General features: G+C 37.0%; 2 protein-coding genes across 4 annotated transcripts; one reads left to right on the forward strand and one right to left on the reverse strand.

Annotated features, from left to right (window-relative positions):
* Positions 1 to 13,351: 13,351 nt before the first annotated feature.
* On the reverse strand, positions 13,352 to 87,895 carry LOC148820911 (complement C3-like). Its single transcript, XM_088932818.1, has 41 exons — positions 87,828 to 87,895; positions 84,716 to 84,911; positions 83,924 to 84,086; positions 69,230 to 69,300; positions 68,834 to 68,922; positions 67,798 to 67,880; positions 67,166 to 67,253; positions 66,175 to 66,280; positions 65,470 to 65,590; positions 61,746 to 61,861; positions 60,606 to 60,752; positions 59,378 to 59,575; positions 58,609 to 58,812; positions 55,276 to 55,437; positions 54,872 to 55,001; positions 53,103 to 53,174; positions 52,598 to 52,792; positions 51,733 to 51,847; positions 47,241 to 47,326; positions 46,722 to 46,861; positions 44,610 to 44,822; positions 43,779 to 43,839; positions 42,140 to 42,226; positions 41,041 to 41,244; positions 39,866 to 39,941; positions 39,144 to 39,303; positions 38,292 to 38,387; positions 36,851 to 37,001; positions 35,605 to 35,768; positions 35,348 to 35,506; positions 34,417 to 34,476; positions 28,638 to 28,725; positions 27,978 to 28,029; positions 26,477 to 26,564; positions 26,296 to 26,385; positions 24,545 to 24,650; positions 18,212 to 18,301; positions 16,023 to 16,109; positions 15,712 to 15,795; positions 15,019 to 15,154; positions 13,352 to 13,659 (listed from the first exon to the last, which is right to left on the reverse strand). Exons 1-41 carry the CDS (start codon positions 87,893 to 87,895, stop codon positions 13,518 to 13,520), a joined length of 4,944 nt encoding a protein of 1,647 aa, XP_088788944.1. The 3' UTR covers positions 13,352 to 13,517.
* A 31,034-nt stretch (positions 87,896 to 118,929) lies between these two features.
* Positions 118,930 to 135,046, forward strand: crb3a (crumbs cell polarity complex component 3a). Of its 3 annotated transcripts, none has more exons than XM_088932773.1 (5): positions 118,939 to 118,957; positions 119,140 to 119,221; positions 121,100 to 121,416; positions 129,720 to 129,766; positions 131,170 to 135,046. In XM_088932773.1, exons 3-5 carry the CDS (start codon positions 121,410 to 121,412, stop codon positions 131,374 to 131,376), a joined length of 261 nt encoding a protein of 86 aa, XP_088788899.1. In that variant the 5' UTR covers positions 118,939 to 118,957; positions 119,140 to 119,221; positions 121,100 to 121,409; the 3' UTR covers positions 131,377 to 135,046. The 3 variants fall into 3 exon arrangements, with proteins under 3 accessions (XP_088788897.1, XP_088788899.1, XP_088788898.1); XM_088932772.1 differs by lacking the exon at positions 118,939 to 118,957 and adding an exon at positions 120,630 to 120,723 and having other exon boundaries at positions 118,969 to 119,221; XM_088932771.1 differs by having other exon boundaries at positions 118,930 to 119,221.
* The last annotated feature ends 9,133 nt before the right edge of the window (positions 135,047 to 144,179 follow it).

Below are 144,179 nucleotides of genomic sequence, written 5' to 3' on the forward strand. Positions count from 1 at the left end.
ATCTAAAGGCAAGCAGGGAGTCCAGAGTCAGAAGGTGAAATCAAGAATCTACGTCCAGGAACACTATCCAAAATGTCAGAGTCAAGGAGCAGGCCAAAATCCTAAAAAAACAGGTAAGCAGTCCAGGAGGAAAACAAAAGATCAAACACCAAACGGAAGAAAACCAATCCAGAAAGCAACAAACAGACAAAACTCAGGAGCAAAGGAAAGGTGAACAATGAACAGAGAGGTAAACAGGAATAGGAGACAAAAAGAACCAAGGAAGAATATACCAAAGTCTCGAACTATCAATTTGATAGTACCATAACTAGAACTATGTCAGCTTTAAAAGAACACACATAATGTAATTACAGTGAATATACAGGTACATCTTAAGAATCAGCTTTGAGAGTCTAGTGGTTACATGGCTTATTGATTTAATTTCCCTTTGATGTTGCTAAGTGCTCCTCTCTTGTGTCCTATCCTACTTATTCAAGCTCACAGTACTCAGACAAACATTTTAGGTAACATTACATCTATATGTAAATAATTTATAGTGTAAGGTTGTAAGATAACATATAAATGGAAAAGATGTATTAAATAAAATTATTTCTGTGTACTCAGTAATATTAGACCTAACTAAAGACCTACTTACTACTCAGTAAAAGTATTTATTGTTAAAATAATCTATGGCATATACAACAGAAATGCGTTCCTGCTAAGTTTTGTTTTCTTTTTGATGATTAATCACATCCATAAAAAAATCCTGCCTGTAGAACCTCTTATGAAATACATAATGATTAATTAAGTAATAGAATAATTTATCTTGCTCTGTAAGGTTACATTCTGGAAATTGTCTGATTAATTTCAGTCTCAGGTAAAAACAAAATCAAGTTCACATTTGTCATTCCAGCCATATACAAGTATATGTTAGGAAACCCTGGTGGAAAGATACATGGATCCTGTGCGGACGCAGGAGTGGGTAGTTGACAAAGCAGGCAAACAATCCAATACGATAGGCGATTACGTAGTCCAAGGACAAGGGTGTTTCAGTAACCAGGAAGAGCGGTAAAAGCGAACAATCCGAAGCAAGAGGCAAGGTCGTGGTCAAAAGGGGTAAAGTAAGTCGTAATCCGGGGAGAACACAGGAGGCAAACAGTCCGAGACGTGAGGCGAGGTCTGAAGTCAAAAAGGCAGAAGAGAAGTCCAGAATCCAGAATAAACGAGGTATGGGGAAAAACGCCAGGTAGAGGTCTCGAGGAGTAGACTCAGTACCGAGCAACGGGAAGCAGGTTAGGATGGTATAAATTACACGGCATGCCGCACGGTAGAGTGTTTGCAGGTGTGTTAACGCGTGCGGTGGCTCTTGTTAATAATAACCCGCTGCTGGTGCTGATTAGATCACTTAAGAGTTGGTCTCCTCTAGCTGGCGATCATGACAGTATACATTTGAACTAAATATAATTCCTCCTGGTTCAAGGTGCAAATACAGACAGGACACTGACATAGACATTGTAGACAGGATACACATAGTGCAAAGTGCAAATAGTGCAAATTACTAAGGCAAATGCATAATACAATATACACAACACACTGGGGAATTGGAGTGGGTGCAAGTAGATTCCAGGGTGTTGAGGAGCCTGACAGCCTGCAGGAAAAGCTGTTATAGAGTCTGGTGGAGCTCGCCCGTATACTGCGATATCCTTTTCCAGATGGTAGGAGGGCAAAGAGTTTATGGGAGGGGTGAGAGGGGTCATCTACTATACTGGAGGCCCTGTGTATGCAGCATTTGTGATAGATGGCAGAAATGGAAGGGAGGGAGGCTCCAATGATGTTTTCAGCTTTTTCCACAATTCGTTGCAGGGTCTTGCTGTCTGAACCATTGCAATTCCCAAACCAAACAGTGATACAGCTGGTCAAGGTGTTCTCAGTGGTGCTTTTGTAGAATGTGGTAGGAATGGGCAGTGGAAGGTTTGCCCTACTCGGTCACCACAGGAAATAGAGAAGCTGCTGTGCTTTCTTGGAGGTGGTAGTGACGTACCAAGTGAAGTCATCTGTAATGTGTACATAAAGAAACTTGGTGGTTCTGTCTCTACAGGGGAGCTGTTGATGTACAGTGGGGAGTGATCAGCACAGGCCCTCCTGAAGTCAATGATTATCAACCTATCTTTATTTAAATTAAAATAGGTTGTTGGTTGTGCACCAGTCCACTAGTTGCTTCACCTCCTCTCTGTATGTTGCCTAATAATAATGCTAATGAGGCCCACCACTGTCGTGTAATCAGCAAATCTGATTATGTGATTTGAACTGTGCTTGGCAGTATAGCCATGAGTCATAAATGTGAACAGCACTGGGCTAAGCACACAGCCCCAGGGGGTTCTGGTGCTCATTGTGATGGTGCTGAAGATGTTATTACCAATCCAGACTTTCTGAGGGCTCTCGGTCAGAAAGTCCAGAATCCAGTTACAGAGGGAGGTCTTGAGGTTCAGCAAGCTCAATTTTTCTATCAGCTTCTGCAGAATGATTGTATTAAATGCTGAACTGAAGTCAATGAAAAGCACTCTTAAATAAGAGTCTTTCTTATCCAGGTGGGACAGGGCCAGGTGAAGGGCAAGAGATACAGCATCATCAGTAGACCAGTTGGGGTGGTATGCAAACTGAAGGGGGTCCAGAGGGCTAGGGAGTCGGACTTTATGTGGTTCATGACTAGCCTCTCTAAGTACTTCATGATAATTGGTGTGAGTGCCACAGGGCGGTGATTGTTGAGGCAGGACACGGTTGACTTCTTTGGCACTGGTATAAAAGTGGTGAATTTGAAGCATATAGGGATGACCGCCTGTTACAAGGAGATATTAAACATATCTGTGAGTTGTTCTGCACATTCCTGGAGCACACGACCAGGTAGATGATCAGGTCCAGCAGCCTTGAATGGATTAACTTTGGCTAGTATCCTCCTCACATCAGCTGCGGACAGGCAAAGCACCTGATCATCGGGAGGAGGTGTGGTTTTCCTCACAGACACAACGTTCATTGCTTCAAACTGTGCATAGAAGTTATTCAGCACATCCAGGAGGGAGGCATCACCGTCACTGCCACGTGGGGTGGTCCTGTAATCAGTAATGGTCTGGATGCCCTGCCACATACGTCGCTTATCTCTGGTGTCCAGGAAGTGGCCATGGATTTTCTGTGCATAAGTGTGCTTTGCCTCCCTGATGGCAAGGGACAGGTTGGCCCTTGCAGTCCTAAGGGCTGACTTGTCACCTGATCTGAATGCAGCATCACGTGTTCTTAGCGGTGCACGGACCTCTGCAGTCAGCCATGGCTCCTGGTTGGCCCGTGTGATGGTGGGTTTGGAGACGACGGTGATGTCGTCTATACACTTACTGACGTAGCCAGTCACAGATGCTGCATACTCCTCTAAGTTGATGAGATGATCATAGGTAGCAGCCTCCCTGAACATATTCCAGTCTGTGCGCTCAAAAAAGTCCTGTAATGCTGAGATGGCTCCATCTGGCCATATTCTGATCTGTTTCAGAACTGGTTTGGCACGTTTGAGCAGCGGTCTGTATGCTGGGATTAGCATAACAGAGATGTGGTCAAAGTAGCCCAGGTGGGGGCAGGGAACAGCCTTGTATGTATCATAGATGTTTGTATTAACTAAGTCTGGTGTGTTCAACCCTCTGGTTGCAAAGGTAACATATTGATAAAATTTAGGGAGAACTGACTTAAGTGCGCGTGATTGAAGTTGCCGGCAACAATGACAAAGCCATTGGGATGAGCAGTTTGCAGATCGTTGATGGCCCCGTAAAGGACTCGTAGCTCCTCTTTGGAGTCAGCACTGGGTGGGATGTACACAGCCACAGTAATAACCATAGTAAATTCCCTTGGTAAATAGTAGGGCCTACACTTAACCATAATAAATTCCATTAGCGATGAGCAGTAACTAGAGACTACTGCAGCATTTTTGCACCATTTTTTGTTTATATAAACACACAAACCACCTCCGTGAGACTTGCCGGTAACTGAAACTTTCTTGTCCACGTGGAAGGAAGTCAGTCCATCTAGCTGAATGGCCGTATCCAAAATATTGTCATTTAGCCATGTTTCAGTAAAAATAAAAATGCAGCACTTCTTCATCTCTCGCTGAGCAGCCAATTGCAATCTTAGGTAATCCAGCTTGTCCTCCAGGGAACAGAAAAATTGGGGTTAGGGTTAGCTTTTAACCTGGCATGGATCCCAGCCCTCTTGCCTCATTTGTGTTTCCTTTCACACCGATTTTAGCGCCTCCTCATTTGGACACCTGCAACAGGTTGCGCTGCTGTCCCGGGACCTGATCCTCACAGTAAGCCAAGGCTACTTAGCTTCTCTGTCAGCTTCTCCGTCAGAATACTCAGAGGGTAGTCCTTGCATCGTTTTTCAATTTCCAGCATGGTCAGGCGATCGTAAAAGTTTGAAAAAATTGGACAAGAGACAACATTTCCTCACCAACAAATAAATAAGGCACTTTAATGTGCCAGGCCAGGCAAGATACTTGCATGTGAATAAAGTTCACCAATGTCCCTTCTCTGTCCATACAATAACTACAGTATACCTGCTGTATATGCTACCATCCATTGTTAATAACCCCTGGTCCTGGAGGGCTTCTTATGGTTTTTTCTATCCTTGATTCCTATTGAGTGATGATAAGATGCTGTTTTACTTAATTATGACTAAAGACACTCTATATACAGTGCTTTTCTCATTAAGATTTATGTGTTCACTATAAATTAACTGCAGCCCTCCTAGACCATGAGAGAATATCACTGCCTCCATCACTTTGACCACTGTGTGTTTAATATCATGAATAGTAAAATATTGCATGCTGCTAACAACATAACATAAAATCATCTTTGTAATTGAGACAGGTTGGACCAGCGTCTATAGGATCATCCATAATAAAATGGTTTCTATCTAAAGCTCCATCGCAGTTTCAAATCTTCAAAAAGAGGTATGCCACCGTTTGCACAGCCTAAAAGGTACAGACTCATAATCTGTAATGCATTCCCTAAAACAACAAAATGAACAAATAACCTACAGAAACTATGATTTGGAGCTCAGTGACTGTAATATAATAAAAGTAATTGGATTCCAATAAAAGTGAGAATGTATTAATTTTCTTTCCTTGCAAGCTTATGCAATCTATTGTAATGTTTCGTAGCCGTTCAGGGACGCCAAATATGTAATCATAGCCGGCCAAAATGTAAATGTAGTGGCTCTCTGAAGGCACCAGTTCTGTAGGGTTTGGGCATTTACTGAGACAATTATTAATTGTAGCAGTAAATCACAAAGTTGATTCTTTTGATGGCTTTAGAATCCAACCATGCGATATAACTCAAACAACGCACACACACAGGTACTAATACACGAGGATACATTTATTAATACATAGAATATGCCTTAAACCTAACAGATCTTATCGAGAGGGTTATCAGAATACAAAAGATATATATTCAATCAGTTACAAAGAGTTACACATATCAAGAGGACATACGTTCAGTATATCATTCATTTAGACCGTTTCGTAAATGAACTTGGTTATAACTTCTACATTAGATACTCAAAACAAGTACATAACTCTTAGGAATTAAATTGATATCAACTGGTTGGGATAACAATTGAATTCTCGAGCTGTAATGCATTGAAGTTGAATACTCATCCAATTTCTGGGGATTCAGATCTCCTGCAGGCACAAACAATCAGCTGCAGGCTTGTTGCTGTCCAATCCGCGCTCTTTGGCTCCGTGCCAGGCTGTGCTGTGCGGCTTGCGACGGTGCGCTGCTGATGCTCACTGACCGGCTAGTTAGTGTTGGCTTTAACTAGCAAAGTTTGTGCACAGGAGAAAAGATGACTGTGGGTCCCAGCAAGTCAGGAAGAGGACCGGTTCGTTCCTGATGAAGAGCTAGTTCTGAATAGTGATTCAGCTGTCCACAGTTCCGACCTGTTCACGAGGCCTGCTGCTGGTTACTCTCTGGCAACCTCCACTCTAGACTCTTAGAACAAAGGAAAGTTCTGGCCCTCGGACACACTGGCCGTTCCGTGGTTGTCCGGGCTGAGTCTCAGGATGGTCAGGAGGCGCGCTGCGAGAATGTCCTGCCCTTGGGAGCCTTCTGCTCCTGGGCCGTCCTGCCCTGGAATTCTCCTTTGAATTCCCTTTAGAACAGTCCACAGAATCCTCTCCAGAATCTTACTGAATCTCCCGAATCTGAATCTCTCAGGCTCTCTGTGTTGCCTGTTTTTACCTGGAGGAACTTCAGCTCATTCATTGGCTGAAAGTTCCATGGGCATCAGAGTCCCACGTGGGTTACTCGGCCCTACCAGTCCCTGATTGGTTGACCACGGTGAGATATGAGTCACTTACTCCTGACACTTAGGAATGCAGTCCAGATGTCCAACTGGCACTCCCTAGACAGATAGGCGCCAATGGATGACCATTGATCATGATAGCCAGACTTAGCTAAGTGCATCCCCCTTTGGGAGCTGTCCTAGGACCTTAAATCACCCTGCACTAATGGTCTCTCTGTGGCTGCACCACAGAGATGAACAGAGAAATGGGGCCTCATTTGGGAAGCTCAGAAACACTTAATTCTGCCTTATTATTAAGCCTCGCCGCTACACTATATAATAGTGTAAGTCAGTAATACAGTAGTAAGTCTGTCTGTGGTAGTGGGTGCAGGAAAATTAAAGTATATCCCAGCCTTTTGCAATATATTTTGCAATGATAATATATAAATGAATAAGAAGAAAAAACATAGGACATACAAACAATATACAAGAAGGAGAAGAATATAAGAACCCCCTGGAAAACTTCAATTTCTTGATAACACATCACATCCACTTTAGCTTAAGGTGAAAGTCAAACCCCATTTTTCAACTGCTGGAATTCCATATCTACACAGTGTTCATAAGATATGATATACTGTATTGTAATCTGTATTTTATTTCCTACAATACAGTTGGAATCATGCATATATTACTGGTACGTTTTGATTAAGAAAACGATTTGAATGGTAATATCTGGAGATTTGAATATATCTTCAGGGAGTATAGCCATACTGCCAGGCTACAACAACAGAGTGATTCACATAAAAGAGGTAAGGAATGACAGGGTGGAGACAGCCGTACTGGTTGTCTGACAGTTTTTACTGCCTGTTTCATTCCAATGTGGCATGATAATCACAGAGGCAGAGAAAGAAAGTGCAGGCATCCACTGGACGCAGGAGAGAGATTCATATTCATTTTATCAGATTAATAGAGGTTTGTGATTACTGTGATTACTTGATCAGTGTTATTTAAATTAACTGAAAGTAATGAATTAGTACTTTAATTATCATACTTATCTTTTAACCATACATACTATACACTTTTCTACATTATACAACAGTATAGTATCGAGACCATACTGGACTGTATGTTTTTTAAGTAGATGTAGACTCTTTTAGGTTGGCATTCAGCGCCAAGAGTAACAATGGATAGTATGGCTATTTTTTGTAACTATTATTCACTTCATCTCTTTCTATTTTTTGTCTATTATAGTAAAAATTTTGAGTAACATGTCTTCACTGTTATTATCTAGGTTAAAGTATTTTTCTTTCAGGAATTCAATGTGATGCACAGATGTACAGAAGAAAACAGATGAAAAATGCAGTCCAATCCTTGTAAAAATATATATTTAGTACTCCCCTTGAGAATATATTGTTTTCAGAAGAGAACAGGGAGCTCATCAATCCTTCAAATATTTCTGAATACATTTTAATAAATAATACATGACATACAGATGCAGCCATTCAAAATGCACGTTACAAACCCGTACTGCGGGCAACTACCCACAAGCCACCGCAGTCTACCGCAGTAAGTGATTGGCTGGCCAAAATGACCGACAGGGGCACTCGTGGTGCATTGGTCGGTAGTGAAAAGATTTAATCATTTAATCTCTTTACTGTGCACGTTTTAATCCACTTAGTATTGAATATTTATATGGAATTTTACCACTAAAGGGAAATTTTAGTAGCTGAGCATAAAAAGAAGAGGAGCATAATGCATCTGAAGGTCATAAACGATATTAATTTAGGAACATAAACATATTACTGTATGTAAACTGTACTGTATATGGCTGGTCTTGGTAGTTTAAAGAAAAAATACACACCAGTCTTCCATTTCTCCCTAAACATTTTAAGCATCAAAGTTTTATGAAACGGTCCCCAAATATGCGATTGCTGTATAGAATGAATTTTCATTAAAAAAATTATTTAACACGATTCCAAATTATTTTACGTTCCTCCGCCTGAGAATATAGTCACTCGTTGCTACGCAACGCAGAAACACAGCCACAGGTAACTAGCAAACAGAGGACATTAGCTAGCCAATATGATAAAGGAATAAATGATTTTTTAATGTATTTTGCACATTTATTTGAACATTTCCATCAATTGTACAAGCACTTGGAAACTGTCCAATCCCTTTAATGCTCCGGGCATTCTCCCGGTCTGGCGCCGGTCTGTGTCTTCTAGGATATAATGACGGCAATTTGTGTTAAAATTGGGTTTCCAATAATGCCCCAGAAAACTCTTGTTTTCATGTCCACTATAACGGACAATCTCCCTTGCTTTTAACCAAGCGTTTCATAATTTCCTAAAATGAAAATGCGACAGAATTCTGGGGTGTCCCTATACCAGAGATTACGGTAGGCTTCAGAATGGTGATTGGCTGACACCATCTAACACCCCTCTGACTGGGGAAAAAAAAACTTGCTGATCTGTTCTACATAGGAGGAAGTAAACAACATATGCTGCTTCTATTCGAAACGCGTATTTTAAAAGTTTAATTAGGAAGTAAAAACCTTACAGCGTACACAGATTTCTAAGCTGATCAGGAGGAAGAAAAATGTTTCGCGCATAAAAAGTGGTTATTAACTATCGAAATCTGTTTTATTTATTTTATTTTTATTTAGATTAAGAGCTCCTGTCACCCCCATTTCCATTTAAATCGCAAACCCGTGTTTAATTAAATATTTTTATTGATTCACAATCTGGCAGTGCAACGTAAATCGTTATCTTTGTCTTCTGCATAATAATGTTCACCTCTCTGTCCAGCAAATTAATAATAAACTTTATTTTCATCGTCTCCGCTTTAAAGGTACCCCCGTAATATTGTATTTCATTGCACTTTGACAGATTGTCTTTAAATCAATTGTTGTCAGAATATCCCCACCTCCAAACAAGAACAAAATTGCAACGTTTTTATTAACTGGCTGCTTCAGTAACTTAAAGTATATATTTAAAGTAATAATTTAACAATATATGTAAATGTTTTAAGATGTGTTTATATTGTGAATGTCTGTAGATTGTATCTTATTTTTAGTTTTTGTTTTGTTTCACGTTAATTTTATAAGGGAATCTTGATTAAAATACTTTTATTTTTTCAGACAGAATTCACATTCGCTGCAGTCTAATGGCCTCGCAGATCAGATATCAAGGAACAAAACAATTATTGCGCCCGGCTCCTCAATGAAATCATGATAAATGATTATAAGGCGATCTGTCAAAGTGCAATGAAATACAATATGCTGGACAGTATGCTTCTCAAAGTGCTTTATGGGATAACAACAATAACAACAACAATTTTACAAGTTCTGGGAGGAAGAATATCATCAATATTAATAATAATAAACTTGATTTTATATAGCGCCTTTAAGTGTTTACTTGAACATGGAGATGCCATACTGAATAATTCCTGTACACAACCATTGCAGCGGAATTTGCATTGTTTGGCAGGGCTATGATTCATAGGAGTGGTGGTGGATTTGGAGACCAAATGTATTTACATTACACAGAGACTCAGTAGCAATAGAAATTAACAATATCAAAATAGCAATATTATGGACACAGAATTGACTTTTTAAAAAAAAAAAACTTTTTTGGACAGCTGATTTTTGTTGACAGCTTGACACAAGTTTATCAGTGAAAAGACCACGGGCATTCTTCCTCCCCCCAACATTCTCAGAGTAGAATAGAATTTATTATTAGCAAAATTTATTACAGTGCTAAATTTAATATTATTGATTACTAATAGTTTATGCTAACACCTAGCTTTCTTAACGCGTGAAGTACTACCGTAAGTACTGTACAGTAAGTACTTACTGTACTGTACTTAAGAACTACTAGAGTAAGCAAAAAAAGGGGTTTTGGAGGGGGGGAGGTGTCTTTCATTGGAAGACTTGCCGCCTTCTACTTTGAAAATACCTGTGAAACTGGTTTAATTCATCACAGCCAGCACTCCCGCAGAGAGTGATGAAAACCGCGCAGCGCCAGGCGAATGCACATTAATATGTTGGGCTTTTGGGCTCAGGTGGATTTGCGCCCTACTGTTCAACCTGCGCTACCCTGTGTACTGTACATACAGTACAGTACGAACGTGTTATTTTGAAATATAAAAAATGTCAATATACTGTAGGAGAAATTGAGTATTAGTGTGTATTTTTTCTTTAAAATACCAATAACAGCAACATACAGTTTACATAATATGTTTATGTTCCTAAATTAATATCGTTTATGACCTTTATGACCTTCATTATGCTCCTCTGCATTTTATGCTTAACTACTAAAATTTCCCTTTAGTGGTAAAATTCCATATAAATATTCAATACTAAGCGGATTAAAATGTGCACAGTAAAGAGATTAAATTATAAAATCTTTTCACTAACGACCAATACACCACATTATCTTCCATGTCGCATTAACATTGGAATGTTTTTTTTACAAGTATCAAAAGAAGCGATACACAACCTGTCTCCTCTATAACTCCTCAGTTTACAGAGAAATTCCGCCAGAGCCTCACAACATTGTCCAATAATACTCTTATTGTGTCTAATTTTTAGTTAAGCAGGATTTGAGCTACAGACCATAACAGACCAAAAAACAGAATCCACCTGCGATTCGGGTGTTAACAAAACGTGTTTACAAAGAAAGTGAAATACAGTAATACTACCAGCTATATAGATACATATATTTAGATCCTTAAATTAATATAATTATTAATTTCTTTAGATACGTGATTACATATTCTCGATTATAAAACAGATAATTCCGGTCCTGGAATCTGACTAGCTGACACCCTTCTGAAGCGGTACCATAATCTCTGGTATACGGACGCCCCAGAAATTTGACTTTTTACTGTGTGATAAATTTTAAAGACTAATTCTTAGCGTAGATAAGAAAGCGTAGATAAAAAAGCTTGGATTCTAATGTATCTGATACAAGTATCTTTTGTTGTCTCTTGAGGATCCTTGTGATGTTTTGAGCTCTGGTTGAATGATAAGTGTCGCAGTTTAAATAATTTTCATTGTTAGAAATTATGAAACGCTCTGTTAAAAGCAAGGGAGTTTTTATGTCTGTTATACTAAAAGAAAATGCCAGACGAACTAGGGATTGGACAGTTTTTCAGTGCTTGTACAATCGATGGAAATGTTCAAATAAATGTGCTAAAGAAATAAACAAAAAAAGTAATTTATTCCTTTATCCTATTGGCTAGCTAATGTCCCATCCTTGTTAGTTAGATCAACGAAATGCTGTGGTGTTACTTTTTGTCGATGAAAAAATAAAGTATTTTCATTTAAAATGACAGTTACAAATAATGTGGAAAAGCGTAATGCTTGCATAAGGTCATTCATTATTAATACTATTAGTAATATCTTCGGTAAAGGCTTTGATGCATAAAATATTTCTGCATAATTAAAATATTTATGATAAAGGTAGGTTGTGCACTTATGCCCAACTGAGCAATAATGCTTTCATAAAATATACCAACTTCTTAATGACTGATGATTAACATGCTGTAATACACAGTTAAATTTAAAAGCTCAAATGCTGTACATGAGAGGTTAAGCTTTATTGGCTCCTCCTGGCGGTTTTAAAAGGTGATTCCGGATTCTTTCCGATATGACGTCATATGACGCGTGATACTGCGTCTTGCCGCGTTAGGATGCGACACGCCCACTGCATGGTACCGTGGTGTACCTCACGCGTTTTGAATGGCTGCATCTGTATTTTTTGAAAAACATAAGAAAAACGTTTATGATTTAGTCGCGTTTAATGTTAATTTAAAATAATATTGACTTTCTACTGCCAATTCTTGTTGAAACATGTACAGTAGAGTGAGGGGCAAAATAATGGACATATAATACAGGTATGGGCCCAAGGTATGGAAAAGTTTATACCTCTTGTATCTGTGTTACCATGACAACATTTGTAGTTCTTGGCTATGGCTTGCTGACCAAAAATATAAGTACCAAGAAACTATGGGGCAGTTGATAATGGCACAATTGATAAGGTCACTGAGTTGATTCAGTACAACTGTTTTCCATTTTCACTAAGGGCCTGTACATAAAATGTTGTGACATACATATCTCCTGGTATTTTATCTAAGATCAGAACTGGTGTGGAGAAGGCAAGAAATTAGGGAAAGAAAAAAAGTTAAGAAAGTATTGTGAAGATTACAGACTAAATGAAATAAATAATAATGATTATTATTCATAAGAATTGCTTACACTTATACAGCACTTTTCTGGACACTCCACTCAAAGTGCTTTACAGGTAATGGGGACTCCCCTCCTCCACCACCAATGTGCAGCCTCACCTGGATGATGCGGCAGTAGCTATAGTGCGCCAGAAGGCTCACCACACATCAGCTACTAGTGGAGAGGAGAACACAATAATGAAGCCAATTCATAGATGGGGTTTATTAGGAGGCCATGATTAGTATGGGCCAATGGGAAATTTGGCCAAATAATAAGAAAACCCTGGTTGTCTAGTTAAGTAGGACTTGCAGAGCATGCCATGAAGAAACTTCACTGGGAGTCAGGCATTTGCTTTTCCCTTTTGTTCAATTATTATTTCCAGTCTGATATTTTGTTGAATGAAATGTTGTGAAGAAACCTCAGATACTTGAGTCCTACTGTAATTCTTCTTTTGTGTTCAAGAACAAGTGAAAGAACTTGCCTGCAGTAACGAGCTACCTCAAGTCAACAGATACTTTATACATACATGGAAATGCAATAATAACATTTTAATAACTAATGGAGCAATGCACAAATAAGAAATGCTGTGACTAAAGTTTTGTCAGTTTTAAAAACTTTGCTGACCTCAGTATGTGATTTTCAAATGAAAGGACCACCTTTAAAAAAGTTATTGCAAGCTTTGTTCAGTATTATATTCAAAATGTCAGTGAAATATATTTGACTACTTCTTCATAAACAAACAATAATAAGAAAGTGTCCTATGATCAGTATTTGAAGACATTAATCCAGAAACTGTATATAAAAACAGAGACTCACTAAACAAATAGGCAAACATTTCAGTTGCATTTAACAATATTTTTAATGCTACATGTAATACACAGAAGCATGAGAACATTTTTATCCATACTTGCCAAAAATGCAATAATGTTAATAATGTCCACAAAAAAATTCAATTCAGCAATGGTAATGCCTTTCTATAAAAATACAATTACTGAGGGCAACCAAATGCCTTGATTTCCAATGTAACTTCTTTAATGTTTTCACATGTGGATTGAAATTGTGCCTTTTGACACTCATCATCAGATGGCCACCACTCCAACCACGTTCCACCACCAAGAAGGTAGAGCCACCTGTGACAAAGAGGAGAACAGAAACAGACTTTTGTTTTGACTTTAAATTGGACAATTCTACTAGAAATGCTCCCCTGGGTCTGATTTTTTTTTATATTTTTTATATTCATCTGTAGTATAAAATACCAAGTTAAAAACATAATACATCTCAAAGGAGTGCAGGTATAGAACCATTTCCCTTTTTTCCCATATTCCTCTGAAGAAGAGTTCAATGAAAAAAATACCCAGTAGATGTAAGATGTACATTGAAAACAGCTTGTGTTAGGATGCTTCTCTGACCACTCTATTTAGAATGCCAATATTTTGGACCTGTATTTGGGTTTCCAAATTCTTCCCATTTGCAGAGAACTGAAAGTATTTAAAATTTGGCAAGGAAAACTGAAAATCACACTTTATCCCATCTGCAGAAAGGAAACTTTATATGTACAATCATGTGAGGTATGGAGGTCTAACATACATTATATACATATTCCCCTGCAAAATTCCCATTAACTATTTGTGCAACTTTGGTCCAGAGCTATAAGAAAATATTACACCTCTTTGTTTACTGTAAGGAACCCATACACCTTTTCTCTTTTTCTACGATCATTAAATCCAGGAGGATGTGACTTAGTAAAGTTGGTTGCACAACCCATTTGACATTGAAGTTAAAGTATTGCTTGAAGGTATTTCAAACATAGCCTTTACTTATCAAGTTCCAAAACAATGAGACACTGCACTATAATTTTCAAAATCAAACAGGATCCATACTGTATGTGTGTTCTAGAAAAAACAATTAGACAAAAAAAAGGCAGTGAAGAGTTTTACTATCCTTTTCTACATCTTACTTGTGAAACAGATTTTTATAGCAGTGTCATCACAAAAATTAAGCTTTGATGCCAACTACAACCAGAGCATGTCTTAAGATGCAGGTTTGCACAAACACAACAAATGCACAACCATGGTTTGAACAACTTTCAAAGCTTGTGCCAAGTCAAATTTCACATGAATACACTGATTACTGCTTTAGTATTGTGCTTTTTATTCTAATATTTGTGTTTTTACAAAACTACTGTGTACTATCAACTAATAAACTGATTATTAATACAATGTTTATTATTATTATTGATTATTTCCCTAGTGATTATATTCAAATATTCATAGTCATAATAATATACTTACATTTTAGACAACAGTAAAGTAAAAGAAAATTAATTGAAAACTGACCAGCTGCTGCCTCCCAAACTTAATCTGGGTCCCGACTGAAAAAGGTTAATATTACAACCAAAATTGCTAAGCACCTTATTACAACAAGAAAAAAAGGAAAACTCTCTGTATTGAACCTGTACTGTACTGTATATGACCCCTTGAGAAACTCACCCATTTGATGTTTTCATTAGGTCATTAATTTTTCCCATGATAAGATATGTTTTACTCTTTTCAAAACTTGAGGATCTCCTGCAGTTGGAAGGGGCAACAAATTGCCTTCTCTTTCCTTGGACTCCTTCGTCTGTTCCTAAAAAACGAACATCTCAGGGTAGTGGAGTAAACTGCAAAGTTGTGAGGATGACACAGCACTACATACTTGAAAAAATACTACATTAACTCAGGTAAAGAATACTTCCCTTTAATTACTATGGCTAATTTAACTATAGTTTAATCATTAATATTAAAGAAATATTATAAAAATGGCAATTCTTATTACACAGACTAAATAAGTGTTTAGAAAAAAGTGATAAGAGATACAACTTTAAAAAATATAAAACTGCCAGAATACTTAAAAGAGCACTCTCAAATTTGGGTCTAGGTCCACACCAGCTCATAGGTAATGCAAAAGCTAGAAAGATTGACTCATCAATTATGTATTTTGAATTCAGAAATTATCAGAGAAACAGCTGGAGAGAGATTTACAGATTAATCAAGAGAAGCATTATTCAAAACATAATTTCAAAACGAGGCTCAGGTTTTATAAATATAAAGCATAATGTAAAATCTTAATTATGTAACACTTATGTTAGTGACAATCTTTAAAGTGTCACTAAAAAGTTAATAAAAATTAAAGGACATTTTTACCTTCTTTGATCACATCCTCAATGAGCATGGTGTACTGGTCATAAACAGCAGTTAGGGAAGAGTCAATCAGTTTGGCTTTATAAACTACAGGAAAAAAAATCCAGTCAATACATAACAGGACTGTTCCAAGACTTGATTTTTGATCAAGAAGGTTAAATTTAGTCAGGATGTGATTAAAAAGCAAAGATCATTCTAAAATACCCTTAGTAAATTCCTTTGTTTTTAAAAGTTGATTATTTCCAAATTTTCCCTTTCAATCAGTTTTAGTTAGTTGTACAATATTAGCTATTTTAAGTAGAAAATATATTTACCATAATCCATGCCAGCCTCACATGCTTTCTCAAAGCGAATATTTTGGTCTATATCAGGATCATTTTGTTTCAGGATATAGCAGTTGTCTGTGAATGAAAAACAAATTATTAGGTTTTTATTATCTACTTGTATATTTTACAGTAGGCTATAGGGTAACAGGTAACAGATCTTTAGTCCAGGTTTTGACCCAGATCCCAGGAAACATTATGCATTTTCTCTAGATCATCCGATTTCCTTCCACTGTCCAAAGACATGCTGTCTAGTCTATCTAGCATCTAGTCTGTCATCTCTACATTGTCTCCCATGTGTGTGCCTGAGTGAATGTGTGTGTTATGTGTAATGTATTGAGGTTTTTTTCAGGGTACACCTTGCCTTGTGCCCATTGTGTGAGGCTCCAACTTTCAACCACAAGAAAAGAGCATATCCAAATGAAATAGAGGTACTTCTGAAGAAAAAAAAACATACAAAATATTGTATTGGTCGATTGGTCGCACTCCATATACACCCAAAATGTTTCAGCGCAAAAGTTTTGACAAATGTACTTGGATCACTAAGAATCCACTTTATATCAAAATTCCACAAGCATCAACATTTCATGTAAGAGGGAAATGGCCATTTTTTAAATTTAAACAACTATAATGAATAAATAGACCTACAGATGCAGCCATTCGAAGTGCGCGGCACAAACATGTACCGCAGGCATTTGGCTACGTCATGACGCGTCATGACGCGTCATTTGAGAAGCCACCTTTAAAGGCGCTATATAAAGGTGTGTATGGCTGGTCTTGGTACTGTATTTTAAAGAAAAAAAACACACCAGTATTCCATTTCTCCCTAAACATTTCTTACATGTCTTACATGGGGTTATTTCGGAAATGTTTTACGTGCCCCTTGCTCCTTCTGACCATGTCACTGCGTATTTAAAAGCATACTTTTAGAATTTGATTAATAGGGAATATAATATAATATATATATATATTGTTTGCCTTTTGTAAAACAAAAATGGATGCTATTTTTTGCCTTAGTGGAAGCGCACCCAGATAACGAATACATCGCAATGCATGCTGGGAATCGCCACCAGACCGCTAGCTGACCCTGGTTATGTAAATGTAAATAGCATGTTGTTGTTGGCCCTGTTTTTTCTGAGTGTTGTGTCCACCCTAAACCTGTGTACCGGTTCCTATTGCTGCTAGCGTGTAATCAAGCCTTTGTTGGTTGGAGATAATTTGATTATTGCTCCCTTGTTGTGGCTGGACTGAGTGCTGAGAATAAAGAGGGTGTGTGTAACTCTAAAACTGGTCCTGGTCCTTTTTTTTCTTGCAGGAACCCCATGGCTGCTACAATATATAACTTTGTTAATAGGTAACATACTAATGTGTAGTAAACAGATAAAAAAGTATGGTAAAAAGTAAATGGGATTACTATGAGTATATTTTTATAACACACTGCGGATATTGCAAAAGATCTGTGGTTTTTAACATCGAGCCTCAATATTTAGCTGTCAAAATCAGTTATGAATTATCTGTTTAGTGTTTTCAGGGCGTTTTTTTTTAATTAAATTCTTATTAGTGTACATGTTATGCCATTGTGTGTTGGTAATATGTGTTATATGTTCATGTGTATGCACTCTGTAAATGTGGTTTATTAAAAGAACATTTCAAGTTTTGTAGTGTAATGCCAGTGTGGAAGGGGATTGTCTTAAAGAATAGAGCTAGAATGTGATAGACACTTGAGGTGATGTCATTTCCTGCCATTCAGTGAGGCTTTCCATTGGTTAGTTGGCTGGTAGGTTTCTTGTTTTAAGCTACAGAATTGTTGTTGGATTCTGACTAAATATGCATTGTGTAAATAAAGATTGTTTGAACTACTTGTACAGTCTTTCAGTTTAAAAGACGGCAAAATTTGACACTGAACCCTGCTTGCTGGGTCATTGAAAAGGAAACTAGGGCCAATTATACGACTGGAAAGTGTCCTCTATATGATATTACACGAAAATGCTTTGGAAGAATGAAAAAAAAGAACTAATAATGACAGAAATGTTTTCTTTCTATAAAACCTATTATGTCTTTTGAAATGATGATCATGATTAACACAAAATTTTGTCGAAAAGAAGCTTGTTGTATTTGATTGAATGCATTATCAACGCAACCTTTTTGTAAATAAAAACTGTTTCACAGTATATACGTACCTTCTGCACATTTGCACACATCCCCATGGCAGATTTTATTGAGCGTTCCAGTTTCTTTTTCAGGATGGTAGAATTTCACACAGTGGTTCTCTGGAAGTACAAGAGATTTTGATCATTGAAGATGACAACCTCACACCATAGAAATAGGACAGGAGACATATTAAGACATCCAGGAAAAACAGATCATATTGTTACCACATAGAATTTGATGTGACCTTAGATAGAACATATCACATATCAAATCCATTGCTTGGTTCAACTTATCTATTAAAAAGAGTAGAATAAGTAACCAGCATCCACACTGACATGGATAAGCTGTGAGATATCACTTTTCATGAAATCATGTTGGGCTTAACTAGTAGTCAGTGTGAACACCTTGCCCCATGGCACATGAGTCAAGTATGATGGTCTAGTATGTTGCTGTTGAACATGCTAACCAAACCTTTTTGAATGTTCATTTGGGTTCCTATTTGGTGAATGTGAAAATCTATGCAACACTGAAGGAATGCCCATATGACCCTATATGTAGACAATAGTACCTATAGTGTGTTTGACTAAAGGTAGAGCATTGTTCTTTTTTAGCTATTAGTCAGCAGCCATATCACCCTGCAACTCACTGCAACTGGCAACCTGCTCAAGCTAAGCAGGTGTGAGCCTGGTCAGTACCTTGATGGGAGAGCTCTTGGGAAAAAGGTTGGTGCTGGTAGAGGTGTTAGTGAGGCCAGTAGGGGGCACTCACTCTGCAATCAATCAATCACAGTTTATTTACAGATGCAGCCATTCAAAATGCGCGGGCGATACCGCATTATTTTCCGGTACGCTGTACGCAGTCTACCGCAAGTTACCAGTAAATACCGCAAGTTACCGGTAAATACCGCTAGCAAAATAATAGTATCTGGAATTTCCGCAAGGTGGAGCTAATAAAGCTCAACCTCTCATGTTTGAGCTGTAGCCATCAAAGTCTTTAACGAAGATATTACTAATAGTATTAATAATAAATGACCTTGGACAAGCTGTAAACTCAAAGTATTGCCCTGGTCCACATTCTTTTTTTCATTGACCGTCTTTGTAAAAGTAACACCACAGCATTTCGCAATCACGCATTTTTTTCCAATCATGCAAAGTACAGTAATTTTTGAGAATCGATTCACCATGCCTTACACATGCTCATAAAAGAGATTGATTTAGGAACATAAACATATTACCGTATGCAAACTGTACTGTATACAGTATGTATATGTATATTTAATGTCTTAACTGTGCCCGTTTAAGTATTGAATATTTATATGGAATTTTACCACTGAAGGGAAATCTTAGTGCCTGAGCATAAAAAGAATAGGAGCATACTGCAACGCGTGTGAAGGCCATAAACGATATTAATTTTGGAACATAAACATACAGTATATGGCCGGTCTCGGTACTTTAAAGAAAACATACACGAAACATGGTTTCATTATGACCAGAATCGGTCTTGAGAAATTTTTAACTTGATTTACAGTAATGGGCTGTGCCCATTGTAGATATTGAATTTTACCACTGAAGGGAAATCTTAGTAGCTGAGCATAAAAAGAATAGGAGCATACTGTAACGCGTGTGAAGGCCATAAACGATATTAATTTTGGAACATAAACATACAGTATATGGCTGGTCTCGGTACTTTAAAGAAAACATACACACCAGTATTCCATTTCTCCCTAAACATTTTAAGCATCGAAGTCTTTAACTAACGTGATACCGGAGTCAACAAGCATACTTTTAGAATTTGATTAAAAGGGAATATAATATGGAATCGCGTATCTAAAGAAATCAATAACGATATAATTATATTCATGTACCGTAACACAAGAATAGTACACGCTGTACAGTGTCTGTTGATAATGTTTCTGTAGGGCTTTTTCAACACTCCTCATATGACCTTGCCAGTGGTGCTGTGGGTTAGCTTCCTGACTCACACATCATACGTTGGGTGTTCAAATCCAGCTGGAGCTGTGACTTTTTTTTTAACAAACATTTCTTTGAAAAAATAAAATGTTTCCCTGGGTCAGAGATTAAATAAAACCTCACTCGCACCAAACAAATTTATATTTCTAAATATCACAACATGATCGAATTTAAGTCTTTTTAATAACAATGAATAGTCACCTATGCGTTACAAAATAAACATTTATATTGATTTGAATCGCGTTTTGATTTAAATCGTAAACGCGTGTTTAAATATATGTGTTTAAAGGCGATATACTGTATAAAAGAGCTGATTCTTATGGAGTGTGTTCCGCCGGGGATTCAAAAATTTTTTTTTTTTTAATCGCGTATCTAAGGAAAATTGCAGTATAACTTTGTTCATGCACAAACAGTGGCATGTTACATTATAATTTGGGTGTCTCCCCTTGCCAGAAAGCTCTAAATTGCATTTTGAGTGCGGTTTTTGACTTTTTCTAAATTGCAACCCATAAATAAAGCTGATAACGGAAACGCGTGTTTAAATATATGTGTTTTTTGATTCACAATCAGACAAATGCAACATAAATTGATATCTTTGTCTTCTAAGTATCTTAATAAACTTTCAGCATAGCTTTCTCCCCGTTTAGATTTATTTTTCTTGGGATCTTGGGATCAAATGTGGAAAGATTAGATTGTAATCATTTTTATTTTTTAAATACATTTTAGAAAAGTGTAATCTATACTAAAAAGCTGTACACCACCTGCTATAAAGATAATACTGTTCTTACTGGGTTTTGGAGGGGGGGAGGTGTCTTTCGCTGGAAATCTCTCCCCCTTCTACTTTGAAAATACCTATGAAACCGGTTTAACTCGTCACAGCCAGCACTCCCGCAGAGAGGGGGGTTGTACTTGCAGTGCATCGGTATAGATGGGAAAGCCAGAGCCGACCGCTACGCCGCCTAGTGTTATGCTCTTCATTAATGTCTAAGCCGGAACACATCATTATATCTCATTTTGTATTTCTTTAAAAAAAAATCGTTTGCCCAGCCTAACAGTATTGTTGTTGTTGTTTTTATCCTGTAAAGCGCTTTGAGGAGCCACCTTTAAAGGTGCCATATACAATAAAGTTAATTATTATTACTATTGTTAATTTGCTGGACAGAGAGGTGAACATTATTACGCAGAAGACAAAGATAGCGATTTACGTTGCATTGTGCATTGCGCTGCTGTAATACAGTTTAAATAATTAAAAGTCTAAACAGTATCAGCTTTATTTATGGGTTGTAATTGAAAAAAAGTCAAAAACCGCACTCAAAATGCAATTTAGAGCTTTCTGGCAAGAGGAGACATCCAAATTAATAATGTAACATGCCACTGTTTGTGCATGAATTAGGTTATACTGCTATTTCCTTAGATACGCGATTCCATGGTTTTTTTTTTAATCCCCGGCGGAACCGGGCATCCATAAGAATCAAGTAATAGGTTTATTCCATGCTGAAAAAAAAGAAGAAAGAAAACACATTCCATAAGAATCAGCGCTTTTATATAGTGCCTTTAAAGGTGGCTTCTCAAAACGCTTTACAGGATAAAAACAACAATAACAACAACAACAATATTGTATTTCATTGCACTTTGACAGATCGTCCTTAAATCAATTGTTGATTTAGTTTGACAGTAACCCTAACACTAACCCTATTTTATTTTTTCAAAGAAATGTTTGTTAAAAAAAAGTCATGGTTCCAGCTGGATTCAAACACCCAACATGTGATGTGTGAGTCAGGAAGCTAACCCACAGCACCACTGGCAAGGTCACATGAGGAGTGTTGAAAAAGCCCTACAGAAACATTATCAACAGACAATGTATAGCGTGTACTATTCTTGTGTTGCGGTACATGGATATAATTATATTGTTATTAATTTCTTTAGATACGCGATTCCATATTAAATTCTAAAAGTATGCTTGTTGACCCCGGTATCACGTTATTTAAAGACTTCGATGCTTAAAATGTTTAGGGAGAAATGGAATACTGGTGTGTATGTTTTCTTTAAAGTACCGAGACCAGCCATATACTGTATGTTTATGTTCCAAAATTAATATCGTTTATGGCCTTCACACGCGTTACAGTATGCTCCTATTCTTTTTATGCTCAGCTACTAAGATTTCCCTTCAGTGGTAAAATTCCATATCTACAATGGGCACAGCAAAGACGTTTACTGTAAGTCTTTCTACGACAGACCAACGGACCACGAGTGCCCCTGTCGGTCAACCAATCACGTACTGCGGTGCCGCGCGTCATCTTGCGTCACAATGCGTGACGCCACCTGCGGTACGTGTCTGTAACGCACACTTTGAATGGCTGCATCTGTATCAAACGCACAACAATACAACATGCAGCTGTAATTGCTGGCCATGAAATGACTTTTCTGCAAGCTCACCAGGGAGAAATAAAAATAAAAATCACAAAATTAAAAGTTACAGAATAAAGTTACATATATAACAGTCCAATAAAAAAAAGAATAAAAAAAAACTCAATATAAATAGAACTGCTACAGATCCAGGGTGTATGCAATACATTATGTCCAAATAGTGCAATATGCACTGTGCCACATATAATGGAAAACTGTATGTCCATGTAACCTTAATGTTTAACAAGGACCATTAGGTTGGCTGCTGAAGGTAACTGCAGTCTGTGTAGGTCCTAATGCTCCAGTATGGGACGGGGACACTATACTGTAAAAAGGTGTCGTTCTTCAAATGAGACGTAAAACCAAGGTCCTGACTCTCTGAGGTCATTAAAAATCCCAGGGGATTTCTCGAAAAGAATAGGGGTGTTACCCCGGTGTCATGGCCAAATTTCCCATTGGCCTTTACCAATCATTGCCTCCTAATAATTCCCATCTATGAATTGAATAAAGCTCTCTTTTCTCCTCCCAATAGACAGCTGATGTGTGATACTTGTGCACTATGGCTGCCGCCACATCGTCCAGGTGGATGCTGCACTTTGGTGGTGGTGGAGGAGAGTCCCCATTACCTGTAAAGCGCTTTCAATGGAGTGTCTCAAAAAGCGCTTATAAGTGTAAGGAATTATTATTATTAATACATAATCAATGTATCCACCAGGCTTCACAGTGGAAAAGGGACTGGTTGCAAGTTTTTGATCACACAGTACAAGATCTGATTGGAATGTGGCAAGTGCAGAAAACTCAACTACTTTTCTGTCACTAAAATTATCATTTTCCATAATGTAGTTATTTGCAAATAAATCTCCATTGAAATTGTAGACCCAGCAGGAGGTGTCTTATTCTAAGTATTATCTTGCTATAGAATATAGGGCTGTAATGGAGTGGTATGTGGGACCTCAAAAGTCTGCCTTAACAGTTCTTATTAGCACAGTATCTGTAACCATAAACCAGCTGACACTCTTTCCATTACCAGCACAGGAATTGAAGTGATACAGAGCATTGACATTTTAACCTTTGTTAATTTAAAGCCAAAACAGTGAATCCCAGAGTTAAATCTGTTTACACCAAATCATCTTATAGGCTTGTTTCACATATTAAGAACTAAGTCCTTTCTTTCTTCAAAAAAATTACAAAAGATTAATTAGTGTAACAATATTTGTTACTCTTGAACTGAAAACTAGTCTAAATTAGACAATTATTTTGTATGTTGAGCAGCATACAGTAGTTAATTAGCATTTAGTCCAATAAACAAACTGTAAAAAAGAAACTGTATTTTGTTGTTTTTTTTATTTGAAAAAGTAACTTTTCTAAAATGCATTTGTTAAAGACTATAATGTTTGGAAAATGTCAACAGGCATTGTGTTAGGTAAGGTAAACCTGCTTTTCCAGCCACAGCCTACTAAATCCTTTGATTCTGGGATGAGAGCAGTGCCAGCATGCTGCTAATTTTGGCACACATGGAGAGATGAAAAAGAAGAATACTGAATGACATAGACAAGAATGGCATTTGGAGTTAACAGTAACAATTTAGGGGTTGCAAAAGATACTTCATAATGTCTAACAAACAAGTTAACACTAAATTATTTTTTTAATCTTTGGTTGTGATAATTTGTTTTTAGTTTATTAAATTCTGTCAATGTAAATCTATCATCTATTTATAAATGGGATTATCTGAATTACCTGAACTAATTGAAACTGGAATAAATTAAGGTCGATATCAATGCTAGCTGTGGCATTCATCTTCCTTATGGTTAGAAATAAATTTTATTTGCTGCTCTGATAGGATTTGATTTATCAAAGCATTACAAACCACATATGAAACAGTCTAATACTGTCCAAATTGTTGACTATGCCTTTTTGCAAATTAAATGTATTTAAGTGTTTGTTTTTTATCTGTTTCATTTCTTTTATTTAATATTGTACCATTACCATTTGCATAGTATTCATAGATTGTCACAGCAGCAGGCTGCATTAAACCAACTTCATTGATCTTGTGGACTTTGAAAGCAATTCTATCAGGGATCTTGTGAGAGACCTGCACAAAGAGAAAACATTTCATGAGAAAATATTGTAACTCAAAAGCCTTATCTGGTTATAGAGACAAGAAACTTTAATTTACATTCCTGTTTACATTTGTAATTTTAGGTTATTTCATCAAAGTCTTAAAATATAACATAGAACTTGAAAAGAGCCTTTGGAGGCTATAAAATATGTTAAGACTGAAGAGACAGTAAAGATGCTAATCTTGTATTTATGTCAAAATGGCTTGGCAGTAGAAGAAAGTTTCACTAAGCATTTACTAATGTTACATCCATTCTCATAAGACTCTGAAAGCCACGTCTCTTTAACACCTATGATGACATACTGTTACAGTATATCAGCTTCCAATATGTTAGTGGCCATTTCGGGGAGATTAGTCATGCTGTCTACTCTGTTCCAAAACACATGCATCAAAGTTCACCAGCTAGACTCTACTGTGTTGCAATACTTGATTGTTTTCTACAAGACTGTTGTGATGCATTTTGCTCTCATTCTTTATTATGGAAGCTGTCTAATAGAGTGTAAAAACTAACTTTACCCAAGACACTGTGAGTTCAGAATGGTTGAGACTTTTCAAAAGAACTCAGGAAGCAGTGAGAGCTGAATGTCAAAAGGTGAAAGCAGACTGTGTGGACTAGTCTAGGTCCTAAGTACAGTTATGTCAAACCAGCAACATTGAAGTTGTAGAATCTGGTGAATGTATGTCATAAGGCTATTGTGCCATTGTATAGGCCTTGTGTAGTGTGCCTCAAACACTTCAGGAACATCAAAGAGGCCATCTTGGTGGTGTCTATGACCAAGTGAGCTGTGCTACTTTGACAGTTCTTCTCGGTCTGTGTACTCCTGGCTAAATTTCCAAATTTGGCATCTTGGCCAAATTTCCCATTAGCCCTTACCAATCATGGCTTCCTAGTAATCCCCATCTATGAATTGGCTTCATTACTCTGCTCCCCACTGATAGCTGATGTGTGGTGAGCATTCTGGCGCACTATGGCTGCGTTGCATCATCCAGGTGGATGCTGCACATTGGTGGTGGTGGAGGGGAGTCCCCATCACCTGTAAAGCGCTTTGAGTGGAGTGTCCAGAAAAGCGCTATATTAGTGTAAGCAATTATTATAAGTAGTAGTAGTAGTATTACTCAGTAGCAGATAAACAGCTCTCAGGTGGAGATACGGGGAGTGTAGAAGCTCTCCGCAAGTTGGCACTACAAGAGTGCCACGTTCCTTTTTCCAACTGCCTCCCCAGCTGGACATGGAGATATGTGCTTAGTGGTGCACAAGGCACCTTTCCTGTGAGTGATATAGAATTTTCCTCCTTTTGGTGAGTTTCAAGGGGTGATGATGGTGCTCTGTAGACTGCAGAACACCTTAGCTCAGTTACACCTATAATCAACAATTAATAGCAGACCCAGCAGAATTATATACAGTATGAGGCAGATACTCTTGTATATATTGAATATACAGTATGCCCTTAGTAATCTACAATAAGTGTACAAAAAATGTACAATAATATGTAATAATTTGTCTACAAAAATAAAATTAATGCTATCTTATTACTGGAAATGTTTTGCACTTGTAAAACCTTCTGTAATTTGTTTATCAAATCAAGAATGATTTGTTTATTGGAAATCAAGAATATACCTTGTCTAGGTAAAGTATGAGGGAGCCTTTATCAGACAGTGCCTTATCCATCTCATACTTCTGAATGTACTGGTCCACTCCATTCGATAACTATTGAAATAAAAATACAAGATTATTCTGAAAATTTAACAAAACTACTGCAAATGTTGCTTAGAAATTTTCAAAATAATCGTCATATTACCCTTTTAAGATCATCTGCGTCAGGGATAAATCCACTTAGCATGGTGATGTCGAGTATGGACATGGTTGCATCTCTGTCACTTAAATATCTGAAAAGACATTTAGGTTTCCAGTACACTTATAAATAAAAACAACAGGGTAGAAACATCAAGGATGCCAATATAAGAAAGGCTCATTTATAAAAGAAGTCAGGGTAACAGCTTCAACAACATGACTGGACATGTCCAGTCCAGTCTTGAAGTCTAAATTATTTTGATTTTTAATTGCTGCTTCTATAGTGTTTGGCAATTTTTTGTATTTTCATCATAGTTCCTAAATTTCCTAAATTTAGTTCCTAAATTTAAAAACTGTACCAGGATATAGATCATTGATATGAATTAGGCACAACAGTTTTGTATCCATTACCTAGAGATCAATACATGTGTATACATTATTTTATATATCTACATGTACAGTATTTTATGTATCCACTGCCTACAATTGGAGAATTAAGGAACTTCAAAAGCAAAAGTATAACACAATATACAGTATGCTCTGTATGTATCCATTACATTTACTGCTTCTTCAAAGAATTCTTACACACTTTTTATTAAAATCTAACTTTTCTAAAACCATCTTGGCTTTACAATAAGATCTTATTTCCATATAGTTATTATTCCACTTTGGGGCAACTTACCCTGTTGTGAGCCACTCATGGAAAAGTTGTGTTAATGGCTTATGATTAGCATTACTTATTTCCTTAGATACGATTGGTAGAATACCACCAAGCCCTGAATAATTGTTAATCTGAATTGCTCCTAGTATCTGCTTTTGTCCTGCTACTATGGTAATATTAATAAAAATGTATTTTCTAATACTGCTATATCTCTTTCTACACATTTCTCAATAGTATCCCAAATACATTTCTTTATTATTTACAATACTTTTCCTGTTGTAACACTAAAATAAGCCTTTATTTTGAATTTTAGTCCCTTTAGTCCCAATATTACTTTCTATCTCTCTCTTAGCTTTTCTGATATCCTTTTTATGCCTATGCTTGTGATTCATCATATTCTTTAACTGTATCCTGTTCCTTTTAGCATTTTAAATTAACTGTGATTTAAAACAAGTAAAAGTAAAAGAATGTAAATTATATCCTGAAGTTTATTTTAAATGTTTCTGCCTGTGTATGTGGCTTTGAGCTGGATTTCTTATGTGTAGCTGAAATTGGAAAAATAAATATTTTACAGCAAAACTGTTGTATTTTTAGTTGATTTTAACTTAATCCATCATTAATTTGGAAAATTCTGTTCTTAGATACATTATTTAATTTCACATGTGAGGCCAGTAATGTGCTAGAGAATTAAAATGTTTGATGATTTATAACACTTTCTTATTTCTTATGATTCATTTAGTGTTTTTGAAAACCACCACAAACTTCAACCTAACATAATAATATACAGTTTAATGGCAGGAATTAAGATCCAATAAACCATGTTGATGTAACAGTAAGTTTTACTTACTTTGTTTCAATTGTGATTTTAAATGTGTCTTGTGCACCCAGAGGCCTCCTGACTATAAAATATGATAAAGCAATATGTTAAAAATTGTCTACTTTTTCAATCAAGACCATAAATTGCAGCTACAGAAAAAAATGCTTCAGGAGTGTGTGAAATTAAAAAGAGAATTTTCTATTGATTCAGCTCTTATTTTATAGAAAATATCAATAACATTTTAAGAGTCACAATCTCAAATACGACTAACACAATCACAAACATGCATATGTTAACACTGGGGCCAATTTTCTGAGAAGCCAATTAACCCCCTAGTATATTTTTGGACTGTAGGAGGAAACCCACGCAAACATTCAAACTCCATACAGATAGCACCCCAGGAATTGAACCCAGGGCTACAGTGCTTCAAGGTAGCAATGCTTTATGCTTCCCAAAAAGAACAAATGTGTTTCTTTAATATCTAACAGTTAAACTTGTTGTATTATTATTAATAAACTATCTGTAAAATGCAGCAAAACAATATTTACTTGGTCTTAATTACCACCAACATATTATGCAAAGTGTTATTAATTAATTCCATTTCTTTCAGCCAATATTGACAAAACTGTGTTTTTTGTCCTCCTGCTAAAAACAAAAGAGACATTAGAAGTTATTATTTAAAACACATACTGACTGGCACCCTTTCGATTTTCACATCCAACGTAAAGGTCTTACACTCTCCATTCTCCTCTGGCAGAACATTATACAGAGCCATTATCTAAGAAACAGTAACAAACAGTTAAATGTAAGATGAAGTGAGTCAAACATTTTTCCCTGTTTATATTTAATAAAAAAATGATATTTACTTTATATAGTTATTTTCAATAAATATGTTTTTATTGAGGTTTTAAACATGTTGGAGATTTTTTCTTTTGATAACTGCAATTGATAAAGATCTCCAGCTTTTGGGAAGAAAAAAAAATATCTTCAAAGGTTCAATTCAATCAGCTTGTTAGATAAATTAAAATGTTCAATTAAGCTGCTAAATTGAGTACCAAGTGTTGTTTCAGGCTAACACTTAGGAAAGGAATCTTAATTATGAGGCTGTTTACCGCCAGCTGAGGCATATTATATTTCAATACATGTTTGCTGATGTCTTGTGGTTTTAACATAAAGTGTGAAATTCAACTTTTGTCCTTTTGCTTTAATAGCCATTTGGAAGCTGTACTTTCTGAAGTGACACATTACCCAGGTCAGCTGTTACCTTAAGCAATGCAGCAGATGTATATGTCTTCTTGCTTTTCACAATCTTGCTTTTGTGAAGCTACTCATTTTCAGATACTGTACTGTAGGAAAATACTATAGTATACTAAAAAGCATAAAATGTATTTAAAATGTTGTATACTACTGATTCTCATTAGCAACATCGTGACTCTTAAGGAACAAGTAAAGGTTTATTCCATGCAGAAAAGAGAAGAAAAGAAACACAATGTTTTGGCTGTGGAGCCTTCTTCAGGTGTCACATTGGGAGCCAGGGAGAATACACCCTGGACAGGATTCCATCACAGGGAACTCACAGACACGCACACACTATCACACCAGGGCCAATTTTCCCAGAAGCTCATTAACCTATTGGTATGTCTTTGGACTGTGGTAGGAAATCAGATCAAATGGCAAGTACCCATACAAACAGCAAGAACATACAAACTCCACACAGATAGCATGCCAAGTCCAGAACTGAACCCAGGGACCAAGTGCTGCAAGGCAGCGATGTTAATCAGTGTATCACTGCACCACCCTTCAATTCATAATCTACCATTACAATATCATAGAATGTGTTTTAGATTTTTGTAAGGATCAGTTATAGGGACAAAATGCTTAAATTAGCTTTCTTGTTAATACTGAGGGAATTAACTAAAATGTTTCACTAAAAGTTTGTATTATATCTTGTAAAACTATATCTTTTCACTTATATTTTACTAAATCTGTCCTCGGATGTCTGGTCTCAAAAAATAACATAGCCACATAGGCTCTTTATGCATAGCTTGCATAGTTCTCAGGGAAATGACCGAGTGACCTCTCCTGGAACAAATGGTCTATTCAACAGAAGGGGCTGCTTGTCACCCAAGCTGGCAGTAAAGAATATATATGTACTTGTCAGCTTTCTAGAATGACCATATATAGCCACAATGCAAGGAAAGAGTCATGTGTATCTTCAAGCAATTTTTTAACTGTATAAAAGAGCACTGTAAGCATTGTCTTTTAAGTCTTGTGTTCAAAAGCAAGACTTCCACATGCATATGAAATAAAGACAGCTTTTAAACACAAACTCTCAGCTGATGCCTTTTGTTCAGCACAACAATTTAATACATCAATATGTTCTGTGTTATCCTAAAAATAATTATTTTGTGCCATAATGGAAATAAAATATTTACAGATGCAGCCATTCAAAACAAGCAGGCGATACCGCATTATTTTGCGGTGCGCTTGACGCAGCCTACCGCGAGTTACCGTAAATTATCGTATACTACCTCATAATACCACGTGGTACCGCAAGTAAAATAATAGTATCCGGAACTTCCGCAAGGTGGAGCTAATAAAGCTCAACCTCTCATGTTTGAGCTGTCGCCATCAAAGTCTTTAACGTAGATATTACTAATAGTATTAATAATGAATGACCTTGGACAAGCTGTAAGCTCAAAGTATTGCCCTGGTCCACATTCTTTTTTTCATTGAACGTCTTTGTAAAAGTAACACCACAGCATTTCGCAATCACGCATTTGTTTCCAATCATGCAAAGTACAGTAATTTTTGAGAATCTCCGATTCACCATGCCTTTCACATGCTCATAAAAGACATTGATTTAGGAACATAAACATATGACTGTATGCAAACTGTACTGTATACAGTATGTATATGTATATTTAATGTCTTTACTGTGCCCGTTTAAGTATTTATATGGAATTTTACCACTGGAGGGAAATCTTAGTAGCTGAGCATAAAAAGAATAGGAGCATACTGTAACGCGTGTGAAGGCCATAAACGATATTAATTTTGGAACATAAACATACAGTATATGGCTGGTCTCGGTACTTTAAAGAAAACATACACACCAGTATTCCATTTCTCCCTAAACATTTTAAGCATCGAAGTCTTTAAATAACGTGATACCGGGGTCAACAAGCATACTTTTAGAATTTGATTAAAAGGGAATATAATATGGAATCGCGTATCTAAAGAAATTAATAACGATATAATTATATCCATGTACCGCAACACAAGAATAGTACACGCTATACATTGTCTGTTGATAATGTTTCTGTAGGGCTTTTTCAACACTCCTCATGTGACCTTGCCAGTGGTGCTGTGGGTTAGCTTCCTGACTCGCACATCACATGTTGGGTGTTTGAATCCAGCTGGAACCATGACTTTTTTTTAACAAACATTTCTTTGAAAAAATAAAATAGGGTAAGTGTTAGGGTTACTGTCAAACTAAATCAACAATTGATTTAAGGACGATCTGTCAAAGTGCAATGAAATACAATATTGTTGTTGTTGTTATTGTTGTTTTTATCCTGTAAAGCGTTTTGAGAAGCCACCTTTAAAGGCGCTATATAAAAGCGCTGATTCTTATGGAATGTGTTTTCTTTCTTCTTTTTTTTCAGCATGGAATAAACCTATTACTTGATTCTTATGGATGCCCGGTTCCGCTGGGGATTAAAAAAAAAAAAAACCATGGAATCGCGTATCTAAGGAAATAGCAGTATAACCTAATTCATGCACAAACAGTGGCATGTTACATTATTAATTTGGATGTCTCCTCTTGCCAGAAAGCTCTAAATTGCATTTTGAGTGCGGTTTTTGACTTTTTTTCAATTACAACCCATAAATAAAGCTGATACTGTTTAGACTTTTAATTATTTAAACTGTATTACAGCAGCGCAATGCACAATGCAACGTAAATCGCTATCTTTGTCTTCTGCGTAATAATGTTCACCTCTCTGTCCAGCAAATTAACAATAGTAATAATAATTAACTTTATTGTATGTGGCACCTTTAAAGGTCGCTCCTCAAAGCGCTTTACAGGATAAAAACAACAACAACAATACTGTTAGGCTGGGCAAACGATTTTTTTTTTAAAGAAATACAAAATGAGATATAATGATGTGTTCCGGCTTAGACATTAACGAAGAGCATAACACTAGGCGGCGTAGCGGTCGGCTCTGGCTTTCCCATCTATACCGATGCACTGCAAGTACAACCCCCCTCTCTGCGGGAGTGCTGGCTGTGACGAGTTAAACCGGTTTCACAGGTATTTTCAAAGTAGAAGGGGGAGAGATTTCCAGCGAAAGACACCTCCCCCCCTCCAAAACCCAGTAAGAACAGTATTATCTTTATAGCAGGTGGTGTACAGCTTTTTAGTATAGATTACACTTTTCTAAAATGTATTTAAAAAATAAAAATGATTACAATCTAATCTTTCCACATTTGATCCCAAGATCCCAAGAAAAATAAATCTAAACGGGGAGAAAGCTATGCTGAAAGTTTATTAAGATACTTAGAAGACAAAGATATCAATTTATGTTGCATTTGTCTGATTGTGAATCAAAAAACACATATATTTAAACACGCGTTTCCGTTATCAGCTTTATTTATGGGTTGCAATTTAGAAAAAGTCAAAAACCGCACTCAAAATGCAATTTAGAGCTTTCTGGCAAGGGGAGACACCCAAATTATAATGTAACATGCCACTGTTTGTGCATGAACAAAGTTATACTGCAATTTTCCTTAGATACGCGATTAAAAAAAATAAATTTTTTGAATCCCCGGCGGAACACACTCCATAAGAATCAGCTCTTTTATACAATATATCGCCTTTAAACACATATATTTAAACACGCATTTACGATTTAAATCAAAATGCGATTCAAATCAATATAAATGTTTATTTTGTAACGCATAGGTGACTATTCATTGTTATTAAAAAGACTTAAATTCGATCATGTTGTGATATTTAGAAATATAAATTTGTTTGGTGCGAGTGAGGTTTTATTTAATCTCTGACCCAGGGAAACGTTTTATTTTTTCAAAGAAATGTTTGTTAAAAAAAAAAGTCACAGCTCCAGCTGGATTTGAACACCCAACGTATGATGTGTGAGTCAGGAAGCTAACCCACAGCACCACTGGCAAGGTCATATGAGGAGTGTTGAAAAAGCCCTACAGAAACATTATCAACAGACACTGTACAGCGTGTACTATTCTTGTGTTACGGTACATGAATATAATTATATCGTTATTGATTTCTTTAGATACGCAATTCCATATTATATTCCCTTTTAATCAAATTCTAAAAGTATGCTTGTTGACTCCGGTATCACGTTAGTTAAAGACTTCGATGCTTAAAATGTTTAGGGAGAAATGGAATACTGGTGTGTATGTTTTCTTTAAAGTACCGAGACCAGCCATATACTGTATGTTTATGTTCCAAAATTAATATCGTTTATGGCCTTCACACGCGTTACAGTATGCTCCTATTCTTTTTATGCTCAGCTACTAAGATTTCCCTTCAGTGGTAAAATTCCGTATAAATATTCAATACTAAAACGGGCACAGTAAAGACATTTAAATCTTTCTACGACCGACCAACGCACCACGAGTGCCCCTGTCGGTCAACCAATCACGTATCGCGGTATTTTGCGTCAACGTGCGTTATGATGCGCGAGGCCGTAGCCAATTACCCCCGGTATGAGTCTGTGCCGCGCACTTTGAATGGCTGCATCTGTATTTTCCAATAAAAAACAAAATTTATAATAAAAATTTTAATTGCATTTAAAAGATGTATTTCTTGTACAGACAAGTTATCAAAAAGATTAATTCCTCACAAATTTAAAAATTATTTCCTGTGTAGATAAATGCATTCAGTCAGTCAGCTTTTAAGACTGAAGTAGATCTGTGAAACTGAAAAGTTAATGAGAAATGCAAAACCAATATTCTATATATTCACAATGCATGTGAAACTAGAAGTAACAACAGTACATCAGCTGTCTTTCCTATGGAAAATCTTCTACTGTCCTACAGGCTTCTTGAATTATAAGATACAGCACATGAGCTTGTCCATTTCTATGTTTTTGGATAGGAAGGGTTACTTTTATGGAACAAACTGTACAATTCTCTAATGTTAATAAAACACACACAGCATTTTAAGGAATAACATCCTAGTGTGCCATAATGATACATATGTCTATAGTTCATTTATAGCCATTTTAAAGTAAGATAAAATCTCTTCCTTATTTCCAGTATAAATGATTATTTTTAAAATAGGAGGTATACTGGACTACTAGCAAAGGCTCACAGCAAATAAAATCAAGTTTCTGGTTTAATCAGTTCTGTACTCTAAGAAAAGCTCTCAACTTTTATGTCCAGAAATATTTTGAATTTTAAAGTGTGAAGTCCAGATCAAAACACTTACCGACAAAGTGCCCTGGCCTTTTCCTCTAGCAATGACTGTAAAGTTATTATTAATTGAGCCCTGTAGCAATGAAAAAGAAACATGAGTGCCTCAGATGAACACAACAATATAACAAACTGCAAAAAGTGTCATTTAAAGGATTTTTTTGTGGTTAGATGGGGACAAAAATGTACTTTTTGTCAAAATGCAAGTTGTTGTGACTGGCACAAACCCAGTACAGTGTATAAGCCAGTGAACATCACATCTACTGTAAGGCATGGTGGTAGCAGCATTATGTTAATAGACAGCTTCGTATCCATAAGAACTGTTTTGATCAGGGAAAATGGAGCCATTTTGGAGCCAATATTGGCAGGTATTAGAAATCCTGCCTCCATCTGGTAATGACCTAAAACTAGGAAATACATTTTACTTTCTAGCATGACAATGTTCCAAAGATAAAGGTCAAAGCTAAAATGGGCTGATTTAAGAACAAGAAAGTGAATGTCCACCATTGCCCAAAGACCTAAATCCTATTGAGAATCTGACAACTGGTGTCCATAAGTAATCCCCAACATGAAAGTGCTTAAGCAAATCTACAAATAAGAACTGGCAAAATTTGCACCAGGTGAGCAACGTTGGTAGAAGTTTATCAAAATAGACTTGCAGCTGTAATTGTTGCCAAAAAGAATTCCACCAAGTACTGTACATTGATTTCACATATGTCTTCAACATGATTCTGTTTTGTTTTTGCTGGCTTTTACTGTAGTTTATCTTACCCTTAGATGTCTTCAGTTTGAATGTTCAGGTTTTTAATAATATATTAATTAATGTCCATTGATCATTTGTAATTTCTCAAAATGGAAAGGAACGCACTGAATACTTTTGCAAGACACTCTCAGCAGCAGAATTCTCAGCAGTCATGCCAAGACAGAAGATAGTCCACATTACTTACCTTTTCTGATCTGCTAACATAGGCATTATTGGTGTCAAACCTCCACTTAATTGGATTTCTACGACCAGACAGAGAGATTTCTACATCCAGATCTATTTCATTTAAAACAGATGCTTGTATCATGTATTCTGCCAATGCCTGGAACACCATGATCGTGGCCTAAAAGAGCAACACAATTTTTAGGGAATATTTTCAGTTACAGATAACAACAAAATGTCATATCTACAATGTCAAAAAGAAATCCTGAATGTTGTCACCTGTGTAGATCCGTACCCTCCTCCATAGAACCTTTGCTCTATCAACCATTTTGCTGTAGCTCTAGATTTGTCAATGTCTTTGTACTTCAACAGGGACAAAAGTGCATAAGCTGTAGCCTCCAAGGTAAAAAGATGAGATCTGGGGACTGGCCAGTGGGTTTTGTCTAAAACATAAAAAAGAGCCAAAATATTGTATATAAAATGTATACATACAGTGTACTTCAACAATAGTGTATTAACTGAGTTCAACAAAACTGACAAAGCTGAACAACTCATTTTACAGTAACCTTTGTACATGGATTGACAGTTTAGACCACTCTCCTCTTACAATTTAATCAGATTGTGTGTCAAATATCTAAAATGATCAACTCTAGTCACAGGTTTCTCCGAAATTAGGCATGTCTCATTTTATAACATTAATTGTGTGGCTTCAGACAGCCCTATCAGCTTCAAGATTTTGGAGTTTGTTTTCCATAATAATATTATAGCATTTTCCTGGTTCTGTGAGGGAATGACTGTCTGGCCCTAGGGATGAGGGTATCAGGAAGAAGACCAAAGCAGTGAATGCAGGGAAATTGAGGGTTTACTACTTGTGTTTGTAGCTGGGTGCTGCCAACACGCGAGTGTTGGAATTTTAAACTTTGAATTTCTTTATACCATTAATTTATCAATAACAACTTGGCATAATTTTATGTGTGTATTACAATCTGGTTAATTTTTTCCTGATTTTTCACCCTATAAAAAGGTGGGGACCCCGCTGTTTCTTTTTAGTTTTGTGATTCCTGAAGGACAGTACCTAACTCTCTCTTCTCACCTCTTTGCTGTTCAACATTCATGATTAGTATGCCCAGACACCAGAAATAAGGCCAATACAATTTCCCCTATGAGCCAGTCAAATAGTCAAGCTTGACTCCATGCTTCCAAAAATTGTTACAGAGACCCTCATAACAACATATTATGACAAATATTGAGAAAATGATTCATTAAGACTTTTTATATGTTCTATAAGTTAATAAACATACCGGATACAAAAGAATTGTGATACCTTAAATTGCTTTAGTGGAATGTCAAACCATTGAATGATTAGAATAAGTTGTTTGTTTCAAACCAACCTTTTAAATAAACACAAGTATAAATCCTTCTAACTCATCAAGATCTGTAAAAAAAGAACTAGGTGACATTTCTGTAAACCATTAAATCTCTGGATTTTTGGTATGCAGGATCAACAAAAGCATTCACCACTAACCTGCTGAAGCAAATTTCAGTAGAGTTTCTATGTGATTTTTGCGTTCCACAGATAAAGCATAGGCTGTCAGTGCCACTGCATAGGGATTTTTCAGAGTAGCAATGCGCTTGTCGAGGAACCGAACTGCTTTACCTTTACTGTCTTGCAAGCTCTGGAAAAAAAAAATATTACAAAAAGTCCAAATTAAAGGTGTTACAAAAAAAGTATATATACTGATGGAAAAAAGAAACGCAACACCTCCTCCTCCACACTCTGGCCCTCCCGTCTGCATGGAACAGGCTGAAGAGTGACTCATCCATGAAGAGGACCTGATGCACTGCTGATGAGTCCATTGCAGCCTCTGTCTGGCCCAAGTCAGTCGGTTGTGACATCTAGGAGGTGTGAGCAGAGGGCCTTTGACAGGTCGCCTTGCTCTAAGGCCAGCAGCATGGAGCCTCACTGTCCTGTCACTGATGCAGGCATTGTGTCTGCAGCAGTACAGGTGGCAGATCTGAAACTCCACTCTCAAATGGACCAGTCTGATGTGTCGGTCCTGCTCTGGTGTAGTCACTGGAGGGAGACCAGATCTTGGACATTCATATGTCCTGCAGGTCTGCTGAAACCTTCTCTGCAGTTGGGACACAGTGGAGCGGCTCACTCCATAGTGTCTGGCAATGCTGGCACATGACATGCCTGCCTGCAACATCCCAATGGCCCTCTCAATTGTTTCTGGTGACATTTGAAGCATTGTGGAATGCACAGAAAACTAAGTGTGGCCTTTTTCTTGCACTGACCTAAGCTTTGAATAAAGGCCTTTTTAAAGGTGACCAATCAGCCATTGTTCCACCTAGACCTCATTGGCTTTTGTGTCATTGGCAAGTTGCAATGCCTCACTGCACAAGCTGTATTGCTAGTCAGAGGGCTTAAAACAAATTGACAACTTTTCGTGAAAGTACATAAGCTATAACTATAGTATTTTCATTCCAGAAAATGTTCCCTTTCTGTTTTCCATCAGTATATATTGAGGTGTTAATAATAAAACATATATCAACGATTCAAGGGCTTTGGGCTAATTTGAATATTGAATGACTTTGTGTATGTTTAAACCATTTGACTGAGAAAATAAGTGATGCGGGAGGGATTAGAGAGACGAACACAAGAAAAGCTCTTTGGCTTTATTTATAAACAACTGATTGTGTGGGGGTTTAGTACTTTGTTCTCCACCTTCAGTTATAAACTCTATCTGAATGTTTAGGGCTAAACCTAGACCTCAAAGTTTTAATGTGTGAGCAATCTGATTCATATTTTTCTTTGATCTTGTAACATTTAAATTAAATTTCTGAGTTTAATATATAAATAATAATGCTTTGAACTTATTTGAGAAAAAAAACAAAATAAAACAAGGAATTCTGCCATTGCAGGAAAATTAATTTAAATAAATCACAGTTTTAATTTAACTTACAGTTATTTGTCGATTGCATATTTCCTCTGATTCCTGCATTGCTATCAAGACAAAAGCTGTTAGTGAGGCATCTGAATCATTTCCCTTCACACCTCCCTGAAAAATCAAGAACCAACAGAATTATTAAAATTCACAACTTTTAAAACATTACAGAGTAAATGTAAACCTGTACTGCAGTGTCAAGGCAGAAACTCAATAACTAATACTAAATTAATTATCAAGTACAGCCTTAATTTATAATACTGTATTTTGTTTTGGGAGCTTTGTGAAACCCTTCATATTTACAAAAATATATTTTTTCAAGAAAAAGAATAAATATCATCTTAATGGCAGTAATGTTATGACATTACAGTCGAATAAGGAGACAGTTTCTAGTGCTATGACACAGCCAGAGCTATCTTTCACATTTTCATGATAGTTAGAACTTAAGAACATTTCCAAATTGAGGAGACATTTTGGCCCCTCAGACTTGTTTGTTTTACAGAGTATCTTTTTCCATATTCCCATAAGAGGGTAGAGATATGTTTGCAAGTGTAAAGGAAGCCATAACACAGAAAAGTGTTTCTTAAAGATGCACATAATAGCTAAACATTCTGCTAGCATTCAATTTTAATTGTTTTCAACTTCTCTCAGTACAGTAGTTATTTCTAAGAAAAGCACTATTCTTTTAAGAGTGCTTTTCTACATTTTCTGTATTATAAGAAGTTGAATATAAAAATGATTTGTTAAGGCGTTTGAATAAAATGTCCATTCTGCAAAAATCAGGGCACATTAGAGCAATTACAACATTGTACAATATTATATTTACTAACTGAAATTACAATGAAACATATTACTAAAAATTATTCATACCATCATCTCTCCATGATAAACTGGGGCATCTTCTTTAAAGATTCCATTAGGCTGTTGCTTGTTAAGAATCAGCCATTTTATTGCTCCACACAGCACACTGTCGTTCATATCAATAAGACTGTAAGCCATTGCAAAAACTTTGGCCACATATGCTGTTAGCCTGGACATAGAAAAACATAGTGCGTCATGGTAATGAATTCATTGTGTCACAAATTCATCTCAGCAATTACAGATGAGGGTCCTTGACCTTTAACTTTCAAGAATCAATTATTATAATAGGTAGATTTTAAAAAAGATGTCTTATAATAATTCAAGTAGGTAGCTATATCAGCATGCATACAGAAGGCTGCAAAGGAACAAGTAAAGGTTTATTACACAGCTTCATAGACAAAACTTTGTGTTTCTTTTCTTCTCTTCAGCATGGAATTAACCTTTATTTGTTCCTTTGCATCGTACAATAATGTATGTCATTGTCTCATAACATAAAAACTGGTGAATTGGAGAACTGTAATGATTTGTAGTGGGTTTTCAAATCACTTTAAAAAGTAAACCTAAGGTATAAATGACAATTGGGGGTTATGAATTGTACCATGGTTACAGTAAAATGTCCTGCAAGTATAATGGGTGCAAATGGGTGCAAATGTATCAATATTGAAAAGCCTATATAATCTAATTTCACTACAATATGGAGAAACAAAGTAAACTGGTGCTAAAAGTCATACCAGGTACTGCTTGGTCTATTTTTCCAGGCTGCAAACGAACCATCTGTTTTGCGGAAGGCTAGTTGCTGAGTATAACCTGGAAATATAGCCAAATATTAAACTTTAAAATAAGAACAGCAATAGCAAAACTTCAAAAGCAAAAATAACAAAAAAAGAGATTCAAATTATTAGTAAAAAGCAAGACATTTAACCAATATTGAGCACCTCAATTGTCAGTAAAGCAAATGTTGGTCATTATGATCATGTCTTAGAAATAGCAACCTCTTACATGGTTTGAAATTCCTGCACACCATCTTAATAATCCTTGTGAAAGTGTTGGCTCTGATAAGGAGCTGCCTGAGCACCGACAGAAAGATTCTTATTTCTGTGCGGTGTGCCGGTGTGTAGTCATCTGCGGATGTTTCTGTTCTCTGGTAAAGGAGAGATTCCTTTCTTGAATGAGGAGAATAGATCCTCTTTTAGATCGGAGCAATTGTTTGTGTCGCCGGATTGGGAACACATTCGGTTCTAATCGGAACACCATCTGCGGGCGCGTGGGGATCTTAAAGCGCAGCCCTGATTAGTGTTAGGTGTGGTAGTTGTGCATTCCCATGCGCTGCGGAGCGGGGAGTGCAGTGGGAGGTGTGTTCCACAGTCACACCATCTTGAATTTACTCAGGCATACACAAATTATTCTTTTCTTTCATTACTGTGATTTATCCACGCATTTTCCAACAGTTTCTTCTAATAGAGGGCTGAGGTGGAGCCGGAGTCTATCCCGGGAAGCAATGGGCGCAAGGCAAGGTACACACTGAATGAGGTGCCAGTCCATTGCAGGGCTGACACAGACACAAGTACAAACACACTCACAGCAGGGCAAAGTTTCTCAGAGGCCAATTAACCTGCCAATATGTCTTTGGACTGTGGCATTAAACTGGAAACACCTGGAGGAAGCACATGCGATATGTGGAGTACATGCAGAGTCCATACAGATAGCACTATAGGCCTGGAATTGAACCCAGGGCTCAAGCATGGAGAGGCAGCAATGCTAATCACTGCGCCAGAGTGTCACCTATTACTGTAATAAAATCACTTATTGTACCATTAATGTATTTTGTCTTGTGTAACAATATTGCAACAAAAACAGAAAAAGCAATGAATTAAAGATATTATTTTCAGTGCTCTAAATTTCTTACCTAAATTAATGTATTTAATTGCCTCAGACCGACGGTGCAATCCCAATTTTTCCCACTTCCCAGAAGTGTCCAAGTAGTGGGTGGCGATAAAAGAGGGGGTCATATGAATCATATTCTGTTCTCCACACCCCTTAGGTTGTTTAATGAGCTTTCCCAGGGGTTCAGCACTAATGGCACTCTCAATAGTTTCACTCAAAGGCTCACCTGTTCGGATAAATCAATTACATATATCAGAGCCATAGTAGTGATTAACATTACTAGACAAATAATTCACAGACGCCCTTTAGTGCCACTAGAGTATCCATCAATTTTACAACTTTGAAACCATTAAATACTATAAGTAGTCCAACTGTAACTTATTTACTGTAAATACATACAAACAGAGCCGGATGAATAATCCTTTTAGTGAAGTGCTAGTTTTGTTAGTTGTTCATTAAAGTAAGATCAAACTATTAATTTTCCTAGGCTTTTAACTCTCACCACACTATTAAACCAGTTTTTCTCCAAGCAAAATATTAACAGTTTCTTGCTGTCTATTTTAAAATGCTGATTTGTTGGTTCAAAAGATTTTAAAAGTTAAATAAATTTAAAAGCAAAACGTTTTTTTTTAAATTGTAACCAGGAGAGTGCCTAAGTGACATGTAGCAACTGTGTCACTTTTTTACAAGGTTATGGATGACCTTATATTCTTTAAAACAATCAATAACCACATAAGATGAGGTGGGAGCTGGGCAGAATAGCCTACTCTACGTTGTAACCTTTCTTATGTTCTTCCAAAACAAGCCTGGCTGGTCCTCGAATCATTTGATTACTAACTTCCTTACCTTGAAGAGCTCTTACAGGCCCAACAGATAAAAATTAAAACACTGTATTTGCACCCATAATGCAGTGAACTTGTGGTGAAAGTATGTAGATGTGCATTAATTACTATGCTGAACAATAAAACAATCTATCTTAATTGCGTAGTATGCTCACTAAACAATTATATTAATATTATACTTATTTATAATTATAATGCAATTATATACCATTTATATTTTTATTATATATGCATATTTAATGTTTTTGTAAGAGCAGACACAGTCCTGTTATTTTGTACCTGTCACAGTGATGAAAACATGAGCATCTGTGTTTGGTACAATGGATTTTGGGTAAATATTCTCAACCCTTTCAGCTTGATAGCCACCTGCAAGGAAAACATTAAAATAATTACATGTGGAAATATTTTATGAAACTGTGCTTAATTTAAAAGCATTTTCCTAAGACCCTATAATCAGCTTGCAACTGGTTGATATAATTATAATTCTTGATATAACCTGTGATGTAAGTCCCCAATCAGAAACCAATTCATGAAAATAAATATAGGAATTTTATGATGCTTATAGATAGTAATTCTCAGAACACTTCCTTTTTAATTACCTCTGAGAATTCAGGTTATCTTTTTGCTTGAATTGCCAGTAAAAGTAGTGGGAAGCAAAGCTCAACAAAACCTTAAAGAAAAGCCCAAAACGAACAAAACTGGCTAGGCTCTAAAAACTCTAAACTTTTGATTCAGAATGTTTCAATTTCTGAATTACTTATATCAGTGAATGTTGCAATATAGCAGCTAATCTCTACAAGCATGATGTAGTTAAAATTGTGAATTACTTTAAATATTGAATATATAATAGATATTTCTAGTTTTATTGCCCCCAGGTTGGACCTGTCTTTCTCATCAATCATTTGCATCTTGGCTTTACGATGCAATGTCTCTACAAAATGGAAATAATAAAGAGTCTAAGACAAGCCCACATGTCAGTGCCATTCACTTTTTGACAAGCGTGCAGGCTAAAAAAGTGCCTTACAGGAGAGTTACTGTTGTAACTCACTGTATTGTTACTGTATTTCTAGTTTGAAGGCACCTTGTAGCATGTCTCAGCAGAGTCAGTAGACAGCAATGCCGAATGCTGAATGAACCTTGCTCATTTAATATCCATCCTACAGGAGTGGTAGCACTAAATGAACAGTGTTTCAATATTTGAGGTGTTCATGTCAAAGCTGGCTCATGTTATTTCTTTTAGATAATATTTAAATCTGTGGTCATATGTTGATGGCTGCAGTACTACAATTCTAAACCTGTACGGGCATCAGGTAGATTTTTTTTTCAATTATGCTTTTTATGTTACTTTTGAGTCAGTACCATAAAACTTCTTGAGAGAAAAAAAACCCAACAACAATCGGACAAGATAGATGGATAGATGGATATTCCTTCTAACAGTTTTTTCCAATTCAGAGTCAAAGGGGAGCCAGAGCCATAAGGCAGAGTATACCCTGGACAGGATGCCAGTTCTGCGCAGGGCAGACAACCTCAAACATAGACACACAAATTCACACCACGAACAATTTCCTAGAAGTCAATTAACCTATGAGTATGCTTTATACTGTGGTATGAAACCTGAACACCCTGTGGAAACCCACACAAGCACACAGAGAACATAAAAACTCAGCACAGATAGCAACCCAGATCTGGACTTGAACCCAGGGCCCCAGTGCTGTGAGGCAGAAATGCTAACCTCATTGGATGTTGTTCATGGATAAAAAATACACTGCTTACCTTGAGTGGTTTTATTAATAATTTAAAATGACGAAAGGAAAGAGTTTTTAAAAAGTATGATAAAGCTGTAGTGAAAATTGCATTGCAAATGTGAACTGTTTGTGTCTTAGCAAACTGTAGGAGGCATTTCCAGAAGGAATCTCACCGTGAGCAGCTGGATTCAATAATGTAGTTTTTATAGTCTTGCTTATTTTCACACCCTCTGCCTGTGGAAACAAAGCCATCGCAATGCATGAGGCTCTGGCATTCAGAACTGTGCAGGACATTGAGGCCAGAATGTCAGAACTGTGCAGGGGAGTAAGGCCAGAACTTTCATAATATTGTAGGATCCTCATCATGTCTAGGACATGAAAAGTTACAGATTTCTTTTAATCTTATGAGAATTAGCTTTCATACTGTAGCTTGTCAGTAAGAGGCTTTTTATTTGAGTTTTTCTAAAATGACTCTATTCATGGTACCTAATTGCATTGATCAGCCTTAAGACTAAATTTTGACAATTTTTATTTAATGTTAAACAAATAATCAAACTTTATTTAATAACTATTTAATTATTATTATACATTTTTATGTGAAGGTTACCAATTTCTCTGCATTTTTACAGATGCTATGATGTAAATGTTTTTTTTAATCTTTTTTTCCCAGTGCAAATAATGTCTTCTTCTGTGGAAGTACTAAAATTGTCAACCTGAAATTCCACAAAGAGGAGCAAAAAAAGTTAATTGTTTTCTAGTCAGAAGTTCTATTTGCATCTTACCATAACATGCACATGCAACATAGTAATAAAAGTATCATGCATCAAAGGACTAACATGTAAAAACATACAGTATGTAACTACAGTACATGTAAAAAGTGCAACTACATATTTTTCCTGGTTACGTACAATTTAAAAGTTAATTTTATTGCTAAAAAAAACAACAATTACAGCTCTATTAAAAAATATTCAAATGTTCTATTACTTTTCAAACCAGTTACTTACCACAACTCGAAGCCGTTTCTTTACACCGTCAGAAAGTGACAACCCAAATACTGCAGCTTTAACTTCAACATCCAGCTCTCCTGTGTGCATGGGGATGATGACAAAGGGCACAGCTCGAGATGATAACGGATCTACCATCACTTCCACTCTGTGTTTTCTCTTCTTACTGGCTGCACTGCATATCTGCTCATTCTCCATCAGCTCCACACGAACCTTAGACAAACAGTTATGAGTGATGAGTTACTTTCTTGAGAATTTTGAAGAAAAATGATGCTCACTTTCAAATACTTAGTTGATGCACACACTTAGACATGAAGAACTGAAAAAATATATAAACAAAAGGAGTCCATTCAGCTAGTACAGTAGGTCAATGATTCAAAAGTCTTATCAAATAATTTTTAAAAGGATCCCATTGTATCCTTCACCTTCAAGAACATCTTTTGAAACAGATCCCCATAGTTTTGTAGACTGTGATGTTATTCATTTCTTTCATTGTTTTTAACTCTCTCCAAATGTTAACCATTTAAATGTACTAACTGCTTATTGTCTATAATTTAAAAAGTGTCTTCTTGACTACAGGTTGCCAGCTCTAGTACTCAAGCTCTACAATCCATCAATATTCTCTTTAACAGAACTCTATGGGTGGAATTAGAGTTAAAATGATTTCAATTAAAGTTTAAGGTAACAATTGTATACTGTACCTTCTCCACAGTTTTGAGCTCTTGACTATTAAAGGTTAGTTGCATAAGAACATAACAATTAACTAACAAGTTAATTAACTAACAAGTCCCTTAATCCCATTTAGCTCATTTGGTTGCTAATAACTAAATAATATGAATATATCATTTAGCAGTTTTTTTGTAACAAGATAAAGTTTGAGATTTGACATCATGGCTTGGTTCAGAGGTCCCTGCTATTCTTGGTTTTAAATGCACTTCAACATAGTTTTCAATCTCTTCTCTATGTCTCATGCCTGATTCTGAAAACATCCACTAGAGTGACTTTATCAATGTCTTTGAGCAGTTCAAAAATTAAATTCTTATTTTTTTTTTCTGTTGTTAAAATGGTTTTTTAATCTTTCAGAGTGTCATGTAGAAAACAGAAGGGAGGTGTGGCTCTGTGAACAGGTTGGAAAGCCAAGATGTATGTTATGAGCTCTTGACAAAGAATTTCATGAGAAAGTAAGTGAATAATCTGATGCTATTAAAAGGAAAATCTATATTAAGAACATAAAAATTCTATATGGATGTTAATCCACTCACTTGTGATACAGGAAATGTGATACAGGAAAAAGTTGTATTAATATTGAAATTGTAGTATATTTGTTTCTACCAAAGGGAATTGGGAGATCTTAAGGAATCAGACTATCTTTGGATGAGTCCAGATCCTCTCTCTCTTCTTAAGATTCTTCTGAATGCATTCTGAAAGCCTTAGTGAAAGCCACTAAATCAACACTGTGTGTCCTGACTCTGGTATTACTGCAATACCCACTCCACCCCCACCTCCTGTTTATACAGGTACCATCCATTCCAGAATAGAGCTCCATATTACATAAACTACATAGTTTGACATACATATTTTATTACATACAGTTTAGCTCAGTTGTTTCAGTGGACAAGTTTAAATTTTACTGCCCATTCCAGCCTTTTCATTTTCATTTTTCATTTGTCATTTGATTCATCTTGCTCTTTAAGAAGTGAATTAAGCACATGTGCTGGTAGAAAGTTTGTTAAACGAATCTCTACTGGATTATTGATCATCATGTAGCAACGTAACCCATTTAAGTATTATGTACCAATGAGCTTTAACGAAGATTTTTTCTTAAATTTCCTTCATAGGAAACTTATATGGCACTTGTGATGCAATAGTGGTATCACCATTATAAATTATAATCTCCTTATAAGTGTGAGGAACATGTTCAGCAGTAATATGCAGCATACTGTTTTAAATCTTGACTTTACACTTAATTGTGCAGTTCATTTTTTAGACAAGAGATGGAACACTACCACAAGTAATTTGTATTTTATATCATGGTTTGTCTCTGTTTCCATAATTATTTCAAATTCTGTATATTTGCAAACAGTATGTATAAAGTGTCAAACTTGCACTTACTCGTCTTTTCACATTTTCATAGTTGTACAACACAGCCTTGATCTCCACTTGTTCATTTCGCACTACAGAGTAAGGCAGCTTCAGGTCAATAAAGAAATCCTTCAACACCGTAATCTCATAGGGTTCAGCCACGCAGATACCTACACACATCAAAATAATAAATTCCTCTGTTAGTACAATGATGTTGAATGTCATGGATAGTCTAAACATTTAAGTGATAATTTAAAAACAAAATTCTGCATTGATTTTGCTTTTTTGTACTGCCAGTCGTTCACATAACTTTCAAGTAACATTAGAACAGTAAAATATGCATTTTGAATGTTTGCACATTGTTGTTATTAACACTTCAACTTTTTGTTTTTTTAGAGCTTGTAGGTCCATTATTGTTCATTATGGTAAGAATTAAAAAAAATAAAAGAACTCTTAACCAAGAATTCACTTGTTCAGTACAAGACAGATAAATTAGCTTGAAGGTGATGTCTTTGGGAACTGACTTACAGAAGATACAAAATACCTTACCATTCTCTGGAGACAAACTTATAGCTGTAATTTCCCATGTGGTAATTGAGTCTTTGAGGAAGCTTTGGACATCTTTTGTAACAAGCCTGGTAATTAAAAAAAAGGGAACCTGCCATGAAAATAGAGATCCTAGAATCCTACAGCATCAGGTGTATTATTAATGACTTTCTGAATGTAAGACCTCATCAACATTCAACTGCTAACAATGTTGAAACATTGGCAACAGATTTATAATAATAATAATAATAATAATAATAATAATAATAATAATAATAATAAACATTATTTTTATATAGTGCTTCTCAAAGCAAGATATAAAAAAAAAAGATTACACGAGATAAAACACAATTACAATATGCAGAGGAGACCGTGGACGGTGGTACTAGGAAAAGCAGAGGGGTGAAAAATGGAACCAGTTAAGTAAAGGCTCTTCTAAAGAAGAAGGTTTTGAGTCTGGATTTGAAGGAGTTTTGAGACAGTGACCCTCTGATATCCTTGGGCAGAGAGTTCCAGAGCTTGGGGACATAACAGAGAAGGCCCTGTCACCCATGCAATGTAGACGGGCTTGGGTGACAGTTAGGAGACCAGAATTAGAAGAGTGAAGGTTGCAAGGTGGGGAGTAGGGCGATAATAGTTCAGACAGGTACTGAGGTGCCAAGCCATGCAGAACCTTATAGGTGAGCATGAGGATTTTAAAGTCCACACAGAATTTGACAGGAAGACAGTGCAAGGACTCCAGGATAGGAGTAATGTGATCACTTGCACTAGACCTGGTCAGAATCCTGGCTGCTGAATTTTGGACATACTGCAGTTTGTTCAAAGTAGATTTAGATACCCCAGCGAGTAGAGCATTACAGAAGTCAATTCGAGAGAACACAAATGTGTTGATCAGCTTTTCAGCCACAGTTAGTGATAGCATAGTGTGTAGTCTAGCGATATTTCTGAGGTGAAAAAAAGATGTTTTGACAATATGCTGCACATGTGGGTCTAAAGTTAAGCCAGAATCAAACATCACCCCAAGGTTTTTCAATTTAAACTGAAGCTCAAGTGCAGAACCATCTACAGATAGGGTTACAGGATTGGCTTTACGAAGTTGATGGGGGGTGCCAATAAGCATGACTTCAGTCTTGTCACAGTTAAGATGAAGGACATTTTGAGTCATCCAAGTTTTAATGTCAGAGATGCAATTAGATAGAATAGAGACAGCCACATCAGTGTCAGGTTTGGTATGGATGTATATTTGAGTATCATCAGCGTAGAAATGATAGCTGAGGCCATGTGATCTTAAAAGCTGACCAAGTGGAAACATGTAAATGCTGAAGAGCAAGGGGCCCAGTATTGAGCCCTGAGGAACACCAGACTTAACAAGACCAATGTCAGACCTAGACCCATTAAGAGAGACAAAGTGACAGTGATCAGTGAGGTAAGACTTGAACTTTGAGAGCAGTGTCAGAAACTCCAAACACAGTATCGAGACGAGAAAGTAAGATGTCATGGTCAACAGTGTCAAAAGCAGCAGTCAGATCAAGAAGGATGAGTATAGAAAGAGAACCAGAATCAGAAGCTATTAGAAGATTGTTAGTGACTTTGATCAGGGCAGTTTCTGTGCTGTGAAGTTGATGGAAGCCAGATTGGAGGGGTTTGAAAAGATTATTTGTCATGAGGTGGTTATGTAACTGAAACGTGACAACATGTTCTAGAATTTTTGCAATAAAGGGTAAGTTGGAGATGGGGCAAAAATTGTTAAGATTGTCGAGAGACATGTTAGGCTTTTTTGGCACGAGAGTAATGGCAGCAGTTTTGAGGACCGTTGGTATAAGGCCAGTGCTCAAGGATTCATTTATAATATTGAGGACAATGGGACAGTAAGAAGAGAAACAGGACTGAAATAAAGTGGTGGGAATGGGATCTAAAATGGATGTGGAGGGTTTCATGTGTTTAACTAGTTTATTGAGGGATGCTGAGTCAAGAAGAGAGAAGCTGGAGAGAAGGGAACCAGAAAAGTTTGATAAGGAGGGAGGAGGTATGGAAATGATATGCATAGTGGAGAGAATGTGCTGCCGGATGTTGTCGATCTTGGAGCTAAAGAAATCTAAGAATGTGTTGCACAGTTGCGATGAGGCAGGTAATGTGGTGGGGCAGTTTGGCTTTAGCAAGCTGTTGATGGTGGAGAAAAGATGTCTGGGGGTATTATGGTGATTTTCAATGATGTGAGAGAAGTAGTTGGATCTAGCAGACTCTATTGTAACCTTATATTCAGACAAGTAATCTCTCCAAGCCTGATAATGTACATTTAGGCCAGAAAGACACCACCTACACTCAAGTTTGCAGGAGGCTGTTTTCATAGACCGCAGATGGTCATTGTACCAGGGGGCAGGGCAAGAGAAGGAGATGTTTCGAGTTTTTAAAGGAGCAAAGGTGTTGAGGGTAGATAAAAGAGCACTATCAAGTAACTGTATTTTGTCCTCTAGAGGGTCAGAGGTAGAGAAACAAGACAAGGAGGACAGAACAGAGTTTGCAAACCTTGGGTGATCAATTGATCGCCAGTTGCGGAAATTTACAGAGCATGAGGGGGAAGTGTTAGAAACAGGTAATTCCAGATTGAAAAGAATAGCTGGTCAGAGAGGCCTAGATCAAGGGAAGAGCAGTGGGAGACAAAAGAATAATTGGCAATGATTAAATCTAGGGTGTGTCCTTTTTTTTGTGTAGGGGTACAAACAAACTGAGTAAGATCAAAGCATCCCAACAGAGAAAGGAAGTCTTTAGCCAGACTAGAAGACCTTGAGTCAATGTGTATATTAAAATGCCCTAGAATAAGGATCCTTTTAAACTTAAGACATAAAATGAGAGTAAATCAGCAAACTCACGTAAGAAGGCTTCTCTGGGTTTGGGTGGTCTATAAACTGTGGCAATGATAGTAGATTGGGGGATAGAGACATTTAAAACAAGGCACTCAAAAGAAGATGGAGGAGGTATAGTAATAGGACTTAAATTGTAAAAAAGGTTGTAAATAACAATGATGCCCCCACCTCTGCCTCAGAGACACAAAAGGTCAAACAAACCATATCCAGGAGGGACTAGTTGGTTAAACAGCAGTCCATCGTTTTGTCTGTGGCAGGTTTTGGTTGTCAGCAGCCATATCACACTACAACTCACAACTGGCAACCCACTGAAGCTAAGCAGGTATGAGCCTGGTCAGTACCTGGATAGGAGACCACCTGGGAAAAACTAAGGTTGCTGCTGGAAGAGGTGTTAGTGGGGCCAGCTGGGGGTGTTCACCCTGCAGTCCATGTGGGTCCTAATGCCCCAGTATAGTGATGGGGACACTATACTGTAAAAACAGGCACCATCCTTCGGATAAGATGTAAAACCAATGTCCTGACTCTGTGGTCATTAAAAATCCCAGAGTGTTTCTCAAAAAAGAGCAGTGGTATAACCCTGGTGTCCTGGCCAAATTTCCAATTGGCCCTTACCAATCATGGCCCCCTAATAATCCTTATCTATGAATTGGCTTCATTACTCTGCTCTCCTCCCCACTGATAGCTGATGTGTAGTGAGCGTTCTGGCGCACTATGGCTGCTGTTGCATCATCCAGGTGGATGCTGCACATTGGTGGTGGTGGAGGGGAGTCCCCATTACCTGTAAAGCGCTTTGAGTGGAGTTTCCAGAAAAAATGTTTTATAAGTGTAAGTAATTATTATTATTAAGTACAAAAGGTCAAGTTTTTTTTTCTTTGATAATGTCACGTGAAAGAAGAGCCTTGTTGTTTATGGAGCGGGTATTGAGTAGCACTGATCTGGCCAGTCTCTGGGATTCAGGGGGAAGCGGAGTGCACTCCAGGTGCGGCAGTGAGAGAAGATTTTTGAGGTCAGCGCCTGTACGGGATGGACTTATGGTCGTGCGCCAAAAGGCAGGGATAGAGACTCCCCTGACAGACGAATGAAAGAAACAGCATCCTGTGCTCGGATGGATGTAGCGACTCAGTCGTAAAATCCCAGTAATGCGGCAATAAATAAATGTGTCTTTTACCAGGAAGTAGTTTTGTTGTAGTTAAAGAAGTTGCAGTGCGGTGTACCTCAGAGACATGATTGATGAATCCAAGATGGTGCAACAAGACGGGAAGAAAATCCAGAGTAAGGCAGTAGCAGGCGGTGAGCAATTTCACAATGCAAGTGGAAGTCACATTTGTAAATTGCAACATGGAGCGGATAACATGAAGCGTATAAAAATAAATAATTAGAAACCAGAGTTGCTGAGAAGAAAAAGAAATAAATAAATACGTAGATAAAAAATGAAAAACTGGTGAGAGGAGCGGCAGCCAAACGCGCCAGCGTTCCCTCTTGACCGGAACTGGAACCAGAATGTTTGGTTATGTAAACATAAATTGAGCCCTACGTACTCATACCAGCCCCTTGCTATACAGAGTAGAAATATGTAAAGTACATGAGTAGTAATGCAGGAATACAGTTATGCATTTGAAAATTTGCTGTACCCATCATTGTTTACAGGTTCTATTGGCAAGTCTTCCATTTGCCACAGCCAGCTTTCTGGAAATTCAGTTCGTATTACAATGTCATCATCACCTAAGAAATCATTATCTTCTTCACCTAAAAAGAAGACAAGGAATAGTGAACCTTACAATTTCTACATTTAAACATCATGTTTAGTTACTCTGACTAGACACATATTAGCTCTTTACAGACATTTACTCCATACTGGGAAAGACCTTGGATTAAAGGCACAGAATGAGTGACAGCAGTTTCTCTCTCAGCAGTACACTCTGAAGTGTTCTGTTGAAAAGGTCCAGCCCATTAAAAGCTGACCTTTGGTACATTTGGCAGCACTGTTTTGACTTACAAATTTCTATACAGTATGTTCTACTGTTGTAGCCTGCCAGATGGAACTGTGTAATATTAAATTCAAGTTCAAGAATATGGGAGAGCAATCACTTTAACTGGACCACTTCTTTAATATCCTGAATGATTTATTTAGTTTGTCTCAGTAATCAGAACATGCACGAAATGTGGGCACCATCTGACCAGGCTGCTCCTGTCATGTCAAACAAATGCACAGGACTCACAGACAGCAATTTTATCTAAATGGATAAAAGAAAGTAATATTTTTGGATTCTTTTTACTATTCAATATGGTTGAAGAAATTGTCAGGCTTCTTCAAGAATCAGTGGAGTCATATTGAGTTATTGATCATAGCTAGTTTAAATAACATTGATAATTTTACCTGTGACAAGAATTAAAGAATTGATATTTTTCACTATGTATTCCATCCACACCTGCACTCACATTAATTAGAGCATTAGAATTGTACATTGTTTTCAAAACTATAAAAAAAAAACTCACTCCGTGCAAGAATTAACATTTCCTCCTGTCTTTCTTTGTGCTTTTTGGAAATCTCTGTACAGCAGTGCAGGAAAGCAGCAATACATTCTTTGCTTTCAATTATATATTGGGACCTCCTTTCACAGGTATAATCCATACTATTTTCAACCATTCCATCCTTGCAACACTTTCGTAGGGGTCCCGAGTAATTGCTTGCTAGATCAGAATAAAAAAAATATCATCACAGTCTGATCTGCTAATTAAACAAATTCACAGTCCACCAATAGATCACAGTGTGTATTAGAAATTAGGAATTACAATTTTACATTCACAATTACAAAGATATAAAACTCCATCCACCATGATATTTTACTCTAAACACATGTTGATAATGTATTACCATAATGACTGGTTTAGCTTCATAAGAATGCGTGATTTGCGGATTTAGCAATAATGCTTACAGGATTGTCTAAAAAAAATTAATCTATCTATTATGGATACACCAGAAGTTCAATTAAAATCTCACCCAAAGTTGTCCTGATCTCACTCAAGTTCAACGAGCGGCGTCTTCTCTGTAGAGGCTCTGGACATTTGGGATCTAGGATACAATTTTGGATGTGTTACACACAGCAGATGGAAAAGATATGTTATCTGAGATGTAAAATAATTCTCAGAAGAACCTTGGTTTGTTTGTATGGAATAAAGTTACCAGTGAATTTAACAATACAGCTCTGCAATAAAGTGCTGACTGCAAAACATACATTTAGCTTTGGATTTAAAAAATGTACTCCATGTTCATTGTGCAACTCCATACTTATTTTTTGCTAAAATCATGCATCACTGCAGCTAGCATCTACAGAAGCACCACACTTACTCATCTGTGGTATTTCATACCAGACAAAGACTAGAAGACTGTCACTAAACAGCATTATATTACTATTGCGTGGTATTTACAAGTTATAAAATATGCAAAAAATAAGTATGTTTTACTATATTCACTAAGACAAGCATACAGTATACTGTTTGATAGTTTCAACATTAAGCCATAGAAAACAGCACACTGTTTGCAGATAACAAAGTGTAGATCAATATTACATGGCCTGAGAACCATTCAATAACATACACCATAAACAACATTACATTACTTATTATAAAAGTACAAATATAAAAATTAAATATATAAAAATGAATCATTGTTGGCTACATAATGTTTTAATTATATACATACTGTATATTTAATATTTAAATAATATGTATATAAGGTGACTTTAAGAGTGCATAGTACAGCAAAATAAGTTGGATAAAGCTATACTGAATTAACAATACTGACAAAGAAATAAGGTACTTTTTAAGAGCAACATTTTTTTCTTAAACATGTTATGATCATGCGACAAAATTAAGAGCTGATGCAGGACAAACTGAAAAGTGAATAAAAAAGGCTATTGTCGTATTGCCTTAAAGTCTTGCATAAGAAAGACAAAGCACAAAAAATCACTGATAGACAAATAAGCCATTATATCCCATAAAAATACTGTTTTACAAAATAAATGCAGAAAACAGAATTACAGAAGTTCTAAACATTAATCTAACTGTTGTCTTAGATAAATGATTTCCATGATGCAGATATTTCCATTTAAATTTAAAACAAATTTTTAATTACATCAACAACCTGAATAATACCAGTTTCACAAGTTAATACCTATACAACAGAACATTAACTGGAGCAATTTAGTAAAAAAATACTAGCAATCACCATCATCCCACATACAAAAGGAATTGAAGTCACAGCCTTCAACATACACAGTATCGACTGTATACACTACATTATTAACCATCCCTCCCTACTGCTGTCTGCCTTTTTTGACTCTGTGAATGTTTGAGAACCTGCACCTCAAAAACCTTTTATTAGGTTAATCTGCTTTTGGCAACTGTATTTTATTATAGTTTTAAAGTTAAAATGTAAAAAAAAGCAACTATATAATCAATTTTCATCTTGTTAATATCCTATTTTTTACAAGGTTATCAATGCAAAATTACACAAAACAGGTAGCCTATTCAAAGCTACAGTCTGAGATTGTCATTAAGATATAAATATATAAGACCTGATCATTTCCATTTTCCATCCAAGACAAAGAATAACAAAAGTCAAGGCTGGAGCTGACAACATTTTTTTCAAAACCAATGTACTGTAGAAAACCATATGTCATCACAAATAGGCAATATATAAATCCTGTTCACTCAAAACATACTAATCCTGCTATAATTTCAAATAAAGTTTATGATAAATCTGAATACCTGTTCTTGATTTCGTGCTAAGTTGAGTGTTTGATTCAAACATAAGGCCGGCATCATAAAAGACATCCATGTTGTCACTTCCACTTCCTGCTGTGCAGCCAATATCATTCTTCTCTACAATGTTCCAGATCTAAGACAGGATAAACACACATTTAGAAAAGTTGAATGTTGAATTATTCTCTATAAGATATGTTTCTGACATAATGGCATAATTGATCAGAGCCTGCCTGAACCTACCATACTGGCTGTTAGGATACCATTATGCCAAACTTTTATTGATCAGATGCCATGCTATGCTGTACCAAGACATAATTTACTTAAACTTTCTTGTATTAAAAAATCATCATTGTAATAATTGAATTGTAGTAATATTGTTTTATTGTGTTTCACTGGATTATCCTTACCTTGGATTGTGAGAGTCTGTTTTTGCTGTTTAAAACATAGACACCTTTATCAACAGCAACAAGCCCAACCTTCGCTCCTGGGTCTCCTGTGAGCGTAAAACTAAAGGACTTGCGTGGTTCATATACTCCCCTGTCTCTGTCAGTGGTTGGGGTCACAGTAAGCTTTGGGTAAAAATAAAACAAATAACTGTAATAGCAATAGCAGAGATCAAAAGATAAGTTCAAGCTTTTTATTTGTCTTTGAAGCTTTTGCTGACATAAAACATCCATTACCATACAGGTTTTTATTTTGAGGGTAAAATTAAAATATAATATTCACTTTAAAAAGTCTGTGTACAGATGCAGCCATTTAAAGTGCGCGGTACAGACACGTACCGGAGGTAATTGACTACGGCTTCGTGCACCGTGACGCGCGTTGACGCAAAATACCGCGGTACGTGATTGGTTGACCGACAGGGGCACTTGTGGTGCGTTGGTCGGTCGTAAAAAGATTTAAATGTCTTGTGTACTGTGTACTGTATGCCCGTTTTAGTATTGAATATTTATATGGAATTTTACCACTGAAGGGAAATCTTAGTAGCTGAGCATAAAAAGAATAGGAGCATACTGTAACGCGTTTGAAGGCCATAAACGATATTAATTTTGGAACATAAACATACAGTATATGGCTGGTCTCGGTACTTTAAAGAAAACATACACACCAGTATTCCATTTCTCCCTAAACATTTTAAGCATCAAAGTCTTTAACTAACGTGATACCGGAGTCAACAAGCATACTTTTAGAATTTGATTAAAAGGGAATATAATATGGAATCGCGTATCTAAAGAAATTAAAACGATATAATTATATTCATGTACCCTAACACAAGAATTGTACATGCTGTACGATGTCTGTTGATAATGTTTTGTAGGGATTTTTCAACACTCCTCATGTGACCTTGCTGGTGGCACTGTGGGTTAGGTTCCAAACTACCATCTCACACACTGGGTGTTCAAATCCCGCTAGAGCCATGACTTTTTTTTAACAAACATTTCTTTGAAAAAATAAAACATTTCCCTGGCTCAGAGATTAAATAAAACTTCACTCGCAACAAACAAATTTATATTTCTAAATATCACAACATGATCGAATTTAAGTCATTTTAATAACAATGAATAGTCACCTATGCGTTACAATATAAACATTTCTATTGATTTAAATCGCATTTAAATCGCCTTTATTTAAAACCCATAAATAAAGCTGATACTGTTTAGACTTTTAATTATTTAAAACTGTATTACAGCAGCACAATGCACAATGCAACGTAAATCGCTATCTTTTTCTTCTGCGTAATAATGTTCACCTCTCTGTCCAGCAAATTAACAATAGTAATAATAATGAACTTTATTGTATATGGCGCCTTTAAAAGTGGCTCCTCAAAGCGCGTTACAGGATAAAAACAATAACAACAGTACTGTCAGGCTGGGCAAACGATTTTTTTTTTAAAGAAATACAAAATGAGATATAACGATGTGTTCCGGCTTAGACATTAACGAAGAGCATAACACTAGGCGGCGTAGCGGTCGGCTCTGGCTTTCCCATCTACTGTATACCGATACACTGCAAGTACAACCCCCCTCTCTGCGGGAGTGCTGGCTGTGACAAATTAAACCGGTTTCACAGGTATTTTCAAAGTAGAAGGGGGCGAGATTTCCAGCGAAAGACACCTCCCCCCCTCCAAAACCACCCAGTAAGTACAGTACTTACTAGTTAAGAAAGCTAGGCTCCTCAATGAAATCGCTTTAACATGCTAATGCGTTGGTGTAACAGTCCGGGCGTGGCAAGCTTCTAATGTCAACCCGACTACGGCGAAAGGAACCCTTCTTTCATTGGAAGACAATGAACATATTCTAGCCCTAAATGAATTAATAGCAAACATGGTTTACATAAAAGACATTTTTCCAAGAAAGTTTAGCCTTTGTCACTAATGAAACCACTAAATAAAGACATAAATATAGAAATATTAAGATTTTTAAAATACATGACTTTGCTAAAATTTATTTAAAAATAAAAACGATTACAAACTCCAGCGGAGAGAGAGAACAGGGGAGGGATGTTGGTTTTGCATAAGGGGCGGGGTTATGGAAATGAGGTCTGTTTGGGAATGTGGAGTTACATGTTCTGGCTGTTTGTGAATTATCGTTGTTGAGTATGGAGTGTTGAGGTATTGATTTTGTGTAATGCTTTATGTTGAAAATTGAGGTGGATTTTGTTTATGATAAAGAGGATAAACTGTAATGGGAGGAGGGTTTGGTTTTGCATAAGGGCGGGGATTATGCTAATTGGAGGAATTTGAGAGAGTTTGCTGGCTATTTTTGGTTAGTATTACGAATAATTCGTACAAGATATTGAGATTTGTTGATAATTGGAGGATGGTTTTGCTTTAATGGTTTGATATATTTGATTTGTATTGTGGTTGTTATCTATGTTTTTGGTTGCTATTATGCTCAGCTACTAAGATTTTCCTTCAGTGGTAAAATTCCATATAAATATTCAATACTTAAACGGGCACAGTAAAGACATTAAATATACATATACATACTGCATACAGTACAGTTTGCATACAGTAATATGTTTATGTTCCTAAATCAATCTCTTTTATGAGCATGTGAAAGGCATGGTGAATCGGAGATTCTCAAAAATTATTGTACTTTGCATGATTGGAAACAAATGGGTGATTGCGAAATGCTGTGGTGTTACTTTTACAAAGACGGTCAATGAAAAAAGAATGTGGACCAGGGCAATACTTTGAGTTTACAGCTTGTCCAAGGTCATTCATTATTAATACTAATAATTAGGAATATCTTCGTTAAAGACTGTGATGGCGACAGCTCAAACATGAGAGGTTGAGCTTTATTAGCTCCACCTTGCGGAAATTCCGAATACTCTTATTTTACTTGCGGTATTATAGGAGAATTTACGGTAACTCGAGGTAGACTGCGTAAAGCGCACCGCAAAATAATGCAGTATCGCCCGCTTGTTTTGAATGGCTGCATCTGTGTGAATAATTGGTCATTTAGGAAAAATGGGATATCTTTGGTGGGGACTCAATATGTTTACAAGGTGCTTTACTGTATATCAAAGTACAAAAAATTCACATCAAGATGTCAATAATATTATTTAATGAGTCTAAAACATAACTACATTTTTTTAGTTGCTAAGCTAGAGCTAATTTCAGCACTTTGGGTACTGACAATATACTTTAAATGTTAATGGTTTATGTTTTTCTTTAGCAAACTATTTAAAATGGCTTTATAGTAATGTGACTTAAAGTGTTATAGACAAATACATACTGTTCCTATACACGTGCTTTTTCCATCCACCAAAATCGAATCGGCCACAACTTCGATTTGTCCACCTTTTCTGAGGTAATAGTATGCCAGAAACCGGAAGGAGGGGATCATTTCTTTCTCAATAGGTAGTGACAGTGTCACCAGGTACTGTCCAGATAGTCTATTCTGCCTCCCAGCTCTAACAATCTGCCCTTTGTTAACAATCTGTTGAAGTTCAACAAAGACATGATTCATCATTTGCAATAAAGTATAAACAGAATCAAAAATCTAGATTTAACATCCTTAAGCCAATTGATGTCTATGGAAAGCTTAAAATCAAAATTAGTCCAAATGAGATAATGGGTGTGCTCCATGACTTCTAGGAAAAGTAGATGAAGAATGTAAATTTTTAGTGACATTTGAAAAAGATGGAACAAGAGGACCAAGAAACAATGTTCAGAAGTATGAGTAGTATGTATGTTTATGGGATGTATAATTAAATAGCACATGGAAGTTCAACAAATCAAAAAATGTTCCACAGTTCATGTTCACGGCAAGAGAAAACCTTCTGCCACATTATTCTACTGAAAAGGAACAAGTAAAGGTTTATTCCCTGATGAAAAGAAAATAAACAGTTTCGGTTGTGGAGCCTTCTTCGGGTGAAAAACATAGTGTTTCTTTTCTTCTCTTTTCAGCATGGAATAAAACTTTACTTGTTCCTTTGCAGCCTACGCATGCTGATGCAGTTAGTGTACTGTACTTATTTGAACTTATTGTACTGAATACGTACCAGATATGAAAAGTATTTAATCTGGTCCTGAACTCCTTGATCTTTGCCAAGATTCAGATTAATATTCATTATATTTTCAAATTTCTGGACTCCAATATGGAGGTAGTTGAGAGAATTATTTTGTGTCCTGTAAGGCTGAATAACTATCTTCTTTGTAGCCTGGCGGTCTTGACTGAGACCAGAAACATTAGTTTTCACCTGTTAAAAAGCAGAACACAACAGAGCTTTAAGACAAGCTGTACATTATTAACATTATAAGCAATGACCTATGGAATATTAGTGCATTGAAAAGATAGAAGAAGTTTCGAAGTTGTGTATAGTACACTGAACAAAAATGTTTATTTTAAAACATTAATTTGGTGTTATATAACTGGAAGAAACAAAAAAATAGAAGTTTATGTGAATTCATAATTTTCTAAATTTAGACATTGTTTGAGGGAAGATTTTTTTTAATGTAAATTGTTATAATAAAAAAATGTTACAATATGAATGTGAATTAAGAATTTCACAAAACCCCTAAATTTCTGCAGGAATTTCACGTACAGTAAGAATATGCAGGGATTTTGTGAAATCGTTAGTTTCACATTTTAACTGTAATGCACAATTTATATGGACACACAAGAGTAACATTTAAATATAGAGGATTCAAGTCAAACGTATCAAATTTTGTAGTTAGGACTCAATACTTTCAGTGATGATCCCCACACTAAAATGTAGTGTTAAGTGTTGGTTACACTGCAACAAAGATATTCCTTCTAAAGAGATAGTATAAAAGAAAACAGCTAGACTAATTTTTGATTAAAAGAAAATGTCAGATTAGGATAACTGAGTTCTTTTTAGACAGGAGCACTGAAAAAAATTCAACACTTGATTCAAGTATTCAAAATCCTAAGAAGAATGCTTAGCCAATCAATCTATCTTCAACTAAACTAAAAGGACTGTGCAACGCAAGTATTAATTGTACCGTCCATTTAGTAGCATTCAGAAAAGAAAACCAGAGTTTTGTTTTTTTAGAAGGTTATGCATATGTGGGGCACAAATCCCAGTCTTTCTTTCAAATCTGAGACTGCGGATTCTTGAATGATTAAGTTACCACAAAGTGGGAAAGATCTCTCTTTTGTAATCTTTCTTTTGTTCTAATACTATCAACAAAAAACAAAATATTATTTTATTGCTCCTTATCTTTACAAAATAAAAAAAACTAAGAAATAAAACATGCAGAACTTACACTGATTAGTAGACTAGTAGCATCTGCTTGTGTATTTATAGTCATCTGTGCTGTCCCATGGTCATGGGTTCTGCCAGAGGTTTCTCCAGGAGTTATCTTAACAGGGATCTTACTGGCTGGTGAGCCATCAGGATTGGTCACCAAAACCTTAAATATCAAATCAAATGACAGGATTCTTGGTTATGATCTATGGATCAAAAGCAGACATCAAAAACTGCAGAGCACTCTTATATGTATCATTAAATAAAGGGCTCCACTTAGAATATAGGATGTATATAAAATGTATATATAATTTTAGTTTTTTAAATTTTATATGAACAAGAGACAATTTCCACAAGAAATTTTGTGGAGCATAAAATTTTAAAAAAAAACATCACACTGGGCACATGTTAGAACAAAGAGCCAGAAAACACTTTTTCAAACCTTATTTAAATTTTATACATTAATGAGAATATAATGAACTAGAGTGGGCAGTATTGGAATATAATAACTGCAGTGGATTTAAATATGAAAGCTCTCCATTTTATGTGGGACTAAAATACAAAATATTGCAGATGGTTTAAGGATATAATGATTAAATTATTTTGGAGAATGTGTAAATCATTCCTATAATGAACCTAAAGAAGCAGAGGGCATTTCACAATTAAATTAATTTCATAATTGATATCTAAAATAATTTCTAGACTGGCTATGCAAAAGAGGGGAGCATTTTTGAAGATCTTAGAGTTACGGAGAACTGTATCAGTGTATCACCTGTAAAGAGTGAAAACAGTGCAAACAGTGAAAATAAAAATAATTCATAATATGAATCAAATTAAAATGAAAGATGTTGTGAAAGCTTTTCACGTTAAGGAGTACTTTCGAGATAGTGTCCAGGGGAAAAAGATCATCATTCTTTCATCATTCTCTATCATCAGCATTTATTTTCACAATAAATCAACAATTTACAAATATAGGTTCTCTCAGTGATGCACCTTCTTTCAGAATATTCCAGATGAAAATGATTCTAGTAGGAGTATTAGTGTTATTTTAACTGCCAAGTACCATAAATATATAATGGGAATATTTAATAATGTATTATATGTGATCTATAAAAAGGCAATCATAAAACATAAAAAAATGCTGAATATGTAAAATTACCATGACATTAAATGGCATTCCGGGCTTGAAGTATTTGGGGGTCTTCGTAAAATGAATAGTGTAAGGAGACTGAACAATTTGGATGCCTCTCTTCTCTGCCTCCACCATATCACTGCCTGAAAGTGAAGGTAATGTTATATGAAATTAAATTGTATTAAAATTGTAACGATTTAGTATTCAAACCAATACAATTAACACCTCTGTTTCCACAGAAAATGCACTAAAACAAAACATATCTGTCAGCTTCACAGACAATATAAATACAAAAGGATATAAGAATGACTAAAAATGAAAGGAGGCCATTTCACGCACGCTGATGTTGCTTTTTGTGATCTTAGTGGCTTCACGATCAACCACAATGTTCTTAAATCAAAAAAGATTGACTCAAAACATTGTCAGCCATCTGCATCCTTATTATACTTTGTTATAATGCCCCCCCTAATAGAGTGAAGTCATTTCTGTTTAATGGATTGTAATTCATTCCACTCTCCAGATTAGATTACACAGAAATTTGGAAATTGATTGGATTATTCATTTCCTGTCCTGTGATGGACTGGTATCCCATCCAGGGTGTATCCTGCCTTCCTCCGATTGCTTGCCGGGGTATGCTCTGGCTCCCTAAATTGGATGGAGAGGTTAGTGTCACGCCCTCTGCAGCCAGAGGGCGCTCCTTCTCTGTCCTGTCCCTAGTTTCCGGTCTGCTGTCCTTCCTGTCCCTCTCTTTCCCTTGGGCTATATATTTCCGGGTCTTGCACTCTGTCCTCGCTCAGCATTGACGTTCGGATGTCCTGAGACCCGCCTAGCACCAGGGCGCCCCACGTCCGCTCCCTGAGGGCATAGGTTTCTATACGGCATTCCTGAACTCTTTGCACTAATGAGCCCGGGCCTTTTTCCCGTCTCGCCGCTACGCATATGGGTCTTTTTCCGCTCTCCTGCTCCCCACGGTTAGTCCCTTTGGACGTCCGTGACAGAATGCTGAGCCACCTTCTGACCCCGCGAGCGGCGCTTTTTGTCTTGCCGCAGTTTTTTTCTTGTTCTCTGGGCTGTTTTTTTTTTTCAGTTCCTCTATTCTTATCACTGGATATCACTCCGATCTTCCGTGCCTGTGAGCGGGTCCTGCACCTGGCTTTCCTCGGGTAGATCACTCCGATATCAGTGATTGAATGTTGAGCTGGCTTTCCTATTCTTATTACTGGATATCACTCCGAGCTTCTGTGTCTGGAGCGGGTTTTCGTGCCTGGCTCTTCCTGGTCTTGCTCTCTCCGATATCAGTGATAGAATGGTAAGCTTTCTGCCGTTCCTCCATTCTTTTCGCTGGATATCACTCCGGGCATCTGTTTCTGTGAGCGGACTTCGGTCTGGCTTTCCTCAGGTTGTCCACTCCGATATCAGCGTTAGAATGTGAACGTGCCTATTGCCCTGTCTGCGGTATTTTTCCCCGGGGTTTTTTGCTGTTTTTTCTTGTTTTTTGCCTTTTGTTTTGATTTTTTTTTCTTCCTGGTTTCCCCTCCTTTTTGTTCCCCCCTGCTCCCTGTGTCTCGGAACTTTTTTTTTGGTTCCTATCTGTTTTGTGTGGTTTGTCTCCCTGGTCTTTCCCAGGTTTTTGTCTGTTGTGTTTGTGCTTGTGTACTTTTTTGTTTTTAGTCTCCGGAGCTCTTCTCTACCCCCCCTTCCTCCACCCAATAAAGGTTTATACCCCGGAGGAAGGGGTAGCTCTCAGCCGTGGATTCCCGGAGGTTTCCTTTCAGTTAAATGAGGTTTTTCCTCCCCCCAGTGCTGGGCAGCTCATTTATTTGTATGGGCGTCGGGAGCCGCCCATGAAGGGGGGGGCATAGGTTTCTATACGGCATTCCTGAACTCTTTGCACTAATGAGCCCGGGCCTTTTTCCCGTCTCGCCGCTACGCATATGGGTCTTTTTCCGCTCTCCTGCTCCCCACGGTTAGTCCCTTTGGACGTTCCTGACAGTTAGAAAATGGATGGATGGTTATTCAATTCCAAAGCCATCCAGTTCTTAAATGACAAATTTTGTTGTTTTTAAAATCAAGCTCAGCACTTCCAGTTCCACCATTTAAACTGTTATAAATTGTCATTTCAAATCCAATCACACTCCTTGTCCATTATTTTCTGCATTAAAAGATAAGGGGCACTCACAAAGCATGGACTGTATTTTTTCAGTTGTATATTCAGAAGTAAATGTAATAATAAGAATGAATGTTTAATGTTTACATTAAAACAATACAACAGCTAGGAACTGCCTAGCTTGGTGACAGTGTGGTATTGTAGCATGCATTAACTAAAAACCCAAACTATGTACAGTGTACAGTTTGTGATGTCACCAAGAGCAGAACCTCTAGGAGCTGCATGTCTCTGAATCATCTCATCGTGTATGGAAGTTTTTTTCTACTGTCCAAAATGATGATTGAAGCTGCCAGTAATTACTGGAGCCCAAGCAGTTGTGCCCCCTGCTCCAGTCCTGATAAATAGGTCACTGAACACGAATAGAGGATGGAGAGAGACTAAAGCCAGCAAAAAGGTAGGTCAGCAGAAAACAAACAAGCTTAAAAGTAGGGAAGCCACACAAGCCTTCTTGCTACTGCACAGGTCATTCTGCTACACCAGGACCTGCTGGATTACAGTATAAATCAATGGGCTGAACATAAGCTGCTGTATAATCACACAAACCACTTTACTACACCAGGAACTGTTGCACTACAATTCAAGCTGCTCTAATATACTACAAGCCACTGAGCTAAAATACTATACTAGAATAATATAACAGTAACGGTGTTACTGCCATACTGGATCAAAAGCTGGCAATATAAATATATCACTGTCAAGTTCACATTGGATTTCAGACTTGAATTGTGTTGTGTCTTTGGGGAACCACATTGTGTCCCTGTTGTGAGCTGCCCCATGCAGCATCACAAGCCATAAGGATCATTATTACATTTCAGTCTCCTTACACTTAGTATGGAGCTGTGGTAGCTCAGACAGCTCCTGATTGGAAGGTCCTGGGCTCAATCCCAGGTAGGGGCAAGTGATGTAGCTTGCTCTAACTCCTTCTAGACAGCTCCCAGGCCCACTCAGCCTGCTTTCCAAATGAGTACCTGGGGGTTAATACTTCCAGGGGTAATAGGCCATCCGGAGCGTGATGCTGACCACATCACCTTCACTTCCAATGTCTGATGGTTGAGGGAAAATTGTGGCCCTTGCCCCCTATTCCCCCATGGGCCTTTATGGCCTGAAAAGGGGACCTACCTACTTACACTAAGTGCTTTTTTTCCATGTTAATTAATTAATAATTCCGCACTTGATCATACTTGAACTTGTTCTAACCTCTACATTTCAATTCTGCCTTTGTATCCCAATGTTTCATTAGCAGCAAGTCCAAACTATGCATAAATCTGCATTTCCTACTTAAATGGTACATATTCCCCATGTACATGGTAAAATAGCAAATTATAGGAATGGCAAAAATAGTGATTCCTTTAATAGTGATATTAATATGCTCACTTATTTTTTTAAACAAATAAAAATTCAGAAAACAGTTTCAAACAACATTTTAAACAAATGACTGTTTGTCTGTTTTTAAACAGGTGTTTAAAAATAAATGTAGGCACATTTTTTATTCATTTGTCTAAAGCATTTTTAACACACTGCTGTTTGTATTCAGATGTAAGAGAAAGAATTATGATCTTAACACTCTTATAAGAAAGTACTTACCAGTTGCTGTTAAAACAGTTGCAGATACATAGATAGATTTTTTATGAAGCTCCTGTATTTTGGGGAATATTTTTGTAATGTGCTCTCTTCTTAATGTGGCTGTTCCCTTTCCATCAATAATCTGAAATACACAAAACAGGCAGAATTTAAAAATAATTAAAGTGGATTAAATATACAATGTATTTATTATAAATTCCAACATTAAGCAAATTAAAATTTAAGAAACACACCGGCTGTAAAAGGTCAAGTGCTCCTAAATCTAATTGAGTGCACTAGAAAAACAGTAAAAGCAGATAATTTTTGTGACACAGCTACAATTTTGTCACACAGCTACAATAGCCCCACTACTGAATCAATTGTAGCAACTTCTGCAATGGTGGCATAAAAAAACTGACAACTGTAATGGCATCAACTGTGTCAATTGAAACAACAAGTGATCCAGATATACAAAAGAGACACAACTGTAACAACAGGAGCTGAAAATGCTTGTATTCTTGTACTGTAAATGCCTGGTTTTCTTACATAAGCATGTTTAGCCCTGCAGATTTATTAAAACACAGGAATTGTTTGTGTGATTTTAGAGAACTATGTAATGAAGAATGTTTTCTTAAAGTTTTCTTGGTATGCCAATGTTTTCCTGTTTTTTTATTTCTCTGTAGTATCACTCTGTAATATGCCTCTTGTTAAGTGGTGCTTGATTCTTACTTCCACTCGTTGTAGGGAGTCTGGGAAGCTCTTCTTTTCATCCTTGTCTAAGATAACCCCAAATACCACATATGCGGACCCCACAACATTGCTTCCATACAAGAATCTATTGGGAACAAGGGAGAGCATATAAAAAGTGCACTTCCTCAGAAGTCTATAAAATATTCTGTAATTCTGACAATTCAATCTATTATTACATATACATTATGTTCTGTCTTAGAGTAAGCACTGTAAAATGTAGGGAAAATAGTCCCTGGATATCTGACACTTTGTTTTCCCCACAATTAATAATGCTCCTAATGTAATACTCTCAAATCACAATGAAATTTTTCCAAGTTCTGAAAGTCTTTAGAACTTAATGATTTAACAAATTCTAGGCAATAAGATGCACATTCTATTTCTTGATGATTAAAAAGACTATGATTACAGAGATATTCAGAGACTTTAATATATTTGTACCATTCCCCCAATCAGTATTTTTCAATTACTCTATCCCTAACTTGCTTAGAAAAGTAAAATTCACTCCTGACCAAGAAAAATGTACAGAAAATATGTTTTTTTTAATTATAAAATCATGAAAATCAGGGACAGCAGTTAATCAGCTACTTGTGTGGTTTGTTACGGTAATTTTCTGCACTTAAGTTAATTTAGGTTTTCCACAGCAAAGGGTTTGAATATTTGGGTTTGAATGCAATCTTGACTTTTCCACTTTTCTTTCAAATTTATTAGCTATTTTGTTTCTTTCTTTTTTGCTTCAAATGTGTGTTGTATATACTGTATCTATGTAACAGCTATTTCAAAGTGACATGAATTTAAGTTTTAATGTAACAAAAAATGTAATGTTCAGATGTAGATATCTATAATATGTCATTCAATTATGTACTGTTCAATTTAGTTCAAGCAATATGCTACATCCTAGAAAACTAAAATCAGCATACAAGACCCAAATATACAATTTACAAAAAAAAATCTACAGAAGAACACACCCTACCTGGCAGTTATTTTGACAGAAAGTTCTTTGCCATCAATGTAGAAAAATGGTTGTTGTGGCTCCAACTTAACTTCAAAGCTCGGCAGTACTGTAAGTGCCAGATAAAAGAGGGAAAAATATGGTATTTAAAACCTTTGTCTAAATTAGTTGACAATGAGACATTAATATGAAGTGATGATTTAAACTCTGTATAGCATTTCGAAGAATTTTATTAGAAATATAGAAAAATGCAGAATCTCAAGGCCCAGAATGCTGTTGGTTTTACAACTAATTTACAAATTACTTCCTATGTGAATGATTAGTTCAATTAAATAAAAACAAGAGTAGAAAGAAATATAAGAATACATTTTTTTCTGGAGATTTTGAGTTACATGTAGCTTGTTTTCTTATGTTTCAATGGTCTAAAGCAAAATTATGATAATTATAATAATTATTATTTTGGTATTGTATTATTTTCTATTATAATTATTATTATTTTGGAAAAATGGTGTATAAATTGGACATAGCTAGAAAAGAAGAAACTGTTTGAATTACATGTTTGTATAACAAAATACATATTGTGTGCTAAAAATTAATGTGCATGACAACAAAAATAATATTCTGGTATTTGTGTTTATAAAAGAGTTTCTTACCATACTCCTTTACTTCAAAATCAGTAGTAAATTCTTTTTGAGGTGTCTTTTCATGTTTTGTGACAATCTTCCATGTTCCGAAACTACAGAAAAGCAAACAAAAAACCTTCACTTGTGTCAGGAGGATGAAATATTATGGAATCCTAACTCTCATCAGATCTAACTATGTATCTGGCACCTTAACATATTTTCCTGTTCAACATGGATGTCTGTGGTGTTTACACTACAGAGTGTCTCCTCTACAGTTCTGAATATGCTGAAGAATGGCTCAAATGCCACTTTCACAGCTGTTAGGGAGTGTTAATGGAGCACCTAGATTTGGAGTGTCAGTAGTTTAGGCCACTAGATGGTGGTGTAGAGAAAGAGAGAGAGGTAAATATGGTTCTACATTTGCACAAGGTGACAAGAAGAATTGACTACAACTGTCTGCAAGCTAATTGCTCTCGAGTCAACCCTCGATAAAGGTTATCTGCTCTGATATCAGATTAAAACAGCAATTTTTGTGGTAAGACAGTACTCTAGTAAAAAAAAAAGTCCAGTCATGTGGTGAGACAAAAAGACAACAAGGTTAAGAACATAAAATAACAAACCAACTACTTCTGTGTCAGAGGTATTGGTGTGGCCTATTTGTAATATGTCCCTTGACAGAAAGGATTAGTTCGTTACATTAAGTTAATTCAACAAGGAAACAGAAAGACCAGTGCTTTTCAGACCATGTTAAGTTTGGGTAGGTAGAGAACAGGTTTTGAACAGAATTTGCATTCTTATTGATGCCATTCCATGCAACCAAACTCAGTCTTCTCCAGCTAAGCTCACACCTTATTTCATGATGCGTCTTGTCATGACCTCTTGGGTACAATCTAAGCATTTCATCAACTTCCATTTTACATTATTTTGCAATACTTAATATTTAAGTATGATATATTTTATTCTTTTGAAATGAAATGGACAAACATTCAAAAATGTCATTTTGTCTTAAATGACTTGTTTCTTCCACACCTTGTGCCTGTAATGTAACTGTGTTCTGCGAACTTACGGAACAACTTCTGGAAGACTATAAGACTTTGAAATAATCCCATTGCTTGGAAAGAAGACATCTCTCTGTACTACAATACCATCAGGATTCTGTAAAAGGAAGAAAAAAATAGTTTTGTTTTCAGGAAAGAACGGGTGAATAATTGTGCACTAATTTGCACAACTACTGCAATATTTGTGAAAGATAGATTTACTGTATATCCCCCTGAAACTGATTCTTAATTGAAAGCTTTTAATAGATGCAAATGTCTGTTGAAATGTTTTTGTATGTATTTTGTAATCTTGTAATTAAAGCCTTAGAAAGAGCATACATGCTTCTGGAACCCATTTAATTATAACAATGATTTTCAAGGAGGCTGAACAAAAAGTATTGAAATAAGTACTGTATATACATTACCATAATTTCAATAGAAACTGAAGTTTGACAAGGAATCATGCGGCTGGTCAGGGCAAAGACCCTATAGAGAACTGACAAACAAAAAATGTAAAAATATATTTCTGATAAGCGTGTTTAGTAATACACACTTAAATTATGTTAATCATACTGCAAAAATCATACTTCTGCTCTCAAAAGAGTAAAAATAAGATACATGCAATAATGTAATCCAATGATATGATACAGGTGCAGCACCTCAAAATACTTGGGGTATTTTGCAATGTACTGCAAAGAACATGCTGCAATACATTGATATGTACCACCAAACCTCTTTTTATTTTTTCAAATAATATTATGCAGGACAGTTCTACTCTGTAAAACTGTTAAGTACAACAGTGACTCCTTAATGTGCAGTGTATTTAACAAACACTAAATCTTATTTTAATAATAAAAATTAAATGTAAATTAACCCATTAGAGTTTTCCTAGTAATACTGTACAGCAACACAGATTGTTTTTCATTTTTAAATTAAATACAATATTCAGAATTATTAGTAATTATATTTAAAAATTAGAAAACATCATTTTAATTTGGGTTTTGATTGTAACATATATTATACATACAGTAAAATGTATTATACTGAACACATATCATATTTACAAATACAGATGCAGCCATTCAACCCCGTACTGCGCAAAATTAACTACAGCTCACAGTGTTGTACTGCAGTATGTGATTGGCTGGCCAAAATGACCAACAGGGGCACTCGTGGTGCATTGGTTGTTAGTAAAACGATTTAATCATTTAGTCTTTTTACTGTGCATTAGCTTAATATTGAATATTTATATGGAATTATATGGAATTTTACAACTAAAGGGAACTTTTAGTAGCTGAGCATAAAAAGAAGAGGAGCATAATGCATCTGAAGGTCATAAACGATATTAATTTAGGAACATAAACTTATTATGTAAACTGTATATGGCTGTTATTGGTAGTTTTAATAAAAAATACACACCAGTATTCCACTTTCTTCCTAACCATTTTTAGCATCAAAATCTTTCATTCGGTTACATACTGTGGTTATGTTGGAAAAATTGTAATGTGCTCCTTCTGACTATATTAAGTTTATATACTTCATAAAAAGTTATAATGTTTTAACCTTTCCTATGAATATATGCACTCGTTTTTCACAGTAAAAAAACGCTTTTTAGAATTTGATTTCACGAGGAATGACAGCAGCCGAAAGCTTGGGAGAAATTAGAATTGTTTATTGTGATGTGGAGATTTGGCGTAACCCACTTGGCTGAGGGCCAACCTCCCGGCCGTTGGACGGGGAAGATAGGACCCCCATGTGACCAATTGGGTAGCTGCAAAGGTGGAGAGGGGGTGGAGGAGGGATGCAGAAAACGAACGAGGAAGAGGAGAGGGTGATGTTTGATATTTATGGAGACCGGTTGCTTACGTCAGGATTAGTGAGAATTGCAGCAGCTGTGTCGAATGAGCGCGGCTGCCTTCATTCCTCCCGAACTTTCATTAAAAACTCCATTAATAGGGAATATAATATGGAATTGTGTATCTAAAGAAATGTATAACGATATAATTCTATTCACATAGCTCAAATTATCACAGTAGTACACTTTCTTTTTAAATGTCTGCATCAGTTTATGTAAACGTCTGCACTCATGATTATGTGTGTGGTGTAATGGCTTAGGCATGTCCCTTGCATGGTGGAGGTTGGGGGTTCAAAACCAGTTTTCACCATGCATTTTCTTTTAACAAATAAACATTTCTTTGAAAAACTAAAATAGCAAATATTATATATAATATATAATATATATTTCTAAATATCACAACATGTTCAAAGCTAAGTGATTTATTAATAACAATGAATAATTTCAAACTGCTATTGTACTGCCACTACAGTATAGCTTGTGGGAAAGACATTTATTCGTCCTGCATCAAAGTTTAACTCGTTCAGAGCGCCCTACATTACAAACTCCAAGCGTTTCATTTTGTCTATTGCTACAATATCGACAGCAATGTAGTTAAAAGGAACACGTAAAAATGTTTTCAAAATAACCACAAGTAAACGAGTTGAGGGATTTGATAACAGAGAAATCATAACAATGTCCCTGTGTTGCTTTTCATGCATACCCAACTGAAAGAAGGGCATACTTTTTAGAATTTGATTATTAGGGAATATAATATGGAATTAATATTACTGTTATCCACTTTCTTTGTAAACACATTTTATTTTAATTTGACTCATTAACACAGGATGAGTTGTGAGAGAGTGATAGATGGAGACAAGATGGAGATTCTTGTCAAAACTACATTGCCCAGAATGCAGTGGGAAATAATGTGCCACCATCAGTCACCTGACCAGCTGATGCACTGATTAGCCCATTCAGAGTGAGTTCATAAAGCCAGAATTACGTACTATCCCTACGTCTGCAAAACACCTGATCATCTACTGTAAAGCTTTCAGTGCTTTGTGTATATTCCAATCGCAGCAGGGGCAGGGTGTGTGGGGAAAGGTTTAGGCTGCAATTGAATTGGGGATCTGTATTCTTCACACCTGAAACTGAGTCACCTCTTGACTGAGAAAGCTTTAGAGAACTTTACATTTTTTATTTTCAACAAATTGTAAAAATGACGTTTACATTGTCATTTTTCTCGTGATGGTAACTGTAACAAACTCACGTTTCACATCCTTGCGAAACAATCATGACGTTCTCATCCACTCTAAGGTTTGATTTTTTTTTTCATTTTGAAACCCTGATCTAGACATGTAGGTGTGAACTAGCGTTAACAGCTTCAGATTTAACAGGTTATTAAAAATATCTTCCGTGTCACATTAACATTGGAATGTTCTTACAAGTGTAGAAAGAGGCAATACACAACATGCCTCCTCTATAACTCTTCAGTTTACAGAGAAATTCCGCCAGAGCCACACAACGTTGTCCAATAATGCTCTTCTTGTGTCTAATTTCTAGTTTAGCAGGATTTGTGCAATAAGAACATTGTTTAATGGGGATGACATTACCCACGTCTATATCACTATACAACATAGGTTTGAGTCGGAATGTCTGTTAATAAAACAGAGCGCCTTCCAATACATATAACTACTGCATGATTTCTTTATCCATTTCAGCTAAATGAGGGGAATTAAATCAGTCAGAATCTCAGATTGCCAATTGTAAACTCATCGAAGCGATTTACAAGTTCTGGGAGGAAGAGCTGACAGAACAAAGCTACAACAATTTCATTAACAGGCTAATTAAACACGCGTTTGCAATTTTAATAAAAAACTACATGAAAATAGTATGAAAATGTCTTCTCACCTACTGGCCCGCTGGAGGTAATGGGGTCTCTCCATTATAAACATAAATATAAACCCCTAAAATAAACACACAGTAATAAAAAATGTCTACATTGACCTTTTTATTAAGTGATAGACAAAAGGCAGGGTAATGCCTTTCTCTGCAAGCTAGTCGAAGATGTACAGATGCAGCCATTCAAAATGCACGGTACAAACCCGCGGTACGGTAAACTACCCACAAGCCAAGATAAGTGATTGGCTGGCCAAAATGACCGACAGGGGCACTCGTGGTGCATTGGTTGGTAGTGAAAAGATTTAATCATTTAATGTCTTTACTGTGCACATTTTAATCCGCTTAGTTTTGAATATTTATATGGAATTTTACCACTAAAGGGAAATTTTAGTAGCTGAGCATAAAAAGAAGAGGAGCATAACGCATCTGAAGGTCATAAACGATATTAATTTAGGAACATAAACATTACTGTATGTACGTAAACTGTACTGTGTATGGCTGGTCTTGGTAGTTTAAAGAAAAAATACACACCAGTCTTCCATTTCTCCTTAAACATTTTAAGCATGAAAGTTTTATGAAACGGTACCCAAATATGCGATTGCTGTATAGAATGAATTTTAATTTCTACCGGACTGTTACATTTCTACCGGACTGTTACACCAACGCATTAGCATGTTAAAGTGATTTCATTGAGGACCCTAGCTTTCTTAACTAGTAAGTACTGTACTTTTGGAGGGGGGAGGTGTCTTTCGCTGGAAATCTCGCCCCCTTCTACTTTGAAAATACCTGTGAAACCGGCTTAATTAGTCACAGCCAGCACTTCCGCAGAGAGGGGGGTTGTACTCGTTAATGTCTAAGCCGGAACACATCATTATATCTCATTTTGTATTTCTTTAAAAAAATCATTTGCCCAGCCTAACACTATTGTTGTTATTGTTTTTATCCTGTAAAGCACTTTGAGGAGCACAGCTTTCTCACCACTTAGATTACTTTTTGATACCATCCTTACACAAAGCAGAAACTTCTTGTATTTTCCGATGACATACAAGTGGAAAGATTACAGATTTTAATCGTCTTTTTTCTGAACCAGGGAAAATCTGATCATGTTTCTCTATAACAATAATAAAAAACTTTATTTTACATATCACCTTTAAAAGTGGCATCTCAAAGCAATACAGTAGATGTAAACCACAGATTACAAAGTAAATACCCAGACAAACGCAAACGCGTTTTTAATAAAATGCTTTTATTCATTCAGCAGAGAGAGAGCGTAAAACCTGGGCGTAACAGCTGTTCCTTTTTCTGATCACTCGCTCTCTGGATAAACGTCTCGCCTGTCCTGTTCTTTGTTTTCCTAATTTGCTGATTATGCCTTCTGCGATCCACTCCTGCCCTCACACCTAAAGAAGACTATTTTAAATTTCTTTGCGCGGTCCATTGTGCAATTAACCCTTGTATGTGCTGTCCTTAAGGTGATATCACATAAAGGTGATATGTAAAATAATGTATTTTATTATTGTTATAGAGAACCATGATCAGATTTTCCCCGGTTCAGAAAAAAAGATCTAAAGTATACTAGTTTGTCAATAGTATACTTTTAATACAGTCTTTGCTGTGCTCTTGAGATCCTTGTGATATTTCGAGCTCTGGTTGAATGATAAGTGTCGCAGTTTAAATCTCTCTCTCTCTCTCAATTCAATTCAAGGTGCTTTATTAGCATGACAGGTGGGTACAATCAGTGTTGGGTATTTACTTTGCTTTGAGATGCCACTTTTAAATGTGATATATAAAATCAAGGCTTTAACTTGCTTTAACTACGCAAGTCTGAGTTCTTGTGTCTGTCCTATCCGAACCCGAAAGTATTACAATATGTATCTTTATAGCAGGTGGTGTACAGCTTTTAGTATAGATTACACTTTTCTAAAATGTATTTAAAAAATAAAAACGATTACAATCTAATCTTTCCACGTTTGATCCCAAGATCCCAAGAAAAATAAATCTAAACGGGGAGAAAGCTATGCTGAAAGTTTATTTAGAAACTTAGAAGACAAAGATATCAATTTATGTTGCATTTGTCTGATTGTGAATCAAAAGACACATATACTGTATTTAAACCCGCTTTTGCGATTTAAATCAAAACGCGATTTAAATCAATATAAATGTTTATATTGTAACGCCTAGGTGACTATTCATTGTTATTAAAATGACTTAAATTCGATCATGTTGTGATATTTAGAAATATACATTTGTTTGGTGCGAGTGAAGTTTTATTTAATCTCTGAGCCATACTGATTCTTATGGAAGCCAGTTTCCGCCGGGGAGTAAAAAAAAAACACACTATGGTATTCTCTCCGATGCAGTGCAGTTAAAAACATATCTCTGATACTGTTCCTAAATTAATATCGTTTATGACCATCAGACGCTTTATGCTCCTTTTCTTTTTTCCAGTGGATTGAACAGGGAGAGGCATTTCATGATGTACTTTTCACTGATGAAACAACAGTGGCTCTGGAACAGTTTTCAACCATGTCGTTTTATAAAAAGAGGAGATATGTACACGTTACTGAAGCTAAAAGTTTAGCCTTTGTCACTAATGTTACCACTAAATAAAGACATATAGAAATCCCTACGTTACAGACTGTATATGGCTGGTATTGGTAGTTCAAAGAAAAAATACACACCACTATTCCACTTTCTCCCTAAACATTTTAAGCATCAGAGTCTTACATGTGGTTATTTCGGAAACATTTGTACATGCTCCTTCTGACCATGTTACTGTTTATTGTTACTGACCATATTAAGTTTAAGTGCCTGTGGGCACTTTTCCTGTCCGTGGGGGGTGGACCGTCTTTCATTAGAAGGTTAGTCTGTTCTACTCTGAGAATGTAGAGGGGGTGGAAAGTAATTCCGTGTCGCATTAACTAACCTCTTCAGTTTATTCCGCCAGACAGTACATGAATATAATTATATCGTTATTAATTTGTTTAGATACGCAATTCCATATTATATTCCCTGTTAATCAAATTCTAAAAGTATGCATTTGTTAGATAACAAGCGAATTCACAGAAAAGGTTAAAAGACTATCACTTTTCACAAAGTATATAATCCTAATATACAGTGCCTTGCGAAAGTATTCGGCCCCCTTGAACTTTTCAACCTTTTATATCTTTATGTTTGAAGCCTGAAATGTGGCAAAAGGTTGAAAAGTTCAAGGGGGCCGAATACTTTCGCAAGGCACTGTAAGTCTAAATCCTAATATAAGTCTAAACAGTATTAGCTTTATTTACGGGTTGCAATTTAAAAAAAGTCAAAAACCGCACTCAAAATGCAATTTAGAGCTTTCTGGCAAGAGGAGACACCCAAATTAATAATGTAACATGCCACTGTTTGTGCATGAACAAGGTTATACTGCTATTTCCTTAGATACGCGATTAAAAAAAAATAAAAAAATTTTGAATCCCCGGCGGAACACATTCCATAAGAATCAGCGCTTTTATATATCGCCTTTAAAGGTGGCTTCTCAAAACGCTTTACAGGATAAAAACAACAATAACAGCAACAACAACAATATTGTATTTCATTGCACTTTGACAGATCGTCCTTAAATCAATTGTTGACTTTTCTCTCTTTACTACTGTACTTGTTTGGATTGACTGAGCTCCGCTCTGTACCACACAATGATCCCCCCAGAGTCATTGCCCCGGGTGATTTGGTTTTTTTTGACAGAGGGTAAAAAACTCTCTCTCTCGCTTGCCCTCCCCCCCCCCGTGTATTGTCTGTTTTTTTTGTGCTGTCCTTTGACAAAACAAGGCTCGCCAGATAATGTGAATCGAAACCTGTTTTTCTAGCTTTTAAAGTCGTGCGATGTGTAAGCGGGAACACATCATTATATCTTACATATGAAAAATACATAATATAGCTCCCAAACAAACGCAAACGTGTTTTTAATAAGATGCTTTTATTCACTCATAATCCGACAATTTCAGGAAGACTAAGGAAGGACTAAGGGAATTGTCATCTGTTGTTGAAGCTCTGTGAGCTCGGTGACTTTCAGACCACTTGTTATCCCAGGTTGTTTGAATCGCCACAATTCAAATAGAGAAAAAAGAGCTGACTGACAAGATTTAAGATGTGGCTGTCAGTTGGATTAAAAAAAAACACATTGCCCGACATTTGTTGCATTGCTTGAAAAATAACTTTATTTCAAAAGACTGGATAAGTAATTCAAGTGTTTTTTTTTAACTTCCTGAAAAACAACTAATAATTTAACTATATGTGCAAACGTTTTATGATATGTCGCTATTGTGAATGTCTGTGGACATGTGCTGGCTGGACAGGAGGCTGTACTGTACACAGAGAGGGGCGGGAGGGGGGGACAAGCCGATACATACTCTAAGAGTTTGATTAATAGGGAATATAATATATAAATATAGTACTAAAAATAAGATACACTCTACAGACATTCACAACAGCGACTGTCAGAAGATAGGACACGGCGGCTCAGACACCCGCTGAATGGAAAGGGGCACTTTAATGTTCTGTATGGCTAATACTAAATCCAATACTTTAATATTCTTTTCTGTATGTTTAACAATAGCAGGTACTGGCCTAATTCGGCCCTGCACCCGTTGTTAGGTGTTAATGTGTTGTTGTTAAGTGTGAATTTGTACCTGTTTCCCTGAGGTCTGGCTTTTTTTCTGGAAAACCATAACTCTGGTCTTGTCCAGATTGACTGTCAGCGCCAAGGTCTGACAGTGCTGCTCCAGCAGTGCCAGGTTCTGCCGCAGCCTCTGTTCTGTGGGCGACAGCAGGACCAGGTCGTCTGCAAAGAGCAGGAACTCGATTTCTGTAATTAATGCAGATCAGTAAATCAAGGGACAAAACAATTATTGCGCCCGGCTCCTCAATGGGGTTTGACGTGCTAATGCGTTGGTTTAACAGTCCAGGTGTGGCAAGCCTCTAATGTCTCCCGACTTTGGCAAAGGAACCTGCCTTTCATTGGACGGGAAAGCAAGAGCCGACCGCTATGCCGCCCCCGTGTTTTGAAATCTTGTGACTTTTGAAATTTACTGGGGGTGGACCACGTCTGTAAATTTCGATGGGTCCAGAAGCAAAAGTGCCTTGCCTTGCAATCTCCGGGAAACCATTAGTAGCATGGTGAATCGGAGATTCTCAACCCTTACTTCGTGCGACTGGAAAAGAATTCGTGATCGGATCAACGAAATGCTTCGTAGAAGGAGGCGCTCTTTTCCTCTAGTCTAACAGTCTGTCCACAAACAAAAACATTCCTGTTAGACAAGAGGAATGTTACTTTTTGTCAGTGAAAACCGTGTGTCTCTCTCTGCTGGATGTCCCTCTCACTCTCTGCTGAATGAATAAAAGCATTTTATTAAAAACGCGTTTGCGTTTGTCTCGTATTTACTTTGGTCCTTTTAACTGTTTTTCCATCTACTGTATTGCTTTGAGATGCCACTTTTAAAGGTGATATGTAAAATAATGTTTTTTATTATTGTTATAGAGAAACATGATCAGGTTCAGAAAAAAAGATCTAAAGTATACTAGTTTGTCACTCTTCTCATCCCCTCTTTGCTAAATGGCTTTTGAATAGTCACATGAAGAGAGAGGTGAAACAGCCCTACACAGCCCTGTCGCAGTACACGAATATAATTATATCTTATTAATTTCTTTAGATACGCGATTCTTTTAATACAGTCTTTGCTGTGCTCTTGAGGATCCTTGTGATATTTCGAGCTCTGGTTGAATGATAAGTGTCGCAGTTTAAATAATTTTCGTAGTTAGAAATTATGAAACGCTCTGTTAAAAGCAAGGGAGTTTTTATGTCCGTTGCAGTAAAAGAAAATGCCTGACAAAGTAGGGCTTGGACAGATTCCAAGTGCATTTTTGCAATTTACGTTGCAACAGACAATGTACAGCGTGTACTATTCTTGTGTTGCGGTACATGAATATAATTATATCGTTATTAATTTCTTTAGATACGCGATTCCATATTATATTCCCTTTTAATCAAATTCTAAAAGTATGCTTGTTGACTCCGTTAGTTAAAGACTTCGATGCTTAAAATGTTTAGGGAGAAATGGAATACTGGTGTGTATGTTTTCTTTAAAGTACCGAGACCAGCCATATACTGTATGTTTAAGTTCCAAAATTAATATCGTTTATGGCCTTCACAGGCGTTACAGTATGCTCCTATTCTTTTTATGCTCAGGTACTAAGATTTCCCTTCAGTGGTAAAATTCCATATACATATTCAATGCTTAAACGGGCACAGTTAAGACATTAAATATACATATACATACTGTATACAGTACAGTTTGCATACGGTAATATGTTTATGTTCCTAAATCAATCTCTTTTATGAGCATGTGAAAGGCATGGTGAATCGATTCTCAAAAATTACTGTACTTTGCATGATTGGAAACAAATGCGTGATTGCGAAATGCTGTGGTGTTACTTTTACAAAGACGGTCAATGAAAAAAATAATGTGGACCAGGGCAATACTTTGAGTTTACAGCTTGTCCAAGGTCATTCATTATTAATACTATTAGTAATATCTTCGTTTAAAGACTTTGATGGCGACAGCTCAAACATGAGAGGTTGAGCTTTATTAGCTCCACCTTGCAGAAATTCCGGATACTATTATTTTAATTGCGGTATTATAGGAGAATTTACGGTAACTCGCGGTAGACCGCGAAAAGCACACCGCAAAATAATGCAGTACCTCCCGAGCATTTTGAATGGCTGCATCTGTAAGTAGCAAAAGAACAAGTAATAGGTTGTTTCCATGCTGAAAAAAAAAAGAAAGAGAACACAACGTTTCGGCCGTGGAGCCCACCTGAAGATGTAAGTAGGTGACTCAAAGCTCGAAGCCCAGAAGCAACAATAATTAATAAAGTGTGTTTTCTACTCTCACGGTATAAAGTAGAACAATGTAGAGTACACTACATGGTTATGTATTGGGAATGTTTGCAAAACGCTTTTTATTGTTTGTAATAAGTTTGTAGGGCGCTCTGAATGAGTTAAACTTGCAGGACAAATAAATGTGTTTATTTATTCACAGCCGAAACGTCGTGTTTTCTCTCTTCTCTTTTCAGCATGGAATAAACCTATTACTTGTTCCTTAACAATGACAACAGTGCATGCTACTGAAAATTCCTTCCCATCCCCCAGAACTGTTCTGTTCTATTCTATTCTACATAACGTTACACATTACAAGTCCTAGCCTTTGTGAGAAGTACGGAGCTACGTTACATAAGGTAGCTGCAATGGAATATACTAGTAGGTAAAAGTTAATTCCAAGCTGGAAAGAAAAGACACAACATGTCTCCTCTATAAATCTTTAGTTTACAGACCATCCAAGGTCATTTATTATTAATAATATTTTCTATGTTGCATTAAAATTGAAACATTTTGTATAAGTGTAAATCCACCTATTTTCTAATCGTTTTATCCAGGACAGGTAACAGTTTCACCCATCCCCCTTCCCTCGGCCTGCCTGACTTGTTCCCATTTTTAACCATTTTATGTCCGAATTGAAGTGGGTGAGAGAGAGTAGAAGAGACAGAAAAAAAGTGAACCCTGTTTTTTTATAGTCAGAAGGCTTCAACTGTTGCATAAAAAATATAGCATAATGCCTTCTCACGTTATGAAGTCAATTGCACCTGGAATCCGCTTTATTCAAACTAAGGTTTCTAAAAATGCAACCAGGTACTAGATAATGTTTAAATAAAAGCTGTGAAATGTTTAACAAATTGCGATCTTTAAATCTGTAGGTTGCAGGCTCTGTGTCATTCATGTTTTTATTTAACTATTAATATCACTTAACATTGAATATGAAAAACACAAAAAATGTTAATGTAGTGTACATAATATTTATTATTTTATTTTTAAAAAGTCTTTGTTAGAACAAAAACTTGTGCACAAAGCGGGTATTGAACTCGGATCGTCTACATACTGTACTGTAGAATGATCAGCTTAAAAATGTTTCTAAAGTAATCGTGTCAATGATTCAAATAAAAAAAAACGTGTTTACAAAGAAAGTGGATTACAGTTATACTATCAGCTATATAAATACATATATTTAGATCCTTAAATTAATATAGTTATTAATTTCTTTAGATAAGCAATTCCATATTATATTCCCTATTTAGCAGATTCTAAAAAATACGAGGTTTTTTACTGCAATAATGTGCAAGTATTCATAGAACAGGTTAATCACTTACTGTAACTCACTTAACTTTGAACGTGTTGTGATATTTAGAAATACCAACAAATTCAATATAGTGTTGATAATATTTAGTTTCTTTAGTTTTTCAAAGAAATGTTTATTTGTTAAAAAAGAAATTCATGGCAACAGTTCGGTTCAAAACCCCAACCTCCAGAATGCAAGGCACACACCTAAGCCATTACACCAATACTTTGCTTAACAACTTAAACTATAGCTGAAAAGGGCAGGCAAAATGTCTTCATGTAGTCACGGGTGAATGAGTTAAACTGATGCAGACGGTTACAAAGAAAGTGGACCACAGTAATACTTTGAGCTTCCAGCCTGTCCAAGATCATTCATTATTAATACTATTAATAATATCTTCCATAAAGACTTTGATGCATAAAATACTTATGCATAATTAAAATATTTACAATGAAGGTGGAAGGTTGTGTACTTTTGTCCAACTGAACACTCTTGCTTATATCAATTATACCAACCTTTTAATGTTTAATGATTAACATGCTGTAATACACAGTTTAAAATGATTAAAAGTCTAATGAGTATACATTTTAAGTTCTTAATTGGAAAAAGATTGTCCCTCAGCAGTGACCGCGATTCAAAACCGGGCGTTTTCTGGCGACAGCTCAAATGCTGTATATGAGACGTTAAGCTTTATTAGCTCCACCTGGCGGTTTAACAAGGTGCTTCTGGATACTATTATCATAACCTGTGGTATATTGCGTTATGATGCGCCACGCCTACCACATTTTGACGCAGCGTATTTTGTGCATTTTTAAATGGCTGGATCTGTAAATAAAAAACAAAAAAGTGGCCAGTAGTGACTTGCATGATTTATGGTCATGTACTGTAAAATAAATTGCACTATACAGTACATTACAAGGCTGCACCATATAAACAGTTTTCTATCAGGTAAACACATTTTCACCACAACAATGCTGCAATAATTACATCAGGATGTTTTTTATTTATAATATGCTGTTTTTAGTGTGTTTCTTGGTAATTTAGTGCAAGTTTTCATCCAGCATTTTTCATTTATATACTGCTGATTCATTTAGAGAGACTCTAAATAAAATGAACATCTGGTTCGCTTGGTTTTAATTATAATAATAATAATTGCTTACACTTATATAGCGCTTTTCTGGACACTCCACTCAAAGCGCTTTACAGGTAATGGGGACTCCCCTCCACCACCACCAATGTGCAGCATCCACCTGGATAATGCGATGGCAGCCATAGTGCGCCAGAACGCTCACTACACATCAGCTATCAGTGGGGAGGAGAGCAGAGTAATGTAGCCAATTCATAGAGGAGGATTATTAGGAGGCCATGATTTGTAAGGACCAATGGGAAACTTTTACTTTCCCTGCAAGCAATTACAGTATAACATAAGAAATTGTAATTGTGTTTTTTATACAGTATATATTTATATATTATGTGTAATGCTTATATGAAATGCAATACAAAAAAGAAAACTTCTAGTTTTAAATTTAGGTTGTTCAAGTTCATGTTACCTATCTCTTTCCAATTCCCATTGACATCCATTGATAGGGAAACAATACTTTAAAAAGGCGTCATTCTTCAGATGAGATGTAAAACTATTGTCCTGACTCTCTGTGGTCATTAAAAATCCTAGGGCCTTTCTCGAAAAGAGTACCCCAGTGTCCTGGCCACATTTACCAATAATGGCCTCCTACAGATCTCCATCTATGAATTGGTTACATCACTCTGTTCATCTCCCCAGTGGTGAGCTATTGGTGTACTATGGCTGTTGTTGCATCATCCAAGTGGGTGCTGCACAATGGTGGTGGAGGGGAGTCCCCATGACCTGTAAAGCGCTTTGAGTGGATTGTCCAGAAAAGTACCATATAAGTGTAAGTAATAATAATAAATTCTTATTGCTATGTTTGTCCCGGATTGTGCCATTGAAAGTAGCTTTCCAGCTGCTTTCATTTCCAAGATACAGCACTTTCATTTTTGGGGGATGTGAAGTCACTCAGCCCCCCTGCAACAATGCAGGAGAACCGAACTGGTCTCAATTGTTAGTGGAGCATTTGTGCTGATTTGTGCTATTAAAAGTAGCTTTCCAGTTACACTTCCACTTTTTCCTCACTTATCACTCTGTAGGGGTCCCAGGGTCCTCATAATCAAAGGGGATAAGAGTGGGGAGAAGGGAGATATGATCACGATATTTCATAACATCACTGATCTTAAATGTCTGTAGTTTATTGCCTTAATGAATACTACCTTTTATATTAGATTTTTATTATAATATATATTCTACATTGTGGCTTTATTGATTAGTGTTTAAAAGCAAATATGCATGGAAAAATCTCAGTTCTTTTTAAGGGCACCTTTAAATTCTTTTACTCTCTTAGAACAACCTTATTGGTCTACTGATAGAAGTGTTGTTTTTTTACTCCTGCCATTTTTAGTGTTATATTTAACATGCTCTAATATGTAAAAATAATAAAAATGTCAATAAAGTACACATAGTATTTATTATACTATATTTTAGTACTGTATTAAAGAAAATCTTTGTTAAAATCTTTGTATTTGTTAAAAGTACAACTGGCACATTGGTCAGGAATCACGCCTGGGACCTTCTTGCTGGTTTGGACAAGTTAAATCAAATACCACAAGAGGTACCTTTTCCAATTTCCACAAGAGTTTCAGTTAAACTACAAGTGTTTCATTGTCCATTGCAACAATGAAGACAGCAAAATGTATTTAAAACAAGCATGTGAAAATGTTTCCAAACTAACAAGTGACCAAATTAAAGAAATGGATGAAGATAGTTTAATACACTATTACAACCAGCTATATAAATACAGTATATTAATATTAATAAATTAATATTATTAATGATGTTCCAATGAAGCTAACGTTTTCACTAACATCTAAAGCACCACAAGTGACAGCTACTGTATTCTTGCCCATTGAAGATTCTTTGGTCAGTATAGCACTCAACTGCTGCACGACAAAGTCATTTTACAGTGATTTTGTAGAACTTTACAGTACTTTCTAGAACACATTGCGATAGTTTTTATTGTCAAACCTTTACTGTCTGTTCCTGCTGTGATTTTAATTTTGACATAGACTTACACGTTCTGAATGCTGTAATGTTGTCTTACCTGTGTCTGTGGGAGTGTAAATGGATTTGTCCGTCTGTACAAATATGTATCCAGAGAGAAAAGAAACCAAAACAATTTTCTCCAATACTTCTCCTTCAAATCTTGCTTGGAGAATTACATACTGATTGGAACTGGATTCTTTTTTAAATGAATTATCAGGGATCTAGCCAAAGAAAAGGTATAGTATATGACCAGATGACACATTCACGTTCATTTTGACTAAACCTCAGTATATTTAGTACAGAAAATTTGTTATAAATGTATGGTTTAAGAATAGGAAAATAATTCATTGAGGAACAAATAGCTTTATTAAACTCACGAATGTGGAAGTAATTCTGTTTTTATTTTATTTTGCAGTTGCATTATTTCTCTTGCGATATGTTACTATGGTTGTTGTTGACTAGCTGTGATTTAAAAGTTTTTTAAAGGCAATGAGAAATAGTCAATTTTAAAGATGTATAGTGTATTTATTACAGTTATTATAGTTGTTTATTTTGTATTATTTCTATACTTATTGTCTCACACAGTGTCTGCAGCAGGGGACTTGAACCCATAACCTGTCATGGCTCTGTAATGAATTCTGAATGACACACTGCTCTCTGCTCTCCCCACTATAACTAACCTTACATTTCTGAAGCAGAGATTTGGCAAGATCATGCCTGTTTTTTTCTTTTGCACTAGTTAATTCATAGTCATAGGAGCTCAATCTTGGAACATATATTACGTGAAGTTTTAACAGCTGAGTAATTTACAACAAGAATTAAATGTTTGACTATTGAACGTGGCACTGACCTTTATTTTGTGTAAGGCCTGGAACTGGTTTCCTGCATGTAGAGTAACATGGCTCTTATGGAGCTGTTGCCCTTTTCTCTGGAAATCAAGCACGAGAATGTCCACTTTTAGGCTTCCTCCACTGTAGTCATGAGCTTCAACCATAATATTTTCTTCACTTGACACCCGTAGAACATTAGGGGCAGTAAGAACATAACTGATAAAAGAAAAAATATATAAATAAAATCTTGAGATATTTGACAATGTTAAGTCAAACATTAAAATGGAACAACAATAAAATTAGACAATTTAAGGACATAAGAAATTTAGCAATCAAAAGGTATCCATTCTAAAATTTCATCCAGCAATTCCTTAATGAAATCAACAGTTGGTTTTTGACTACCTGGTTGAGATAGCTTTTACATATATCTACAACTCTTGGTGTAAAAAAAAGTGTTTCATAGTATCTTGTTTTGTAAATTATATTATAAAAATAATTTCTGGTTGTGGCCCCATGTCCTTGAATCACTATTGAGTGTGAAATAGTCTCCCTGGTTGGCCCTCTCTACTCCCCAAATCTGTTCTCACTTTACCACCTAGCCCAATCTCTCTCTGAAGAGATTTAAGTGTCCTTACAAGACAATCCCAAAAGAACAACAGTCATTCTTTTTTAAACTCATTTTAAGGCTATAATATTTTTGTGTTATGATTATCACAACAGATCACAATATTCAGAACAAGAACACAGAACACAATTTGTTATTATAGTTTTGCACTATGTAGTTGCTGACCAACATGAAAGTTCAATCCAATCCATCCATTTTCTAACCACTTATCCACATTAGGGTCACAGTGGCCCAGAGCCTATACCAGCAAGCAAACACCTTGGACAGAATGCCTGTATACAGAAATACAAACACGCACACACTCACATCTAGACAGTTTTCCCAGAAGCCAATTAACCTACCAGTATGTCATTGTACTGTGGGGGGAAATCAGAGTACCCAGACGAAACCCATGCAAATACAGGGAGAATATAAAAAACTCCACACACATAACAACACAGGTCAGAGATTGAACCCAGAGCCCCAGCACTCCAGGATAGCTATGCTAACCACTCCAACACCATGCCACCTATGAAGCCTTCTTTAATACAACATATTGACAATAGTTGTTCTAGTCCTTAGTTCTTTAAACCATTAGCTAATGTCTTGCAAAGTTCTGGTGAGCCTTAAATGTTTCAGACTATACTTTTAACAGTGATTTAATTGCACTATATGAATAGAACTTTCTGATGCAAGGAATGGATACAGTCTTGTGGCTAAGGAATTATTTTATACTTTGCTTCATCATCTATCCACAGATGTACCTGCTGGACTTACAGTATATCAGACTATAGAAACAAACAAGATACTAAAACAGTATTAATGCTTTGTCTATGCTCGTGACAACACTCCAAAGCATTGCTTGTTCCTCTAATTGGACTATTTAACAGAATATTAACTCTCTATGCTGAGGTCATAGTCTTTCAACATGACAATATTGTATGCCTGATTTTAGATTTTTACTTCTCCCTGTGTTGATGTGTTGATTTTCCCTAAACCCCTTATCAGTGCTCGGTATCACTTATCAGTGTTCTATCCATTAATACATGTCCACAAGCATGCATCTAGACTGAATGAAAATTCAGTATCTGGTCTGATTGAAAATTCAGTCCAGTTATATGCATGTGGAGCTGTATGAAAATTTAAATACAGCAAACCCTTGGCTTAATGGACCAATAGGGGAAAAGGGTATATGTAATTACCAAATGTCTGTTAAATCACAAATAAAAATTGTTTTAATTCTAAAAGAACACTAACATACAGTATGAGAAACATATGCATATAATATACAGTATATACAGTATGCATTCTGAATCTATTGACTTATTTTTTAACAACTGCATTCAACACAGACAATGAAAATTATTCCTGTGTCTTTACTTTTTTGAATATTAAAAATAATCAAGCTCTTTATTTAATGTGTCATAAATATAACCCCATAAAATTCACTAAAGCATATAAAACACAAACAACACCCATTATAAGCTAGTGACCTACTCCTCAACGACAACGACACTGTTGATATTCCACAATTTTAAAACCATGAAGCATTTATTGTACTTTGTTTTGTTATCTGTGCAGTTTACAGAGCCTTTTTTTATATTTTCTTAGCATTTTAGTATATTTTTTAATTTATTGCTCTTTAAGGAATGCTAAAGCATACAAAACTCAAATAGTAAAATCGAAAGTGCCTGCTCCTATATGACAGCATCGATATCCATGCCATTCATGACGTATTACAAAGTGCATGCACAAAAGGTGTTATTATTGTTTTATTATATTTGTCCACAAGCTACTACTTTCATGGACATTGTCAGTTTTTGCACGGAAAGTCTGGTATTTCTGGTTTTAAAGACAAAATTTCCCTTCAGCAGAGCTAGTCCTTTAAATATGAAGTCAGTGAAACTGACAGCTTACTGTCTAAAATATCATATGCTCTGTATGTACCCATCAACGTTTTTTTGCGGTTATTTTAACAAAACCCAAGAACCACAGACACTCCAAACAGACCAACTCCAAATTCTCCAAAAACTCAAAATCCTGTTGTTAGTCCTAATTAGTGTCTTCATAATATAATTTCATAGAATAAGAATTATTTTTCTATAATTACTTTGTTTGATTTTGCTGTCCTTTTTGTGAAAGAGTACAATATTTTCCAGTCATGGAAAGTCATTGAATGACTGCTGGAAATGTTTTGCTAAAAGGCTATAAAAATATCCCACCTTTACTTTAGTTTATTTGGTAGAAGACTATTATTAGAATTGTCTGGACGATATGAAATTGAACATTTGAAAATAGTAAAAAGTAAAGTTTAATTGTTCAAAATCATGTACTATGTACTATTAAGAAAAAAATTACTATTAAGAAAAAAAATGAAAGCAAACTAATTTTAAAAGTGCAAAAAACATTTTGAATATAAACTATGTTTTCAGTCATTTGTTTTCTACATGTCTGTACCTATCGTATATTCAAATGTATCTTGAGACAATTGTTATATGTATGGTAAATTTAATCAAAGCAATACTTACAGGGGTTTACAGCTGGCAAGATTTGGGTTGGAGAAAGCCAACAGAGTGAGAAAGACAACCGCAAGCATCCTGCTAAAATTAGTATATCTTACCCCTTCTATCAGAAGGGCGCCTTTAAATATTGCATGCACACTGAAAATCTGGCAAGAAAAATTTAACCTTTAGACTGAAAGGTAGTTTCCAATTATCTGCAACTAAATTCTTTCTAAAATCTCTTATGAAAGACATGTTCAAAGAAGTACTGGAAAGAAATTACAGAATTTTACAGGAAATCAGACTATGAAACAACCCTGTATAATCAAATATTTAAAATGCACAATAGTCATTCATTACTCTGCAGAGACTAGAGCTGTGGCACGGTGTTGGAACAAGTACATGTGAGAAAACTTGAGAAACAGCAGTTCCATATGACAGATTCCAGCCTAAAGGATCAAAGGTTTAATGTATAAAAACTCAAGAGGTCTTCAAAACCGTAGTGAAAGGGGTTTTAATTCTAGGTAAAAGTTCTGGATCCCGAGATGAAGTTAAACAGATGAGTTTATTGCATGCAAGGAACAATAAAGCCGAAGTCTTGTTTCCCCGCAAGAAACAACAAAACTGAAGTATTGTTCCAAGTGCCAGTACAAACTTTAGGTTTATATAGTCCTTTCTTGCTGCTCTGATTCGTCATTCATTATTATGGTAAAGGGGGGAGGTCACATGTTTGACCAGTTTACAGCTTTTTGGCCAAATGGTCAGGGATTAGTCTCCAGGGGGTTCCCTAGCTCTCCTAGCTCGCATCTGGAATCCTTATAAGTTAAACCCCTTCCTGCCATAAACTCCAGCCTTAGAAGTCTAATCTTCATGCAGAAAGGACTTAAAATTAACCCCGTCTTCACATCTTACTTCACTACATACACCAACTCTTACTTATAACAAAGTTCCAAGTGAAAATACTATCCATTCAGAAACACATTTATATGCACCTACACTATGTGGCTCTGTGGCTAAGGAGCTGCGTATGTGGCTAGAAGGTTGACCGTTCAAATCCTGCAGCTGGCAGAGGAATCCTACTCCGTTGGGCCCTTGAGCAAGGCCCTTAACCTCGACTGCTCCAGGGACACTGTACAATGGCAGACCCTGTGCTCTGACCCCAGGCTCTCTCCCTATCTGCATGTCTGTGTGTCTTATGGAGAGCAAGCTGGGGTATGTGAAAAGATAATTCCTAATGGAAGAAATTGTAAAGGGTTAATAAAGTGATGTTATTTTATTATTATAACTCCATGTGAGAATATAACCATCTGTGATTATTCCAAGTAAACTTTATAACAAATCAATATTAAGGCCCTAAACAATTAGCTCTAGATAAGATTACTTTATTATCCATATGCAATTTCTTGCATTAAGAAATCACATTTTCATATACCCCAACTTGCTCTCCATGAGAGGAAGGCACACAGACAGGGAAACAAGTTCAAGGTCAGAGCAGAGGGTCAGCCATTGTACAGCACCCCTAGAGCAGTTGGGGTTAAGGGCCTCACTCAGGGGCCTAACTGAGTAGGATTACTTTGTCAGCCATGGGATTTGAACCAGCAACCTTCCAGCCACAGGCACAGGCACAGATCCTTAGCCACAGTGCCACCACTCTGCTCCTAGCAGGCCAGCTGTAATTGAGTCCTTAATGGACTAGTATGCCACATTTCCTCCTTTTAAACTCTATCCGACAGGTAGGTCTCTCTTTTCACCAAAGGTCATAGGAGGACAACGCTACTCATTTTAGGAGATTCGGGGATATCTGTCAATTTTTTTTTCGTTTTAATGGAACTGCTGATTTTTCCCTTCATTTTGGGGAACTTCTGGAATGCAAGAAATTCCTCCTTCACCTTGGGGAACTCTTGGAGCACTGAACAGATTAAAAACGTATATGACTTTAGAAGCACAGTAAAGGAGTCTTGATTATAGGAGATGTTCCCATATACAAATAACCCAGCTTTAACCTGAACTACCAACCACTCACATATTCCATTATATATACCAAACTCACTAATTGAACCCCATATGCGCATTTCACACGTTATATATTACATCTGAGATTGTGATCCTTTTGACCTTTCATCAAGGTTAACTTATATATCACTAGCTTGCAAAAAAGATTTAGTTTTCTGTTTGTGAGGTGGCTTTGCCTGGCCAAGAGTATTTCTGCTCTTTCACCATAATGACATTTTACATTTGTGACCTAAAAACGAACTTCTGTGCCTGGCACAGATATTTGGCAGAAATGCTATCAGTTCCCAGTAGTGTGTTTTGATATCTTGTGTTTAAATAACCTTGTCATTACAACATTCAGTTAAAAGAAACATAATGCATACGCACCAAGGAAATTCCAAAAGATTTAGTAATGTAATAAATAATGAAAAAAACATACTTATTATCCCCTAAACAACTAATTTAGTTATATGAAGAGTATATTTTGGAAATTAAGTTGTACAAATAAATGTATATAAGGGTCTCATTTAAAATAACCTGAGCATAACAATACACTTAACACTATATCTGTTTATAAAAAAAATAGAATGATTTTTGGATATACTGTAGATTAAATATTTTGGTTTCATTTTTATTACTTGATTATTCATGACCGTGAGATAAAATAGCCTTTTATTGTTAAAGTAAAGGATCTAGTTAGTAAAAAAGTTGTCTGAGAACAAATTATTACACTTGTTGAATTTTATGCCTGGAAAAATCACAAAATAAACACAGACTAAGCAGCCAATATTCTCAACATTATTAAGTGAACAATGTTCCTTTGTATAATCAGTATGCACTTAAAAAAATGTGTACTCCTGCTTGCCTTTTCGTATGTTCACAGTTAGCAATTTATAACCTGGAAAGACATTACAACCAAACTGAGCCTTCATTACTATTACTTTACTACTTTACTATAACATTACTTTAACATGGTCCCAGGATGTAACTGGAGCTGCAAAGAAGGCACAACGGCACCTTTACTTCCTCAGACAGTTGAATAAATTTGGTCTAATTTTCAACTATCCTTACTACGTTTTGCAGGTGTGTTATTGAGAGTGTGCTCACATGTGGTATTATAGCGTGGTTTGGCAGCAGCTTGTAACACTCGGAAGGTGTTACAGGAAGTGATCAGGTCAGTCCAGTCCATTATTGGAGTACAGCTCCCCTCTAATGTAGACATTTTTACAACTCACTCTGTCAGGAAGGCTTTAAGTATTGCTAAGGATGATAATAATCCTGGTTTCTCACTTTTCTTTCCCCTTCCCTCTGGTAAGCGTTATAGGAGCATAACGGCATGAACCTCCGGATTCAGAGACAGTTTCTTCCCTCAAACTGTCAGATTACGAAACTCTACCCCTACCATTGACTCACACTGATATTTATTTTTCTCATACTGCTTGTCAGATTTGTTTTTTTTTCAAGTTGTATGTTAATTAACTTGTTGTTGCTGCTGCTGTTAATGTCTTTGTATTGGAGCATACTGCATTTCATTGCACTTGTGCATATGACAAATAAACTGAGCTGCTCATGTAACTACTTTTCCTGTTATATGAAAATGTTATGCATTGTATACCTTACTCTTCAGACTTGAGTCCCAATGAATATCTGTGAGATGAATTGAAGTGATGTGACATCTAGAGCTCAAAGACTAGAGAACTGTTGCTTGTATTGTAATCTGTCTTTTGTTCTCCTATGCTTTATTTATCTACTAGTACCCTCTCTTCCTCCTACCTGAAGAAAGCTCTACAGCTGAAATGTTGTGTCTCTTTTCTTTTCCTTTAAGCTTGGAATACAGTAAACCTTTACCTGTCCCATTGATAGTTTTGGTTCTATAAGAGAAATGGGGCAAGACAGCATCTATAGCACCCCTGGGCAAACTATGGCACGAAGGCCAGATCTGGCCCACCAGACAGTTTTAACAGGCCCTTGAGGTAAAAAATAAATTAGTCAATATTTGCCATTCTGAAAAGTGAAGAAAGAAAACACAACATTTTGGCTGCGGAGCCTTCTTCAAGTGTGAGAAAGACGGGGCAGTAAGCAAAGGTAATGTAGCATAGGAGAACAAAAGCTGGGAGAGAGGAGGGGCAGGAGCTGGGAGCATGGGAAAGACAGAGTGGCCAATCAGATAGTGTGAAGTCAGGATAGGTGAAGAGAGGTGTGAAATGAAACCAATAGAGAGAATTTAGAAGAAAATGAGTCTGTCGTTGAGAGAGGGGGAAAGGTGTGAATTTAGCTACAGGATCATTTAAGATTCTGTAGTCCTTCTGATGTGGGAGTTAGGAAAACCATCTTTGAGAACACACACGGAGAGATTAGTGTGATCATGGCCATCAGAGGTGAAATGAGAAACAATAGGCTTGGAGAAATCTTTCATCTTCACAGTGCTAACATGTTCTCTGAAGCGGTCTCCAAGTCTCCTTCCTGTTTCCCCAATGTAGATGGCTGGGCATTTACTGCAAGAGATACAGTAAATAAGGTTGCTGGAGGTACAAGATGTCATCTGAGTGATCCGGAATTGTCCTGAGGTGCCTTGAATGAGTGTGGTGTTAAATATGTACTCGCAGGTGATAAAAAACTACATAAACTGCAAATACAAGACTGAGGGAAAGCCCTCAGTTTTTGTACCAGTTCCCAGGAATCTGGACATGCGGCAGACCCAAGTCGACCTCTATCACTTTTACCGCAGGATCCGGCTCATAGCACATTTTGCTGACGATTTTTCCTCACAGGCAAGCTGACAACAATGCGGTTATTGATGTCATTAACAATATTAATCCCAAACAGAGCTGTTGGACTCCCCACTCCGGCCATTTTCCACCAGTTGATTATTTCATTAACCAATGCACCAATCAAGCTCCCAAGGCACTCTCTATACTCAGTAAACACAGGTCTAACCTCACCCAAGGAGAAATTCAGGCACTCCAGTCCCTCCACAACAGGGATGATATCGTCATCAAACCAGCAGACAAAGGAGGCGCTGTTGCGGTGTGGAGTAAGGACCTATATATTTTCGAAGCCTCTAGACAACTAACCGACACTTCTGCCTGCCTCCCTCTGCAACACGACCCTACCACTGTCTACCAAAAGGAAGTGGTATCCACCATCTTCCTTCTTATCAGCAGTAAGGAGCTCCCCCAGGAGGCGAACCGACTCATCATTGAACTTCCTCAGGTATCTCAATTTTACCTCCCCCCAAAATCCACAAACCTGACAACCCTGGATGCCCCATCAGCATGCAACTGTCTGACTACAGACCGCTGATTGAAGGTCTTCCCTCATACATCAAGGACACCAACCATGCACTCCAACTTTTTCATGATTTCCAATTTCAGGGCCGCGAATCCTACAGTTTTACCATGGACATCACATCTCTTTACACCATCATTCCCCATAATGACGGTCTTACAGCCCTTAAGCACAGTGCTTGATCCACCCACACCCTGGTATGCCTTGCAGTACTGTTTCTCACACTGAATACATTCTCATTCAATAACCTTTTTTACCAACAGGTTAGTGGAGTCGCCATGGGCACCAGAATGGGACCCAGCTATGGGTAGAAGAACGCTTCTTCGCTTCCTAAACTGGCTTTGTCCCTGACCTCTACAAGCGATAAATTGATGACTGCATTGGTACTGCCACATGCTCTAACGACCAGCTTGAGTACTTTCTGCATCATTTTACCAACTTCCCCCTGTCCCTCAGATATACAGTTAACATATCTTCCACTACTCTTCCGTTTCTAGACATCAAGTTCTCCATTAACTAACCCCGACTCTCTACTTTGGTCTATTACAAACCCACTGATTCACACAACTATCTCCTGTATAGCTCATTTCACCCCAAACACACTAAAAACTCTCTCCCCTTTTCATAGTTCATGGCTACAACGATTCTGCAGCGACTATATCGATTTTCAGAACCAAGCCCTCAAACTGTACTCTTTTTTCATCAACAGAGGATACTCTAACAGTGTTATTGACAGGGCCCTTGCCTGAACCAAAAAAAAACCCTCAGACCCTCAACTCGAGCAGTAAAGAATATATACAGATGCAGCCATTCAAAATGCGCGGGCAGACGCTTTACGCAGTCTACCGCAAGCTACCGGTAAATACCGCAAGTTACCGTAAATTCTCCTATAATACGACAAGCAAAATAATAGTATACGGAATTTCCGCAAGGTGGAGCTAATAAAGCTCAACCTCTCATGTTTGAGCTGTGGCCATCAAAGTCTTTAACGAAGATATTACTAATAGTATTAATAATGAATGACCTTGGACAAGCTGTAAGTGTAAACTCAAAGTATTGCCCTGGTCAACATTCTTTTTTTCATTGACCGTCTTTGTAAAAGTAACACCACAGCATTTCGCAATCACCCATTTGTTTCCAATCATGCAAAGTACAGTAATTTTTGAGAATCGATTCACCATGCCTTTCACATGCTCATAAAAGAGATTGATTTAGGAACATAAACATATTACCGTATGAAAACTGTACTGTATACAGTATGTATATGTATATTTAATGTCTTAACTGTGCCCGTTTAAGTATTGAATATTCATATCTAATTTTACCACTGAAGGGAAATCTTAGTAGCTGAGCATAAAAAGAATAGGAGCATACTGCAACGCGTGTGAAGGCCATAAACGATATTAATTTTGGAACATAAACATACAGTATATGGCTGGTCTCGGTACTTTAAAGAAAACATACACGAAACATGGTTTCATTATGACCAGAATCGGTCTTGAGATATTTTTAACTTGATTTACAGTATTTGAGAGGTATGTCTTAACACCGATACTACAGTGCTTAAGTACTGCTCACGTATATGTTTCTAGGTTTATATTATGCATTTCTTACGGTCAAATTACTTTTGAGCAACTAATAAGAAGCGCGAAACGGTATGCGTTTTAGTTTCGTTTTGTGCTGGGACCCGTGGATTGATTAGAGATATCAAGTACATACAAGTCATTTTTTAAATGTTGTAGTTCGTCTTGAAAAAATTTTACGAGTACATCATCTATCAACAATTACACAGGTTCTGTTTCCATATTGCGGATTTTGGTTACGTAATATTATTTTCTAGATTTCACGTTGTGAATATATGATTTGGGCAAACAGAGCCGCAAAGAAGTACATTTAGTGTTGTTGTTTTTTTTTAAACACTAGAACAAGCGATGCTTAAACCTTTGTCTGATTCTTGTGAAACTATCCACACGACAGTTACAGTACCTAGGAGTTGACTTCAGTGATGTCACTGATGGGATGTTTCTAAAAATCCATCCTCTGTAAAACGTCTTCTCTAGTTGTCCTGCATATGTATTCGCTAATGAAGCTGTGTGTTCTGAGCCTGGATCTCTACATTTCTGTATGAACCAGCTTAGAGGGCTAAAGACAGCTTGTGTTTAAATTGAGTGTAAGGCAATTTATGCTTCTAAAGTCATGGTCAGCATTTATTATTGTACTGTGCTGTAAACTTGTTCTGTGCCTAGTCACATTATTTTATAGCGTTTTTATAACGTTATCAAATCCGGTGGCGCTGTGTGTTAGTTTCCTGACTCCCATGTCACATGGTCTGTGTTTGAAACTTGTGAAACCGGTTTAATTCGTCACAGCCAGCACTCCGGCAGAGAGGGGGTTGTACTCGTAAAGTAGAAGCAGGCGAGATTTCCAGCGAAAGACACCCCCCCTCATACGATTCAAATTGTATTACAGCATTGTAATTACACATTGTAATTGTATTACACATTGTACACATGCTTAAAAGAGAAGAGAGAAAACGCAAGCCTTCTTCAGGTGTGAGGGTCTTCTGCTCAGAATGAAACGCTAAAATGTAATGTAGGCTCTGAATGGGTTCAATTATGATTTGGGCTTGATTAAGGTCGCTGCCTTTCATCTAAAACCCTACTTGAATCCTTCTAAACTAAAAATCAGTGTTAGTGAGTTCTAAATAAAGAGGTATCCAGGTAACAGTGAAACGGGCGGACAGTCTGGGGAGATCGCCCGTTTTCCATGTAAATAGTTCCCTGGTTCCGCACCCCTTGGTGTTTCTCTCGCTCTCTCTCGGGTCACCTGATCATTAGCTCGAAAGATTTCAGTGCTTTGTGTATATTCTAATGGTAGTGGGGGCAGGGTGTGTGGGAACAGGTTTGGTTGAAATTGCATTGGAGATCTATGTTCTTCACACCTGAAACATTTTCTCTGAAAGCATTTTCTTCGCAGTTTAACCGATCTTGTTACAGCATGTTACAGTTTACTATTATTAACCATATTAATTTTAAGTGCTTAATGCCATTTTTTGACCAGGCACGAATATTCTTAAGTCCATATCTTTGCAAGGGAATCAGTGCGAATTGCAATACTAATTAAATTAAAACTACTAACTCCTAACTAATACTAACTAATTAAAACAAACCAGAAACGTGTTGTTCTGTCTAATGACATTACAAGTGGAAAGATTACAGATTTTAATCGTCTTTAATTTTGTTACGTTATACATTTTAGAAGCGTTTCATCCATACAAACACCACAAAACTATTTTCGATTGTATTTCTGAATAGTATGTTACACTTAGTTCACTGTTTTAAATACATCTAATTAAGAAAGTTAGGTGTTAGCATAAACTATTAGCAATCAATAATATTAAATTTAGCACTGTAATAAGCTGTTGCACTTTCCCCCGCATCTTGTAAAAATATATTTTCATTGTTCAAATATACATTAAGTCTGACTATCATATAATAAGTTAAATACAAAACTAAAGAAAAAATAGGGTTAAATATAATTCAAAATATTTTGCTAACAATGTTAACTGTTTATGAATAATAAAATGTATTAACTAAGGAGTAGGATGGCACAGTTGTTAGTATGTTTTTTGTTTTGTTTCTTTTTCATAAATACAACAGTAGTACCTGATGTCTCAGTGGCTTTCAAAATTAAATTATGCATGCAAACCTGTGAACTAGAAAGATAACTAAGATATCCATCCATTTATAATGGTGGCGAAGTGGTTAGCATTGCTATCTTGCAGCACTGGGGTCCTAGGTTCAATTCCTGCCATCCTGTGTGTGTGGGGTTTACATGTTCTCTCTGGGTTACATGGTTTTTCTCCATATGTGTGATATGACTCCCTCTCGCACTCCAAAACATACTGGTAAGTTAATTGGTTTATGGGAAAACTGGCCCTAGTGTGTGTGTGTTTGTGTCTGTCTGTCCTGTGATGGACTGGCGCTATGTCCAGGGTGTATTCTGCCTTGTGTCCGTTGTCTACTGGGATAGGCTCCAAATCCTCTGTACTGGATAAAGAGATTAGAAATGGATGGAAGTAAAGGCACTGTGTGGATGGAACTATACACAGTGTTAGAAACCCACTATGAAATGGCAGCATCTCACTGAGAATAAAATATTTTATAGTGCTGGCTTAAGGAAACAGCCTTTCCAACTCTCTTGCTCATCAGTATCCATACCTAGTTATTTAAACAAATTGCCTCTAATTATAAACATCTTAATATGCTGGCTCTGTGGATCCGCATCAGCTATGTTTGCCCATTCCTTCAATTCATGTGCATCCAACACACAGTTCAATGCCAGCAACTACACATAATCTAAAATACAATCCTTATTTCAGTATCTATGTAAACATATAGTCTGTTAACTTCATCATCTTCATCAAAAGTATGCCTAACCCCATTAGGAAGTGATCTTGTTATAAGTGTATTCCTCAGCTTTCCCCAAATTATCTTCTTCTTGCCAACATCTCTAGTCTTTTATCCTGCAATAACTCAGCCAACACTTAAATCTCCAAAAGCTGCTTGTGTTAATTTCTTTAAATCACAAATATCATGTGTAAATACTGGCCATGTAATACTCTGCATTGTGGAATAATAGTTTATTTAAAAGGGAACTAGAGAAACTAAGAACTAGAGAAATCAAGAAAGGCTTTTTTTCTAGAATTAATAAATGCACATCCTGTTCACTGGGGAAATTAAATCCACACTGAGCAATCTTCAATATGTTCAGAATATGACAGCAAGAATCTTATCAGGGATGCATTACACCTGTTTTCAAGTCCTTGCACTGGTTACCTATCAGATTTCGAGTCAACTTCAAAATCCTTGTCCTCCTTATATACTGTCCTACAACTGTTATTATTGATCACCGAATTATTGTACTTGACATGACTTCATTCAGCCTTTCCTGAACGTCTATGACAGGCAGAGAGAGTGCTGTTTCTGGTGCGATCTTTTGCAGCTGACATTTCACTGTTTTAAACGAACAAGAAATTAGATTGCTCATAAATCAGTTATTCTATATAAACACAGCGTAATTGCCCTCCGAAAATCCTCTTTTTCTTGTTCGTTTTAGAGACCTTGATCGAAACTGATTTTAGATGTCAGAAAGGATTTATTTTCTCTGCATTTCCTACATTGCTTTGTCGAGATTTTAACTTTATATCTAACTTTATATCTAGGCTCAGATTTCAACTATAAATCGTACAGTAATTAATAGCAGTAAATACTGATGTTTTGCGCCCTCTTACCACAAAAATATATGTTTTGTAGTTGGGATTAACTTTATTTCGTACGCGTAGCTACTCCGATTCGGACACCGAACAGTTAAAGATGGCGGCAAATCAGACACCCAGAGGGGGGGGGGGGGGCGTCTTCTCGCCTCCATAACTAAAATGCCAAATAGGAGTGGCTTAAGCGACATACACAGTTGTGTAACTGACAGTTTGAGGTAGCCTATCGTGTAAATTTCGCTTTGTTGCTGATAGGTTAAGCTTTCGAAACTCTGCCCCAAAGTCATGTGACTGATTTTTCGCCCTGTTTCGTTGGTTAAACGCAATGATCACAAGCACCACCATGGTAACTGGGATGTGTAGTTTTTAATTCTGTTTGAATTATAACTGTACGTACTGTCTTCATATTTGGCCAGGGCTTTAAAGAGAAGGCGCGCCAAAAAATTTCGGTGCCGTCGTCTCCGCTTTAAAGGTACCCCCGTGCTGGAAGAATCGGACCTCGGAACGTTTGCCCAGCGTAGTTATAGTGGACATAAAAACAAGAGTTCGCTGGCATTATATCCTAGAAGACACAGACCGGCGCCAGACAGGTAAATGCTTGATGAACTAGGGATTGGACAGTTTCCAAGTGCTTGTACAATCGATGGAAATGTTCAAATAAATGTGCAAAAGAAATAAACAAAATAATCATTTATTTCTTTATCATATTGGCTAGCTAATGTCCTCTCTTTGCTAGTTAGTGGCTGTGTTTCTGCGTTGGGTAGCAACGGGTGACTGTTCTCAGGCGGAAGATGTAAACAGCTTAATTTTCGTGTTAAATAATTTTTAAAAATTAAAATTCATTCTATACAGCAATCACATATTTGGGTACCGTTTCATAAAACTTTCATGCTTAAAATGTTTAGGGAGAAATGGAAGACTGGTGTGTATTTTTTCTTTAAACTATCAAGACCAGCCATACACAGTACAGTTTATGTACATACAGTAATGTTTATGTTCCTAAATTAATATCGTTTATGACCTTCAGATGCGTTATGCTCCTCTTCTTTTTATGCTCAGCTACTAAAATTTCCCTTTAGTGGTAAAATTCCATATAAATATTCAAAACTAAGCGGATTGAAATGTGCACAGTAAAGACATTAAATGATTAAATCTTTTCACTACCAACCAATGCACCACGAGTGCCCCTGTCGGTCATTTTGGCCAGCCAATCACTTACCGCGGTGCCCTACGGTGCCCTGCGGGTTGGTTACTGTACCGCGGGTTTTTACCGCTCATTTTGAATGGCTGCATCTGTATGTAATGGTCAGCTTTTTAGAATGACCATATATAGCCACAATGCAAGTAAAGACTCATGTGGGAGTGTATCTTTTATGATTTGTTTCACTGTATAAAAGAGCGCTGTAAGCATTGTCTTTTAAGTCTTGTGCCACATGATGCAAGACTTCCATATGCATATGAATAAAGATGACTTTCAACACACAAACGCTCAGCTGATGCCATTTTTTCTGGAACATCAGAGTCTATTAAAGGAACAATGAAGGGCTTGGACTTGTATAACAAGGTGTCTGGTTGTATTGACCGAATGAAGCTACAGTGGAGCAAATTAGTAAATGATACCACAGATGGATCTCCGAATCTAACCAGGAAAAATGCTGGACTACTGAAGAGAATACAAGACAAAGTGAAAGAAAATGACCCCGAGCTGGGCCTCGATCATGTCATGAAAGCTGTTGTGAAACTTGTAAACTTTGTACGTGCGAGAGGACTTAATCATCATCAGTTTATTCAGGTGGGTTTCTGCCGTGGAGCCTTCTTCAGGTGTGAGAAAGACAGGGCAGTAAACCAGTTTATTCAGCTTCTTGAAGATATTGGCACAGATCATGACTTGCAGTACTCTATCATACAAATGTTCATTGGCTCTGCTTGGGAAAAGTATTCAAGTGAGTGTGGGAGCTGAGAGGGGAGATTGACTCCTTTTTGGAGAATCTGGGAAAAGCCACGGATTTCCCCAAACTCAGAGATTCAGACTGGCTCTGCGACTTTGTGTTCGCTGTGGACATTTTCACTCACTTGAATGAGTTTAACATGAAACTGCAAGAAAAATGTGTCTTTGTTCCAGAACTATACTCGAATGTGAATGCATTCAGAGCTAAGCTCACCTTGTTCTCCAAACAGATGATCAGCCACTCATTCGCACATTTCTCCACTCTTAGGACACTAGACATGTCACACGCTCAAGCACTAAGGTACAACAAGTCCCTCACAGCCTTGCATGGAGAATTTTCCCGTAGCTTTGCTGACTTTAATAAAATTGAGAGGTCAATTGGTGTCATGGCTTTCAACTACGAGAAGACAGCACAAGATTTGCAGCTGGAACTGATCGATCTGTAGTGTGACATAACTTTGAAGGAAAAGTTTCATTCTGTAAAGCTGGATTAATTTTATGCATCACTGAACGAGGCCAAGTTTCCCATATTCGACAAGCAGCACAAAAGATACTGGTGTTATTCAGATCTTACGTGTGTGAGCAAACATTCAGCTTGATGAACATCAACAAATCACGTCACAAATCACAGCTGAGTGACCACCACTTGAGCTGTATATTACGGATTGCCACAACACAGCTGTCAATGGATTTTGATGCTCTTGTAAAAAGAGATGATCAGCTGCACAGCTCTCATTAATCAGGAAGCCTTTTGGGTGAGTGTATTTTTCCTAGGTTGTCGTTAACATTGAACTGATATGCCTACAGATGCAGCCATTCAAAGTGCGCGCCACAGACACATACCGGAGGTAATTGGCTACGGCCTTGCGCATCGTGACGCACGTTGACGCAAAATACCGCGGTACGTGATTGGTTGACCGACAGGGGCACTCGTGGTGCGTTGTTCGGTCGTAGAAAGATTTAAATGTCTTTACTGTGCCCGTTTTAGTATTGAAAATTTATATGGAATTTTACCACTGAAGGGAAATCTTAGCTGTAGCTAAGTATAAAAAGAATAGGAGCATACTGTAACGGGTGTGAAGGCCATAAACGATATTAATTTTGGAACATAAACATACAGTATATAGCTGGTCTCGGTACTTTAAAGAAAACATACACACCAGTATTCCATTTCTCCCTAAACATTTTAAGCATCGAAGTCTTTAACTAACGTGATACCGGAGTCAACAAGCATACTTTTAGAATTTGATTAAAAGGGAATATAATATGGAATCGCGTATCTAAAGAAATTAATAACGATGTAATTATATTCATGTACTGCAACACAAGAATTGTACACGCTGTACGATGTCTGTTGATAATGTTTTGTAGGGCTTTTTCAACACTCCTCATGTGACCTTGCCGGTGGCGCTGTGGGTTAGGTTCCTGACTCCCACATCACACGCTGTGTGTTCGAATCCCACTAGAGCCTTGACTTCTTTTTTAACAAACATTTCTTTGAAAAAATAAAACGTTTCCCTGGCTCAGAAGTTAAATAAAACTTCACTCGCAACAAACAAATTTATATTTCTAAATATCACAACATGATCGAATTTAAGTCATTTTAATAACAATGAATAGTCACCTATGCGTTACAATATAAACATTTCTATTGATTTAAATCGCGTTTAAATTGCCTTTATTTAAAACCCATAAATAAAGATGATACTGTTTAGACTTTTAATTATTTAAAACTGTATTACAGCAGCACAATGCACAATGCAACGTAAATCGCTATCTTTGTCTTCTGCGTAATAATGTTCACCTCTCTGTCCAGCAAATTAACAATAGTAATAATAATGAACTTTATTGTATATGGCGCCTTTAAAGGTGGCTCCTCAAAGCGCTTTACAGGATAAAAACAATAACAACAATACTGTTAGGCTGGGCAAACGATTTTTTTTTTAAAAGAAATACAAAATGAGATATAATGATGTGTTCCGGCTTAGACATTAACGAAGAGCATAACACGTGGGCGGCGTAGCGGTCGGCTCTGGCTTTCCCATCTATACCGATGCACTGCAAGTACAACCCCTCTCTCTGCGGGAGTGCTGGCTGTGACGAATTAAACCGGTTTCACAGGTATTTTCAAAGTAGAAGGGGGCGAGATTTCCAGCAAAAGACACCTCCCCCCCTCCAGAACCATCCAGTAAGTACAGTACTTACTAGTTAAGAAAGCTAGGCTCCTCAATGAAATCGCTTTAACATGCTAATGCATTGGTGTAACAGTCAGGGCGTGGCAAGCTTCTAATGTCAACCCGACTATGGCGAAAGGAACCCTTCTTTCATTGGAAGACAATGAACATATTCTAGCCCTAAATGAATTAATAGCAAACATGATTTACATAAAAGACATTTTTCCAAGAAAGTTTAGCCTTTGTCACTAATGAAACCACTAAATAAAGACATAAATATAGAAATCTTAAGATTTTTAAAATACATGACTTTGCTAAAATTTATTTAAAAATAAAAACGATTACAAACACCAGCGGAGAGAGAGAACAGGGGAGGGATGTTGGTTTTGCATAAGGGGCGGGGTTATGGAAATGAGGTCTGTTTGGGAATGTGGAGTTACATGTTCTGGCTGTTTGTGAATTATCGTTGTTGAGTATGGAGTGTTGAGGTATTGATTTTGTGTAATGCTTTATGTTGAAAATTGAGGTGGATTTTGTTTATGATAAAGAGGATAAACTGTAATGGGAGGAGGGTTTGGTTTTGCATAAGGGCGGGGATTATGCTAATTGGAGGAATTTGAGAGAGTTTGCTGGCTATTTTTGGTTAGTATTACGAATAATTCGTACAAGATATTGAGATTTGTTGATAATTGGAGGATGGTTTTGCTTTAATGGTTTGATATATTTGATTTGTATTGTGGTTGTTATCTATGTTTTTGGTTGCTATTATGTTTATATGGTTGTTTTTGTTGGTTGGTCGTTATTATGGTTATTATGTTTATTGTGTCATTTTTGATTATTGGATGTAATAATCAAAAGAGAGAGAGAGCGAGCGCCTTCTTTTTACTTTTGTAGCCAAAGGGCATTGCAGATCAGATTCCCTTCCCCCTACGGAAAGACAGACACATGTTTTCACAGTTTAGAAGCCGCTCTGGAAAAATTAGATTTAGAAACCCATGGAAAGATTAGATTGTAATCGTTTTAATTTTTTAAATACATTTTAGAAAAGTGTAATCTATACTAAAAAGCTGTACACCACCTGCTATAAAGATACATATTGTAATACTTTCGGGTTCAGATAGGACGGACACAAGAACTCAGACTTCTGAACTCAGAACTCAGACTTGCGGAGTTAAAGCAAGTTAAAGTTAAAGCACCTTGAATTGAATTGAATCGAGAGAGAGAGAGAGAGCAAAGCCAGGACAGACAGGCAAATAACATACACTCCACAGACATTCACAACAGCGACATATCATAAAACGTTTGCACATATTGTTAAATTATTACTTGTTTTTCAGGAAGTTAAAAAAACACTTGAATTACTTATCCAGTCTCTCGAAATAAAATTATTTTTCAAGCAATGCAACTAACGTCGGGCAATGTGTTTTTTTTAATCTAACATTGACAGCCACATCTTAAATCTTGTCAGTCAGCTCTTTTTTCTCTATTTGAATTGTGGCGATTCAAACAACTTGGGATAACAAACAATATTAGTTTTGGAACATAAACATACAGTACGTAAACTGTATATGGCTGGTCTCGGTACTTTAAAGAAAAAAATACACACCAGTATTCCATTTCTCCCTAAACATTTTAAGCAACGCAGTCTTTAACTAACGTGAAATAACGTGTATAAAAAGTGGTAGTTTTAAGCTTTTCTGTGAATACGCTCGATACCGGAGTCAACAAGCATACTTTTAGAATTTCATTAATAGGGAATATAATGTGGAATCGCGTATCTAAAGAAATTAATAACGATATAATTTGGTTTCTGTCAAAGTGCAATAAAACCTATAACTTGATTCTTATGGACGCCCGGTCCCGCCAGGGATTAAAGAAAAACATGGAATCGCGTATCTAAAGAAATAACAGTATACAGTAACTATGTTCATGCACAAACAGTAGCATGTTACATTATTAATTTGCTGGTCTCCTCTTGCCAGAAAGCGCTTAATTGCATTTTGAGTGCGGTTTTTGACTTTTTTTAAATTACAACCCATACATAAGCTGATACTGTTTAGACTTTTAATTATTTTAAACTGTATTACAGCAGCACAATGTGCTTTTTCACGAAACCTAGAGTAACAAAATGTCTTGCGTTGTACAGCTTTTCAGCTCAATATATTTATGCTTACACCTGACACTTGAAGTGCCTGACAAAAACCGGTTGAACAGCTCTGTTGGAGGTTTGCAGATCAGATCAGATTCCCTTCCCCCCACAGAAAGACAGACTTATTAGTCGCTATTCACTGCGACTCCAATTTCAGGCGTAAGCGATAGATCACAGTTTAGCCGATCTTGTTACAGCATGTTACAGTTTACTCTTATTAACCATATTAATTTTAAGTGCTTAATGCCATTTTTTGACCACGCACGAATATTCTTATGTCCATATCTTCGCAAGGGAATCAGTGCGAATTGTAATACTAATTAAATGACCGCGGGCACTTTCCACCCCCTCTGACAGCAGGAACATTACCCATTCTCAGCTCAGCAGCTCATTACAATATAGGGTGTTCGAATCTTTTGCTGCCTTTTGCTGCCTTACAAAGCTTTAGAGAACTTAACATTTCTATTATCAACAAATTGTAAATACGACGTTTACTTTGGCATTATTAATTTTTCACTTGAGTGTATGGAGGACTGTCAGCTGTCACTGAGAGCAGTTAATTAAATGTATTTTTTGATTCACAATCAGACAAATGCAACATAAATTGTTATCTTTGTCTTCTAAGTATATTAATAAACTTTCAGCATAGCTTTCTCCCCGTTTAGATTTATTTTTCTTGGGATTTTGGGATCAAACATGGAAAGATTAGATTAGTAATCGTTTTTATTTTTGAAATACATTTTAGAAAAGTGTAATCTATACTAAAAAGCTGTATTTATTTAATACCACTCGATACTTATATTAATGGAGTTTAGTTGATACTGTTTAAACTTTTAATTATTTTAAATTGTATTACAGCATTGTACACATGCTTAAAAGAGGAGAAAACGCAAGCCTTCTTCAGGTGTGAGGGTCTTCTGCTCAGAATGAAACGCTAAAATGTAATGTAGGCTCTGAATGGGTTCAATTATGAATTAGGCTTGATTAAGGTCGCTGCCTTTCATCCAAAATCCTGCTTGAATCCTTCTAAACTAAAAATTAGACACGAGAAGGGGCTCTGGTGAAATTTCTCACCAGATTTTTCTTGGAAAATATCTTACCCGCTGCAATCCGGGCACAGAAGGATTAAAAGAAGCCAGACAGGCAGGGGGAAGAGTGAGTTCTAAATAAAGAGGTATCCAGGTAACAGTGAAGGTAACAGCCGCAGACGTGGCCTACTTAGCCCGCCAGGGTTACCCTACTCTCCGGGAGGAGGCCCACTGGGAGATAGCACTCCAGGCATTCCTCTGGGCCCTGGCGCCTACTGAGGTGCAGTGCCACGTGATGCTGGCCGCACCGGTCCACTTGGAGCAGGCCCTGGCTTTGGCTGAGCAGGCTGATGCCATATTTGAGGAGACCGGTGGGCACCAACGGAGGGGCGCACGGGGAATCAGATGGGGAGGAGGAGACGCCCAGTGCGGCGATGCTGGGGGAGCGACAACGGCTGGTCATCTGCCATCGCTGTGGGGAGAGGGGACACATCGCATGGGAGTACCGGGCGCTGGAGCCCCGGGGACTCCGGAGGCCATCGGGAAACAGGAGTGGGGTGGCCTAAAGAGGGGAAGGCCGCCCTTGAGTGACTCTACCCCCACTCCGGAAAGCCAGAAGGAGCGCTTCACCCCACCTGCTGCCTTGGGAAGGGTTGGCCACAGCCGGGGCTCATTTCTTCCCTGCCCCATTGAGGGCAGACCCTGCCAGGCCCTCGTCGACACCGGTTCGACCATCACCCTGCTGCGGCCTGGTGTCCTGCCGGGCACCAAGGCAGCCGGACCCCCAAGGCGCTCACCGTGCACTTTGGGGCTGCGAGGGTGAAACACCCCTTCTACAGTACCTTGCCCCAGTCCGTGAGGACTGTATGCTGGGGTTTGACTGGTTGCAGCAGCCCGGCAGGTGGTTGCCTTGACTTGGGCCGGCGAGAGTTGGTGGGGCAGGGGAAACGAATCAGTTTCGCGGTGGGCGGGGTGGGAGGTGTCCGGGGTGTGTGGGATTACCGGAGCGGGAAGTGGAGATGGCAGCGGCATGTGTCGCCTGGGCCTGCCGGAGCCGCAGGTGTCGGGGCAAGCGTGCTAGAGCTGACTCCCAGGACGGTGAGATAAGCTTGCCCCTACCCAGTCTGTAAGGCACTCTGTGCACTGTGGGAGGCCTTGGAGGTGAGGGACGGGGTGCTGCGCAGGGGGTGGCAGGTGCCCTCCAGCGGCGAGGTCACTGCTTGGCACCACAAACTGCCACCTGACCTCGCCGCTGGAGGGTACCCGCCACCCCCGGCGCAGCACCCCGTCCCTCACGCCCAAGTCAAGGCAACCACCCATCCAATCCCAGGATAGAGTCCACACGGACTGGGGCAAGGTAGAAGGGGTGTTTCACCCTCGCAGCCCCAAAGAGCACGGTGAGCGCCCTGGGGGTCCAGCTGCCTCGGTGCCCGGCAGGACACCAGGCCGCAGCAGGGTGATGGTCGAACCGGTGTCTACAAGGGCCTGGCAGGGTCTGCCCTCGGTGAGGCAGGGAAGGAATAAGCCAACTCTTCCCGCAGCAGGCAGGGTGAAGTGCTCCTTGCTTAGAATAGCAATATGATGGACAATCAATTGACAATAAATATAGAAAAGCACATATTAAATTTGGGAAATTTGGTTTCAAAAGTCCTCATATCAACGATGCCTATACTGTGTTCCTCTACAGTATGCTAATCTATTGTAGTGCATTCGCCCCCCTCTTAGGCTGCGCAAATGATCTTTTAGATTTTTATAGAGAAATAGAGGCTGTACAGTATGCATTACAATATAAACATTTACTGTCAACCTTTAAATCAACAATTGATTTAAAGACGATCTGTCAAAGCGCAATGAAACCTATTACTCGATTCTTATGGACTCCCGGTCCCGCCAGGGATTAAAAAATAACATGGAATCACGTATCTAAAGAAATAACAGTATACAGTAACTATGTTCATTCACAACAAAAGCATGTTACATTATTAATTTGTGGGTCTCTTCTTGCCAGAAAGCGCTAAATTGCATTTTGAGTGCGGTTTTGGACCTTTTTTTTTAAATTAGAACTCATAAATAAGCTGATACTGTTTAGGCTTTTTTAAAAACTATTACAGCAACACAATGTGCTTTTTCACGAAACCTCCTAACGAAATGTCTTGCGTTGTACAGCTTTTCAGCTAAATACTGTATATTTATCACTTACGCCTGACATAAGAGGTGCCCGATAAAAACCGGTTGAACAGCTCTGTTGGAAGTTTTGTGAAAAAGGAGGTTTCGTGAAAAAGCTACAGGAGTGCCAATCGTAATCATTTTTATTTTTAATCGTTCAATGCAGATGGCTGGTGGCATGTTCCTGTAGCGGCGAGGCTTAATAATAAGGCAGAATTAAGTGTTTCTGAGCTTCCCAAATGAGGCCCCATTTCTCTGTTCATCTCTGTGGAGCAGCCACAGAGAGACCATTAGTGCAGGGTGATTTAAGGTTTCCTAGGACAGCTCCCAAAGGGGGATGCACTTAGCTAAGTCTGGCTATCATGATCAATGGTCATCCACTGGCGCCTATCAGTCTAGGGAGTGCCGGATGGACATCTGGACTGCATTACTAAGTGTCAGGACTAAGTGACTCATATCTCACCTTGATCAACCAATCAGGGACTGGTAGGGCTGAGTAACCCACGTGGGACTCTGATGCCCATGGAACTTTCAGCCAATCAACGAGCTGAAGTTCCTCCAGGTAAAAACAGGCAACACAGGCCTGGAGATTCAGATTCGGGAGATTCAGTAAGATTCTGGAGAGGATTCTGTGGACTGTTCTAAAGGGAATTCAAAGGAGAATTCCAGGGCAGGACGGCCCAGGAGCAGAAGGCTCCCAAGGGCAGGACATTCTCGCAGCGCGCCTCCTGACCATCCCGAGACTCAGCCCGGACAACCACGGAACGGCCAGTGTGTCCGAGTGCCAGAACTTTCCTTTGTTCTAAGAGTCTAGAGTGGAGGTTGCCAGAGAGTAACCAGCAGCAGGCCTCGTGAACAGGTCAGAACTGTGGACAGCTGAATCACTATTCAGAACTAGCTCTTCATCAGGAACGAACCGGTCCTCTTCCTGACTTGCTGGGATCCACAGTCATCTTTTCTCCTGTGCACAAACTTTGCTAGTTAAAGCCAACACTAACTAGCCGGACAGTGAGCATCAGCAGCGTACCGTCGCAAGCCGCACAGCACAGCCTGGCACACAGCCAGAGAACGCGGATTGGACAGCAACAGCCTGCAACTGTTTCTTTGTGCCCGCAGGAGATCTGAATCCCCAGAAATTGGATGAGTATTCAACTTCAATGCATTACAGCTCGAGAATTCAATTGTTATCCCAACCAGTTGATATCAATTTAATTCCTAAGAGTTATGTACTTGTTTTGAGTATCTAATGTAGAAGTTGTAACCAAGTTCACTTTACGAAACGGTCTTAATGAATGATATACTGAACGTATGTCCTCTTGATATGTGTAACACTTCGTAACTGATTGAATATATATCTTTTGTATTCTGATAACCCTCTCGATAAGATCTGTTAGGTTTAAGGCATATTCTATGTATTAATAAATGTATCCTCGTGTATTAGTACCTGTGTGTGTGCGTTGTTTGAGTTATATCGCATGGTTGGATTCTAAAGCCATCAAAAGAATCAACTTTGTGATTTACTGCTACAATTGAAAATTGTCTCAGTAAATGCCCAAACCCTACAGAACTGGTGCCTTCAGAGAGCCACTATGATTATTTATTTGGCGTCCCTGAACGGCTATGAAACATTACATTCCATAAGAGTACGGTAATTAAAAACCATTAATAGTTTCGTTGGAATTTAAATAAAGTTGATGTTTTATCTAGGGGCTGCTCGCTCACCTGCGTCTGAGGAGCGGCTTCTAAACTGTGAAAACATGTGTCTGTCTTTCCGTAGGGGGAAGGGAATCTGATCTGCAAGGCCCTTTGGCTACAAAAGTAAAAAGAAGGCGCTCTCTCTCTCTCTCTTTTGATTATTACATCCAATAATCAAAAATGACACAATAAACATAATAACCATAATAACAACCAACCAACAAAAACAATCATATAAACATAATAGCACAATTGTTTGGATTTTTTTTCCCTTAATAATAAAAACCTTCATTTAAAAACTGCATTTTGTGTTTACTTGTGTTATCTTTGTCTAATATTTCAATTTGTTTGACGATCTGAAACATTTCATGCAAATAAAATAGGAAATCAGGAAGAGGGCAAACACTTTTTCATACCACTGTAGATAATTAAACATTTTGCTGTGGCTCAACCAACTGTATATGTTCAGAAGTTAAGTTAGTGGGGGAGGAGTGGTGGCACTGTGGCTAAAGATCTGTGCCTCTTGCTGGAAGGTTGCTGGCTCAAATCCTGTGGCTGGCAGAGGAATCCTACTCATTTGGGCTCCTGAGCAATGCCCTTAACCCTAGCTGCTTCAAAGGTGCTGTACAATGGCTGACCCTGTGCTCTGACCCCAAGCTTCTCTCCCTGTCTGTGTCTCATGGAGAGCAAGCTGGGGTATGTGAAAAGATGAATTCCTAATGCAAGAAATTGTATATGGCCAATAAAGTGATTTATCTTAGTAGATAGAATATAACTTAATTCTTTAAGATAACTGATCCACCTTTTGGATTTAGTTGGAACAAGCCTGAAATGATGACAGCTACAGTATGTGGTGAAGTTCGGGACTAACCACTGTACATGAGAGACCTTTATAAAAACAGTTTGATTTCATTTTACCAAAATGATGCTACCATGCCTGTTTTGTTTGAAACCTGAACCTATAATTTGAACACAGCCTGTAACAGCATCATTTTATAATTTCACAAAATAGGACACCATTTTGCAAAACACTATTATATGAATCCATTTTTGAATCCTACTAAAGACTCCATCAATTACATCATCCATTGTACACTTTGGTAGTTTTCATCTGTTTTTTTTTCCTCACAGCAATTTAAAAAAAAGCTCCAGAAGGCATCTATCTGCCATTCACAAATGATTGATCAATGTGGCAAGCACCAGTCTACAGTCATCAGTATTGCTAACATTATATTATAGCCTTAACCATAACCAGAAACAGTGACATGAAATTAATAAAGTATGGCAGGAAAATTAAAAAGCAATAGAAGCAGAGAAGAAGCTGGCAAAAAGTTACTACTTTTTGGTATGGGCAGCATGGTGGTGCAGTGGTTAACATTGCTACCTTACAGCACCAGCACCCTGGGTTCAATTCTGGACCTGGGGTGCTACCTGTTTTTGCGGGGGGTTTTGTCAGGTGCTCTGGTTTTCACCCTCAGTTCAAAAACATAGTTAGGTTAATTAGCTTCTGGAAAAAAGTGGCACTGGTGTGAATGTGTTTGTGCCTGTCTGTCCTGTGATGGATTGGTGTCCTGTCCAGGGTGTACCAAAAGAGATCTTTTTATGTCTAGTTTCCAGCACACCAACACGCCATCAAAATACAAACAAATCATGTAGTTTCAGGTATGTTGACTTTTGTTGTAATTGCCAAAATGCCACTAAACTATTTATATATCCACTTTTATTACTGCTGAGAAAATATAGTTTACAGATGAGAGAAGGCTACTTGGCTCATCTAACCCATTTGCTGATATTTAGATAGTTGACATGAAGATCTCATCTTTACATTTCATTAAAAAAATCAGGGTCTCAACCTCAACAAAATATCTGTTTCCTACTCCCACAATACTTTGTGTAAAGATGTGCACTTTGTTCTTAGATTTAAATGTATGTAGTATCCATTTGTGACTTATGGTTCACGCTTTACAGAAATTATAGATGTATACTATAAGTATTATCAATGACTTTGAGGATTTTGAAGACCTCATAGTTACCTCTGTTTTGAGATTAAAAAGTTTCCTTTTTTTAATCTTTAGTATAAAACAGTTGAACTTTTTCAGTTCCCTATAGAGAAAGTTCCTGTCAGATTTTAAATATAACATGATCGAGTAAGTAAAACAAATCAAAATCAAGATATTTCCAAGATGATTTCAAGACTTATGTTTTACACTGAAGGTTTGTCCTTGATGTGAGGCTTATCCACTAAAGGAATGTACACTTGTACACACAAGCCATCTGGCCAGCTCAGGTCAAGGTGGAGTTTATGGGTAGAATAATCTGTGACTGAAGTATCCCATTGCATTTAGTGACCTGCCACCATAATGTCTATCACTAAGAAAAGTCTAATGAGCCACATCACACATTAGGCCTCGAAGAGATTCTATTCACAATATGGGGGAGTGTCTACATTTGTCTTATGCATGCCTTTAACATGATGTTCTGTGTGTTTATCATATTCAGTGTGAAAACTTGAAATTATTATTAAATTCAATATGGACAATTAAAAACTCCCATTATTCTCAGTAACAAGCATGTTGCTCCTAGAGCAGTTTGTTAGAATCCTTGAACCATATGGTGGCGCCAATTAAGCAAAATGTTATTTTCTATTCAAACATCGGAATATTTTGATGCAATTTGTCTCAAAGAAATTACTATAATTTGTAGGAATTTCAAGAGTATCTATTAAAAAATAAATCACAATGTATCTGTAAAAACTGGGACTGTAAAGTAAAAGTGAGTCAGAATACCTCATCAGATTCATTAATACTGAAGTTGTTAAAGTTGTTAGAAAATGGATGGACATTACATTGGAAAATGATAGACTCAGCATTTTGTGTGGATTAATTTGTTGCCATACTCCAATTTGTGGAGTTCAGTGACCATATACTTGCAGTCCTAGGAGAGCTCTTTGACCTTAACCATGATGATGTTGCTTCTACTCCATGCTTTACATGTGTTACCTCCTTTTATAGACCACAGAAACAGGAAAACTGAGGAAGGCTCTATATAGTTCTGGAAGCTTCCACTGCACTTCCGAACAGTAGAGCAGCTCTATCACTGCAACTCACAACTGGTAACCCACTGAACCTAAGCAGGTGAGAGCCTGGTCAGTACCTGGATGGGAGACCTCCTGGGAAAAACTAAGGTGTTAGTGGGGCCAGGGGGGGGCACTTACCCTGCAGTCCATGTGGGTCCTAATGCCCCAGTATAGTGACGGGGACACTATACTGTAAACAGGTTCCATCCTTCGGATGAGATGTAAAACTGAGGTCTTGACTCTGCGTGGTCATTAAAAATGCTTGGGTGTTTCTCGAAAAGAGTAGAGGTGTAACTCCGGCGTTCTGGCCAAAGTTCCCATTGGCCCTTACCACTCATGACCTCCTAATAATCCCCATCTATGAATTGGCTTCATTAATCTGCTCTTCTCCCCACTGATAGCTGAGGTGGGGTAAGCGTTCTGGTGCACTATGGCTGCCGTTGCATCATCCAGGTGGATGCTGCACAGTGGTAGTGGTGGAGGGGAGTCCCCATTACCTGTACTTTGTGCTTTGAGTGGAGTGCTCAGAAAAGTGCTATATAAGTGTAAGCAATTATTATTATTAGAATATTATTTGTTTTCTGTTAGATTTTATTTAAAAGAATTCTCAGAAATGTGAATAAATATGACCTTTGTGTTTTCTAAAATTCAGTTATTTATGATAAATATGGCCTTACTTTGTGCAATGACTTTTAAAATAGCAGTATGACATTGTCAGAATTTAGAATAAGCAAAACAAACTAAATCTGTCATCCAAAGGTCAGGCTGTAACCACAATACTTAGTGATGTCTTGCTTGTGTGAGTGACAGATTACTAAAATGAACTATAGTCCAAAGAAAACAGTGGTACATTCACTTAAAATACTGATATGGTAAAAGTGTTAATAAAACATTCACATTTAATTTTATCTGAAGAGTAGAACAATCACAGAATTACATGGTGATTACAAGTCATGAGTGATCTTGTACACATGCAATATTGATACTACATACTGTATATAGGACCAATATGTAAACATCTGTTAACCATCCTATTACCAAGATTACTGTCTACAACAGAGCATGTCCCAAATATTAGTTTTATAATTAAATTAATATCATCCATATATAACTTACAAGTGTTTAATGGTTCTCAAATTAATCATTTCCATTTCCATGATTATTAATACATTTATGTGCTAGTATTCTAATTGTGATGACAGAGTCACATAAACATTACAAAAAAGAAACAAACAAAAAACATACTCATTTGAATCCCAAATCTCATATTGTTACATGATTCGTTGTTGCAGACGAGCATAAAGGAATAGAGGAGTTAACAGACACAATCGAAAGTGACACTCATTTTACATAAGCAAAAAATACCATTCATCCTATTTTGTCTCACCTTTGATAGCCTGATTAGGAGCATTTTGTGTTGGAATTACAAATCTTCTCTTGCTTCAGGTTTAAATATTAAAAAGTGAATGTTTTTAGTGGTGAAAATGTGAGACCTGGTGGACGTTTAAGTTGAAGGTGACAGTTGATCGTTCAAGTGGTGTGAAAACTCAGCATGTTAAGTTTATCATACAATAAATTGCTTTTAAATGACTTTACCTATATTTTGGGACTTGTGAAGTTGCTTTGCATAATGTAATAATGTTATATATGCCAAATTCTATGTAACTGTCATATAATTTAAATAATAATACCATTCTTTAAAAAGGACACATTTTCCCCTTAAAACATTAAATTGAAATTATTACATGATAAAATAATGAAAAAATCTGATAAATATGCAAGTGTGAATTTTTATACTACAGGTTGTTTATCAGTAGTTTCAGTATCAGTAATCCTTCATCATATTTTTTCAGTTCCTTCAAATTCTTGAAGAGCAACATACTGTACTGTATGGCAACTTTTCAGAGGAACTGAACCCAGAGTGCCAGCCCTGCGAATTATCAATGTTAAGCACTTTACCAATGTGCTGCCTAATAGCTTTTAAATACTGTCTTAATAAAATATTGTTAAGTAGTAGAAGATTATGTATTTATATGAAATATATTAATCTCTATATATTACTTTTCAGAATTCCTAAGCCTCATTTTAATTCTTCCTTGCATGTCCTTTTATAGATCCTGTGTTGCTTTTAGGATTGTTACTCGCTAATTACAGTGAGTTCCTGGAAATGTTGGGTTGACAGGTGTATGCTGCAATACACACCCTGCCCAGGCTTGGTCATGAGGTCAGAGATAGTGTTACATTTGAATAGGTTTTTTTTACTTCACATTCTTTGAACGTGTCCCCATGCTACCCTGTGAGTTTAATTTTCCTTTTAGGAACTTTATGTTATGTTAATCTCAAACACACTTCAGGTGAAAACAGCCTTAAGTGGTCTATTGAACCATGACTGGAGAAAAGTGATTTCTCTGTCCTAGATAATCTGAAAAAGCAGGGGGTCAGGTGTAAGTCAAATGGAATCTAAGTAAAATAGAGATCTAGCTGGAACCATTTTATGTACAGCCAGTCTTTTTAAACAAGACTAGGCTCCTGAAGGAGTCACTACCAGTAATTTGCATTCTGTATTTGCAAAGACTTTGTACAGAAAATCACGTAAGGTCCCAATCATCAAAACTCGTTGTAAAAGCTGTTATAGTAATAACATTCATGTTAACATATATTATGTGAAAGAATACATCCAATTGGTTTGATTGCTAGTCATAAGATTTGAACCGACAACCTTCCAGCCACAGCCACAGAGCCACCGCTCCGCCCTTTATAATACAGCAAGATCTAAAAATACCACAGCACAAAATGGGAGACTATAACAAAAGTGGTTCAGCTGGTTTAATCAAATACATTATTACAGTAGCTCTTGTGAGAAAATACCTCCAATTTCTTGTAGGTTCCTTCAATAGTCCTATGGTCATTTAACCAAATACATTTCTTTCTGGTTTCTTTCAGATCTGATTAGAAAAACATTTTAATAATAATAATAATAATAATAATAATAATAATAATAATAATAATGATTCCTCACAGTTCTATAGCTCTTTTCTGGACACTCCACTCAAAGCACTTCACAGGTAAAGGGGACTCCCCTCCACCACCACCAATGTGCAGCCCCCACCTAGATCATGTGACAGTAGCTATAGTATACACCACACATCAACTATCAATGAGGAGCAGAACAGAGTGATGAAACCAATCTAAAAATAAGAATCTAAGAATAAACGTCTTGTGTGTCTTTGTTTTTTCTTGTTATTTAATTTTAAAAGAAGAAAAAAGACTAAACCTCTTAGAAATGTTTGAACAACATTAAAACTATGGAAAAAGTGTAGTAGCTCTGGGTATTTAGTGGGGTAGTTAGACCTAGGAGACGTCAAAAACTTTGGGTAAAACCATTATTCATTACATGGACAGTGATATGGAACTGCTGCAAGTGCTTCAGTTCTTTCTCCGGTGGTATGATTAGGAACTTTTTTTGTATTTTCTAATTGAAATATGTTACATTAACATGTACCTAAAGTGTATACTGGATTCAATAGCTGCATTCACCAAAAGCGTCATGTGAAATACCTATAGCAATTATTCATTTTATGGATTGATATACAGCAATAGTGACACTACACAACAACTTCATTGGTGCCTTCCCGCACTCTCTCATGCTTTGTTTGCAATTTATGTTGTAATGAGGTCAATAAACCCTTGACCTCAGTTCTCTGAAACCCCAGCATCCAACCACACACAATAATTGGTAATGTAGGTTGTTAGCATTTTCTTCTGCTTTCAGAAATTGCAAAGCAGGCTGGCCCTACAGGGACACCACAGAGATATTCATTTAACATTGATAGATTCCAACTGGACACAGACAGGTTTTACAGACAGGAAACTTGACCTCAGTATAGAAACTTCAGAAGATGTGGATTGAGGACCACACCTTGCTTTTCCTGATCTTCATCCTTACATCACTATAGAACAGAAACCAAGAAAACGTGTTCTAATTCAAGCATCATGCAAAACACAGGAAAAACCTGTGCCAGATTGTCAATAAGTTTCCATTTCAAAAAGATTGTGATCACAAACACATACAGTTTGTAATTCTTTTCCTTCCTTGACCATATCTGAAATACACTGAGTGACCACTTTATTATGTACATCTACCTAATAGTGAGTTGGTCCCCCATTTACTCTTAGAACAGCCTTAATTCATTGGAGCATGAACTCAACAACCTGTCAAATGTGTGGGACAAAGATACTGGCCCATGCTGACTCTTAATATTTCCCATTGTTGTTACAAATTAGCTGGTGGTGGATCTCTACTCCAAGTAGTCTGTTCCTGTGACTGGGGAGGCCACTACATTATACTGAATTCACTGTCATATTCCTGGAACCAATGAGTGACTTTCCTAGCCTTGTGGTGTGGAGCATTATTCTGCTAAAAAAAACATCTGCACATGGGTATACCACTGGTATTTATTTTTTCCAGTGCACCTCAGTGCCAAAAGTCCTGAGTGTTTCTACTAACACCAACACAGTTTTCAGCTCTGAGGTAATAGAGTTTACTACATCACACCTGATGAGTTTCCATTTAGATAAGTGGAAATATATTTACATAATTTGTAGATGCAATGTTTCTGTTTTGTGTTGTATTTGTGTCACTATATAATAGTGAATCCAAGTAAAGGAAGAAGCAAAACAACAAAAGTCACCTTGTGTTTAAATTAACCTATACTGATACATCCCCCATTTAAAGTAGTAACCAAAATCTTGCTATGCATTAGCAGCTCCAGGTTTTCTTTTTAACAGGCATCCCAATCTCTGATAAAAGCCATCCAAACATTGAGTGAACTCTCTTTAACCACACTGACAAACACCACCTTCAAATAAAGCAATTTACTTTTTATATTTTAGAATTTAGGTATATTTAGTATTACAATTAATTGCCAGTAAACCATCTTTCATTTTGTGATAAGGCACTGTTTAATTAATATTAACAATAATTTATTTTTTAATAAATCATGTTTTTTTATAGAAAAGAATATATTTTTTCTATGAACCATGTCTCCGTGATGAAAAATACGGAAACAAATGTTAGAAAATCCATACTTTGAATAAAGACACTTCATTGGCTCTCAATATCCTTAAAGACAACAAATAAAAAAGAGGAAGTCAAGTAGTGTTCCTTCCCACTGTCCCTATAATATTAATATATATATATACAGTATTACTGTTTCTCAGTTATAGCCAAGAAAGATTGTAAAATGTAGACTTGGCTTAAACTAAACTTTATAAATCAGATCATAACATTTTAATAAAGTACTAATCTAAGCTTAACCTGGTGATTCTCAATGCATAACTGCATTCATACTAAACTTGTTAGAATGCAGTTTGACCACAGTTACAGTGTAGGTATCCATGTTAGTCATATCTGAGAAAATGCAATGGAAACATGGGCATCCTTAGCTGCAACTCAGGCATCTGGCCCAGCTCAGTTTTGGCACTTGTCTGAAGTCAGCTGGGAGACTGATTTCTCCTAATAGAGACACATTTTCAAGAAAAAACAGTTTAATGAATTTACAAGTTATGCAAGTTATGCACTGTTAGAGGCATTGCATTGAAATACACCCATACTGCTATGTAATTAACTGGAATTTTTACTGCCAGTATTATTATGCAGATTCACTGCCTTTAAATCTGTCTGTATTCCTTATGCTGTACCTTCCTCTATTCTTTTTCTGTCTTGTGCTTTTAAACATTGAACAATCAGGGCAGCTAGCAAGCTTCTTTAGCTCAGCTGGCAAGACCTGGGTTTGAGCCCATGCAGTGAGGCACGAACTTGAGTGGGAGCGGCGAGGGCACAAGCTCTAGAACCCGAATCCGTTACAATAACAAAAGGATAGACAATGAAATGTGGGCTATTTCGAAGTCGCAAATGTGAGCTAAAAAGTCTCAGTTACGAGATATAAAGTAGCAATTCTGATATTCTAAGTCCTAATTCTGAGTTTTTAAGTCGCAATTCTGAGATACAAAGCGAGATACCATACCGTTTTTTTTAACTCCATGGCGGAAACGGGCTTCCATAGAAAACAATGTGATTATGAAATATGTAAATATATCAGTGTTTCGTATATCAGTATTCTTATAAAAGAAAACATGCTCAATTCCAATTGATAATTTAGCTCGTTTTCCTGTTGAATGAAAATGAAATATTTTTTAAGTCTATAATGTGAAGAATGTGCCTCTTCTTGTAACTTTATGTGGACAGGCGAGTCTCGGTTTTGATCACGCCACAGGTTGGGCAAGGCTCAGGTAGTGTAATGTGAAACTGTTGGGCACGTGATCACGAAAGGCGGAACAGAAGAGAAATGTTTAAAGAAGAGACAGGTAGGGTTAAGGTATTAAGCAACACCAATTAGAAGTGAGTGCGAGGCACAGAGACGTGCATTTTTTTTTGTTAGAGGCGTCCAAATATCTTACGTGATACAGGAAAATAGTCAATCATTAATCGTTTTTTTTTTCCAAGGAGGGTGGTCTCCTAACCAGTTTCGTTTTGATTACTTAATTAGGTGAGGCGGAAGCGACCTGTGTGGTTCTTGGAAGGAATTTTGTGTATTTGTGTGCAACAGTGAAACTATATATAGTGGACAGGTAAGCCTACTTTACCTTTAGTTAGGTTGGCTATCTTTTCCCTTTAATGCTGTTAAAAGATACAAAGCAACCGTGATATTTTATTTAAAATATGAACCTTAGCTCTGCTGTCTGTTTCAGTTGTAAGTCCTTGGAAAGATATGGCGTAACGCTGGCTGAAACCTACTAGGTTCTTGTTAGCGAAAGAAGCGAGATCATTTGACGGTCAGATAATCTTTTCTGAAGAAATGTCGATATTTTTGTTACAAAGCTTACCGAATGTTTTACGCTTCTTTTAGTTTCACCAGCTGTTTCTACTACTATACCATGGAAAATTCCATTAGTTGATAAATTACATGTTTAGGTGTATCAATTGCTTCATCATAACCACTTAAATGAAGATTGTTTTTTTTTACTAAGTACATACTTTGTATTAATGTAAATGCGCTTTTAAATAGATATTGCATTACACGATAGCATTGCTGGTAAAAAGGTATTTGTTGTAGAGGGTACACCTGAATATATAATCATATATATAAAAAATCACATCAAGTATTATAAATGATACCACGTTTGGTTTAAACAAATTAAATCAGGTCCTAAAATTGGGCATTTACTTCCACTGTTATATTGCAGAAACAAATTTCCCTTTAATAATATTCTATATAAAATTAAATTATTTTACAGGTATAGAATCCCATAGAGAATACATGACAAAGTACATAAACTACATAGTGTCAGGGGTTTGAAAGATTTTCTCTGACAATTGTGATGGGTGAGATTACTGCATGTTCAATGCATAATGTAGTGTCATGAAATGCACTGACTCATTTATGCTGTATTATATACCATGGAAGAACAAACCGAAAATAATTATTTGAGTAACGGCCATGTCTTTCTCACCCGGCAAAAATAAATATTAGAGAATCAATGGGAAAAGCCCACTGCGTTTAAGTATTGTGACTATACTTGTACATTAAAAGTAGTTAAAACAACTTAAATTGGTTTATATGTGCTTATTACAGTCTATTTGCTATAGCCATCAACAGAGCCTAAACATGACCTTTCACACATCTCTTAAACGGCTTGAAGCTGTTTTGGCTTTTATATTGATTTGATCATGTATTGATATGTAATGTGGATTTATTATTCCACCCACCACTTAAAGTGCACAACTTGCTAAATATTGCCTTTTATATACAGCTACTTCACAAAGAGAAAAGTATTCTGAGGATTAGTGACTAAGTCTTAGGTGTGTCAGAAGGTTGTTGTTTTCATCCGTTAAAGAGGACTTCCAAAATAAAGACACTGTTGCAGACAGAATGTGTTTCAGCTTGTCTCAAAAAGGAAGTTGGTCAAGATCCTTCAGGAGTGCCGAGATAATTGAAGTTATGAAGTTCTTTCTGGAATTACATCTCTCTGGTTTTAGATCTTAAATAGAGGTGTTTGAATCCTTCATTAAAGATGCACCCTATGTGAGCAAACAGTTGGAATTGATTCAAGCACAAGGCAAATTAAGAGAGGTGAGCTCAGTTTGATGCTACAAAATCTAACATAAAACATACTGCTTATATCTCACAAACACTGCTGTTACTGTTCAATCAAAATTAAAGAAATATGAAGCATGCATATAGCTAGTCATATAATGATAGAATTTCAAGAACCCAAGATTGAGATTCATGTGGATGTGAAATTTTTTAGTTATACTTTATAAATAATTTTTTATGCAGTTGCTTTTAGCTCAAGATCAGTAAGTGTGATGATTTTGTTAATAGAATAAAATAATTTAAAGAATAAAATTAAATTTGAGTAACTAGTGTACACGTAGACCTAGCACAACCTATGCTGTCGGTTAATAGTAAATTTGTTGTAATTATTATTCATTTTTTTATTTTGTAGGAATGCATGAAGACCACAGATGTACCTCTGGATTTTTATTGTCTTGACACAATTGGTATTTTGAGATTATATTTTTAATTTCCATTTTGTGTTTTTAACGAATAACCTGGGCAGAGAGCAGTAACCTAATGGTAATATATTTTTTTTTATTTTCAAATGCCATGCATACTGAAATGGCATGGACGTCACACTGAAATACTGCCTTTTGTGACTAACGTTTGCATTGGTAGAAAAATATTGCTAAAAAATTAAAAAGACTCAAAACCTGGCAGTCCTGTACATTTTTCTTCAGTCACTTGGAACAGCCACCATGCAGGGTAAGTATCGATTAGTGTTTTTCTTTCTGGTGATAGTAGAACTACAAGTAACTTTATAATCTTACCTAAAAAATGGAACCAAAGGGTTTAAAAAAGTGGCCTAATTAAATTGTTGAACTGAGTCACGTTCTGATAAACATAAAAAGCCAAATGGACTTTAAGTGTTAACAATATGTAAAGTCTGTACAAAGAAGAGATATTTTTTTCTGTAGTTTGTTCATAAAGAGGTGCAGAATAATTTCCCCAAGATTACAAGTACAGTTCTTGCCTTTTATATTTACATATACAAAATATTCCCCTCTGCAGTATTGCCATATGCAGTTTGCCACTATTTCAGTTTTCAACATTTCAACACCAAAAAGATTAGCATAGTTCACTGTATTAAAATATCTAATGTAGCAGGAGAGAGAACTATTTGACTCCTTAAACTGTGAACCCAACCTGAGCATCCAGCAATGATCCAGCATTATCTCTGTGTATGCCATAAACAGCAGTACAAAATGGCACAAGGAGAACACATTATTGATATGTGAAAGAATAAAAGCATTGCATTTGTATCAGATGAGCCAATTAGTCTGTGAAACACTCAGTTCTCTTGCTTTGCACACAGTTAAATTGGGCAAGACAAAGGTGTTTTGGGACAATGGTTTTTGAGTTTAGGGTGACAATTTGTGTGTCTCCTTTTTATTAATCCTTTGGAAACTGCTGTGCAAAGCTTTATATCAGTCGCTGAGACTGATGTTTGAAATGGATTTAAATGACTTGTTTATACTTGTGACTGGTGATTTAAGTGATTTCTTTACTTCTTTAGTTCTTAAGTGTATGTTCTTTGGAACATTTTAATTCATAGTACCAGAGTACAGTGGTGAGAAAAAGTTTGTGAATTATTTGAAATGTATACCTGCAGTCATTGCTCCTAAAATGTGACCTGATCTTTATCTCTATCATAACAATAGATAAAAACAACTGATGAAACAAAAAACACACAAACAATTGTACATTTTCATGTCTATATTTTCCATGTTGTTTAAGCATTCACTGTCACTGACAAGAAAAAGTACAATTGTTTGTGTGTTGTTTATTCAGATTGTGTTTATCTATTATTATGACTGAGATGAAGATCGGATCACACTTTAGAAGCAATTAATGCAGGAGTTCAGAAACTTTACATGTCCCCTACAACATTTTCAAGTGCTTTTTGTACATTAGCATCACCCATGTGTTCGTGTTTAGAAATGATTACATTCTGTGCCTTAATCTCTTAAGATGAGATCAACAAGCTGATGCAGCATTTCTGTGATATGACATGCTTTCTGTTTAGGAAGTAATCTCTAAATACCATAGACTCCATAAACTAAAATGATAGGCTTAACTCCTAAATACAGGGAATTAGTAAGAAGAATGTGAATGTTTATAATTTCAGGACAGCAAATTTTATTTAGTTATCATTTGTTAACAGTGGTTATATCATGTTTTACTGATGTTTACTGTTGGCAAAAAGGTATAACCAGGTGTTGTAGCACAGGTAAATTAATTTCAGTTAGTTACAGCTCTATGCATTTTTATAAAAAAGATTAGTGATGCACTCAGATTAAGATTAGGGGATGAATTGAAGACATATCAGCTGAATCTTAAAATCCACCTCCAAATAAATAAAAAGACCAAACCTTGATTACATGAGGGTATATAGAGCAATACATCAATTTATATTCTTGTTTCTCTTAACTTTTTCATCTTCACTAATCTTCATTCAATCCTTTTGGATACTTACAGTAGCTAGTGGCATGTGAGACCCTGAACTTTTCTGATTTTTAGTGAATCGACTTCCTCAACACAGTTTAGTTCATTCCAGACACCTACAACTCTTTGCAACTTTAGTTTAGCATTTGGAAATAGCACTTAATAAATGAAATATGAACTATTAATTCTAATTTGTCTTTTATGTACAAGAACAATCTATGCTGTGCTGAATTCTTTACCTAAGGTGTAACCCATAATAGTTGTCTAATAATGTGTTATCAATGGAAATATAATTGGTTTAAAAAATATTATTGTACATGGTTTAGGTTATAGTCAGGAATTGGGATTTGTTCCAAATGTTTAATTAATTTATCATATACAGTGCTGCGAAAAAGTATTTTCCTGATTTCCTCTATTATTGCTTATTTGTCACACTGGATGTTTTCAGATCTTTAGACAAAATCTAATATTAGATAAAGTGAACCAGAGTGAACAAATAACACTTTTATTTTTATTTAATAAACAAAGTTATCCGACCCATATCCCCTGTGTGAAAAAGTAATTAATAACTGGTAATTAATATCTGTCTTTCACATCACTGTGGAGGAATTTTAGCCCACTCTTCCTCACAGAACTGCTTTAATTTAGTAACATTGGTAGGTTTTCGAGCATGAACTGCTTGTTTCAGGTCCTACCATAGCATCTCTATTGGGTTTAGGCCGGGACTTTGACTAGGCCACTCCAAAACTTTAATTTTGCTTCTTTTTAGCCATTCTGATGTGGACTTGCTTTTGTGTTTTGGATCATTGTCTTGCTGCATGACCCAACTAAACTTCAGCTTCAGCTTATGGATGGATGACCAGACATTCTCCTTAAGAATTTTCTGATACAGAGCAGAATTCATGGTTCCTTCAATTATGGCGAGTAGTCCAGGTCCTGAGGCAGCAAAGCATCCCCACACCATCACACTACCACACTACCACCACCATGTTTGACTGTTGGTATGATGTTCTCACTGTGGAATGCTGCGTTTTCTTTACACCAGACATAATGGAACCCATGTCATCCAAAAAGTTCCACTTTTGACTCATCTGTCCATAGAACATTCTCCCAAAAGGCTTGGGGATCATCCAGGTGCTTTTTGGCAAATGAGAGATGAGCATTTATGTCGTTCTAGGTTAGCAGTGGTTTCTGCCTTGCTACTCTCCCATGAAGCCCATTTTTGCCCAGTCTCTTTCTGATTGTGGAGTCATGAATACTGACCTTATCTGAGGCAAGAGAAGCCTGCAGTTCTTTGGACGTTTGTTTAGGATTCTTTGTGACTTTCTGGGTGATTTTACGCTGTGCTCTTGGATAAATTTTGGCAGGCTGGCCACTCCTCGGAAGATTCACTACTGTTCCAAGTGTTTTCCATTTGGAGATTGTCTCTCACTGTGGTTTGGTAAAATCCAAGAGCCTTAGAAATGGCTTTGTAACCAGACTGGTAGATATCAACAACTTTTTTTCTGATCTCTTCAGGATTTTCCTTTTATCGTGGAATAATGTGCTTGTTGAATCTTTGTGCTGGCAATTTGACTCTGATGGTAAGTGTCAAAATACAGTAAGTTAGGTTTAGATTGAGCAGGGCTGGCTGTAATCAAGCCTGGCTGTGTTTAATCAACTAACTCTAATAATCCCTTTAATTGGGTTGATTTTACTAGGGGGCAATTACCTTTTCACACAGTGCCAGTTGGTGTTGGATAACTTTGTTCATTTATGTTCATTTTAAACAAATTTAGAAAACATTTATAAATATCATTTAAGTTTTATCATTTAGTTGTAGTAGTTACATTTAGGTTATTGACATAAATAATGGTGTTAATCTATAACAGGTCATAAATAATTTATAAGTGGAATTTGCAGCAAATTTAAAGTGTCACTCAATTCCTTCAAGTACCTACTGTACTTCCTGTCCTAAAACCTCTGAGCATAACTTCCTTATGATCTTTGTTTTTTTAATGTAATTTTTAACAGATGTGATGACAGCATACAAGGTCACCCTCTGCTGCCCTTCACTTGTAGTTCTCAAGAAATGTCCTTTCAGGAATATTCTTTTATGCCATGTAATTCCTGCTAAACAGTGAAAGTCGTAGTTAAATAATTTGCGTTTTTAGCATGAAAATATAATTGTAAACCAGACAATATGAAATGAAAACAAATGTTATTTGCACATTAAGCTTTTGGTATTGTATTTAACATTGTTGGCCAGGGACGTGCTCCCTTTGCTCTTGTGAGCTGGCTTATGGTTTGAGGCCTGAGGCCATTATGAAGTTTATTTGATCTGTGGTTCCATTTTGATTTTTTTAACACCCAGCAATCCAGTTACTTATCAGCTACAAGTCTAAAATGTGTTCCTGAAAAATTGCTACATGGAGGAAGTGAAGGTAGATCTATAAAACAATCCCCCAGAAATACTGACGTTTACTTGATTCCCCTTTTTATTTTTGGACATTTGTGTGCTAGACTTTCAGGACTGTTCCATCACTAAAAGCACTGAGTTTGAAAATGAATATTTCTGAGACTGTATTCTTTTCAGTATTGCTCAACAGAAAAGTCAACAGAGAAAGTCATCAAGCCTTGGATGCATAGAGAATTTTACTTAAGAGGCAGTATTAATATAGAAAGCATTTGATCAGTAATGATAATTGACTTTTGAAATTTTCTTTAATGTTAAAGGACTTATGGAGCTCTTTATTTTGAGGATGGATTTTCCCTTTGGCTGTTCTAAAATAGCGTAAGGAGTTACTTTTGAGTGACTTGAATCTATTGTGAAAGATTAAATTTTATAGATTAAATAGAGATGTAAAATTGTGGGCTAAACAGGTTTAAAAACGTAGTGACCCTTATGCCAGTTTTTTTGGGTAACTAACCACATAGCTATTGTTAATTCATTGCTGTTAGCAAGTCAAGGATGGAGTGGAGTAAATTAATATATGAGAATTATTGTCTTTAATTTCCACCAGTTGCTTGCTTCCAAAGCTTGAAACTGTAAATAATGAGTTAACATTGTTTTTTTGTGCCTAATTAAATATGAATGAATGACTGGACTGGTTGTATTTAGATATCAATATTTAGTGAGCCATTATACCTAGTTTTGCCACTTGTTATTGCCAAGAAGGACAGTGGTTCTGTTCATTAAAATGTATGACATTTTTTTTTCGCTTTTCCCATCCAGGCTGGGTGAGAAAGTAATAACAAAAGATGGTCAAATGCTTGAAATTGTTCAAAGTAATCATTGCAATTTATCTTTTAAAGTTAGGATCTCTATGCTGGGGAAAAAGATACTGCTACTCTCAGGACACTGCACAGGAAAGCATTCATGCTAATTCATGCTGTGTAATGAATGCCAAGTTGCAGGGACCCATGGAGATATGCCTAGATGTCCTCAACTTAATTTCTTCCTAGGACACAAAATGCTTCCATAAACGGAGAATTGAGGCAGCATGGAACCAACTGTTCAAATGTGTTGTTAAAGATGATTGTGGTATCCTTTAAGAAACTGCCCTATATCAATATTGGCTCATTAGGCTACTAGCAACCAAATAAGTCCAGGTATTCTTAAGAAACTGCCCTATATCAGTATTGGCTCATTAGACTACTAGCAACCAAATAAGTCCAGGTATTCTTAAGAAACTGCCCTATATCAGTTTTGGATCATTAGGCTACTGGCAACCAAATAAGCCCAGGTATTCCTAATGCTCTCATCTTCATTACTACCTTTATGTTCTTGCTTTCAAAGGGAATCTGGTGTATTATTAACACACTTTAGGTTCCAGCCTATTAAAACTGTTTTAATTTGTTTACTTTTTCTTATGCGAAGTGTACTTTTGTCCTTGGTGGGTTTTGTTTATATAGTTCAATGATTAACAATGACACCACCTTAGTTTCAGTTTTATAGTTGAAAGGTTTGGCTTTGAAACTGTATGGTAAACTGTGGATATGAAATTTAAACATTCTTAGAAAAGTTTCATATTGCTTTAAGAATGCAAACTAACACATTTGCAGAGCAGTAGAACTGAAAATTGTTTATCTGTAAATTTGAAGAAGAAACAATAGTATTGTGCCATTTTTAAAAGGTCTTTTACCATTTTTCAATAGAAACACTATATACAGGTATGTACTTGCAGAAATATATGAACTTACAAAAAAATGTATTAGAAAACTTAAATAATGTTTGACATTTTCAAGATAAGCTCTGGAAAAGAAAGATAAAAATGGTTGGATGGAACTAAGTAACAAGGTGGAACATAGATTGATGCATATACCATGGCTATCAAAAGTATTGATTCCCCTTGGACTTTTTCACATTTAAGTGAAACCCTCTATAATGTCAAAGTGAGAACAAAATTCTACAGATCTTCCTAACTTATTTATAAATATAAAACAGAAAATAAGTGATTGAATAAGTATTCACCCCCATTACTAAGGCACAGCTAAAAAGGCTCTGGTGCAGCCAAATTTCTTTAGATTTGATTTGTTGAATGTCCATCTGTGTGCAGTTATGGTGTTTCACATGAGTTCATGATAAATACACCTATCTTTAGGAGGTCCCTCAGGAGATTAGTACAGCTCCCAACAAGAACTACATTATTAAGACAAAGAAACTTTCAAAGTAAATCTGGGATAGGGTTATTGAAAAACACTGATCAGAGGAAGGGTATATGAAAATTTCAGAGGCATTGCATACATGCAGGGGTGGTGCAGTGGCTTTGTGGCTAAGGATCTGCGCCTGTGGCTTGAAGGTTGCCAGTTCGTATCCCGCGGCCGGCAGGGGAATCCTACTCCCATGGGTCCTTAACCTCAACTTCTCTGGGGTTGCCGTATAAATGGTTGACCCTGCGCACTGACCCCAAGCTTCTCTCCCTGTCTGTGTCTCATGGAGAGCTAGGTGGGGTATGTGAAAAGACAAATTCCTAATACAAGAAATTGTATATGGCCAATAAAGTGATCTTAATCCTTAATCTTAATATCCCCAATGCTCAGTAACGAAATGTAGGAAATATGGCACCACTGTGAAGAATAGCATGTCTTCTGAGTATCCAGATGAGAAGAGCGCTAGCCAGAGAGCCCAGTTCTAAATGAATTAGACTTCCATGGCTGAGATAAGAGAAACTGTGCATCTGACAATTGTCTCCATGCTTCACAAATTTGGGCTTCATGGGAGAGGGACAAAAAACTCACTCTTAACTACATGCTGAGACTTCGAGACCAAGTGGAAGAAGATTCTATGGTCTAACAAGATAAAAAATGACCTTTTTGGCCTCAATGGTAAGCGTTGTTTGGCACAAGCATAACCATGAACACCATCCTTACTGTGAAGTATGGTGGTGGTCTTATCATCCTGCTGCATCAGGGCCTGGGAGACTTGTGAAGATAGAAAGAAAAAGGCATGCAGTACAATATAGAGAAATCCTGGATTTAAACCTGCTGCAGTCTGCAACAGACATGAGACTTGGGAGAAGATTCATCTTACAGTGGGATTATGACCCAAAACATTCAGCTACTGGAGTGATTTAAAAAGAAAAAAAAAGACAAAATGTTCTAGGGTGGCCCAGTAAAAGCCTGGATCTCAATCCAGTCAAGACTGTGGAGTTAAAAATTGCTGTTCACCAACTTTTTATGACCAGCGTGAGGGAGTTTGAGTAATTTTGCAAAGAAAAATGGGCAAAAATGCAGTGTCTAAATGTGCAAAGTTGGTAGAAAATCAAAGAAGACTATAATTTCTTCCAAACGTGCCTCTACCAAATATTGAGTCAAAGAACGTGGATACTTATGCAATTGGTTTTTTTCCGTTTTATAATTAGAATTAATATAGGGGGATCTGTAGGATTTTGTTTTCACTTTGACAATATAGGGTGTTTCTATTAATCAATGACAAAAACTCCCAGTTAAATACATTATGATTTCTTAAAAAAAATATAAAAAAAAGTCCAAGGGAGTTGAATGCTTTTGATAGCCACTGTATGTGGGTGCAAATAACAGTTGGCTTTAAAGTCTGTATACAAAAGGAGAGAATCTTTTACATGCACATAATGCATGTTTCCACACATCCCTATTTTCTTTTTTAACGTGGTGCTTACTCCAAGATACAATTAAGAATGAATACTCTTAAGTGATAAGTTTTCTGATAACTGTGACATCAGATGTGCATTACTGAACATTTTTGACTGGTCTGATCTGCAGGTTGTCCAAAAATAGCACCTCGAATAACCCCCTTGACAGAGGTAAAGCTGGATTTTCCTCATTCCTCATTTGACACTAAAGGAGAAAAATATGTAGTTGTTAAAGTTATGGGGTTCTGGATCAGAAAATTGAAGGTTCTGTAAATGTAACAAATATGCATGGACTCAAAACCTCAGAGTGATGAATTTTTGTAGCACATACTGTACCTGTACATTTGTAGGATTTGTAAACTTTTTTTCCTCTATTCTACAGTTCTACCGATTTCTTGATTCAGGTTGCCATACAGTATAAATAACCAAACATACTGCATAGAATAATGCAACTTCCTTCTATTTTTACAGAAAATGTGACTGTGAAAACCAACACCAGTGATTTCACCACTGCGAAGGTCAGTGAATATTTAATAGTTTTCTGGTATAAGAGTAGGAAAAAAATTGTCTATCATGGACTCTGTGGGTCTTAATGTAGTGTTTTGTCCTCAATGTTAATAATGACTCAAGTGCTCAATCCTAAATGTTTCTGAAAATCATGTGTTTGTAATTGAATTTTAAACCACTTCCATTTCATGTTTTCAGATATTTTGACTTTAATGACATTACTATTCTCAGTTTTAAATACATTTCCCTGTAGTATAAACATCTGATGTCTAGTTTGTTTTTCCATTGTTGATTCTGAAAACATCTAGTAGTCTGTATTGGTCAAGAGATTCAAGTCTTACATAAATGGGTCTGACCCCCTAATACAGGGATTTCCCAAGTCCAGCCCTGGAGGGTTGTCTCCCCTATTGCTCCTCTGTTGGATAACTCTTTTATACATCTCTTACTAAAGACCAAGAAAAGATGGTAATTAAATAAATGCATTCACAATTCCGCACTTGTATAGTATATGTATTTGAAAAACACTGACATATGACATTTGTCAGACAGCATCATATTTATAGAATTAAGATTTTTCTGAGTTCATATGTGAATAGCATGCATTTTATACATCACTAGCACCCAAGCTAGCTCTGATAACATTTAGTGGCCAGAATATGCAAAACTTCAGAAAATCAAAAGAAGCCAAATACTTTTTCATGGAACTGTATTTTATTGTTCTTTATCTATTTTTTTGTCAGTATGTATCATGCCATATACCTATGTCATACAAAGTTATGTTCTTCAGAAGTTACTCTCTAATAAAAAAAATCTAGTAGATTAATTAAGCACAGGCTACCACGTCTGTCTGCCCAGATGATTCCTAGAAGGCAGTTTTCATTTTAGTGCTCCTTGAATTTTGATTCTTTTTATCATTTTTCTATAGATACAATTGATGTAAGGTTGATTGGTATATAATTCCCTGTGCTATTTTTGCATAAAAACAAAGCACAGAGAACACTAGGCTTTCTCCATGCAGATCTGATTGCACTGTATGATAAGGCATCAATATAACTGTCTGGGATGAGTGGTCTGTAGTACATTTCAATCACAAATTTCATCCTTCAGAGTTTATTCTTGAGTTGGATCTGTAAAGATTCATAATCACTCCAGGTCTATTTTAAAATATTCTTCCTCAGCAAATGTTTATACACATTCCTACTCTACCACTTCTTCTGTCTTGTTCCACCTATGACATTAAACTCATTGTTGCATACTGTACTGTCAAATGTGCAGACTTGTTTTGAGAATTAACTGTCACAGGGGAATGTGTTCTTAAAACTATGTATTAATAGGCCATATAAAGATAAATGATCATTTGTTGCCATTTGCCTTGTAAATGGACTTGAGGGTTAATTCTGTTTATATCTTACAGCCTGTCAACATAGCTGCTATTGTGGTACCCAGTGTAATTGGAAGTATACTGGTAATCTTGGGTATTGCCCTCTTCATCTTCTTCTGCATCATAAGAAAGAAAAGGCAGACTGAAGGAACATATCGACCAAGCTCTGAAGAACAGACTGGAGCACGTGTGCAGACAAGCGATGCTCTCAAACTGCCAAAGGAGGAACGCCTTATATGACTTGTCATGGGAATTCATTGAACTTCTGACCAAGAATCAAATTTATAATTGTGTTTAGATCAGCCTTCAAGATCATGCTGCTATTCAGATGTTTGAAGAACCATAAGTTGTGGCTGGGCTTTCTGAATGTCAGTGATCTTCTAGATGAGGAATTGTCTGCTAAGTGTCAACCTGATTGCATTGGAAATATCTTTACCAGCTTGTAATGGGAGTCAGTGACTGTTGTGGTGAGAAGATACAACATGTCTGAGTAATGAGATCTTAATACCACCTCCCATCTTTTTCCAGTTTGCAGTAATAGGGCTCTATTGGAATCTGGTGGTGGTTTAGGAATTTGTAGTTTCCAGTCATCCCAAAGCTGTATTTTTCACAGTTTTGTATGGAATCTTACTAACATTTTGAGGTTGATAAACACTTTGAAATGGTAGGGAAAACACTTAACATTTTTAAATAATTAAGGTATTATGTTTTCTGCCATGACAAGTATGTGTATTATTTTGTCAAAAATCTTAGTTTTATGGTGTAAATGCTTAATTTTGTTTATTGAAGTGCTTTAATTTGTAAATTTTAGACATTGAAATAGGTTTTGTCTTCCACCCCAAACTTGTTTACTTCGATACCATTATAAATTAACAGAAGCCAATACTTAGTTTTTATGTTTTTGGAAAGGCTGAACTATATAGATGAACAACTACTGAAATTTAACTTAGCACTTTACTGTAGTTATTTTTAGTTATATCATTATACCAATGGTATTCAGAGTTTTGTATCTTATCAGTGATTTTTTAGAATTATGTGGTATTGTTTTGAGCAATAAAACATTCTGAAAGCAAAATGCTGTTGTTAAAAGTTTACGCTTTAAAGGTTTGACAAAGAATGACTTTGTAATTATTTTAAGTGATCCTATTCCACATTAACAGAATGAATTTTAGCTGCTATGATTTTCTATAACAATATTCTGTCTCTATATTATACCCCAGGAATGTTTTGTAATGATTATTCCAGATAGTATTTTTACACTGCAGAACAAATTTCTAGGAATATTTCTCTCTTGAGCAAAATGACTTCCTTGCATTCATGGTAAATTTACTTTTTGAATGTCCTGTTGGTTAAATCTTGCAGTGAAAAACAAGTGATCGTTGGTGATGGCTGGGAAATACATTAAATGAGGCAAATTAAATTATTTTTAATAAGAGCTGTGAAACGCTGCCATTTGTTTTGTGTCAGGACACTGGCAATGGCAAAATAAATGGTTTGAAGAGTGAGATGTTGTTGTTTCTACTTCAACTGTGGGGTTGTGGAGCCTTCTAAGATTCTTCCTGTCCTCTGTGTAGTCAGGCAAAAAGAATCTTTTACATGGAAGTGTTTATATAAGTGACTACATTTTAAAAACTGGGTGTACCAGTGTCTCATTTGTTATTCAAATTCTTTATTTTTGGTGGATGCTGCACATTGTGGAGGTGGAGGGGAGTCCCCATTACTTTTAAAGCGCTTTCAGTGGAGTGTCCAGAAAAGCACTATATAAGTGTAAGGAATTATTATTCAATATTATGTATTTAAGGGACTTCAAAGCAAGTCTGCAAATATAGTTTTGACATCTATAGAGTTTGCCCTGGTTTTTTCACTTGTATTTAAGTGTGCAGATTAATATTATTTAGTAAGACTCCATGTTACCATTTTGCTGTGCAGGTTCTAGACGGAAGTAACAGTGAAGAAGCAATGAAAAGATGTGGTGGAAGCCAGTGATTTTATCTTATTTTCTGATGGAGTGAAATGGTTTGTAACCATGATATAAAATGAATTCAGCATTTTATACCAATGGCAAAATAAAACCTATTTAAGACCTTGTATTAGGATGGCACGGTGGCTCAGAGGTTAGCATTTCTGCCACACAACAATGCAAGAGGACCTGGGTTCAATTCCACACCTGCGGTACTGCCAAGTGGGTTCCTTCTGGGTGCTCTGGTTTACTCCCATAGTCCAAAAACATACTCGTAGGTAATGGGGTTCTGGGAAAATTAAATCTGGTGTCAGTTTGTGCGTTTCAGTGTTTGTGTCTGTCAGACCCAAGATAGACTGGTGCACCGTCCAAGGTCTGGTGCCCGTTGCTTTCAGGAATAGATTGAGTTGATAGACGTTAAAAAGAAAATGGATGGAAAATTGTATATGTAACATGTTACATACAGTGTATATAACAGATGCACCCTATGTGTTGTCCAAATAGGCTATGTGAATCTTTTGTTATAGTTTTGAGAGGTTTGAATGGCTGAGGAACAATTTAATTTAGTGAAGGACTACACTGTTAATACAGTTAATACACAGTAGTTGAAACAATTTTTAAAGCAAGTGTTTTCTAGACCTTTCCCACTTTTTGTCAGTCATCTGTCTAATAATTGCACAGTTGATATCTACAGTATGAATGGACACAAATTTATCCCAATAATGTTATCGTCAGTGAACTGTTGCTGCCACACTTAATTTAACTTTACACTAGCATCTTTTTCACCCCTGAAAGGAAAATAGTACAAAAGGTTAAGTCACAAATCTTATTGGGAACTAATTAAAGAGTTAAACATATTTTGTTTATTCTTTTTGGGGGAAAAAATGGAGGTAACATGAATATAGGAGCACACAGTGTTTTATGATCTAGATAAACTGTTCACACAATTGTTTAAACATTAAAATATTTTTTTAATGCTGATGTGTCAAATTCAGCTAACAGTTTTTATAGGTTACTATCAGGAGTTCTTTGATTTGAAGTATTAAAGATTTTCTGTCACACTGTAAGGTCAGAGTAATTTAAGCACACTGTGGGGTACTGTACAACCTACTGTATGTTTATTAAGAGCCCAGATCATGAGCCATACAATGTTTTATTAGTGCATTTAATGTTTTGTCTTCTAGAAAAATGTTCAAGAAATGTTTCCACTGGGGGCCTCTTGCACATACACATGTCTCTATTACTATAATTTATTTCTAATGCTGTCATTTGAATCTAATTTTGGTTTCAAGAACAAAATTTGGGGAATGGCAGGAAGACACATTTTAAGAAAGTGATTGTACTTATTGCTCTGTGCACCAGTGTGCACATCAGTGTACTTTTCAAGTATGATCCCACCCTGCATATCTGACAGGAGGTATCTTTTGTCAACTCTACATTGAGATTATACAGTATTGAGAAAAGTGTTTTCCCAGAGTTTTGGTTGATGACCTTCAGTATGAAGGACAATACCATATAATCTAGCAGATGAACTGATAGTAGGGAAGGTAAAAGCTGCATCAGGCTGCTACTAGTACTGCTACTGTTAAACCACATTTTGAGTTTAGCTGTAATTGCTGTGGTCTATGAATTTCATGAAGTGGTGGTAGTATCTCTACAGATGCTTATCATAATTTGAATTCCTTTCCACAAAGACTACTTTGTTCGGGTTTCGACTAGATACTTGGCTCGAATCCCAGAATACCTATTTGATGACTGCATATGTTAAGCATTTCTTGGAAATGAGAGTTTTTGCAGAAAATGTTTCCACTTGACCAATAAAACAAATAGCAGTATAAAATGAGTACATTTCATCACAGTTGTTTTGAACTTTATTAAATGATGTAACATTATAAATAACATTCTATAACATTCTATAAATAACATTCTAAATAAAAGGCTCAGTTGTAACTTGACTGGTTCATTGGTGAGCAATGTCTTCAAATGAAGTGTGTAATGTGTCAACAGAAAATCATGTCTTCTGCTGTGTCCTCTGTTTATAAATGAAAAAGACATTAGTTATAGTCTTCCTAGTAACAATGTTTGCTAAGTCTCTTTCACATCGGGCCTTTTTGCAAATTAATAACATTGTTAAAACAATGCAAATAATTGATCATTTGATTAGATTTCTTTTAACATTAAAATCTGTATCACACTATTATGTTCCCCAATAGTCAGGATATCATTTTCTTGTTTTTTAACATGCAATTTAAAAGAGATTAAAGTTGTATTGCTTTTTTAATTGATCACATCATGTTACTTTCAATAATAGGGAACCTGTGATGGGGTGCAGTGGGCAGAAGGCAGGATACATCCTGGAGGAGATACCCATCCATCACAAAGCACACACAAACACCAGGACCAATTTTACAGAAGCCACTTAACCAAGTCTTTGGATTGTGGTAGGAAACTGGAGCACCCAGAGTAGATTTCCATGAGCATGGGGAGAACCCAAGGAATTGAACCCAGGGCACCCACGCAGCAATGCCAACCACTATTCGACCATGCCACATTTTCATTGATGAAAGATATATTTATAACTGGGTCCCATTATTTCTACCTTTGAACATCCCCTTTTTAGGTAGGTTGATGCTGAGCTGCAATTTTTTCTTGGTATTCTTCACCCATATTTTTGGCATTTTTGCTGCATCCTCATTAAACACTTAAATAAAGTATTTTGGTTGTATTCTGTGGCTTTTATATATATATATAAGATCACTTTATTGGCCATATACAATTTCTTGTATTAGGAATTTGTCTTTTCACATACTCCAACTTGCTCTCCATGAGACACAGACAGGGAGAGAAGCTTGGGGTCAGAGCGCAGGGTCTGCTTTTTTATGGCACCCCTGGAGCAGTTGGGGTTAAGGGCCTTGCTCAGGGGCCCAACAGAGTAGGATTCCTCTTGTAAAAAAGCCTTGCTACTCTTAAGTGGTGCTCTTTGTTGACCAGGGACACTGTTGTAGGAGCTGCCATCCTTCTAATGAAACTTTAAAATGAGGTTTACTTATTTAGAACAAGTTACCCAGCCATAATGTTTTAAGTTGATAACCTGGCGTTTTCAAGAAAGTTCTTCCTTGGACAATTTGCTACTAAAACCCAAATTAAATGGAATATTCTTTCTGTCATTTTATTCATTCTTATGTTCTGCTGACTTTACTAACCTTTCCTCAGTTTTGTTTTAATGATTTTGCATTGTTATCTTTCTCCTTATGTTATACTCCTTCCTACTACTACTGTGTTCGCTGTTGTTTTTTAGATGCATCATTTTCTAAATTGCAGTGATTTGGGTGTACTAGCGTCAGCTAAATGGTGTAACGACTGTCACCCAAACACCCAATTTACCTGTGCAATTACACCAGAGTATAGATTATAAAAGCTGACTCACTTCTTGTTAATCTGTCTGATGTATTTTTTTGCTATATGCTTACTTACTGTAAATCACTAACATGAAGTCTGTTGCTCCCTGTCTGTAGACAAACATGACCCATCATTGAACAGGTCACTCTACTAATTATTTGAATTAAGATTCCTATTTCTCCTTTTCTTCTTTGGCTAATATTGCCAAAGAAGGTATTATGATATTAACAGGTATTATATTGTTAAAAGCAGTGTACAGATGCAGCCATTCAAAATGCGCGGGCGATACCGCATTATTTTCCGGTACGCTGTACGCAGTCTACCGCAAGCTACCGGTAAATACCGCGAGTTACCGGTAAATACCGCTAGCAAAATAATAGTATCCGGAATTTCCGCAAGGTGGAGCTAATAAAGCTCAACCTCTCATGTTTGAGCTGTAGCCATCAAAGTCTTTAACGAAGATATTAATAATAGTATTAATAATAAATGACCTTGGACAAGCTGTAAACTCAAAGTATTGCCCTGGTCCACATTCTTTTTTTCATTGACCGTCTTTGTAAAAGTAACGCCACAGCATTTCGCAATCACGCATTTTTTTCCAATCATGCAAAGTACAGTGATTCACCATGCCTTTCACATGCTCATAAAAGAGATTGATTTAGGGACATAAACATATTACCGTATGCAAACTGTACTGTATACAGTATGTATATGTATATTTAATGTCTTAACTGTGCCCGTTTAAGTATTGAATATTCATATCTAATTTTACCACTGAAGGGAAATCTTAGTAGCTGAGCATAAAAACAATAGGAGCATACTGCAACGCGTGTGAAGGCCATAAACGATATTAATTTTGGAACATAAACATACAGTATATGGCTGGTCTCGGTACTTTAAAGAAAACATACACGAAACATGGTTTCATTATGACCAGAATCTTGAGATATTTTTAACTTGATTTACAGTATTTGAGAGGTATGTCTTAACACCGATACTACAGTGCTTAAGTACTACTCACGTATATGTTTCTAGGTTTATATTATGCATTTCATACGGTCAAATTACTTTTGAGCAACTAATAAGAAGCGCGAAACGGTATGCGTTTTACTTTCGTTTCGTGCTGGGACCCGTGGATTGATTAGAGATATCAAGTACATACAAGTCATTTTTTAAATGTTGTAGTTCGTCTTGAAAAAATGTTACGAGTACATCATCTATCAACAATTACACAGGTTCTGTTTCCATATTGCGGATTTTGGTTACGTAATATTATTTTCTAGATTTCACGTTGTGAATATATGATTTGGGCAAACAGAGCCGCAAAGAAGTACATTATGGGTTGTTGTTTTTTTTTGCAGTTTTATCTAGAACAAGCGATGCTTAAACCTTTGTCTGATTCTTGTGAAACTATCCACACGACAGTTACAGTACCTAGGAGTTGACTTCAGTGATGTCACTGATGGGATGTTTCTAAAAATCCATCCTCTGTAAAACGTCTTCTCTAGTTGTCCTGCATATGTATTCGCTAATGAAGCTGTGTGTTCTGAGCCTGGATCTCTACATTTCTGTATGAACCACCTTAGAGGGCTAAAGACAGCTTGTGTTTAAATTGAGTGTAAGGCAATTTATGCTTCTAAAGTCATGGTCAGCATTTTTGTACTGTGCTGTAAACTTGTTCTGTGCCTAGTCACATTATTTTATAGCGTTTTCATAGCGTTATCAAATCTGGTGGCGCTGTGTTAGTTTCCTGACTCCCATGTCACATGGTCTGTGATTGTAACCTGTAATACCGGTTTAATTCGTCACAGCCAGCACTCCGGTTGTAAAGTAGAAGCAGGCGAGATTTCCAGCGAAAAACACCTCCCCCTTCTTCAGGTGTGAGGGTCTTCTGCTCAGAATGAAACGCTAAAATGTAATGTAGGCTCTGAATGGGTTCTGACTTGCTTTAACAAAATATGTTTACAAATCCTTTCACCTGGCATTTTCGTAGTTAGAAATTATGGAACGCTCTGTTAAAAGCAAGGGAGTTTTTATGTCCGTTGCAGTTCTTTTGCAACATGAATATAATTATATCGTTATTAATTTCTTGAGATACGCGATTCCATATTATATTCCCTTTTAATCAAATTCTAAAAGTATGCTTGTTGACTCCGGTATCGCGTTAGTTAAAGACTTCGATGCTTAAAATGTTTAGGAGAAATGGAATACTGGTGTGTATGTTTTCTTTAAAGTACCGAGACCAGCCATATACTGTATGTTTAAGTTCCAAAATTAATATCGTTTATGGACTTCACACGCGTTGCAGTATGCTCCTATTCTTTTTATGCTCAGGCACTAAGTAAAAGGAGATGCTTCATATTGCTTGACTAATTTTAAAAACTAAGTTAGAAATGCAGACGCTCCCTCGGTGCGCTGCTCTGGTGCGCCGGCTCTTACACAGTGCCTGTCTGCCGTAAGCGTTACAATATACATACCCAACACTGCTTGTACCCATCTGTCATGCAAATAAAACACCTTGAATTGAATTGAATTGAGGGGAGAGGGGGGAATACTAAAGCCAATACTGGCTCAATACCCTCGATGGGCTTTGACGTGCTAATGCGTTGGTTTAACAGTCCGGGTGTGGCAGGCTTCCAATGTCAACTCGACTCGATTGGAAGACAATGAACGTATTTTGTGATATTTAGAAATATAAATTTGTTTGGTGCGAGTGAGGTTTTATTTAATCTCTGACCAAGGGAAACGTTTCATTTTTTCAAAGAAATGTTTGTTAAAAAATAAAGTCATAGTTCTATGGGATTCAATCACAGACCATGTGACAAGGGAGTCAGGAAACTACTCTAACACACAGCGCCACCGGATTTAATAACGCAATAAAAACGCTATAAAATAATGTGACTAGGCACAGAAAAAGTTTACAGCACAGTACAATAATAAATGCTGACCATGACTTTAGAAGCATAAATTACCTTACACTCAATTTAAACACAAGCTGTCTTTCTGTATGAACCTCTAAGCTGGTTCATACAGAAAATGTAGAAATGCATTAGCCTGATTATGATTAAAAAACACATAATTAAACACGCGTTTGCGATTTAAATCAGAACACGATTTAAATCAATATAAATGTTTATATTGTAACGCATACTGTCCAGCCTCCATTTCTCTATAAAAATTTACTCTGTTGCACACACACACACAATAGAAGGAGGAACCGCTGTCAGAAGGGAAGATATGTTCAAAATATCGCAAATATCGTTCATGTTGCGATATTTTGAAATATAAAAGTCAATTTATTGTCCATAATATCGCTATTCTATTTTTTCGAAGAAATGTTTGTTAAAAGAAAAGTCCGGCACCAGCTGGATTCGATCACACAACCTCCCAGTTGCTAGTCACGCACCTAGACCAGTCGGCTAGAAGACAGCTCGCATGAACAGGCAGGCGAAAAAGCCCTACACAGCCCTGTCGCAGTACACGAATACCGTTATTAAATTCTTTAGATACGCGATTCCATATTATATTCCCTTTTAATCAAATTCTAAAAGTATGCTTGTTGACTCCGGTATCATGTTAGTTAAAGACTTCAAAGCTTAAAATGTTTAGGGAGAAATGGAATACTGGTGTGTATTTTTTTCTTTAAAGTACCAAGACCAGCTACAGTATATACTGTATGTTTATGTTCCAAAATTAATATCGTTTATGGCCTTCACACGCGTTACAGTATGCTCCTATTCTTTTTATGCTCAGCTACTAAGATTTCCCTTCAGTGGTAAAATTCAATATCTACAACGGGCACAGCAAAGACGTTTTTACTGTAAGTCTTTCTACGACAGACCAACGGACCACGAGTGCCCCTGTCGGTCAACCAATCACGTACTGCGGTGCCACGCGTCATCTTGCGTCATACTGAGCGACGTCACCTGCGGTACGTGTCTGTGACGCGCACTTTGAATGGCTGCATCTGTACTATATTTTATTTACTAATGCCGTGCAAAGTACTGTACTAAACAACAAAAAATCAATTAGAGTAAACACCACGTCAGAATAAGGCTGATGTCAGCTCACAACAGGTCAGTGTGCCAACTGTTGCGTTTTCATTCTTACGGAAATGTGGCTCCACGAAAACATCCATGACTCGGCTATTGAGCTGGATGGACGGTTTACCTTCCGGGCGGACAGAGATGTTTCAACCGGGAAGACCAGAGGAGGCGGTCTGTGCGTCTACAATAATTAAGGTTGGTGAACAAATGTTATGTCCATTTCTAGTCATTGTTTGCCAGCGGCTGGATTTTTAACAATTAAATGCTGACCTCACTACCTGCCAAGGGAGTTTAATGTTGTTATCATTTTTGTTGTGTACATCCCCTCAAGCACTAACATCAGAGATGCACTCGGCGAACTGTACAGCACTATTAGCCTGCAACAAAACACACACCCGGTCTTTTCATTGTCACTGGCGATTTCAACCAGGCAAACCTCAGGACAGTTCTAATGAAATTCTATCAGCATGTTCATTGTCCAACCAGGAGGGAAAACACCCTGGATCTTGTTTACACGAACATCTGCAATGTGTACAATGCTTCCCCTCACCCCCATCTGGGACAGTCTGACTACATCTCCCTGCTGCTGATCCCTATATCCCTATATACAAGCCGCTCCTGAAAAGACCCAAACTAGTCAGCAAAGAAATAAAAGTGTGGCCTGAAGGAGCGATCTGAGCGCTGCAGGACTGTTTTGAGTTCCGTTTGCTGCTGAAGGCTCAAAACGCTGCATTTAAATCTGGTGACAGAGTGGTACTCAAAGCAGCTAGGGCCAATTTAATCAATGGTATCAGGAAAGCCAATTCAGTTTATGTCCTGAGGATTCAGGAGCATTTTGTGGAAAAGGACCGAGGCGGATGTGGCAGGGCATACAGATCATCACTGACTACAAAAGAAGAAACAACAGTGTTGATTATGGAATGTCCCTGCCCATTGTGCTGAATGATTTCTATGCCTGGTTTGAGGCACTCAACACAACCCCAGCCATGAAAGGAGCGCCTCCTCCAGGCGACCAGGTACTGTCTGTCTCCCTAGCTAACGTGAGGAGGACTCTGGCAAGAATGAATACACAGAAAGCCACAGGACCAGATGGCATCCCCAGTTGTGTGTTAAGAGAGTGCGCTACTGAACTAGCGGAGGTCTTCACCAACATCTTTAACACCTCCCTGGTTCAGGCAGTTGTCCCAAAATGCTTCAAATCCACCATCATCACCCCGATCTCCAGAAATCACCAGTATTCAGCCTCAATGACTCCCGCCGTAACAACCGCATTCCTTTGGTGCTTCCTTACCACCCTAACACACTTCCTATCCCCAGGATCATTAACCACAACTTTTCCATCCTACAGGATGATCCCTCCATTGGGGCCCTCTTTTCTGATCGCCCTATCATCTCATATCGCCGACCACCTAATCTGCGTAACCTCCTTGTTCACAGCTCCCTTGACCGCCCTCAACAACCATCCACACTAGGCACTTTCCCTTGCAACAGAGCTCGCTGTATCACTTGCAAGTACACATCCACCACCACACTCATTCAAGGCCCCTCAGGACAATTCCGGATCACCCAGACAGCATCTTGTACCTCCAGCAACCTTATTTACTGTATCTCTTGCAGTAAATGCCCAGCCATCTACATTGGAGAAACAGGAAGGAGACTCAGAGACCGCTTCAGAGAACACGTCCGGGCTGTGAAGATTAAAGATCTCTCCAAGCCCATTGTTTCTCATTTCACCTCTGATGGCCACGACCACTCTAATCTCTCCGTCTGTGTTCTCAAAGACGGTTTTCCGAACCCATACATCAGAAAGACCACCGAAACCAAAATTATTCTGCAGCTAGGATCACACATTCTCCCTTCTCTTAACAACAGACTACTGTTCTTTTAAATTTTCTCCATTCATTGGAAGTTTCATTTCACACCTCTCTGCACCCATTCCGACTTCACACCTCTTGATTGGCCTCTCTTTCTGTCCCCTGCTCCTGCCTCTCACTCCTCCTCCCTCCCAACCTTTGTTCTCCCGCTACTTTACCTTTGCCTACTGCACTGTCTCTCTCACACCTGAAGAAGGCTCCACGGCCGAAACGTTGTGTTCTCTTTCTTCTTTTTTTCAGCATGGAATAAACCTATTACTTGTTCCTCAATGACTATTGCCCCGTCGCACTCACCCCGGTCATTATGAAGTGCTTCAAGAGACTAGTCATGTTATACATCAAGGCCTCTATCTCACCCACATTAGACCCACACCAGTATGCCTATCACAACAACAGATCCACCGAAGATGCCATTGCTGCTGTAGTACATCTGGCCCTGACCCATCTGGAGGATAAAGACTGTTATGTCAGAATGTTCATAGACTTCAGTTCAGCATTCAATACCATCATTATCCAGCAATTGGTACACACGTTGTCCTCACTGGGTCTGAACACTCCACTGTGCAACTGGATCCTGGACTTCCTGACCAACAGGCCCCAGGCTCCGAGGATCCATGGTAACACTTCCCACACCATCATTCTGAACACTGGTGCACTGCAAGGCTGTGTGCTTAGCCCACTGCTGTATACCCTGCTGACCCACGACTGTGTTGCCGAATACAGCATCAATCATATCATCAAGCATGCTGATGACACCATGGTTGTGGGCCTCATCACTAACAGCAATGAATCAGCCTACAGGGATGATGTGGAGCTGCTTGCAGGCTGGTGTAAGGCCAACAATCTGTCTCTCAATGTCAACAAGACCAAGAAGATGATTGTCAACCTCAGAAGGGCTCAGGCCGTCCACACTCCCCTGTGTATCGATGGTTCAGTGGTGGAGTTAGTGCACAGCTTCAAGTTTCTGGGAGACCTCACTTGGACTCACAGTACATCATACTTAGTCAAAAAGGCACAACATGCATCTGCACATCTTGAGGGGACTGAAAAGAGACGTTCTTCCTCCCCCATCCTCACAAGTTTCTTAAGGTGCGCTATCGTGAGCATCATGACATGCTGCATCACCATCTGGTATGGGAACTGCACTGTCTCTCACCAGGGAGCTCTTTAGCGTGTGGTGAAGACAGCCCAGTCCATCACCAGGACTTCACTGCCCACCATACAGAGCATCAACAACAAACGGTGTGTCAGGTACTGCTGTACCATCACCACCATCTCACAGTCGTGTCATGTTATGACTATGTCCTGCACTTGTCTCCAGCTCCCCCACCACCCCTGTATTTCAGAATGTTAATTTGTACATTACTTGTTACACTACTGTAAATACCCATTTATTTATCTATCTATCTACTTTTTACATTGTTTTATTTTTACTCATATACCAATGCTACCTCAATAGCTGCTAATGATTCTCTGTCCCCCTTTGTGTGTGTTCTTTTGTGTTGTACTGTGACATTATGCTAATTGTTTCTAGTGTATTGTGGACCTCGGGCCATAAGAAACTGTATTCCGTTCTCTCTTGTACATCTGTATAAGTGCAGAATGACAATAAAGTGAACAGTACTGAACTGACTTTTGAGTTTTGTGAGGTTACATAGCCAGGCCTGCTGTAATGTAATGTGCCTAAAATAAAATAGATAAAGATTACTATGTCTACCAATAAGGCATTGTTAACAATACTCCACTTATTTTGTTGTCAGCATT

Source organism: Atractosteus spatula, chromosome 14, assembly GCF_055471065.1.
Source record: "Atractosteus spatula isolate fAtrSpa1 chromosome 14, fAtrSpa1.hap1, whole genome shotgun sequence".
NCBI classification, from domain to species: Eukaryota; Metazoa; Chordata; class Actinopteri; order Semionotiformes; family Lepisosteidae; genus Atractosteus; species Atractosteus spatula.

Bases quoted from the DNA above. Each gene is read 5' to 3' on its own strand.
- LOC148820911 (XM_088932818.1), bottom strand. From the start codon at position 87,895: ATGCTTGCGGTTGTCTTTCTCACTCTGTTGGCTTTCTCCAACCCAAAT. The intron at 68,923-69,229 runs GTAATGTATATA...TTCCTTTTACAG, and splicing joins CAGTTTCTATTGAAATTATG to AATCCTGATGGTATTGTAGT. The intron at 26,565-27,977 runs GTAAGTAAAACT...ATGTCTTTTCAG, and splicing joins AAAATCACAATTGAAACAAA to ATATTTAAGTGACAGAGATG.
- crb3a (XM_088932771.1), top strand. The intron at 129,767-131,169 runs GTCAGTGAATAT...TATATCTTACAG, and splicing joins GTGATTTCACCACTGCGAAG to CCTGTCAACATAGCTGCTAT.